Here is a 144179-nt window from a genome sequence, read left to right on the forward strand (position 1 = left end):
GATCACTATTCCCCCCCGCGACGGGCAATGTGCCTCAGAGATGATTGGCATCACGTGGCTTTCTCAGTGGCTCCCAGCAACCCTTGAGCTCCACGCAGTCGCTGCAGGAGGTGGCTCTGGAGCTCCGGCAGGAGCACGGTATGTACTACAGTTCATTTTATGCAGATATGACTTAATGCTACAGCCTTACCTTTGCTTACGTTTCTCTCCACTATGAATGGCGCTGTGTACGGTCTGTAAATGTGTGTGTAAGTTTTGATAAACTTTGTATCTTATGGTCGTAAATGATAAAATAGACTGGTATCTACATATGTTTTGTGTATTCTTGATATACCTTTTTCTTAATTCTTTTGGTATTTCTAGGTTATGCAGTTTGTCTGCAAGTTTTTTGAAATTGTTACAAATCTCCAAAAATGTTTCCAATATATTTGTTGAAAACGTCTGCATATAAGTGAGCCCACGCTTTTCAGATCTGTGGTGTTCAAGGGTCAGTTGTAGTTGTTGTTGTTTTAAAGATTTTATTTATTTGAGAGAGAGAGAGAGAGAGCACACAAGCAGGGGGAGGGGCAGGAGGAGAAGCAAACTCCCTGCGGAGCAGGGAGCCTGATGTGGGGCTTGATCCCAGGACCCCGGGATCATGACCGGAGCTGAAGGCAGACACTTAACCGACTGAGCCACCCAGGTGCCCCTGTAGTGTGTTTTTATATAGTCAGAAAACTGCTTACTTTTTGGTTTCAGTGTGAAGAAATCCTTTTAGTAAGAAGGATGTGTTCATCCACTAACCAAATCTCCTTTACCTCATAATTGCAAACAATAAAGGACATGAGATGCAAAGCCTGGAACCCTGGTTCATGAATTTAATGGCAGGATGCAGAATTTTGATACCTATTCTGATTTTATAGTCTTCCTGTGCTAAGGGAGACACAAGTTCTTTTCTACCAGAAGCCAACCTAGAGTTTGCTGATAACCTAGATATACAGCTTGGGATCTAAAAAAGGAGAATAGAATAGAAAGAAGCATAATCAAACTGTCTTTTGAATTGATGCTTGATTTCATTAATGGTGCTCCTGATTTCTAGGCTGTAGAAGGCCCTTATTCTCATGTAACTATACAAGACTCTATAGATGAGACTAAAATTGCCATCAAGTTCCCACACATTTTGTCCACAGAGTAAAAAATAAAAAGAAAAATGAAATTTTATATCAATAAAATATAATCAGCCAGACATGGTGTATGTTTTAACAGTCTAGGTTCTTACTTCCCTCCTTTCCCAAACACAATTGTGTATAAAGCTAGCTTTCTAATTAAATAGATACTTGGACGGATTAATTATCATTTTTAGACTGTTCAATGTTATCTAGAGCTTTTATTTTAACCTTAAAACCTTATTTTCTTCCCATTGGTGCCCCAAATTTGGAACAATCAATAATTCAAGCTAATGTCCCTTAGTCCTAAACATGAGCTTTCTAAATAATTGTCTATAGTGAAGTTATTTTAAAATTTATCATAGTAAAACAGATGAATAACAGATTTTTGCCTCTTGCCTCCTTCCCTTTTAGATTGGTTTGAGTATGCCATTATACTGAGTTGCATGTAGTCCTCTAGCTAGTGTTCTCTTTTGTATTTGTCACAAAGGATCAGCTAGTGTTCTCTTTTGTATTTGTCACAAAGGATTAATGAAACAATGCCTCCAGAAGGAGCCAGGGAACAAAGGGCGCACTTAAGGAACTAGTTTTTTAATTCTCTGGTTGCAGACCTCTGGTTCACCATCACTTCCTTTTCTTGATACGGTGCTACAAAAAAATGTCTATTCTAGTTCTTTCAAAACATATTATGGCAGCAAAGATATAAATTTTGGTATTTGTCTTCTAGAGTTCTGATTTAGATTGTTCCCAGAGCAATAAAATGTACTCTCTGGGAGGCTTATAATACAACACAGAGAACAGAGTTTAAACTCTGGAGGAGTTAAATTACACCAGGTCACAGAGCAGTCAGTACTAAGGGAAGCATGCCATCAGAATATGTTTTCAAAACTGAAATGAGAAAGGGTTGTCATTATTATTTGCGAACTCTGAGTATTTATAATATGCAGTGTGCTATAGTATGGTCAGTGAGGCATACAGAATTGAGAAAGATGTGGTTCCTGCGCTCGAGGAGTTTATGACCTCTTGGAGAAGATGTGGATACTTATAAATAACTCTGATGCATAGGAGATAATGAGGTGCAGAATGGGACTGGCTGAATGTGCACTCTGAATAAGGCAGGAAAGAGCTTCAAGGTTCCAAATGGAAACATTGCTGTTATGACATAAGATATTAAACAGAGTGTATTTAATGCTAGACATTTCTATCCGAAGTTTTCTGGAAGCTGTGCTGTACAGTACGGTAGTAACTAGTCATGTGTGGCTGTGTAAATTTAAAGTAATTAAAAAATTCCTTTTCTTAGTTGGACTGGTTGCATTTCAGGTGTTCTCTGTGACTAGTGGCTACTGTATTGGACAGAACACGTACAGAACATTTATATTATCGCAGGAAGTTTTGTTGGACTGTTCTAGAGCCGCATCTTTTATATATTAAAGATGAGCTGAGTTGATTACTCTCTAAAGTAGTGGGCACAAGTGATTACTTGAAATACTGAGAGGTCATATCATTTTGTAAATTGCAAGACTCAAACTCGTAAAACTATATGGGGATATTTTTAGAATCTAACAACAGATCATTTAAAAGAATAGGAAATACGAATTGCCTAAAAATGTACCTGTTCACTTTTTAAGTATAAATTATGGCTCTGTAGTTTAGAAAAACTGCAAATATAAAAAATAGTCAGATATTATAAATATTAACATTATTAGTAAAAGGAGTTAATTTAATGGGAGTTAAGGCAGATTATCCTCAGCTAAATATAATTGACTTTGAGACTAGACCTAGCACTAATGCACTTGGGGTAATATTGAACATGATTGTTTCCATGGGAACATTCCTGGAGTGGCTACGGCCTAAAAGGGATGTTCAGGGCGTTTTCACAGAAGATTTGGTGGTATTTATGCCACCGATTCAGATTCTAATCAAGAACTGATTTTAATTTTATTTCTGAGTTTTTTAAAAACTAAAAGTGAAGTAAAATAGGCAGTGCAACAAGCTAGAAAATGCAGCTTTAGAATGCGGAGGTAGCTCAAGGAGGGATCAAGAGCAAGAGTGACAGCAGAAATTCGCCTTGGCCAGCTGGCGGGCAGGTGACAGCCCGCTTTTTGCAGCATCGGGATGGAGTGTGTTGCAGTAGGAAACAAAGGATGGAGGCGGTCCTCGGAGGCCCTGTGTGGACACCGGCTGTGAGAATGGGGAGAGGCTGGGTGTATACGGTGAGTAGAGCCTTCACCCAGGCAGGTAGCATTGCAGAAAACAAATCAAAACAAAAAACCCAAAAACTTCTGTGATCCACGAGTGAAATGGCACACATAGGAAAAGGAGGACCTCAAAAGAGGGAAATCTAGCCAGCAGCCCAGGGATCAGTCTCTCTCCACGTGGCTTGAGGGTTATCACTATGTCTTCCAGAGGGAAAAGTGGATTTTGGTACCAGAACCCCACTTCCGTATCTTTTGCGGCCATACCTATTTTTGTGAGAGGTTTGATGATTTATGTAGCTCCCAAATCAAGTGACAGGTTCAGTAATTATCACAAAGCCTTTTATCATTGTAAGGTCTTTCTTTTAAGCAAAAGATACCAACGCTGCTCTGTCCCTAGCTGGATTGAGCCTGCCTGAGGTCTTCAGAAAAGAGCCGGTGAAGCCTAGCGAGCAGCACCGAAGAACACAGTGGTGCCCGGGTAAACCTGATTTCAGTTCCTCAGCTCAACACCTCTGTGGGGAATCGACTATTATTATTCAGAATTTGCAGATGTGAAAACTGAGGCCTAGGTATAGTAACATCTTGCCTGAAGTCACAGAGTAAGTGACAAACCTAGAAATGAAATCCTGATTTCCCTGATTCTAAAGAAAGCCTGGATCCTGATCACTACAAGCCATTCCCTTCCTTCCGTAGAGCAATATGAGAAAAATATGTGGTTAAAAAAATATACAGAGTCTCTCAGGCCTATTGCTGATACTCTGATTCTTCTGTAAAACACCTTCAAAGTTGAAAATATTAAGATGATCATTTTTATTCTCAGGGCCTTTCGGGAAAGGATTTGATTGTTTATGAAACTCTGTGTGAAAACGGTAATATTATGGTTAAATAAATTATCTTATACACCTACATACTACATGGCATAGAATTATATTCTCAATATCTATTTAATAACAAAATATTTAAGTTACTTATACAGCATGAGTCCATGTATATAAAAGAAATAACGTGAAAGGCAGAGAAAAATCTAACAGGAAATATGCCAAAATATTAATAGTGGTTATCTCTGAGTCATAGGATTAGAAATTATGTCCAGTTTAATGATTGTGATTATCTTTTATTTTCCCCAAATTTTATTATGAAAAATTTCAGGCCTGTTGTAGAGTTGAAAGAATTTTATAATTCATTTTGTTTAACTTTTCATCAGTATTTTCTGTGATGTGTTTTTTTTAAATAAGTACAAAGCATTATTTTTAAAAGAGCTGTCACCCTGTATTTTTCTTCCGTTTGCTCACTATTTCTGTTTTCTCAAATACTTTTTACTCCATTAACTTTTTTCCAAAAGAAGGCATAGAGCTCTAGAAACTAACGACATTTATGTGTCAATCTCAAGTTCAGTCTTGAAGTCTATTGGGAACTGCTTTGAGGGCTCTCCTCACAGTCGACTGGCCCTCTTAGCCGTAGGTGGGAAGGTAGGATGCTAGTGTAATTGTCAGACTATGATATCTGAAGAGATTGTTGGCCTACCCACGCCTGGTTAACAGTATGTAAAGTGTTATAATTGTGCACTTATTCTTTTGGATGCACACAGTTAGAAGAACCAAAACTATCTTCCACCTCCATTTAAGCTGAAAGGAGGGCAGGGCCAGACAGCTCATACCTCTTTGATGTGTAACCTTAAAGAAAATACATACTGGTACCTTTGCTTGGGGAGGAGATATATGGTCAAGGACACTCTTGAGTCAGCGGGAAACAGGTGATCTTATTCTCCTTTACCTGACAGTTTATGTCAAGAAAGTGAAGGACTTTGTTCCTTTTTTTTCCTTCACTAATCATCTCTGACATGCACCTGGCCACCCAATCTGGAATATTGTATCTTCAGCATTCTGCAGCAAGCATGCTGTCTGAGATTCTGCAACCTACTTTTGTCCCCTGCTTGTTCTCCTCCTGATGTATAGTTAGGTAAGTCAATGTTATCTAGGCTTAATGTGCCACTTGCTGTGGTCCTTTCCTTCATGTAAAGAGAATCAGATAAATGAGGCTGGGTAATTTAGACTTAAAATATTTTCATAGGAATTAAATCATCCTTATGCTAAAATTGTGTGCTTTTTATTTTCTTAACCTGTATAAATCAGCATTCTGTGAAATGTGTACTGTGAAATATTAAGATGATTAATGGCTTTTACTCAGAAAGGTAATAAGGTACTATGGTCATATATGATTGGAGAATGCTAAGTTATGCCAAGTTCAACAGTTTGCTTTACTCAGAGCTTTTAAAGTCTCTGTGCATATCACATTCTTCAAGAAGGTGGCCATATATTCATCATTTTCCAAACCAGTTTCATTAGAGGAATTTTTCCTTGGCCAACCACCATTAAGCAGGAATACTCTTCAGAGTCCTACCCATTTGTAAAGCAATTCTTACCACACAGAGTGTGGTCTCAGGAACCGGCAACATCAGCATTACCTAGGAAATTGTTTGAAATTCAGAATCTCAGACCCCACCCTGGAATTGCTGAATCAGGACCATCATATTAATAAGCTTCCCAGGTGATTCATATAGATGCCTTAAAGACTTTTCATTTCACATCTGTTGAGCACCTACTATAGTCAGATACTGCTAGGAATTTTCAAATATATCGTTTACTCCTCACTGTCAGAATGTTCTTACATATCCTAGGGTTAGTTTTACAGTAGAAAAGAAGTGATACACTCCAAACTTGTAGGCTATTAGTGAATAGACTTTTCCCACAGATATCGGTGCTGGCATTGAATTTATTAAAAATAGACTTTGCTTGGGGTGCCTTGGTGGCTAAGTCGAATGAACGTCTGACTCTTGATTTTGGCTCAGGTCATATGATCTCAGGGTCCTGGTATCGAGCACGTCAGGGTGGCAGCCTCTGCACTCAGCAGGGAGTCTGCTTTTCTCCCTCTTTCCCCCTCCCCCTGCTCGTGCTCTCTCTCTCTCTCTCTAAAATAAGTGGACAAATCTTGAAAAAAATAAAAATAAAAATAAACTTTGTTTAAAAAGAGCAGTTTTAGGTTCACAGCAAAACTGAGGGGAAAATAGAGTTCCCAGACACCCCCTGCTCCTTCCCGCAATACGTGCAGCCTCCCTCGCTATCAGCATCCTGCACCTATGTTGACACATCATTATCACTTAAAGTCATAGTTTACATTAGGGTTCACTTTTGGTGTTGTACATCCTGTGGGTTTTGACAAATGTATGATGTATCCACTATTACAGTATCATACAGAAAATTTCACTGCCCTAAAAATCCTCTGTGCTCCATCTATTCATCTCTCCCTCCCTTCAACCCCTGGCAACCATTGATCTTTTTAGTGTCTCCATAGCCTTTTCCAGAATGTCATACAGTTGGAATCATATGGTATGTAGCCTTTTCATATTTACTTCTTTCACTTAGCAATATGTGTTTAAGGTTCCACCATGTCTTTTCATGACTTGATAGCTTATTTCCTTTTAGCAGTGAATGACATTCAGTTGTCTGGATGTGGCATGGTTTATTTATCCATTCATCTACTGAAGGATACCTTGGTTGCTCCCAAGTTTCAGCCCTCATGAATAAAGCGCTATAAATGTCCATGTGCAGGTTTTTGTGTGGACATAAGTTTTCAATTCATTCGGGTAAATACCAAGGAGTGCAATTGCTGGCTCATAGAGTACGTTTAGTTTTGTAAGAAACTGCCTGTCTTCCAAAGGTGCACTCCCCCGCAGTAATGAAGGAGAGCTCCTGAAATTGAATATTAATAGGGATGTCAGTAATCATTGGGGATTTACTTAATGTTGTCATTAGTGTTCTTTAAATTTTATTCAAGAAAGAATTCTTCATGAAAAATAGATATTTGAATGTTTACATTTACCTGTTATCCTAAGGATGTACATAATAAAAGTTTATGCCAGAAGATAAAATATCAAAATATCAAAGCACACACCTACATTTGTTAAAAGACACGCACAGTGTATAGTTAACTCCATTTGTAGTGTTGACATTCTTAAAATCGTAAGAAGATTATCTGCGTTACCAGTGGTTGCGTTCTCAAACTTCTCAAATTCTCTCAAAGATCTCCAATTAGGTGTGTAGCTGCAATGTAGGCCATATTGATCTTTTCATATGAAAATTGGAGATCAGATTTCCACTTTCAAAGCTAAATGAAAAATACATGAAGCTCTCAAGGAGCCGTACTCAGTGCAGTTTATAAAGTGAGGGCTTTATGTTTGGTCCACATTAAACCACAACAGGATGCCCTGTTGTGTGCACACTAGGAAATGTACAGAAATAATTTCAATCTTGAAAGATTAATACCTGCAGGAAAAGTGGCTCAGAGTTTGGTTTCCAGATTTAAAACAAATTGGTTTTTAAATCCCAGTTCTTCTAACTTGTCCTCTCTGTGGCAAGTTAAGCAAATTACTTACCCTTCCTGGACTCAGTTACTCCATCTGACACTGAGATAATGGCAGCAATGAGCCCTCCAGTTTCTTCTCCTGAGTCATTATAGCTCCAGGACACGGCGCTGAGCCTGGCCCTTGGCGGCTCTTAGTAAGTGATACCTACTCTTAGAACTGTGGAGAAAAGTTTGGAAATCAAACTTTAGAACCAAGAGTTTTATAACCAAGCAACTCATTTTGGAATATCTCCTTTCCCCTGGAAATCATATGGAGAGAAAAAAAGAGAAGTTAAAAACAAACCTTAAACTAGATTTTCTCTGAAAGTGGGAGATCGAATAAACTCACAGGCTCCCATTGGCATATGGATTACAACAAAGGTGAGGCCACACGGAAGCTGATGATGGTAAAGACTGTGAGGGCAGGGCAGGGGAGGGGAGGGCAGGCAAAGAGGTTCTGAGGGCTGGTATATCTCAGACCTCTCCAAGCAGATAGTTGCTTCCCAAATGAGTGGGGATAGCTGTGAGTATAGCTGAGACTGAGCCCCTTAAGAGCACTGGGGAAGAAAGAGACCAGGTTCAGAAAGCGTTCAGGAGCCCAGAGGTGGCAGATGGCAGACATACCCATCAAGAAATAGTGTCTGAAAGTGCCTCATCATGGAAGAAAGGGCTGTGGAGGGGACTAGGAAACCCAGGGCTCATGGGAGAAGGTCACCAGAACCAGGCTGGGCTCCGAGAGAGCAGGGCTAGCTGCAGAGATGACCATATTTAAGACACTCTCTGTGGTGACAGAGGAGGGAGTTGTGAGCTGTGAAGCTAGAAATGATATCCTGGCACATCCCTGTATCCCCTGCCCCACATCTTACTAGAAGTCTAGGAAAATCCACCCTATGAGGGGCTCTGCCTCCACACAGGGATACTATAGAATAAATCACAAATGAGAGCAACATCAATTCCTATAGATAGTAGAAATACTTATCTGCAAATGGTTTCCACAAAGCAGATGAATATTATAACTGAACATTATAGAAAGAACTAAAAAAAGTCAACAGAAAACTAACAGATCCTTGAAAGAGCCATTCTCGTTATGCAGGAACGCTACAAAGCACAAATAGAGGATCTCCGAGAACAGGTGACCAGAAAACAGGAAGCGATGGCCTGAAAACGGGATATGAAATGTGTATCAACCTAAGTCTTTGAATAGAAAACAAAATTCTAGACGAAGACTAAATTACAAGTAGCACAGTGAAGAACAGCCACCACAGAAAGCACAGCAAGAGACAGGAAATAAATGATGAAAAGCAAAGTCCATGGAAGCAGAAGCCCCCCTCACCCCCCCCAAAAAAAAACCGAGAGAGAGAGAGAAACAAAAAAAAATTAAAATGAAGGCCTCTTGTAGAAATGGCTGATTACATATCTGGGGATGTGGGAGGTGATCTTGAAGCATTTGGTCACAGGAGAAAGAAAGGACATTATTAAATGATCCCTGAAGTACAGAAGCAGTATTAAACTGCCCCTAAAATACTTGCTTCCTCAGGCTCCCTTGCAACAGGAGGTGCCCACCGGACAGCAAACAACAGAAGCTTGCGTTTTCTGTAATTTCCAGTTGACTGATAGTGTTTTACTGACAGACGATGTTGAAACACTGTCAGAATCAGAGAATACAACATGTGTTAAACACCTTGCGACGTCTCTGGCATTTACTGAGTTGGCACCATTACTATTAATCCCTTTTTATACTCCTTCCCATCCTTACATGGACAGCGGAGCATTAACAGTTACATTCCATTTTGTGTTTCATTCTTTCAAAATGAATATTTTTTGGTGAAACTAAAAATAGTCCCAGGGCGCCTGGGTGGCTCAGTTGGTTAAGCGACTGCCTTCGGCTCAGGTCATGATCCTGGAGTCCCAGGATCGAGTCCCGCATCGGGCTCCCTGCTCGGCAGGGAGTCTGCTTCTCCCTCTGACCCTCCTCCCTCTCATGCTCTCTGTCTCTCATTCTCTCTCTCGCAAATAAATAAAATCTTAAAAAAAAAAAAAAATTAAAAAAAAAAATAGTCCCACATAGGGCCCCCTAGAGGAAGTTGTGAAGTGAACCAGTGTGGCCTAGTGGAAGAGTGTAGAAAACCTGGACTTTGAATCCCACTTTAGACGCTAAAGGCTGCATGTTCTTTCAGAGCTTACTTCACTTAATCTCTTTGAGCATCAGTTTCTTCAAGATGACCCGTGTAAAGCCCTACCCATCATGGTCTGGCATCCAGTGATACTCAGTGAATGACTGCAATCATGTCCAATTTGTTGGACTCTAATAGTCTCCAGGTTTACTGCCTTAATAACACAGGTACTTGTGGGGGAAAGTACCTCCACACTCTGCACCTCACATTCCTTATTTGTAAAAGGGGGAGGGTAATAGTACTTTATGGACTGTATTGAGGATTAAATAATAGAGTCCATACAAACATAGACCAGATGTCCAACAAATGCTGTTTCTGATGATTATAATTACTATTTCTCCAAAGAATTGACCTGGCTGTTGTTATAGTAGTTGTGGTTTTTTGAGTCACTTAAAAGCTCATAGAGTCTGGGGCCCCTGGCTGGCCTAGTCGGTAGAGTGCGCGACTCTTGGTCTCGGGGTTGTGAATTCAAGCCCCACATTGAGTGGAGAGATTACTTAAAATTAATTAAAAGAAAAAAACTTAAAAATTCGTAGAATCTGCTCTATGAAGAAAGGGGACTATACATTATGGAATCAAGCTCCAAATTTCCTGACAAATGTGGGTCAGAGTAGAGCCTCCCAGCGGCGCTCCTGCATTAGTTTCGCTACAGAGTGTGTGGAGGCCTCCGGATGTGCTCAGACAGAGCACATACTGCTCCACACAGAGAGAGGCACTGAGGCTGCCATCTCCCTTTCCACAGGGGGAGAACCATCAACCGTTTAGGTCCCAGCCATTTTCTGCTTTCCAGGCCATTCTAAATGTCCAGATGCCCAAAACACAGCAATGTTGGAGCCATCCTTTGAACAGAGGCATGTTGTCTTAATATTAATGACATATACACATGCAGAGATTCCAAGAGATTTACGAAACCATAAGGAAAAGACCCAGCATCTAGGCTACCTGGACCAGAGGGAGGATTTAGAATTCCAAGTTTGTACGACCAACTTTAATATGATCTTTTTTTTTTTTTTTGAGCTGTGCTTGTGTTCTCTCTCTCTCTCTCAGATTGTAAAATGGATAGGAAGTCTTAAACAGAAAGGAAATTTCAAGAGCTGAAGGCATTTGGATGTAAAGCCATGCTTTTAAGCTGGATTTTTTGTTCGTTAGCACTCTAGTGCCTGAGGACTTATTGGGCTGGTAATGGCAAGATCAAGGAGGAGGCAGCAGTAAAATACCCATTTATTGTAGGGACACATTCTCCTTTCTGGTTCCCTTTACAATAAGTTCAGAGATTGTCCCTGTGAACACCAATCCATCCGTCTGTAGTCCCTGGAGCCTGATCCCCAATTTTGGCTAACTCCCAGAAATAGAAGTGTGGCAGGCATAGGGCCAAAATTCTTTCTACCTCATAAGGAGACAATGAGTTTTCAAATCCAAGTTAATCTCAGTTCTGAAGAATTTTTTTTTTTTTTTTTAAATCTAGTAGTGTCTGAAGCTACTCGAGGATCTAGAGTTTCTTTGGGACTAACCCAGCTCCAGGTTCCCCCATGAACTAATCATCCTTTATGAGGATAGACACATTTTGTTGTTGTTGTTGGAAGAGGCATGGCAAGGAACTTCACACATTTGGGCCAACTCCAGACCAGTAAAAACCCTGGTCCTCGCTGGTAGTAACAGTGGATCAGAGATGGTTTAATCATTCTGTGAGACATGACTGATAGATGTGGTTACAAAGGAGTTTGCAATCTCATGCCTATTAGGGAAGTTTAATGCTGATGACAAGGGAGGTAAGAAATTCTTTGGAAAACGGGTTAGAGGACTAGATGATCTTTGAGATTGAGTTGGATCTGGCTGAGTCTGAGGGAGGAGAAAGCCACCTTTCAGTCTAAACACCAGTAACTCTGGGAATGCATATTATTCAAGTATGGCCCCCTCTGCTGCAGGTGCCCCAGCAGCTTTGGGACACAATCTGGAAACCCTAGTAAGCAGTGTCTCCAAACAACAAAATTTCAGCCAAAGCCCAGAAGCAAGAAAAAAGACAATAGGCATTGCTTCAAAACAATTTATCCTTCTTCTTTTTCTTGGGGGGGGGGTGTTATGAAAGTAAGGTAATAAATTAGAAGATTATCATATAAGAGTGAGGATTACTCTATTGTCCCTTATGCATTCTATGAGGAATCCCCCAAATGAGCATTTTGATATTTCCACAAGAGGCCACCATTTCCGCACCCCATTTCAGGGAGGGGGGCAGAGAGTACCTTACTCATTTGTGCCACTCTGTTTGATACTTCCCATTTGTCCCTCCAGATCCACTCTCCTCCTTTCTCTACCAGGTTCTGTGCTCCCAGGGGCTGACTTTAATGGAAGCATCAGTTGGGCTCCATTGCTCTCTGGCAAAGGGAGATACCAGATCAGGGTGTTTATTCTCTCAGCCTCCTCCCTCGTGGGCCAAGAATTGGCAATGGCTGCTCCTTCTACCAAGGACTTCAGTTCCTGGTGTGTGTTCCTCACTTACACCTGTAGGCTTTCTTGGGGATCTAGTGGCTGACTCCACTTGCCTCTTCAGGCCTTGCTGCTGCTTGTGCTCTCTGGTTACAGTCATTGAACTCCTTTACCATCCCTTATTGGTTTCTCTTAACTCTCCTGTATATATTCCTTGGATTAAATCTCTTCAGTAATCCGTCTCTAGGTCTGACGGCTGCTTCCTGCCAGGAAACCGACTAATACCCTTTCCTGTGTAGTACAGTACCTAGCCCATAATGCATGCTCAATAAAGGCTTCTGTATATTGTTGTTTTTGTATGTACGACATGATTACTACATTTAAATCCGATTTTGCCCACTTTCAAGCCAGAGCATTTTCCTCATATAGTTTTTCCAGCACTGGAGAATTTCTAGTTGTTTGCCTTTGCAAAATGTCAGTTTAAAGAGTACGATTTTGATATTGTGAAGACTTGAGGAGCTGATATGTGGTTGTATTTCTGAAAGTTCAAAGATTAGAAGTGAAAAATCATAAAAATCTCATTGAAATCAACTCTAATAAGTGTCAACATTTTTTTTCGTTGTAGCAGAATTCATCAAAATAAGTTTTATTGAAAATATATGTTCAGTTAGCCTAGGTCTGAAATTCTGTCCATTTTCATCTTACTTGTCTCAGTGATACATACTGTTATAAGGTCTGGCTTTGAACTTCTGAGACCCATGTCAGTATGAGCCAGAAAAAGAGGCTCAGCCTTAACCATGGGCCAGAGTTGGCCTTTTATTGTATAATGTTTGGAATAGGAAAAGCAATGAAGAAGAAGTCTCTTCAGATAGGAGTTTCACCAACTAGGAAAATTAGGTGACTTAATTATATTTACGGAGGAAAACTAGTATTTCAAGAATTGTTGCATGTAATTAGATCCATGTTTCTCAAAATGTTCTCCAGAGATAGCTGATACCACATCATCTGCAGTTTTCCAAGAATGCAGATTATCTGTCTGTAACCAAGACCTACTGAATCCAAATACTTGGGAGTATGGCCTCAGTAAGTTGAATATTAATTTTTTTAACTACCCAGGTTATATTGCCATATGCCAAATTTTTTTTTTTTAAAGATTTTATTTATTTATTTGAGAGAGAGAGAATGAGAGAGAGCACATGAGAGGGGGGAGGGTCAGAGGGAGAAGCAGACTCCCTGCCGAGCAGGGAGCCCGATGCGGGACTCGATCCAGGGACTCCAGGATCATGACCTGAGCCGAAGGCAGTCGCTTAACCAACTGAGCCACCCAGGCGCCCTGCCATATGCCAAATTTGATAACCATTGCAATAATAAGCCATACTAAGACTCTTTCTATGGGGAGGGGCATGTCTTAAAAATGGATTTATCCAAATATAAGAGAAAGGCTGATGTATAAAATGAAGTTAAAGAAATACAAAAGATTTTAGAATGACAATTTTGATATACCTCATTATAAACTTAGAATAAGTTGTCAAATTTAAAATTAGAAATTATTTAAATTAGGGGTTGCCTATAATTCTGTAACAGATAAAACCACCATGGGGTGATTTTAAGAAATTTAAGGAATGACACCTACCTCCCCACTTACTCATCATGACATAATAGTTAGTACCTCCTGTTAATTATTTCTCTACGTGCCTTATCTTGACTGATAGTTTGTGATTTCCTTGAAAGCAGGGATCAGGTCTTTTACATTTTATATAGTCTACAGTTCTTAGTACAGTACCCCTCCCATGGCAGGATGGCAACAGATATGTATTGAAAGAATGAATGAGTGGAGAGTATCATATTTTGGGGATAATATTAACTGTGTGATTGTATGTGTGTGAAATGTTTAGAGAGTAATAAAAGATTGGATAACAAAGTACTAAACTGTGTGGTACAGAGTTCTCAGGATGTTTCGTGATAGCTAGAATAGTCATATAGACATGAATAGGTAAGGAAATAAAAAGTCAGCCTTGGTGAACCTGACGCTCCTCTAAAAACCAAAGTCTATTGAAAAATCAACCTTGAGCTGCACCTTGAAGTTTGTAGGAGAGCTGGCTAAGAGAAGGGGTTCAGGCTGGAAATGATACACAACTGGTTGAAGATGTTGGTTTCAGGTGAGTCATACATCATGAAAAAAAGTGTAGAGAAATAATGATGAATAAAAATTTGCATACTTGACAGGATGTCCGATTGAAGAGGAGAGTTGAGCAAGGGAGGGTTGTTAGGGTTTGGAGTGTTCAAAGAGCCATGAAGTCTGGGTTTGATCTCATGACTGGCAAGCACTGTAAGTGTGGCAGAACAAGAGAGTGTTGGGTATGGTTGTTTTGCTCCTTGTTGGGAGGGCCGTAGAGCTGGAAGGCCAGAGAGGATATAATGAATTGTAAATCATATAGGCTGTATGGTCTCTTTCAAATGAGTCTAAATGAGTAGGAAAGAAGTGATGTTTCTTCATTCCTTCCTTCTCATTATGGACTCTGGGGCATAAACCAGGCTGTGGACCAGATTTGGAGTCTAGAAATTCTGTGGGTAAGTAGAGGCAATGTGGACTAGCCCATGGGCTCCACTTCTTCGGAAACCTCTGTTTTCTTCTTCTAAATCCCCACAATCCACAGCTCTTAATGGACAGAGATTACTGCAGAGAATGATTTTAAAACAAAACCAGAAACCTTTATTATTGTGAGAGAGGCACAGAGAGATTCTCTTTCGCCCAAATAAATGTCTCTCTTTTATTTTAATCTAATGAATGGAATGAGGTAAGATAGTTGGACAGAGTAAAGTGACAGTGTTACAATCGTGATATATCTGCCCTCCGTAAATCCAATCTCACGAGTAACGTGAGCCTGACTAACTGGCAAACACGCTCTCTTGCTGGAGACCAAGAGCGTCACACATTTTGAACAGGAGCGCAAGTCGTAGAGCAAGATAGGCCATAGTGAGGGTGGGTGACATTACGAAAAGAGCAAATAACACCTATCTGAGTGGGCTTGCCACCCTAGCAAGACGTGATTGCCCTTCTTTCTGTCCTGCCTACTTCCAGACTTTTGCTCATGTCTTTACTGTACTCACCAAGCTGAACTCCTAAGTCAGGCCTAAGATGTTCTATTACTAAACTGTTTTCAGAACAAACAGCATGACCCACCTGCACGCTACAGTGCTGCATACGTGTCTGACTGAAGGGAGCCAATAAACACCCCGTGCACCTGTGTTTTCACAGTAGTGAGGGAGGAGAATGTCACTGTTTCCTAAGGGAAGAGAATAAAGGCAAACATGGCACCTGCTCAGACTCCGAGCAAGGTTAGGTCCAGGAAAGGAGGCTTCGAGGGCCGTGCAGAGACTAATCTCCAAGGCCTCTCATTTGAGATCACAGAAGTCCTCTCATTCCAATTCACAGTGATCTCTGTGATGGAAGTTTCTCGGCATTGTGGCAGTTTAGGGCACAATCAGCCAGACAGTATGGGAGTGCTCACGACGAGATGCCCGCTGCTTACAGAACGCCCAGCTGTGATTTTATTTCCCTGTGTTTGGATAATACAATTGGATAATACAAATACATGTGCTTACTACATTCGCTGAAACAGACTGCCAGAGAAATGGCCAGTTTGAAAGAACACACTGAAAAATGAACATTCCTGACGCATCTTGAGATCATGGCAGCAAGAGGAACATATTTCCAAACAGCCAGACTGAAACAGCAGTAAGTCGGGGAGAGGATCTGGTCTCTCCAGAGGACTGTGGCATCATCTCGCATGAACACGGGACTGTGGGGAGGAGGGCGGGAATGAGACTTGCACTGCAAAATCACAGATGTCTTGGAAAGATCCATTGTCAAGCACGATCTACTCCCCATTGCACCCACCAGTCTTTCAGTAACATCTACTTCCTCCTGGCCCCTTCTCTCTCCCTGCCTTGTTCATTTACTTTTTTTTTTTTTTTTTTTTTAAGATTCATTTACTTATTTTGGAGAGAGAGAAGAAGGAGTGAGAGAGAGCACGCAAGTAGGGGAAGGGGCAGAGGGAGAGGGAGAGAGAATCCCAAGCTGACTTTCTACTGAGCACGGAGCCTGACTTGGGGCTCGATCTCACGACCTGAGCTGAAATCACAAAGTCAGACATTTAACTGATTGAGCCATCCAGGCGCCTCCCCCCGCCTTGTTCATTTTCTGCTTGTACAAAATAAAAAGCCATGTTGGTTTCATTTTTAAATCCTAGTATTAGTGTATATGCCCCTCGGGCAATGGGTTTGGCTAATAAGAGTTTTGCTCATTTTTCATCTCCATATGGATGCTGTAGGGGAGGTAAATTTTCCCTTCTTCTAGATTCTTTGGCTGGTCTAATAATTAAATTGACAAGATGGATTAACAGGAGAAAAACAAATTGAATTTTGTACATATGGGAGCTCATAAAAATATGAAACTCAAATAACCAGAGCAGGCAGCTTTTATACTTTTTAGATCAACAATAAATTTGTGAGGAATTGACAAGACCGAGAAGTTTGGGCTAAAGGTAGTAAATTGGTAGAGAAGTAACAAGGTTTGTGGATACAGCCTTCTCAGTCCTGAATTCTCTGTCTCTGGTGATAAGGATGTCTCTCTACCTCCCAGTACAGGAGGGAGATTTGTTTCTGGGTTTCTAGGGGACAAAGGAAGGTCAGAGTGTCCTTCTTGCACCAGCTGCTTCTTAAATAACTTTAGTACAAAATAATCAGCATGCTGAGGTGGCCTGTTTTGGGGCAGCCTTGAACCCCACCAATGTGATTCTAGTAATCCCCCTTTGATCTGAAGTTTTGCTTTCCATGGTTTCAGTTACCTGCAGTCATTTGCCCCAGAAGCAGATGATCCTCCTTCTGAATCCTCAGAAGGTTCAGAGCAGCTTACCTAACGGTATGTCACAGTGCCTACATCAATGACCTCACTGCATCTCATCATGTAGGCATTTTATCATCTCACATCAGCACAAAAAGATTGCGTACAATATAATAAGCTATTTTGAGAGCGAGACCACATTCATATAACTTTCATTATATTGTTACAATTTTTCTATTTAATTATTATTAATCTCTTGCTGTACTTAATTTATAAATTAAAGTTTATCATATATGTATAGGAAAAATCATAGTATATATAGAGTTTGGTACTCTCCGTGGTTTCAGGCATCCACTGGGGTCTTGAAACATAGCCCCTGCAGATAAAGGGTATTAGTGTACTCAAAATGTAGGGCATTTGTATTGTCATATTTGTAGCAAAGCTCTTAGTGACTATTGCAAAGCTGATTCCTGCAACATAGTTTGCTGCAGCTTCTTTTTTTTTTTAGCATGTCATTTCTGGCATGCTGAAGTTCTTGGTAGGGTGGGTGATGTGTGGAATTTAGGCAGAGATAAGGATGAAAAAATTCAGGGTTTGCAGTGGAGGATATTTCACCACATGAATTTTATCTATTTATAAAGCTTATCCAATAGCTTTAATGTAGGAGATTTCTAAACCGAAGCCTGTCTACCTGTATGTTATCTTTAATATGAGCAAATGGTGAAGGAGCCTTAGCTTAAGACACTCGTCATTCCTTCATGGCATGAACCCGTGCAACCCCTCTCCCCCCTCATTCTTCATGTTTCAGCCATATTTTTGCAGATGAGACATAAGTTTTAAGTGCTCCCCATATGGCAACAGTGTCATGCTTTTCCACTATGGAAAGCTTTCTTCCTTGATATTTCCTATGGAAAAAATGTGGAAGAGAAAACATAAAATGTGAATAATAAGCAAAATATTTATGGTCTCCGTGCTGCCACTCAACTATTTTCTCACATATCCTGAGCTAACTCTGTATTTCATGTTATCTGCCAGAAAGTTATAAATTTTCCATGTAAACAGAAAAGAAGCTTAGCATTGCACTGGACTGAATTTGAAAGCCTAGTATTTACATCTGTGAATTGATATAATCTAACTACAAAGGAACTGGTTAACGGGTTCATCAAAGGCGACAGAATAACACGAGAAGGGAACTGTAGTGTGATTTATTTCTTACTCTTTTGAAGTATGACTAAACTATGACTCACAGCCTCCTACCCTATGTCCTACAGAGCTGTTAACTCCTGGAATTAACATTCAGCAAGAATCTGAGGGAGAAGGCGAGAGGGCAAACATGTGACAGGTACAGGACCATCTCTTCTCCTGCAGCATCCCTGAGCGCTTACTGGGCAGTTACAGATCACAGCTGACCCACTGCACCCTTGTCATTTAAGCAGTGGGGGTGGACAGGGGGCCAGGAGCAGGAAGGCTTCTATCGAAGGGATCTTGCACAAGCTTCCGTTTGTTTGATTCTGACCTATATTCTTCCTTCTCTATTAGTAACACCTAGAAAATTTAGCACAGTTTCATTTTAAAATTATTGAAACCATTTTTAAAGCAACACTGATATGCATTTGGTCACTGAAGATAGCAGCTTCCCTCTATTTAAAACAAAGTGCCCTGCCTCTCTCGTTACTTGATTTCTTTGACACTTGAGTTGGTACTTTCAGTCTCTGTCCACTGCGCCATTGAGGAGGCACTGGGGCTGAAGACGCTAGTTTGTAATCCAAGACTTCATGCTCCAGCTGCTGGGGTTACCAAAGGAGGGTATAGGGATCAAAGAAGCTTAATCATGCCTATTAGACGGGAATGAACAGCTGATTCCCAGAGCGAGAGCTGGGCCACCTCAAGCTGGAGTGATTCATCCAAAGAAAGAGCAGGTGTGTCAGCCAGAATCAGGGTAATTATAAAGATAAAAGTAATTCTCATGGCCAAGCAGAACAGCAGAGTGGGTAACACTCAGAATGGGGGGGGAAACTCAAAGAACAGATTGGAAACAGAGGGGGCTGTAGCTCCATAATGAACAAGTGGGTCACTCCTCCCTGGGCATTGCTGAAATGATGCTGGAGTAGGAGATTCCCCACAGTAAAATAGGGCAGAAAGAGGACCTTAAGAGAATTGCAATCATTTATTCTGCCATGTTTCTTCTTCTTTTTTTTTTCTTTGAAACTATCACGAAGGTATGATAATTCTTTCTCTGCCCTTGTGTTTTGTTTTGTTTTGTTCTGGAGTTGTTGGCTTCAATTTCCTGAATAAGAGAGAGTGAAAAACTAGTGAAAGGAATTTCAAATGCTTTTGCCCAGATAACTGTGGGATATTTTTGCCACCCATATATATTCTTATGTTTTATTCATTTTTAAAACTTACAGACAGCAGTCATACTTCTTGTGCTTTTCTAAGAATTTGACAAATGAAGACAGTTGCATGACAATCACCAGAAATAAGATACAAGAGTTACATAAACCCCACGATATCCCTTGTGCTGCCTTTTTAAAATCACTTCCTCACTAGCCCCTGGAAAACTGAATTTTTTTACGTTTCTATACATGTACCTTTTCCAGAATGTCATATAAATGGCGTTACACAGTATGTAACTTTATTCACCCTGGCATCTTTCACTTGAGATTTGGCATGTTCTTGTGTAGATCAGAAGTCATGTACATCTGAAGTTCATTCTTTTTATGGCTGAGTAGTATTCCATGTTATAGATATTTCACAGTTTATTCACCATTAATAGACAGATGTTTAGGTTATTTCCAATTTCTGGTCATTAAGAATAAAAGTCATTTTTCATTCCATTAAAATATTTTCTGGTTTTCCTTGTGGCTTCCTCTCTGATCACTTACTAAAATCCTAAAAAAATTTAGTTAATTCCATTATGGTCAGAGGACATACTTTGGATGATTGCAATCCTTATAAAATTGTTAAGGTTTGTCTTACAACTTAAGACATGATCTGTCTTGGTGTTTATTCCATTTGACCATGAAAAGAATGCGTATTCTGCTGATGTGGGGTGATTTATTCTATAAATGGCAGTTAAATCTAATTGGTTGTTAAATGGTGATCTGTTGTATAATTTCATGTGTGTTTAAATTTTTGCATAATATAAAATGAAAATATGTTAATTTAAAAATAAGACAAATCAGTACAATGGAACAATAGTTACTAGAAGAAAATGGGATACAATAATTTCAACATAAAGAGCTTAAAAGGGAATAAATTAAAGTTGATAAATATAAAAGAATCACAAGATATTTAGTATTGCTTACAAAAGGAAAATGGATAATGCAGTATTGATCTCAGACAAGTTAGAACTCATGGTGAATGCATTAAGTAGGCATCAATTTCATACTGATAAAAATTTCAGTCCAAGAAAACAAACACAGTGGCCTTGAATCTTTTGTGACTCAGTCGATAGAGCATATGACTCTTGATCTAGGGGTTGTGAGTTCAAGCCCCACGCTGGGCATAGAGCCTACTTAAATAAATAAATAAATAAAATACTTAAGGCAAAATGAATAATAATTTTAAGGAGAAATTAACCAATCTACCATTTTATCGCATTAAAATGTGATAGATTAAGTAGACCAAAAATACTGATATTGAGGATTTAAATAATATGAGTAAGGAAGATGAATACTGCGAATAAAAGTTTTTCAAACATGTTTGGAAAAATCAACTCTGTGCAATAACTCAAAACAATCTCAAAAAAATTAGAAAAAAGGAAAAAAGTGAAGGAAAAACCTCTAAAAGTTACATTCACTTAATGTAATGCAATAAAAATGAAAAATACAACAGGATAGCTCTAAACTCCAAACTGTCCTTTAATGAAAGTTAATATGTAATAATAATAAATTAAAAGTATTCATAATGGAAATTATAAATATAAAAATGAAGAACAATGAGAATACTTCATATCAAAACATTCAAGTAAAGCTAAAGAGGAATTCAGGGAAAAAAATTTATAGCCTCAAACATTTTTGTGTTAAAAAAGTATAGCTTCGAACACATACTAAAGGTGCTTGCTTCAGCAGCACATATACAAACACATACTAAATTATATTTCAAATATATAAGATATATAAGCAGAATGAAATTTAAAAAAACAAAATAGTAAGAAGATAAATAAGTGAATTATTGGGAAAAAATTGATAGGGAAACCAAAAGTTTTTTCTTTGGAAAGAGCAGTAGAATAGTTAAGTTTTATTAGGTTTATTTTGAGATTTGGATGAACAGAGAAAGAGAGAGAGAGAGAATGTACACAGAATGAGAAATGACTCATAGCCAGGTGTGTGGAATATACTATAACATTTTAAAAAAAAATAGTTCCTTCTATTAGGTCATCAAGGCACTTGAAAATTTAGAGAAATTACTTTTTTTTCCTGAGAAAATATCAGTCACTCAAATTAGGCTGAAGTGATAGAAAACTTGGATATATAAGCAACCAGGCAATAAATGGAAAAGTTGGTAAAATTTCTTCCCTAAAGAGATACCAAACCTAGTCAGTGTTTAAAGGTCAGTCCTACTAATCCTTTAATGAGGGTGATATGTAAATTTTTTTTTCAGAGCATAGAAAAAGAGACTGACATTTTTCACACTCATTCTCTGAGGCTTACCTATGACTGAAACAACAAATCGATAAGGACAGATCACATGCAGCACACACGTAAACACAAACTCACACATTCAGACAGATACACCATTCAGACAGTATCAATAAGGGCAAAAACTTCTAAATAAAATACTAACACACTGAATCCTTTCTGTAGTAAAGATAAAAAAATTTTTTATTATTGGAATACAAGATTGACTTAATATTGAGAAATCCATTAACATGCACTGCTACATTTTGAAACTAAAAGAGAAAAACAAATGTTGAAAAAGCATCTAATAAAAATATCCTTGGGCGCCTGGGTGGCTCAGTTAGTTAAGCGACTGCCTTCGGCTCAGGTCATGATCCTGGAGTCCCAGGATCAAGTCCCGCATCGGGCTCCCTGCTCGGCAGGGAGTCTGCTTCTCCCTCTGACCCTCCCCCCTCTCATGCTCTCTCTCTCTCATTCTCTCTCTCAAATAAATAAATAAAATCTTTAAAAATAAATAAAAAATCCTTTACCTCTATTTTTTTTTAAAAAGGACAAATTAGGAACAAAGGAAACTTTCTTAATTTGATCAATCATATCTACCAAATTTGATCACATACCACAATCAATTTTTTTTTAACATTAGAGAATGCTTCCTCTTAAAAATCAGGAGCAAAATAAGTTTGATTCCTACTATCAAATATTACATACATAATTCCTGGAAATAAAATAAGGAAAATAAAAGAGGATCATACATGAGGAAACTATCGTCCTTTGCAGATTGTATGATTTTCTATGTATGATATCCGAAAGAATTAAATGAAAAAATGATCAGAAATTTATAAAAAGTTATTAGATGCCTGTGTACAAGACAAATATACAGAGCATCTTTTCCTATATACTAGCACCAATAATCATTTAAAAATGCAATTTGGAATTAAGTAATAAATATGATGTACATAAGAATAAATTGACCAAAGTTGTGGAAGACTTTTATAGATATATGGATAAAGCCCTATTGGTGGGTGTAAAGGAGAAACTTGGAAAACATAGCCTTATATAGGAGAAAGTAGGCTTACCCCACTGTTAAAACCATAGCAAAATTCAAGCGCTGTGGCTTAAATGTGCTGCAAACATCATGATTCTTATTAAAATGAAACAATCGAATCAGTGTAAAATTAAATGCAATTTTAATAAAAGAATATTGTATACAACTTAATAGGATTCTCAAATTATCTTGAAGAAAGATTACATAAAGCTAATTATATATAATGAAAAAACAAATGAAGATTTCTCTACTATGTGCAAAGATTTTATAAAGAAACATTATTAAAAGTTTGATAGTGCTAAATGTATGAAAAATAAGGCAGTGAAACAGAATAGAAAATTCAGACACTAATTCATATATATATATACATATACACATATATACACATACATATATATTTATACATAATATATGTATACATGTATGTCACTATATATATTATTATATGGTGTTGTAATAATTGGGCCATACACTTGGAAAGACACATATACATATATACATTCACATATATTTTATGTATATGTGTATATATAAATTTTAATAAGTGCTTAAGATGCCATTTTTTATCAGTAGACAAAGAAGGGAATAGTCAGTGGTGTCATAATAATTTGGCCACACTCTTGGAAAGACATTGTTAATTATCTACCTCACCCCATATATGAGAATACATTTTAGGTGGATTCTAGGCCTACATAATTTTTATTATGGTTAGATGAAAATATGGGAAAATATTTTTATTATTCTTGAATTCAATTTTTTTTAAAGATTTATTTATTTATCTGAGGGTGAGAGAGAGAGAGAGTGCACGTGTGAGCGGGGGAAGAGGCAGAGGGAGAGCATACCCAAGCAGACTGAGCGCAGAGCCCAGCCCAGGTCCTGTCCGATCCCACGGGCCACGAGATCAGGACCTGAGCAGAAACCAAGAGTCAGATGCTTAACCAACTGAGCCACCCAGGTGCCTCTGAATTCGATTTCTTAAGTGACATTGCAAATCTCAAAGATATAAGGAAAACAAAGATTTAAATTTGATTATATAAAAAGGAACTATATTTGTCTGATCGAAGCAAACACAAAGTTAAAAATTACATGTAGAGTGAACGAAAATATTTGCCACATATTCAGGAAAGGCTAAACATTCATAACATTATTGAGACATTATTGAATTACACTAGGGAAAGCAGTAAGATTCAATTCAGTTCTGTAAGTTAAAACAACAGGCAATTGGTTGAAGCATATGATCAGGTAGAGATCAGCAGAAGTTTTCAAAGGGCCAGTACATCTCTGGATAGATCTTCAACATCACAGATAAGACCAGGAATGCATATTCATGTTTGTCTGCCACACAGTAAAGAGTTTTTAAAAATTGACAGTAGGGGCAAAAGGGCGAGCATATACTGAGTCTCATACACTGTTGACTTGAGTGTGTCTTGGTACAAACCCTCTGTGGGATCTTGGCAAAATTTCCTAAAGTTTTAAATGGGTGTGCATTGATTCAGCAATTCCAATTCTGGAAATCTACCTTAAAAATCACTGACAGTGGTTGCCTGGCTGGCTCAGTTAATAGAGCATGCGACTCTCGATCTGGGGGTTGTGAATTCAAGCCCCATGTTGGGCGTGGGGCCTACTTTAAACAAAACAAAACAAAACAAAACAAAACAAAACAAAACCCAGAAAACCTCAAAAAGAAAAATCACTGATAGTGTGCTTGGTGATGCATAGGTTGTTTTAATGATATTCATCCCAAGATTGCTTTGGTAACCATTTTGACCAAAAGGCTGTGTTGTTACTTTGAAAAAAGGGTGATTTTACATATTTACTCCATTTTCATTGGTTTTGTTTGAACTTTTTAAGAGGTTTTTGAAACAATGTGACATCTTGAAATACATCTACATACGTCTTAATGTCTTGAGAATTTGTTCAAGCCAGATAAGAGGAATACAGTAGATTTTGTTGATTTTATTGCTTTTTTGTAATTTGTGGCTGGGACTAGGGAAATAAAAGTAGGTGAAACTCTTATCTAGAGTGCTAGATATTGACATTTATTAAAAGGATTATTTAAATGATACTATTTGTGGAGGAGTCCTGCAGTTTTTAGAAATGTCTTCTGTGCCAGGGAGAGCTTCCTCCTTTGTCAAGTTTGATATCTTTTACTTCTCTTAATGCCGGGCTGTACCACTAGAAGTCCTGCTATGGTATCACACGCAGAGAATGACTTTTAGGATGGAAATTAGAACAGAACTGAAAATGGGAAATGGTATTTTTGACAAGTGAATATTTCCAATTTATGTACTGCATTCCGGAGCTAAAAGAAAAGTAATGGAAATTTCTTTGAAATTCAGATTAGTTTTTCAACCAGGCTTACGAAATTACTACCATCATATCAGCATTCAGAGGCAGAATAATTTTGTAGATAGAAAGCAGGCTTAAGCACTTATTTTGTTTTAGAACCTAATTATATTCTCTTCTGACTTGTGCATTATTATTTTAAATTATAAGTGTCTGCAACATTAATGGTATTTTGTTTTTGCCACATGATAAATATGAGGTGATCATAAATAAATATCACCTGGTTATAAATATCAGGTGATTTGATTTTAAAAGTGAAGTCCAAACAACTCTACTATTAAGTATAAAATGACTAAAGGAAAGGGACCACGTCAAGAGAAAGCTGAAAGTGCAAGATCATAATACTACCTAATGTTATCTTGAGTAGCAAACTAGAAATAATTTGTAAACCTTCCCGATTGATATCAGTATCTTAGAATTATGAAACTTGTATTCACTGCCTTACAAGAACCTGAGATTGAATTTATGACAGAAGGGAGAGGGAGATCTTCCCTAAGTTTGGGCTATAGATTTTATAAAACAACCATTTTACATTCCCCAAAAGAGTGTATGAAAGTGTCTGTTACTGCATTTTCCTGTCAACACTTAGTAATATCAGACACTTTAAGTAGATGTGGATCAGATTGATATAAAATGACATCAAAATTTTTTATAATTATTATTTTTTTCTGGTTGGTGAGGAAGTAGAGTAACTTTTTTATGCCGTTAGCCATTCAGGATTTTTCTTCTTTTAAACAGACACACACACACACACACATACATATACATATAGTAAATACTTTTACCTATATACATGTATATTTATATCTGTATATTTTATATACTAATACTGAACTCATAAGAATTAAAATCATTCCAACCATCTTTTCCCACAGTGTCACTTATATTTTAACTTTATTTATGGCATCTTTTGAAAGAAGATTTTAATTTGGCCAAAGATAAATTCATAATTTTTATTCATTCTCAATTCCTTTTTTTTGTTTTTTTTGTCTTTTCCTTTACTACTTCAATGTCATTAACATATTTCCTATATTTTCTTTTAATATTTTTATGTTTTAATTCTTCTCATCAGGTTTCGATTTATATTAGATTTGTGTAGTATAAGCAGTAAAAAAAAAAAAAAGTGGTTTTCCATATGAATGGCCAAATGTATCGGTGCCCTTTATAAAATCCAATAGCACATTCTCCCTGCCATGCCTTCGTAATGTAATCTCTCTTATACCAAATTCTTGGTGTGTATGCATATGTGTATATGCATGTTAACATACTTATAGACTATTTTTTGCCATTGTCTTATTGATTATCCTATTTTTTGCCATTGTCTTATTGATTATCCCTAAAATTTTGCCAACATGACATTTTAAAAATTACTGTATGCTTTTAATAAGCCATATGTCTTATACAAAATATCCCTCCTAGAGTTCTTCAGAATTATCTTGCCATTATGGCCCTTTTAAATTTCCATATGCATTTTTGGATCAGTTTCTTAATTCCTGCAAAAATATTATTTGTTTTAAATGCACTAAACTCATAGATTAAGAAAATGTTGACATTTTTACAATATATGGTCTTTCTATCCACACACATTAGTAATCTACCCATCTAAAAATGTTAGCATTTACTGTGTCTGTCTATATCAATAAACTTTTATTAATTTGTCCATTATGTCTGACATCTTTTATTAGATTTATTCCTGGGTGTCTTTTAAATATTGTCAGTGTTATTTTAAAATCGTAGGTCTAGGGGCGCCTGGCTGGCTCAGTTGGTAGAGCATGTGACTCTTGATCTCAGGGTTGTGGGTTCGGGCCCCATGTTGGGTATAGAGATTACTTAAAATCTTAAAAAAATAAAGAAAGAATAGGTCTAATTGGTTGTGTACATTTTCTAATGCTTTAGAATGGCAACTGATTACTTGCGAAGTTGTGAATATGCTTTAGGCAAAACAACATGTGATCATGCCATACCGCTGGGCTAGAAACAGTGGGGGGCTCATACTGCCGCAGGCCGGAAGGATCTGGCTATAGTTGTTTGAGAGGAGCTGTGGATTCCCAGAGAGGAGAGTAGGCAATCCACAGGAGTCGGTGGGAGGGAGGCTGGGGGTTGCACCAGGGAAAACAGTACTCTGCCCTCACATTGCTTTTTCCCTCCATTTTCTTGCCACTATCTCTCATTGGCTGAATCCAACTAAAAGCCTGAGGGCTAGGGAAGCTATGGATTCAGTTCATAAAGGATAGCCTCTTGGGGCACAGAGCAGAGTATAGAAGGATCCAGAGTAGATCTTGGGGCTAACATGGGAGCTATACAGCACTCCTCTATTTGTATCAATCAGGGTTCTCCAGAAAAGCAGAACCAATAGGATACAGGTATTGGGCCACACAATTATGGAGATTGAGAAATCCCAAAATCTGCCTGTAAGCTGGAGACACAGGAAAGCTAGTGGTGTAGTTTCAAGGCCTGAGAGCCAGATGGTGTAGATTCTAGTCTGGGTCAGAAGGCTGAGAAACCAGCTCAGTCAGGCGGAGAGCAAATTCAACCTTCACCTTTTTCTTATTCAGACTTTCCACAGAGTGGAAGATGCCCACCCACATTGGGGAGGGCCATCTGTTTTACTAAGTCCGCCAATTCAAATGCTAATCTCTTCCAGAAGCAGCCTCACAGACACACCCAGAAGTAATGTTGAACCAGCTATCTGGTCTTCCCTTGGCTCAGTCAAGTTGACATAAAATTAACTATCACAGTGGTTTACACCTATTAACTCGATCCCCACAACACCCCTATGAGATAAATACTTTTATATTCATTTCATAAATGAAAAAATCGAGGTTCAGACAGGTTAAATAACTTTACTGAAGTCTCCTAGTCAGTCAGTGGTGGAGCTGGGCTTTTAACCCTGGCCAACTAATTGCCAAATCCATACTCTTAAATATATTCCCCTTATGTTTTATCTGGTAATGATGGAATAACCTTAATGACATGAATAAATATTGCACTGTTCTTTCATACCAGGTGAAATTTTGATTGAAATTAAATTGGGACTATAAAATAATGTGAGGATATTTTACATATTTATGATACTGTGTCTTCCAAATCAGTCTTCTATTCATTTAGGTTTTCTTTAATAATAAGCTTTACAGTTACCTCTAAAAAGACCTTGTACAACTTTTGTTAGATTTATTCTTAGCTTTATTTTTGTTGCTACTGTAAAGTTAAAAAAATAACTATAAGATCTATGTGTGTATAGATTGGGATATAGTTTATTTTTATATATTAATTATTTCCCAGCGAATTTGCTAAGTTCTCATATTAATTATGTAGATTTAACTATAATTACTTTTGAGTTTGTATATAGACAATTATCTTAAGTGAATAATGATAATTTTGTGTGTTCCTTTCCAATCATTCTGTGTTTAATTTGTTTTTCCTTCTTTGGGGTACTAACTAAGTCCTCCATTACAGTGCTAAAGAGAAGTGGTGATAGCAGGCATTCTTATGCTACTCATTATCTTAAAAGGAATATTTCCTTCATTTCGCCCTGAGTTTAATGTTTGCTTTTAAAGAAGTTCCTTTTTGTGCCAAATTTGCTAGTTGATTTTAAAAAATCAAATGTATTTAAATGCTACTGAAATTCATATTATTTTCTCTTTAATTCTGTCACTGGGGTGAATTATATCCCTGAACAAAACTAATTTAACTCTATTTTATGCTTTTTCACATTGCTTGATGCATTTGTGTCTTAGTTCAGGAAACTAAAAGCAGACCGATGTTTGGTTGCAAATGAATTATTGAGAGAGCGCTCTATGGGAGGGAAAGGGACAGAGCCAAGCAAGCAAGGATGTGGTCTCAGGTAAAGTCAGTGCTGGGAGTACCACTCCGGAGGCTTTCTGCTTTGAGCCGAGTGGGCTGAGCTGTTGTAATGTATCAGTTCATCATTGGCTACGCCCAGTAGAGAAGCACAGGTTCAGGGCATGTGGATGGCAGGGCGTGAGCACAGCGTGATTTGTAAATAAAGTTTTATTGAAACACAGCTCTGCTCTCTCATTTACATACTGTTTTTGACTGCTTTTGTGCTACTAGGGTACAGTTGAGTAGTTACAGTGGACACTGTCTGGCCCACAGAACTTAAATTATTTTCCATCTGGCCCTTTACAGAAAAAGACTGCACACTCTTTATCTAGACTGATAGTGAGACTGGTCATTTTTAAAAACGCTTTGTTTGTTGGTTTGCTTTATGGTATCAAGTTTATAATGATTTTGATTATTATAACCAAGTAGACTATTTCACATGTTTCTAGTCCTTGGAATATTTTTGAATAAGTTGGTAAAATTTTTCTTAGATCTTACCGGTAAAACTTGCTGAGCATGGAATCTTATCTGTGGGAAAATTTTAAAGCTCTGATACAGTTTCTTTGACTGTTAAGCTGTTTTGAAACACTATATGTCCCATATCTTTTTGTGTCAATATTGTTTAATATTTGTATACGTGTGTTTATGTGAGCTGTTCTATGTTTATTGATGTGTAGTTTATTTAATCTTCTCAACTTCTTATTTTCTGTAACATTTTTAATGTCCCCCTTTTTAATTTGCTTGATTTTGGTTTTTCTATCTTTTTGTCACTTCTATTAATCTTTTCAAATAATACTGTTGATTTTCTCTGTTTTATTGTTTTATTATTTGTTTCTAATTTATTAACTTGTGCTTGTACCTGTATTGTCTTCATTTTATCTTCTTTGGATTCTGTTGTTCGTTTTCAAACCTTTTCACTTGTATGTTTGGATCATAAATTTCAGCCTTTCTAGTTCCCCAGTACAGATACTTGACTTAGATCATTTTAAGTATTTTTCCTATGTACCTATCATCTAAGTGTCTTTCCAGCATGGTTAATTCATTCACTCATGAGTTGTTTGAAATATGTTTTACAGTTTACAAATAAACAAGGCTTTCCTATTTAGCATTTATTGCTGATTTTTACTTATGTCAGAGAACATATTGTATATGAGTGCAATTTATTAAAATTTTTATTTGCTTTGTGATAAAATATATGGCCATTAAAGAATGTTTCATGTATAACTGAATGACTTTGAGGTTTGGTATATTTCAACAATTCTGGAAAATTCTCTGTGAATTTATCTAGAATTAGACTTCCAGATGGAAAGCATAGAGAAAATGGAAGAACATTACTCAGAGATACTAGGCCTTCTTACTCTATCTTCCATTTTTCTTTGCAGTATATCCACTACCTTTTTTTCTCTATTATACATTCTGGATAATTTCTTCATATCTATCAATTGTTAGTTTTTCCTCATCTCTATTGAATATATGTTTTAGCTGATCCTGAGTACTTAAAGTTCAAATTTTATAGTATTTTAAATTTCTAGATATTCCATTTGATTGTTTTTTTTATTATATTCAGTTAGCATATAGTACATCATTAGTTTTTGATGTAGAGTTCAATGATTCATTAGTTACATATAACATCCAGTGTTCATCACAACACGTGCCCTCCTAAATACCCATCACCTGGTTACCCCGTCCCCCCACCCCCTCCCTTCTGTAACCCTCAGTTTGGTTCCTGGAGTCCAGAGTCTCTCATGGTTTGTGTCTCTCTCTGGTTTCTTCCCAGTTTTTCCTCCCTTCCCCTGTGGTCCTCTGTGCTATTCCTTATGTTCCATATATGAATGAAACCATATGATAATTGTCTTTTTCTGCTTGACTTACTTCACTTAGCATAATCCCCTCCAGTTCCATTCATGTTGAGTTGATGCAAATGGTGGGTATTCATCCTTTCTGATGGCTGAGTAGTATTCCATTGTATATATGGACCACATCTTCTTTATCCATTCGTCTGTTGAAGGGCATCTCAGCTCCTTCCACAGTTTGGCTATTGTGGACATTGCTGCTATGAACATTGGGGTGCAGGTGCCCCTTCTTTTCACTACATCTGTATCTTTGGGGTAAATACCTAGTAGTTTAATTGCTGGGTCATAGGGTAGCTCTATTTTTAACGTGTTGAGGAACCTCCACACTGTTTTCCAGAGTGGCTGCACCAGCTTGCATTCCCACCACAGTGTGAGAGGGTTCCCCTTTCTCCACATCCTCACAAGCACTTGTTGTTTCCTGTCTTGTTAATTTTTGTATAATTTGTTTAGTTTTATAGGTTCTTGCTGGTATTTTTAATTTTTTTCTTTTATTTCTTTAGATATATATATATTTTTTTAAGATTTTATTTATTTGTTTGACACAGAGAGACAGTGAGAGAGGGAACACAAGCAGGGGGAGTGGGAGAGAGAGAAGCAGGCCTCCCGCCGAGCAGGGAGCCCGATGTGGGGCTTGATCCCAGGACCCTGGGATCATGACCTGAGCCGAAAGCAGACGCTTAACCGACTGAGCCAGCCAGGTGCCCCTCTTCAGATGTTTTAAACATAGGTATTTTAAGGGTGCCTGAGTAGCTCAGTCGGTTGGGTGGCTGCTTTCAGCTCAGGTCATGATCCCGGGGTCTTGGGATCGAGCCCCACATCGGGCTCCCTGCTCAGTGGGGAGCCTGCTTCTCCCTCTGCCACTCCCCCTGCTTGTGCTCTCTCACTCTCTCTCTCTGTCAGATAAATAAATACAATCTTTAAAAAAAATAAATAAACATAGTTATTTTACATTTTGTATCTGATGATTCCTACGTATGAAATTTTTGTGTATCTGATTCTACCTTTTTTCTGCCTCGATCATGGTGCCTCATTTCCATGTATAACATCTTATGAATTTTTATTATATTCACATAATCTTTGCAACATTGTATTTGTGTGGGTATTCCTTAGGCTTGGGGTAAAAGTCATTCATCCGGGGAGGTTTTATGTTTCCTTGTGAGTAGTGTGAAATTCAGCTGTAAACTCACCTGTTTAGGATCAGTGTGTGTTTAGAAATTCCAAGGGGGCTATTTTTCCTTCTCCAGCAAGCAAAAGTTCAGCCCAGGGCCTCCGTTTAAAAACTGCCTTATGAGGTTGCTCACCTCTCTGTGGTAGTTCTTTCAATTTGTTTTTTGGCATTTTAGGATTTATTACTTTCTTCTTAGCTCAGCGATGATTGAGAAACAAATATCACTCATTGTTCTGGCTTTCCATGGTAGGATTATTCAGCATACTAATGAAAATGGAATCTTTGATTTAATAGAATGATACATACAGTTTCCTAATATGCCATTTAGGATTTAACATTATATTCCTAAATGAGATTGGTATAATTATTTTATTTTCCCTTATTATCTTTTAGTGGTTAAAATATCAAAATTACCCTAGCTTTAGAAAATATACTGGGGAAATTACTTTTTTTTTTTTTTTTTTTAAGAACAGTTGTTTTCCTTGGAAGGGTTTCTGGGTTTGTGAATATACTCCTTGTCTTCCGACAGGGACCTCAGGGGTTTCATATTAGACATTAATGTCAAACCATGGCATCTCTCTGTCTCACAGGAGATAAGAATTTCAATCTCCACAGATGTGGCAGAGTGTAGGATTTTTGATTTCTCAGAGAACTCTTTTTTTTTTTTTTTTTAAAGATTTTATTTATTTGACAGAGAGAGACACAGTGAGAGAGGGAACACAAGCAGGGGGAGTGGGAGAGGGAGAAGCAGGCTCCCCGTGGAGCAAGGAGCCCGATGCAGGGCTCGATCCCAGGACCCCGGGATCATGACCTGAGCCGAAGGCAGATGCTTAACGACTGAGCCACCCAGGCGCCCCTCTCAGAGAACTCTTAATTATTTCCCAGCCAGAAGACTGGGCAGATGGCCATTTTTCTTGATGCCTCTCTATTCTGGAAAGTGTAGTTTTTCCAGTTCCCTTTAATGCAGGGATTTATGTAGAGATTTCAGTTCCATTTCTTCATATCAGACTTCATATGGACACAAGACCACACCCTCTGTGGGCATTACAACCTTAGCCTCATGCTTCCAGGGCCTATTTTCAGGCTTGATAACATCCTAAAGCACCGTGATATCAACATGTAGAGTTAACACTCTGGCTTTGACTTCCTTTCTGCTTCTGGAAACTAGAGATATCTTTTTCTCTCTATATAGCTAAGCTGTGAATTAATGCTTTTGTCCAGGATTTTCATGTTCCTCGAGTTGAAGGGGCATTGGTGCATTCACCACACTGTGCTACCAGAAGCAGCCTTATGTTTTCTGCTAGTTGAAGTGAGGCTGTTGAAATTCTGCTCAAATCTCTTCATCAGTGACATGGGGAAAAAATACTGTCATTTTACCTAATGGTATCATATAGAAGAATGACCTAAATCATTATAAAATCACACTATTCTATGAATAGTGCCCTAAATGGATGCCAAAGGCATTGATACTTTAATTTTCTCTTTTATGTTTTTTTCCTATAATGTCTACTTTCAAAACCCTGGCTTAACGCCCATAAATGTAATGTTTTTCACTTATGTCATTTTCTGATTATAGCATTTCACGTTTCTCAGTCCAGGGGAAATTTTAACACAAGATTTCATTTCAATAATATCCTCATAAGTCTGTTTGAAAAATAATGTGGTTTCTATTCTGTTTTGTCACTATAGATGACAGTCCCAGAGGGATTTTGAGTTTGTGTGTGTGTGTGTGTGTGTATATATATATATCCATCTTGTAACTGATAAAATGGATATCTTCCAGTAGGGATCAAATTAAAATAATAGAAAACTTTCTGCATTATAATGAGAGCATTATCTCAGCCTGTGCTTACTACTGTCCTAAGGACACTTTTGATCTCATTGTTGCTGGTCCAAGCTCTGATTTCTCACAAAAGAAATTCACATGGTAGGATTTCTATATTCACTAACTTTTAAAAGATCTTAATACATTAAGAACTATATCTACATGTTTCTAATTCACCTTGCTAAGGTCACCTAGAGAGTCATACGATCATGTGGTAATCATTTCACAATATGTATGTATATCAAATCATCATGTTGTATACCTTAAATATATATAGTTTTATTTGTCTCTTATACTTTAGTAAAGCTGAAAAAATAAATGAAGAGACCTTAACTTGTTTGATTAGATCTTGGCCTATATACCTCATGAGATAATACTAGGTATTGCCCAATTTTTCAATAGATTATATAATCTATTATATATGTGTGTTTAGTGGCAGAAAACATACCCTCAAGAGGGGCACAGCTCGGTTTTAGGTACTTTAATAGTGATTCATGACCATATGACTCTCTAGGTGACCTTAGCAAGGTGAATTAGAAGCATGTAGATATTTAGATATCAAGTCAGCCTTACACCTTTATAAAAGAAAAGAAAAGAAAAGAAAAAGCTATGTGGTACATTTTGAGTCCTGATGATGAATGCTTTTCCATATGAACTACATCTGTTGAGAGAGCACATTCATGGTGGAATACTAATAAATCAGCTATTCTTCAGAACGTATTTTGTTCTTTGTTGCATTTGTAGAAGAATAATGTCCACATTAAGGAATTGATAATTCCAGAATACTCAGTATTTGTCAGGCCATATGTGGTGTGTTGGGTTCAGTTCTGGGTGCCACATTTTATGACGATCTTTGAAAGACTGGAATACGTTCAAAGCAAGCTGAGTGGGAGGCTGAAATGATGACATATGAGAATTAGTGAAAATTTTGGAAATGTTTAGCTTGGAGAGCAGAACACATAGAAGGCACGTAAGAATTATCTTTAAAAATTGGAAGGGTTGCCAGTCATTCAGTATACAGTCCTTGAGCAAATATCAAGTATGGGGCCACTGGGATGCCTGGGTGGCTCAGTCGGTTAAGCGTCTGCCTTCGGCTCAGGTCATGATCCCAGCGTCCTGGGATCGAGTCCTGCGTCAGGCTTCTTGCTCAGCAGGGAGCCTACTTCTCCTTCTGCCTGCTTCTCCCCTTGCTTGTGCTCACTCGCTCTCGCTCTATCTCTGACAAATAAATAAATAAAATTGTTAAAAAAAAAAAAAAGTACGGGACCATGAAGGGAGCAATTATGAATAAGAAGGGGGTGCTCTTTTCAAGAAATACACATAATGATTACAATTCATGTTATAGCTATGTAAATTCAACCAAAAACATAGCCCAGAAAAGTGGTAGGAGGTCCTAGGAGGAAAGAATTATTGCAATAGTTTAGGTTGCTTCAGATTTCATAACTAGAAACAATCAGTTAAAGAAACAAGATGTATACTTTGAAAACTGGTGTAATGAAGATCTTTCTGATGATTGTTATTAGTCAGTTTACAGAGATACTACACTGAGCTAAGCCTTGTAGTAATTCAGAATTATCACAGCAATCCTCACACTTGATGCTCTTGTTATCCCTTTCACAAATGAGGAACCAGAGGCTCAGAAAGTTTAAGCGACTTGCTCAAAGGTCATGTGGCTAGCAAGTAACAGAATTGAATCCAGTCTAGCTCTAGAAAACATGCTCTTTACCACTAAGCTACACTGCCTTTCCAGATATATTATTGATCCCCATCTCTGGAAATGTTCTTACATAATCTCCACAGGTAGCTGTTAAAAGTGATGACTGCCCAGATTGACAGGATGTTCGAAGTAACCTTGGACAATTTACTATTTTTTATTATGAGTCTGTGATGCTTCTGGGATAAGCTTATGAACATAGTCATTAGTTCACAATTAAAGACTAACAGTGTGATCCTTATTTTAGGCCATATTAAGAAATTCTGTCTTTTGATTTGTATTAGGAGAGATATCTATATATCCCTCCTGCTTGCCAGTTCCTCTTTTTATCTCCAAACAGCTCAGCCTTTTCTTTGCTCAATGAAAATACTGCCTGTCTTAATATTGCACTCCCTGAGAATATGTTCCTCATGCCACACAACAAGGCTGCACCCCTCATTGTTTGCCAGTGTGCTTTCCTGCAATTTCCCTTTGTCCTTCATGCCTTAACTGCCGTCTCTATGGTCTCCATGAGGAGCTGCTCAGCTGGATTCCTGACATTCATCTTCTAAAGGGGTATGTTTGAAATTCATTGAGCCTGGTTGCAACAAACTTTTTTCTTTTTTGCAACAAACTTTTTCTTATATATTGATGGACTAGCACTCTTCCAAAGACAAACCATTGAAAGTTTTTAGTCTTAAATGAGTGCTTTGTTTTAGTTGCTTGGTAAAGTTTATAAAAGTATTCCATGTGAGGGGTGCCTGGGTGACTCAGTCAGTTAAGTGTCTGACTCTTGGTTTTGGCTCAGGTCATGGTCTCAGGGTCGTGAGATCGAGCCCCACTGTCAGGCTCCACACTCAGTGGGGAGTCTGCTTGTCCCTCTCCCTCCCCCCTTTGCCCCTTCCCCTACTGGCACACTCTCTCCCTTTCTCTCTCAAATAAATAAATAAAATTAAAAAGAAAATATCCCATGTGATGGGTAATAGTGGTGGATCCATGTCTCATTTGCAGAAAGGATGCCCCATCACTACACATCACGACACAGAAAGTTCACTAGCTTGTCCTAGAGCTTGACGTGATTTGGGTGGCATGCTCAACCTATCTTCCACGATGGCTCTCAGCTGAAGACCTTGCTTCCCATTTCAGTGAATGTGAAAGAAGATCATTTCCACAAATTCCTATCACTACTACCTCCATCTCTGCTCACATGCCATGCTTTCTTTTCAGTCACTGTGAACTGATTGTTCTCCCAGCAAAGATGAACACTTCTACTTGTGCAGATTTAATTTCCTTCTGCCTGCTTAAGGAGTTTGGTGTCGTAATCTCTTCCCTTTCCTGCGACATACATTTATTAAGATTGGATAGTGTTAGGGAGGAACAGTAATGGTAGATGGTGAAATTCTGGAATGTTCTGTGAACCGCATCCCCAGTCCAGTATCCAAGTTGATATAGCACATTGGTAGATGCCATATGAGTCTGGTATACCAGGCAGGTCTCAGGCACATGCGGGTAATTTTGGGAGTCAAAAGTACATAAGTGGTATTGAAAGCCAAAAGATGTGATGGGGAGATACAGAAAACTAGAGGGTCACTGACTGAGTCTTGGAGGCCTCACAGAGAAGCCAGCAAGGTAGAGTGAGTTGGAATGGCCCCTAGAGCAGGAAGAAGTGTAAAGTAATGATGGACAGGGAAGAAGGAGGGAGTAGTCAACGATACTGACTCCTTTATTATATATGCTTTTATATATTGAGAAATATATAAAAAATAACAAAGCAGTGAATGTTGTATTTAGCAACAAGGAAGTCATCTTCCTTTGACAATTGAATTAACGAGGAGTAGTAGACACACAAAGTCCAAACTTTTTCCAAAAAGATTTCCTGTGAAGATGAAAAGACAAATTGGGTGGTACGTGGAGGGGGATATCTGTTGTCAAGAGGATGCTGAGGAATGAGTATATTTGGAAAATACTTACAGAACCGACAAAGCAGTGACAAAGTTATACGTGGTATTCAGATGGCAAACATTGATGACATTGTAAAAGGTAATAGAGGGTAAAAAAAATAGTAAAGAAAGATAAATATCACATCTAGATTAAGATAGCTTAATAAATCAGTCTCTGTAAAATTGACAGAATTTTTCAGATTTATGGACAGAGAAGAGCTCTGAGTAATATTCTGTAGTAGGTGGAGACAGACTGGTTTTCTACAAGGACAATCAATATTATTGACGCTGCTAAGATCTATCTTTAGCGTACCTGTTACTAAGAAATACTATGTCCTTTAATTTAACTTCAGGAAAGGATATATACCTTCTTAGATCAGACATTTATTTCCAAAATTAAAAAAAAATGCATTGGGAGTGTAACATGAAAAATTCATAGAATGGATTCTTCCACCACGATTTTCTTTAATGGAATTCTAAATACTGATAATGAAATAAACTCCCACTGGTTCATGTGTCGGAGCACAGAATTTGCAGTGATCACCCCAAACTATTTAGGTTACTGTTTTCTTCTTCCACTATGACCTGCAACTATTTGCTGATAATAAGGAAAAACCTCCCCTGCATCATAGCTACAAATTAAAGCCACATCATGGAAAAAATTAAGATTCAGCAGTTTCCAAGGTTAGGTGATAAAAGTTAATTATATCCTAGTTTAGTATTAATTATAAACTTTGATATAATAATCAGGGATTTACACTGTTTCTATTGTTAATTAACATTACTGAAAACCAACAGCAATGATAATTATTTTGTGAAGAGCAGTTTTTTTGGACATAACAAATGAGCAATAATGATCTGTCATTTTATTTCAGAAGTGCTTAGAGCTCATGGCAAGATATTTTGTGTTCACTTATTAGGAAACACGATCATTTGTTGCAAGTTAGGCCTTTGTAACTAGATAGTGAGCTATTTGGGCTAATCTTAACATTAGGAAGCATTTGTCTTAAATATACAAGAGGCAGGGTGAGGCCTACTTTCTACTCAAGCTTGGAGAGACAGCTAGGTTAAATTGAATCATGAAGGATGAAAGCTGACTAGTGAGGTAGTTATAGAAGTGTAACTGAAAGACTGCATTGTACTAATCCTGATCTTCCTCTTATTATCCTCTATTTCTATTATCCTGACAGTCACCCTGCCTGGAAAATGGGGCCAGTGTAAGAACCTCACTCTCTTCTCTGGTCTCTAGAGTATTTATAAGGGTAAGGCACCCCTTTAACATATACAGATGACACCAGAATTTCCAGGAATATTAAACTTAGAGCATCTGTTGGGCATCTGTGGGTTTAAAAGATGAATATCTGGGAGATGGGTACAGTTTCTTCTAAACACATTAATTTGGGGGAGACAGTTGTCCTTCCTTTAAAGTAATTTCAACTATTACAGTGAGTTCTCTTGGTTTGTAATTTATTTAACAGTGATGTGAAAGAAGTGAGTGTACTTGTAAGTAATTTCTAATATATAAATAGGAAGATACATGATTACAGAACTACCTTAAGTTCTGTTATGGTTTCCTCTGGGAAAGGGGAAAATAGAGTGATACAATTTTCATATTAGTACAGGTAATTCCATTCAAAGTTTGTAGCCTGACATTGATCATTGGATCAAATATCAAAGACTAGTTTTTTTGTTATTTCCATTCTCCTTTTTCATGTATGTACTTTTGGGACGTTAAGGCACTTCTCAGCTTTAGCTGCCCTATCTATGAAATGGAGATAAGATACCTATTTTAACTATGTCTCAGAGTTGTTGTAAGGCTCCAGCAAGTTAATTTATGGAAAAGTGGTTTATAATTTAAAGAGCATTAAAAATATGAGGTCCTATTTTTGTTAATACAAGATGGGCTTAGCTTTTTCTCTATTCTACACATTGCTTTAAGATGTTAATCTGATGAAAGATAAATTGGATGGTGTAAAACTTAGGGTAGTTAGCACAGTTTTTATATTATCCATCTATTTATTGTGAGGCAAGTGATGTTCCATAGAAGAGATCCAGGGTCATTGCATTTTATAAAGGTGAGAACACATTGTAGAAGCATCATAAATATTAAACAGCCATATAAGATATTTGGAAATATCTATTTAAACATTTTGCTGTGCCTCTGAAATACCCCTTAGCATACTTTGAATAATTAATAGATGTTTTAAGAAAAATACTGACAGTAATGTGAAGCTCATTCATGTCTTTCAGAGCCTTTGGATTTCCTGGGGATAAATCAGTACAATTCTAAAGAAATGTATCCCTTTTCATTAAAAAAAAAGAAAGTCATTCATGCAGTTTTCAATAAGTCATCATTCTGTAAGTTAGAATATTTCATTTTTGTCCCAAGGTAAGGTTAATAGGGATGTGGCACGCAGAAAAAGAAAAAGCAACAATGACCAGTCACCCACTTATGCATGACACCACATGGAAGTGTGAGTTTAGTGGGATGACTTATCTTCTCTGGGAAGGTTTTTCACTGCTTACTGTGAGGATGACATTGAAGCTTAACAGAAAAGATCTATTTTATTTTCGGTGATCAAAAAGTCTTCCCTACCAGCTTCCACAAATAGGTATCAATTATATATTAGTGAAAGTGCCATTATTTAGTTATTGCTAAATTGCAAGTAATAAGAAATTTGACCAATGTAGCATAGACAGAAGCGATTTCAAGAGAGGAAGCAGCTTTTTCCAAAGGGGGAAAAAAGTGACCAGAGTGAATGCAGAAAGGCTTTAACTTCAAGCAAGTGACAATTTAATTATATACTATGGACGCTGAGGGGGCGCCTGGGTGGTTCAGTCGGTTAAGCGTCTGCCTTCGGCTCAGGTCATGATCCCGGGGTCCTGGGATCGAGCCCTGTGTCAGGCTCTCTCCTCAGCGGGGAGCCTGCTTCTCCCTCTGTCTCTGCTTGCCTCTCCCCCTGCCTGTGCTCTCTGTTTCCCTCCCTCCCTCTCTCTCTCTGTCAAATAAATAAAATCTTAAAAAAATACTGTGGACGCTGAGGAGATGAAGCTCTGGAATAACTGTCAGTGGTCGACATTGTAAATCCCTGCCTTTTGACCATAAAGTATTATAGTATTATGCCAGTACTAAATATAAGGCAGCTTATCTAAACTAAGATGTGGTTAGAGTCTCAAGGCCACAAATTAAGTGGTAGAATGTAAAGTGATAAAGAAATCAGCCCATTGTTTAGAGAGAATCTGAATTCTGTAGTTGGAGAAATGCAGGAAAGTGTCAACTAAGGAACCTTTAAGTGTTCTCTCCCCCAGCGCAAACACCCCCCTCCTCCCCACTGTCCTAATGTTTTACTGGATACTTACCAGGAGCTCTGTACTTGTGTTATTGGTTCTCTTTCAAATAATCTTTCGAAGTTTGCTTACTTATGACCTACACAATTCCAACCTTCCTTGTCCTGCTGAGTACTCCAAAGCTCCTCTCCTGGTCTGAGTCTGAGGAGAGATCCCTTCCACTGCTGACCACAACACGAGTATTAGAATGAATCTTAGGCCATCTTTCTGTGGGAAATGAAATCTGTGATTTTGGTGTGTTAAGGATTGGCATTTAGGATTGGCATGTGATGGGTCCAAGCCTCTGACTGGAATAATTGATCCCCCATTCTTTCCTACAGTGCAATTTCATTTTTTAAAAGATGACGGTATAGTTTATTATTTTAATAGCTTTATTGAGATATAACTGATATACAAAAAACTGCACATATTTAATGTATATAATTTGATAAGCTTGGATATATGCATACACCCATGATACCATCTTCACAATCACAGTGATTGACCTTTCCATCAGTTCCAAATTTCTCCCATACCCCATTCCCCCTTTTTTGGTTATAAAAAAACACTCGATAGATCTGGTCTCTTTGTATGCAATTTCTTTTCTTAATAAACTCTTTTATTTTGGAATAATTGCAGATTTACAGAAAAGTTGCAAAGACAGTACAGACAGTGCTCACATACCTTTCACTCCGTTTCCTTAACGTTAACATCTTACATAACCTTCCATATTACATGGATTACAACGCTAAGAAATTAACATTGATGGATCTCTATTAATGAACCGTAGTTTACAGACTTTATTCAAGTTTCACCAGTTTTTTCACTAATGTCTTCTTCTGTTCTAGGATCAGAGGGATGCTTTTAAAACTTAAGTTGCATGATGTGTTTCCCCTGCTCAAAATTCAACAGTGGCTCAAAGTCAAAGCCAACATCACACAATGTTCTACATCATCTTTTCTCCCCCAGCCAGTTACCCTTCTGGCGTCTCCTCAACTCCTCTGCTTCCAGCCCCTCTGGGTCCCCATGCTGCATTTACAATTGACCTTCTTGCTGTTCTCTATACCAGGCACACTCCTGCCTCAGGCCTTTGCACTGATGCTTCCCTCTGCCTGTGGCACTCTTCCTTAGAAATTTCTATGGCCGAAACAAACTGAGGGTTCTAGAGGGGAGGGGGTGGGAGGATGGGTTAGCCTGGTGATGGGTATTAAAGAGGGCATGTTCTGCATGGAGCACTGGGCATTATACGCAAACAATGAATCATGGAACACTACCTCAAAAACTAATGATGTAATGTATGGTGATTAACATAACATAATAAAATAAAATAAAATAAAATTTCTATGGCCAACTCTCTCATATCCTTCAAGTCTTTGCTTAAATGTCACTTTATCAGGGATGCCCAACCCAATTTCCAATCCTTCCCTACCGTGCATGCCCCATTCCTATTCTTTTTAAAATTTAAACAAACATTCTATTTTAGAATAGGTTTCGATTCAAGAAAAAAGTTGCAAAAACAGTACAGACAGTTCCCATATACCCTACACCCTATCCTTAACGTGTGACGTTACTGTGGTATACCAGTTATAACTAAGAATCCAACATTGGTAAATTCCATACTTTATTTGGATTTTATTAGTTTTTTCTTAATGCCCTTTGCCTCTTCCAGGATCACATCAAGGATACTGCATTACATTTAGTCATGTCTCCTTAGTCTTCTCTGATAGATGACAGTTCCTCAGATTTTCTTTGTTTTTTATGACCTTGACAGATTTGAAAAAATGCTCGTCAGATATTTGGTAGATTGCCGCTCAGACTGGGCTTGTCTGGTATTTTTCTCATGGTCAGATAGGGATTATGGGTTTGGGGGGAGAAAAACCACTGAGGTCAAGTGTCATTTTCATTCCATCATATCAAGGGAACATACTGTTAAGATGACTTAGCACTGTTGATGTTGACCTTGATAGCTGGCTGAGAGAGCATTTGTCGGGTTTTTCTACTGTACGGTTCCTCATTTACCCTTTCTTCATACTGCACTCTTTGGAAGGAAGTCATTATGTGCAGCCCCCACTTAAGGAGTACAGATTTACGTTCCACCTCCTTGAGGGCAGAGTATCTATATGGAAATTATTTGGGATTCTTCTACATGGGAGATATGTGTATTCTCCTCCATTTACTCATCTGTTCAATCCTTTATTTATATCCATATGGACTAAAGGAAATTTATTTTATATTTGAGGTCACAATCCAGTGCTACTTTGTTTCTTTTGTTGCTCAAGTTTTTCCAGCTTTGGCCACTGTGAGCTCTTTTTCTTAGCTCCTGTGTCATGCCCAGTACCTTTGTTTTATAAGCACGCCCTTACTTTCTGGCACTAAAAGATGCTCCAGGCTCATCTTGTACATTCTGTCCCTCTGTCCTAAAATGAGCCATTTCTTCAAGAAGTTCTTGTTCTTTTTATCAGAGAATGGTATTAGAAACCAAGATCTGGATGCTGATTATGTTCATTGCTACTGAGATATAATTGCTTCTAGGCCCTCTTGGTGAACAAAACTAAAACTATATGTATACTTTATTTTCATCATTGTTTTGTAGTTTTCCATATATAGATCTTACACATATTTTGTTAATTTTATACCTAAGTACTTTTTTGGTGTTACTATAAATGATACACATATATTTTTTTTTAAATTTCAAATTCCATTTGTTTTTTGCTATTGGGAAAGCTATTGACTTTTGCATATTTACCTTGTGTCCTGTGCCCTTCCTAAGCTTGCCTCTTAATTCCAAAAAACCAGGAGGTTTTTTTTAGGAGGCGGGGAGTTGTTTTTGTTTGGTAGGTTCTTTGGGGTTTTCTCAGTAGATGTTCACCTCATCTGCAAATAAAGGCAGTTTTATTTCTTCCTCTCCAGTCTGTATAACTTTTAGTTATTTCTCTTGCCTTATTGCACTAGATAGTATTTCCAGTAACATGCTGAATAAGAGTCGTAAAGGAGGATATCCTTGCCCTGTGCCTGACCTAAGGGAGAAAAGCATTTAGTCTCTCACCATTAAGCATGTTAGCTCTAAGTTTTTCATACCTGCCCTATAGTACGTTAAGAAAATTCCCTTCCACTCCTAGGATTTTGAAAATTTTTATCATGAATGGCTATTGCATGTTATTTAATACTTTTCTGCATCTATGGGTGTGACCATGTGATATTTTTATTAGCTTGTTAATGTGGTCAAATAAATTGATTGATGAGGTTTAAACCAGCAGGACATCCTGGGATGAACCCTGCCAGGCCGTGTATGTAATTCCTTTTATACATTATTAAGTTTAATTTGCTAATATTTTATGGAAGATTTTTCATCTATAGTCATAGGATATAATTGTTGTTTTCTTGCATATCTTTCTCTGGTTTTAGATTACTGCTGGCCTCAGAAAATGAGTTGCAAAGTATTCTCTCCTTTTCTACTTTCTGAAAAAGATTGTGTAGTTTTGGAATTACTTCTTCTTTAAAGGTTTGGTGGAGTTCACCAGTTAAATCATCTGGGCCTGGTATTTTTCTTTGGAATATTTTTAGCTACTAATTCAATCTGTTTGATAGACACAAGTTTATTTAGGTTATCTTTTTCTCCTTTTTTAAAAAGATTTTATTTATTTATTTGACAGAGAGAGACACAGCAAGAGAGGGAACACAAGCGGGGGGAGTGGGAGAGGGAGAAGCAGGCTTCCCACTGAGCAGAGAGCCTGATGTGGGGCTCAATCCCAGGACCCTGGGATCATGACCTGAGCCGAAGGCAGATGCTTAATGACTGAGCCACCCAGGTGCCCTTCTTTTTCTCCTTAAATGAAGTTTGGTTGTTTGCATCTTTCAAGGAATTGGTCTGTTTCGTCTGAGTTACTGAATTTATGGGCATAGTGTTGTTCATAGTATTCTCTTATCATCCTTAGTATCTTCTTATTATCCTTTTAATGTTCTGGGATCAGTAGTGATGACCTTTCTTTTATTAGATATTGGTATTTGTATCTTTGCTCTTTTTAATTTTCTTTGGTTGGCTTTGTTGCTAGAGTTTTATAAATTTTATTGGTCTTTTCTCTGCTTTAAAAATTTTGTCTTTGTCTTTAGTTTTCTGCAGTTTGAATACCATAATGGTAGGAGGGAGAGAGAGAGAGAGAGTGTGTGTGTGGTATGTATCCTCTTTGGTGTTCTCTGAACCTCTTTGATCTTTAGTTTGGTGTTTGTCAGTAATTTTAGAAAATTTTCAGCCATTATTACTTCAGCTGTTGATTCTGTTCCATTTTCTCTTCTTCTAATGTTGCAATTTTGCATCTGTTTTATTTTTATTTATTTATTTTTTTAAAGGTTTTATTTATTAGAGAGAGCACAAGGAGGGGGAGTGGCAGGCAGAGGGAGAAGCAGGCTCCCCGCTGAGCAAGGAGCCCGCCCGACATGGGGCTCAATCCCAGGACCCTGAGATCATGACCTGAGCCGAAGGCAGATGCTTAACCGACTGAGCCACCCAGGCACCCCCAGTTTTGCATCTGTTACACTGTTTCATATAGTCCCACAATTCTTAGATGTCTCTTCTTTTTTCACATTTTTTCCTCTTTGTGTTTCAGTTTAGAAAATTTTTATTGACTTGTCTTCAAGATCGCTGTTTCCATCTTCAGCCTTGTCAAAGTCTAATCAAAGAAATTCCTAGGGGCGCCTGGGTGGCTCAGTCGTTAAGCGTCTGCCTTCAGCTCAGGTCATGATCCCGGGGTCCTGGGATTGAGCCCCGCATCAGGCTCCCTGCTTGGCTGGAAACCTGCTTCTCCCTCTCCCACTCCCCCTGCTTATGCTCTCTTTCTCTCTCTCTTTCTCTGTCAAATAAGTAAATAAAATCTTAAAAAAAAAAAAATTCCTAGAAGGAATTTTTCTTTTCTGTTACTGTGGGAGTTTTGTTTGTTTCTATAATTTCCTCTTGGTACTTTCTCATAGTTACTATCTTTCTGCTGACATCTGGTTTTGCATGATAACCACCTTTTTCATGAGAGGCTTAACACATTCATCTTAGTTATTTTAAATTATCTGATAATTCCAACGTTGGTGTCATATCTGAATCTGGTTTGCTGATTGCTTTGTGTCTTCAGACTGTTTTTTGTTTGTTTTTGCCTTTGGCATGCCTTACAATATTTTTCTGGAAGCCAGGCATGTGGTATAGTGTGTTAAATACTGAGTTAAATAGATCTTCAGTATGAGGATTTATTTTAATCTGGCCAATAGTTGGGTTGTGTTTGGTGTTTGTTGTAGTTATGGGTACGAGAGGTTTCACATTCCTCCAGTGTCCTCTCTCTCCAGCTCCCCTTTTGCCTTAAGGGATTCTTCCCTTTGTACTACTCGTCAGAGAGAGTGTGTCTCTGTTGTCCCAGCTGTGATCCACTATTATTGTTCCTGGAGACATTATTGTGGTAGGGTTGGGGTGTAGGTAAGGGGAAGAAGCTTCCTCTAATCATCTGATTAAATTCTAGTTCGAGGATGGACCATGGGCCTGTGTTTCTGTCCCTTTTTTAGGCGTAGAACTTTTTCATCCCATGCCCTCTAATCCTTCCCCTACCACAGGACATTGCTTGTCCTCCAGTGTCCCCAGTCTGTGTAACTGAGAGCCTCTCCCCTGGACATTTAACCTTGTAGTTTTTTTCTTTAAGTGACACAGGGCGGCTATGGCAGAGTGGAGCTCCCTTCCCCCAGCTTGATTGGGATTTCCCTCATGCCAGCCATCGACATCAGACCTCTTGGAGATTAAACCTTTTGTTCCCTAAGAGAGAAGGGTCCAGATGGATTTTCACAATGGCTACTCCTCTTCCTCTCCACCAGCTGGGGCCATGTGGTGGAGGGAGCTTTCTCAGGAGTCTTGATTCTGTGACAGCCTGGTGGGTTCCCATAGGGAAAACCTATAAAAGTGTGGGTCCCTCCCTGGGACTTTGGCTCTCAGGAGCTTCTCACTCTCGTGATAGTCCACACTCCACCTCCAGCAGTTCATTGAGTTTTCTAGTTTATTGGACCTTCCAGCTTAAATGGCTTCTGGTCCAGATAATTATATGCCTGAGTTGTCTTCCTGGAGGAGCCCATCTCTTTAGATTTGGGGATGGTAGTTTGGCCTGCAGTCTCAGTTCTCTGAGGTGTTGACGAAAAGTTGTTGCTAGTCAGCTTGTCCAGCTTTTCCTCATTGTAAGGATGGGAATTGTGGCTTCTAAGCTCTTCATATGTTTGAACTGAAACCAAAGTTCCTGCGATGAAGTTTTAAGAAATGATGGCCTCTTATTTTTGAATTATTAATCCATGATTACTTGTCTTCTAATTCAGATTCTACTGTCTTCTAAGATTCAAACATTCATTATTCCAAACCACAGTATATAACATCCATCAAATATTTACCCATCATCGAATTAGTTGTTCATTATTACTTAAGTTGAGAATTGAAATGGATTTAGAGATTATTTCCCCATCCCTTTCGTGTCAGATTATTTCCCCAATCCCTTTCATGTTAGAGATTTTCAAATTGATTTGGCTCTATCACCCACTAAAGGTCATTCAGAGTTTGTGACAGAGCTGAAAGTCTGATTTACTTCCTGGTTCCTTTACTGTATGGATGATTGAAAAGCACATTACCTGCCCTCCCATTTATCCCCAGAAGCTGTCATTCTAAACATATCTATGTTTAACAGCTGTATCAGCCTTCTGTTGCACATAGTAGTTACTTTAATAATGACATCTTACCTTCAGATAAAGACACTTTTATATATATTTTTGATGCTTTTTATAATCCAGTTGTACGGAATTATTATTTTCAATGAGTTTCGAATTCCTGTTGGTATTCACAGAAGGTGAATGATTCGTCTAAACACATGAGGCTGAAACCGAGGAAAACGTCAGGACTAAAACTCAGTTCTCATAGTTTTAACCTGCATGCAGACTCTTTTCCACTTGAGAAACCAAGCTGCCTTTTGCACGATGCTGACAATCTGATGTCACTGCCCACATTATTCTTAGTACAAAAGAATGCACACCTCCCTCTCAGCTTCACAAAGTGTGCTCCCCAGAGCAACTTCCTGCACAAAAGGAGTGCTCAAAACTGTTGTCCATTGCTCAGCTACACCTTTCCTGTGCTGTGACTTTTCAGGACTGCGCTGTTCAACGCAACAGGAACAAGCAGGAACAGATTTTGTAACATTTAATATTTTGGGGCTTTCCTGGAGTTATAGGTGAATATTTATTGGAATTCACTATGTGTGTTAAGTTTTTTGTTTGTTTGTTTGTTTCACAGTTTGGACAGAATTACATTTCCTTTTTGTCCTCCCAACGTATTATTTGCTCTTCTACCATATGTTTGCTTTCTCTATTTTGAATTGTGGTTAATTGTGCACACAGTACTTTTCCATGACTGGAAACACTTTAAAAGGTGCTTCATGTCATATTCATCTTCGTATCTGTAGGGCTTAATAAAGAGGCTTACTCAGCATGAGTATTCACTAGTGCTGTGGCTTTGGGGAAAAATGTATTGGTTTGTATTATACTTAGTAGATTCTGTTAGGTTCTAATTCTCAAAAAGATGCTTCCGACAGTGCAAGACCCTTTCAGCCTTAAATGCTCCAGTCAATTTCTGCCTGGGTAAACTCGAGTGCAGTAGAGAGAGAGAAAAACAAAAAAAGTATAGAAATCTTAAAAGTCTAGTTTCTTGTATACCCCACCCAAAGACTTGGGGGGAGTTAGGGTAAACTAACCAAAGCACATATTCAAAGAATTCCCATTGGATTCTCTCGATTCTGCTTTAAGACTTTTTTTCTCTTTCCAGCTCACACTATCCCTTGCCTTATCTACTCTCATCTGATAAAATACTGCAACTAAGTAGTCTTATTAATCTTATGCCCCCCCCCGCCCCCTAAAATATGTGACCACTTTTAACTTCACACCTTACCTATATGGAGTGGACTACTGTCGAACCGAGGTTTTCATACTAATTTCAGGGAAGAGCAGCTGGAAGTCTCAATGCTCTCTGCAGAACACCATGGCATTTTCTTCTACTAAATTCCATTATAGGGATTACAATAATTTCACTTTCTTAAAATAGGACTCTACGCACATAGCACGTGTGAAAAGTGTTATTGGATATATTTTAAAGAAATTCTATTTTCCCAAAGTTTTGCCATTGATATACGTTCATTATTTTTCCATTTTTCACCCCCCTTTGTAGTATGTTGCATATCTCCACCATACTATATAAGGGAGCGGAGTTACTTGGCTTGCCCCCTCCGCTTGTCATCCAAGTCTGCTCATTTTAGGAATCCTTATGTACAGCAGTTCTTTAACTCAACATTTATTTATCCCTGGAGGGTGAATTTTTTACACACACACACACAACTATACAACTTTATATGAATGTGAATGATATATATTCATACAAGGATTTTTAATGCATTCTTTTTTCTTTTGATTTTTGTTTGCTTTTCCTTTTCTCTTCTCTTTTTTGCCCCATATATTCTCCCAGAAAATAACCCATGTTAACAACTTTGAATCCTTTATTTTTATCTACACTAACCTTAGCATGTATGTATGTATGTATGTATGTGTACACACACACACACACACACACTGCTATAGGAATTTTGTTTCATTGTTTTAAAAAAATTAGGACCGTACTTTCCAAAGTTTTCTGCAACTTGGATTTCTCACTCATCATTTACCTTGTAGAGTCTCTTCCTTGCTGACTGGTCCAACTCTAATTCATTATTTTAAAATATTTATTCCCTGCATGAAGTACATGATTGTGGATATACAACAATTCCTCAATTTATGTCATTTAGTTTGTTTTCAACATTAAAATAAGCATTAAACTTTATATATATTTCAGTGTTATACATGTTTATATGTTATATATGTTTGTTATATAGTTTTATAATATTAATGTTATTATATATAAAAAATCTCCTAAATCATAAAAGAAGGGCTTTTATTTCTGTGGGGGAGATTTCCAGAAGTGGGCCAAAGTGAATGGAATTTTAACTTTTAATAGATTGTTATGGGTTGAATTGTGTCCCGTAAAAAATACATTGAATTCATAACCTGTCTTTGCAGATGTAATCAAAATAAGATGAAGTCATACTGCATTTAGAGCGGGCCCTCTTCCATTGACTTCTGTCCTTATAAGAAGAGGAACATTTGGACACAGACACACAGAGGGGGGCCCTGTGAAGCTGGGGGCAGGAATTGGAGTGATCCACCCACAAGCCAAGGAACATCAAGGTTTGCCAGCAGCCCCTAGGACCAAGGCGGTCTTGTGAGGCCCTGCGGACACCTTGATTTCAGACTTCAAGCCGCCAGAACCGTGAGACAATACAGTTCTGTTTTTTTTTAAGTCTGTTTATGTTGTTTGTGGGACTTTGTTATAGCAAACCGAGGAAACTAACACATACATGTTGCAAGAGTAGCGTCCCTAAAGACAGGTGTTCTTATTTCCTAATTTATCAGGGCACTTGTTTCAGTGACTATCATTTAGTATATATTTGTTGGTGGTTTTTGGTAAGTCTACCATTAGTAGTTTCCCTTTATTCCTGTTCTATGTGCTACTTTTATTAATAAGGCTCTGAATTTTACCAAATGATTAACATTTATTGTTATTATCATGAGGCTTTCCTACTTTGCTTTTTGATAGAATGGATTCTCTTTATATTTTTTTCAGATAATTTTCCCATCCTTACGTTTAGAATAAGCCCTACCTGGAAATAATGTGCTAGTCTTCTGACTTTATATCCTAATATTTTATTTTGAATGCTTCATGTCTATTCATAAGTGATGGTGGGCTGTGCTTTTAACTGTTGTTATCAGGTTTAGCATTAAAGTCTTGTTGGCTTCGTAAAATGCATTAGAGAGCTTTTCATCTTTTTCTATTCAGCTGGAATACTTTAGATTACATTAAAATTAACCTTTTTTCCCCTTAATATCATAGAGAACTCACCTATAAACCACTCTGGTTCTTGTGACTTTTTTTTTTTTTTTTAACAAAAATGACCACTTGAAAACATTTAAACTTCTATTAAAGTAGGAAGTATTATATAATGAACCTCTTCATACCCATACCCAGCTTTAACTCAAGTTGGAACTTTAGTTGGCAGGGAAACTGAAGCACCAAGTGATGATTTGTGATTTTTAAAATAAGTTTTGTGATACCAGTGGATTTCAACTCCTTTCCCAAAGCTAGATATTTTACCCAAGTTATAAAGTTGAAATAATCTGTTACTTCCCCACTTGTCTTCTCAAGTAAATTCATCAAACATTAATTGAGGGTAGTAGAATGCTACACCCTGCCTTCAGAGGGTGGGGACTAAAGGCTTGAACTGGGCTAAGGTCCCAGCTCATTGAGTCTCAGTTTCCTCATCTGCTCTGTGGGATGGTGGTGAGGATTAGGTGAAATAGTACCTAGAAGACACAGAAGGGGGCTGCTGTGGGTTCTCACACAGATAACCGCTTTAGGACCAAGGCACTCGCTCTTACAGCTGCTAGGAGTTGGCTGCCGATGGCTCACAGATGAATCCTTCTTTGGGACTTGTCCTCACCTGAAAGGAACTGCACCGAACAAGGTTGTGCCCCATCTTGAGGGTCAGCACAGGGCCAAAAGTTGTTCAGTTTTGTCTGGCTCCCCTGCGTCCATGCAAGTCACCTCTGAAGGGCCATCCGGCCTCCAAGCTCCCTGTGGCATTGGCCGTGGCCCCTCTGTGTAGCTGCTATGCCCGAATTCTCTTGCTGCCCAGTCCTGTTTCCCTCAGCCCCTCACAGGAGTTGGTAAGCAGAGACTCCCCAGTAAGACTGCTGCATGCAACTTCGGCCTCAGTCTGTTTCTGAGGGAGTGTAGCCCAAGACGGTGCTTCAAACAGGGCCTGGTAAACATTCAATAAATGCTGTTACTGTGAACGGCTATTGTAATTATCATAGATCTCAGGTAATGCAAATGCTGAACCTTTCCTGCTGACCTCAGAAAGTCTGCCCAGTCGTGTAGCGGTGAGGCTCACTCTCTCTCCACTGCAATCACATTCACTTCAGGCGGGTGCTCTGGGGCCCGACTCGGAGCAGAGTGATGACGTTAAGAAGTTTGACAGCTCCTAACGTAGAGAGGATTTCTGCACCTGAGCAGAATAATGCCATTTGTTGCATAACACCGTCACATACCTACCAGGAAGCAGGAGAATTGGGCATTTGTGTTTTGTAATTCAGTGTTCAATATGTTGTGGGCTGTGTTGGTGCAAGCCGGCAGACAAAACTCCTTTGATGCCAAAAGTTAAAAGGAAAGAATCATATGGAGTTAAAATATTGAGAAAATATTGATTAACATTTTCTACAATTCTGATTTAGTCATGAACCTCCTCAGTCTGGCTTATGGGAGCCTACACTGAAATCTGTGTGTGTGTGGGTGTGGAACATGGCCCTATGTGGGTAAGTGCAGACTATTTGAGATATATAAGCAGATAGACTTCATTCAACATATGTAAATCAAGGAAGTGAATCAGTCAATTATGTGACTATTGTGGATAATTGAAGATGGCGATGGTGCCTAAATTTGGTATGGGGGGGGTGGAGTATTTTTAGTAATTTGACTTTTTTTTTTTCCTAAACTGCCTACAGAGCAGATTTAACATCTATCTCAAAATACTCTCAACAGTAATTTACAGAAGTGTCAGAAAAACCTGATAGGCTAACATATTGGCATCAACATGATTCTTTAATTTTATTATTATTATTTTATTTAATTTTTAAATTTAAACTCTTAACTCACCACCATGGAGCTATGTGGTCCAATTATTCTCTGGGCAGTGATCAGAGGGTCTTTTGTCTACAGCACTTCTTCGTACTGAAAGGAGAATGTACAATACACACGAGAGCACTTTTCTTACATCCTTTTGGAAACTCATTATTAAAGTTTGGTTGTCTATTCCTCACACTTGTGCTGGCATTTAATGGTTTAATTATGTTACCGATCAATTAAGTCCGTATTAATATTCCTTTCAAGAGTCCCTGGAATCCTTGGCGGTACTGAGAGAACAAGGGAGACTGATAGGGCAAAGAGGTTATATACTGACCCCAGGAAACATAATATTTGCATTTTGTATTGAGCATTTCAAGGAGAAAAAAAAATAAAGCTAATGCCTTTAATCATCTAAACTAGATGTGTATAGAGGATGAGCCACATGGAGAACAGGATCTCTAATCTCTACCAGAACACTGGATGGTGTAAAATAGGAGGGCTAAGCATACTGCCCCCAAAACCCACACATTTATTATTTTTTTGCAGCCAGTTTAATAAAAGCATCCTGATTTTTTAAAAAGCACACAAAAACTTTTTAGTAATAATTTGGGACTGGTCATGCAAATTCCAGTGCAAGACACATTGATAAACATCAGGTCTGGCTTTTGAGATACATTTACATTTCTAAGAGGAAAAAAGAGTGGGATAAATTATTTCAAAGCACTCTCCTGGTCCCCCCAAGCAGCAGTTTTATTTCATGAAGAGTGTGGATGGGCCCTGGAAACAAAACAGAGCTATTGCCATTGATAGATTTGCTTGAAATTTGATGTTTATAGTTGTGCTCCAATTTGGGCACCTTCAAGTAGAGAATAAGGAGTTAAGAGGAAGGAATTATAAGAAAATTTGGGTCTGAAATACGGTGGCTTTGGAGACTATTTGGTAAATACAGTTAATCTCAAGACCAGGAAGTTCTTTCAAAGTATACTATGGCATGTGCCAAACTAGAAATTGGAGAGTCAGATGTGATGTCCTCTGTGTGTCCTGTCTGTTCTTTGAAACCAGAGCTGTAAAACTATTGAACTGCTACATAAGGAGTAGAACAGATACAGCATGATTCCGAATCCTCCCAAGGATAGTTCAAAATTTGCCTTCAGATTTTTCTCTAGGTACATGTTTTCCTGCAGGATTGTGATGACATATATATATTTTTTAATTTATTCAATAGGATAGGAAATGGCTTTAATAATAATTTTGGTCCATGTTATTCTAAAAAATCTGGATGGACCCTAGTAAGAATGATGAACATATTATGATGACAAGTCAGCAAATATTCAATAATCACTTGTTATGAACAGGGAGGAGGTAAAAATCTAATAAATATGGAGTGTCTCTACTGGGCCTATCCTAAGAAATTCTACATACACCATATCTATTATTCCTCACAGAACCCCATGGAGACCTGTATACAGGTCCTCATTTTGACAGTTGAGAAAAATGCGGTTTAGAGAGTCACAACATAAGAAGCAGGAACCACTTTCGGTGTGATATAAGTACCCCCTACCTTCCTCAAAGAATCTGTAGACCAACTGGAGAGAAGAGACAAATATTTGAAATAAGAAATTATCTATGTCAGAGTAGACATTTTATTGACAGGGAGTGCTTGGCATATCAGTCAATATTATTGTATTTGAGAGAAACAGGATTTCACAAAGAACTATTCTGGTGTTCAGGAAAGATAGGATGGACAAAGTGGGACTCAAATTCGACACGGATCCTTGAAAACAGTAGAATTTAAGCTGAGAGGATGTGCGAGGCATTGCCAGCGGTGGAATGCTTCTGTTCAAAGGCCCATAGATGCATAATCAAAGGTGGGTTAGGCAGAAAATGGTTGACCATTGTGATGGTAAGGGTTTTTGGGGAGGAAAAGCTAACAGTAAGGTTAAATTTAGTCTATAGATGTTATATTTCAGCTTGTGTTACCCTTTTGTTTAGTATTTGTATAGTATCTGTAGAACAATCAACCTAAGGTTTTCTGTTAATCTGACATGGAGAAACAGAAGAGACAGAAAGATCATGGACACGAGAGAGGAGACAGTGTGGGTGATGTCAATAAAAATTTTATAAACCAGATATTTTTGCTGTGGATTTAAGATTGAGAGATTTTTTTTTAAGATGGCTGCTGTGTACACATCTTATTCCATTTTATTTCTATTAGTTTCACATTGCCACTCTAGCAAATTACCATAAACACTGGTATTGGAACACAAATTTGTAATCCTACAGTTCTGAAGGTTAGAAGTTCAAAATGACTCTCACTAGGCTAAAATCAAGATGTTGGCAGAGTTGTGTTCCTTTTGAGAGCTCCAGGAGAGAATTTATGTCCTTGTCTTGTCCAGCCTCTACAGGTTGCCTGAATCTTCCAGCAATCATACTCTGACCTCTGCTTCCTTTATCACATTTTCTTTTCTGACTCTCCTGCCTCCTCTTATAAGGATCCTTGTGATCACCCCGTCTCAAGATCCTTAATCACATCTCTAAGTCCCTTTTGCTATGTAAGGCAACATATTCACAGGTTTCTGGGATTAGGACATGGACATCTTTGGGTGGCCATTATTTTGCCTACTACACCATCACATGGCAAAAACACCACTACTTTAGATCGATCAATTGATCTATCCATCCATCCATCCATCATCCATTCTAAATGGGGAAATGCAGCATGTGCATAGATGTGAATTGATGGTTCATATCTCTGTCTTGACTATGTCACTCTGAGCATCCATTAAATCCTCTGAGCCTCAATACTATCATTTGAAAAACTGAGGTATTTTACCCATCTCTAAGTTCTGTTGTGGGGATTAATGAGATAATGGAGGTGAAAATATATGGAGCAGTACCTATTACAAGCCATTAACTAAAACCAAGCAGCAGCAGCAGCAGCAGTAGTAGTAGTAATGGCATTCTGTGGGGGTGCCAAAAAATTTAAAAAATAGTTATACTGAAGCACATAGAATAGGTATAGAGCCAGACTGAACAATTGTTACTAATTCAAAGAGAATTAATTTGATACAGCTGAAACTAACATAACACTGTATGTTAACTATATGGAATTAAAGTAAAATAAAAAAATTAATTTGAAATACAATAAAACCATTGTTGAGAATAACAGGGTTTCTTTATTCAGGTTTTGTATCAATTCTGTCTCAGCTTCATATCACTGATGAAGGTTCTCAAATTTCTTTTTAGTATTTTTGTAACAGGGAGTGAGTTAGGTGGACCCAGATATTTCCCCAATTATAAATCATCTGAAATTCTGATTGATCCTGGCATTTGTATCCTCAATACCAATCTTCTAAGGATGCCTTTGAGTGAGTACAGTTTGCCTTCAGTTCAGGCACATCCTCTTAAAATTATGCCATATCAGTGGGTAAGATGTTTGGCAGCTTAGCATATTTTGAGGTTTACAATCAGTGACAGTCACAGACACTTACAAGATGATTCATACTCCTAAATCCTTGAATATCTTCAAAAATTCTAACACAATTCCCACCAAATAGTTCTAGGATTCTTTAGAATAGGTGATTTCTTGGTTTCAAGGCAGTTTGGTAATGAGAAATAAATGTAGTCTCCAGATGTCATCTATTCCATCCACATGTCCAATTTGCATCTGTATACTTGCACTTCTGAGAATAAATAAGCACTCTCTCTCTCTTATTCTTGAGTATTCTTTAAAACCTAAAGTTTTAAAAGTTCATTGTGGCCCACTGTCTTCTACCAGCAAGAAAGCAAAATCCTGGAGGCCACTGGGGGTTTAGCAAGTTGAGTCTTTGGGAGTCCTTGAATTCCCCCAAAGACTGGTTTAAGAACGTACCTTAGTAAAGCTTTTTGCCTGAACATTTGACTGCATTAAAATAAGCAAAATATCTATACTCTATCTCAACATCTTAAAACTAACCAGTGAATAGAAAATGTAGGACACCTCCAACATTACACCTGCAATGATCCAAATGGAAAATTTTGCAACATAAAGTTTTATGACAAATGATTTAATGACAGCCAGGCACATCAACATTTTCTTTTGACATGAAACCTTATTTAAAATGTTAATTTAGAATGTTTACACCTTTCAATATTGGCATTAAATCTGTGACCAGTTGAACCTGTTTCTTCTTCGTTTAACGTAAACATCTAAAATTTCGTCCTGGGGCGCCTGGGTGGCTCAGTCCATTAAGCATCTGTCTTGGGCTCAGGTCCTGATCCTCAGGGTCCTGGGGATCGAGCCCCCAAGTCCAGACTCCCAGCTCAGTGGGGAGTCTGCTTCTCTCTCTCCCCCTCACCCTGCTCATGCACACGCTCTCTCTCTCTCGCTTACTCTTTCTCTCAATTAAATAAATAAAATCTAAAAAATAAAATAAAAAAATAAAATTTCGTGCCTACTGTACAATGTGGTTTACTAATCATGTGCTAGATGGTCTAGGCCCAAAAGACAGAGAGTTGTATCAAGTTAGGCTGTGTTTGGGGATAGGTGAATATATCATCTAACCGTATGGGAGTAATGAACAATTGAGCTGAACATACAATATGAGTGTTGCCATTTATTAAATATCTTATATGATGAGTCCTGTTCTAAGAACTATACATATACAATTACATGATCTCTTCCTAATAACTCTTAAACATAGTCCTTATTTTAAACATAGTCCTTATTATTGTCATTTTAAAATCTGTATGGGGTGCCTGGCACTGAATGAGTTTGTGGTGATAACAAGGTAGACATGCTTTTAGCCTCATGGTACTTCTAGATGTTGAAATTGAACATCAGAACATTGAAAGAATTTGCCTGTGGCTATACAATTCTTAGGAGAGGAGTGGGGATTCAACCTCAGAACACTGGGGCTTTTCTGCTACTGTTTTTGTTTTCCTACTACAGGACTCAGAAGTCAGTTTGAAGAATCATGTGACTGGAAATTCAGGGCTAGGAAAGCAGTAATATTGTAGTCACCGAAGACAATTAAATAGCAAAGAGGTAGAGAAGAAAACATTTTCTTAACATATCAACTGACAATTTATCTACGGACCAACGACAGAAGGACATTGGAAATGATTAGATTATCTTTACAATGCTAATTGGTGTTTTACTTACTGAATTAGTTGGTATCATCCAGCTTTTATGTCCTGGTTTCTGGGATCATAAGGATAGCTAAGACAGGAGGTTTGACCTCAAAATGTCACAGTTGAAAAAGGAGGAGACAGACATGTAAGCAAGCAAGTGAATAAACTAGTTTAGTTGCTATGATAGAAATCTATACAACTGCAGTGGAGCATATTAGAGGGAAAGGTACATTCCAGCCAAGGGTAACTTCTAGAAGGGAGGGAATCAGAAAACCTTTGTAAGAGCTAACACTTTACTAAGAATTGAAAGATGAGTATTCACTAGGTGAGGAGGGAGGATAGGGTGGAAGCAATAATGAAAACACAAGGTTGGGAGATTGCATGTAGTTTAACGTGGCCAGTGGAGAAGTTTTCAGGGACTGATGCAGCATGATATTTATTTGGAAATATAGTTGAGGTGAGAAGGGGACATTTATTCTGCAGAAGATAAAGGATCATTGAATAATTGACCACTGACTGCCATCCTTGGCTGCACATTGAATCTTCCCATATCATGCCAGGATCCCATTTAAGACCAATCCAATCAGAATTATGTGAGTTCCGTAGGTGATTCTAATGTGCAGTCAAGGATGAGAATGGCTGTGTTACTAGATGAGTACCATGACACTCTGCGCACGTGCGCGCGCGCACGCACACACACACACACACACAGCCACACATGTTTCTACTCCGCAGGTTTCAAGATGAGAAATTAAATGAGGGGCATCTAAGTGGCTCAGTCAGTTAAGCATCTGACTCTTGATCTCAGGGTCATGAGTTCAAGCCCTGTGCTGGGCTCCATGCTGAGCGTGGGGCCTGCTTTAAAAAAAAAAAAAAAAGAAATTAAGTGAGTGGAATTTTGCAGGGAGAATGAATAGGTGTGAAAAAGATGAAGATGTTAGAGATGGACATTATCCTTAGTGAAATAAGCCAGACACAGGACGACAAATACTGTACAATCTTTCTTATATGTGGAATCAAAAAAACTTAAAAAAGCAGAGTGGTTGTCAGAGGCTGAAAGGTGGGGGAAAAAGGGGAGATGTTGGTCAAAGGGTACAAAGTTTCAGTTATGCAGGATGAATAAGAGATCTGGAGATCTAATGTACAGCATGGTGACTCTAGTTAATAATACTGTATCGTACACTTGAAATTTGCTAAGAGAGTAGATTTTTCCAGTTTTATTGAGATATAATTGACATATAACTTTGTGTAAGTTTAAGGTCTACAACATATTGATTTGATACACTTATATATTATAAAATGATGACCACCATAGTGTTAGCTAATACCTTCATCATATCATATAATTACTATTTACTTTTTGTGGTGAAAACATTTCAGATCTATTGGCAACTTTCAAGTATGTAATACCGTGTTATGAGCTGTAATCACCATGCTGTACATTAGATCCCCAGAAATTATTCATCTTATAACTGAAAGTTTGTATCCTTTGATCTACATCTCCCCATTTCCCCCACCTCTCAGTAACTGGTAACCACCAGCATACAAGAGAGTAGATCTTAAGTGTTCTCAACACAAACACACACACATAAAACTATGTGAGGTGATGGATAGTTCATTGCTTGATTGTGATGATCATTTCACAATGTATATGCATATCAAAACATCACATTGTACACCTTAAATATACAATTTTTGTTATTTATGCCTTAATAAAGCTGGAGAAAAGTTTAAAAATAAACTGTTTTACACCCAAAACATAGATGGTAGAAGTGGCAAGACATAGCCTTTGATGTGGAGGGCTCGTTAAGGGAATGCAGGAATAAACGATGACTTTCATTTTCATGGTTATGATGCCATTACCAGGTTGAGGAACACAAAAATGGGGAAAGGATTTGCTGAAAGACATTGAGCTCTCTTTGAGATAGTGAATTTGAGGACCCTCTAGGATATCTAGGTAGGAATGTTAATTAGACAGCTGATGTACTAGGATGGAACTCATGAGAGAGGTCTAAGCTAACAATAGACATTTGAGAGTCATCATCATATATGGTGGGGAAGCCATGAGCGTGGGTGAGATTGTTTAGGGAACATGTGTATAGTGACAAGTAGAGCCGAGGACAGAATAATTTAGCTAATGACACTTTGGGGTGTAGACTAAGCTAGTGAGGTCTGCAAAAGGAACTGGAAAGACATGATCAGAGAAGTATGAAGAAACTCAGGAGATACCATTTTTAAGAAGGTTTCGAGTGGTATTTAAGACATGAGAGTTGGGGTGCCTGGCTGGCTCAGTCAGTAGAGTATGCAACTCTTGATCTCAGGGTCATGAGTTTGAGCCCCATATTGCTCATTAAGAGAAATAATAAAAATAAATGATGATTTAAAAAAACAGATTTGAGGGTTATTATAGTTTTATGTGTGGCCATGTCTAATTTGAGGCCATAATAGACTAGTGGTTGAGTACCCAGGAAATCAAGAAACTTGGTGAGTAGGAAGTTGGATAGAAGATCTGAATGAATATGGAAACCCTCTCAGATGATGCTGGGGCTTGGCATGGAGAACAGAACTAGTACTCAAGTTCTGAAGGCCATACCAGTTCAAAGAGAATGATAGAGGCTTATTTAGATGCACCAGAAGGCATTTTCGTGCATTGAAGGGTTGCATCTTTCCCTTGGAATTGTTACAAACTTATCAGTATTTATTTCATGTTGGAGATCATGAAAACTAATTTTCTCTTGAGAAGAGCTCTAAACCCGAGCAATGCCAGATTCTTTGTCTAGCCATTGGGCAACATCCTTGTAGTTCTCCGAACCTATTCTATGCTTTGAATCTCTGTACCTCAGACCTACTGTTCCTTCTACTGTTCCCACTGTTCCTTGCCCAGGTTTATTCATTAACTAATTATTTTTTTGTTCACAGATTTTTTTATTTTAAGATAAAATTTATGTATGTTGATATTAAAAATATTAAACATACACTTGTTGAGTTTTGACAGATGCATATACCTACGTAATCCAAACCCCTATCAAGATAGAGAATATTACCATCACTGCTGAAAGTAACCTCCTACTACTTCCCAGTCAAACACTTCACATACACCCCAGTGAAAACCACTGCCTTGATTTTGTGCCACCACAGACTACTTTTGCCTGCTTTGGAAGTTCATACCATGAATAAATCCATTATTTTATGGATAGACACCTGGGTAATTTCCAGTTTGGGGTTATTACAAATAAAGCTGCTACGAACATCCATGTAAAAGTGTTTTTGTGGATATTTGTTTCACTTAGGTAAAAAGCTAGGAGTGGAACTGCTGGGTCAGAGAGCAGGTGTTTAGTGTCATAAGCAACTGGCAGACCTTTTACCAAAGTAGTTGTACCATTTTGCACTGTCATCAACAATGTTTGAGAGTTTAAGCTGCTCCATGTCCTTGCCAATATCTGGTGTTGTCAGGCTTATTAATTTTAACCATTAAGGTGGATAATTCCTTGGGTTTTCATTTGCATTTTAACGACTCATAATGTGGAGCATCTTTCCATGTGTTTATTGGCCATTCATATATCCTTCTTTTGTGAAGTAGCTGGTTAAATTTTTGCTCATTTTTTTTTCATTGAGTTGTCTTTTTGTTATTCAGTTGTAGGAGTTCTGTTATATGCCCTGGGGACCAGTTTTTACCTGATAGATGCGTTAGGAATATACTTGGGAATATTAGCTCGTAGTCTGTGGCTTACCTATTTTTGAAATTTTTTATATTTTTATTTCACGAAAATTTTTATTTTAAAATGTGTAAAATATATTTATTTAAATTTTTTAGAACACTTAACATGAGATCTACACTCTTAATTTTTTTCACACCTAACAAAATTATTATTTAAAATATTATTCCAGGCAATGTTCAGATTTCTTTGATTTTCTCAAACATTTTTAAAAATTTATTCTTTGAGTATAGTTGACACACAATGTTATATTAGTTTCAGGTGTACAACTTACCGATTTGACAGATTTATACAGTATGCTATGGTCACCACAAGTATAGCTACCATCTGTCCTGTTACATTGCTACTGCAATATCACTGACCATTCCTTATGCTGTGCCTTTTATTCCTGTGACTTACTCATTCCATAACTGGTAGCCAGTATCACCCTCCCCTCTTCACCCATTGTGTCCAACTCCCCACCCCCTCCCCTCTGGCAACCATCAGTTTGTTCTCTGTATTTATAGGTCTGATTCTGCTTTTTGTTTATTCATTTGTTGTAGGGTTCCACTTACGAGTGGAATCATATGGGGTGTGGCTTTCTCAGTCTGACTTATTTCACTTGGCGTAATACCCTCTAGGTCCATCCATGCTGTCTCAAATGGCACGATATCATCTATTTTTATGGCTGTGTAATAGTCCAGTGTGTGTATATGTGTGTATATACCAGATTTTCCTTACCCATTTTTCTATCAGTGGACACTTAGGTTGCTTCCGTATCTTGGCTGTTGTAAATAATGCTGCAACAGACATAAGGGTTCATATATCTTTTCAAATTAGTGTTTTCATTTTCTTTGGGTAAATATCCAATAGTGGAATTATTGGATCCTATGGTAGTTCTATTTTTAATTTTTTTGAAGACCCTCCAAAACCTCCTGTTTTCCAGAGGGGCTGTACCAGTTTGCATCCCCACCAATAGAGAATGAGCAGCAAGAGGGTTCCTTTTTCTCCACATCCTCACCAACACTTGTTTTTTCTTGTCATTTTGATTTTTGCCATTCTAACTGGCGTAAGTGATAACTCATTGTGGTTTGGATTTGCATTTCCTTGGTAATTAGTGATGTTGAGCATCTTTTCATATCTCTGTTGGCCATCTGTACGTCTTCATTGGAAAAATGTCTATTTAAGTCCTCTGCCCATTTTTTAATTGGATTGTTTGGTTTTTTTGGTGTTGAGTTGTATGAGTTATTTCCATATTTTGGATATTAACCTCTTATTGGACGTATCATTTACAAATATCTTCTCTCATTCAGTAGTTTATTTGTTTTGTTAGTGGTTTCCTTTGTGGTGTAAAAGCTTTTGATTTTGATGTAGTCCTGATCATTTATTTTTGCTTTTGTTTCCCTTGCTTTAGGAGAAATATCAAGAAAAATGTTGCTATAGCTGGTATCAGAGAAATTACTACCTGTGTTCTCTTCTAGGAGATTTATGGTTTCAGGTCTCACATTTAGGTCTTTAGTCCATTTTGAGTTTATTTTTGTGTGTGGTGTCATAAAGTGGTCCAGTTTCATTCTTTTACATGTGGCTAGCTGTCCAGTATCCCAGCACATTTATCGAGAAGACTGTCTTTTCTCCATTGTATATTTTTGCCTTCTTTGTCATAGATTGACCATATAATCGTGGGTTTATTTCTGGGGTCTCCATTCTGTTCAACTGATCTATGTGTCTCTTTCTGTGCCAGTACAATACTGTTTTGATTATTACAGCTTTGTAGTCTGTCTTGAAATCTGGGATTGTGATGCCTCCACCTTTGTTCTTCTTTCTTAGGATTGCTTTGGCTATTTAGGATCTTCTGTGGTTCCATACAAATTTTAGGATTATTTGTTCTAGTTTTTTTAAAAATACTGTTGGTATTTTGATGGGGATTGGATTGAATCTGTAGATTACTTTGGATAATATGGACATTTTAACAGTATTAATTCTTCTAATCCATAAGCATGAAATCTCTCTCCATTTGTGTCATCTTCAATTTCTTTCATCAGTGTTTTATAGTTTTCAGAGTACAGGTCTTTCACATTTTTGGTTAAGTTTTTTTTTTTTTTTTTTAAGATTTATTTGTTAGAGAGAGTGTGTGAGCAGGGGGAGGAGCAGAGAGAGAGGGAGATAATCTCAAGCAGACTCCCTGCTGAGCGTGGAGCCCAACATGAGGCTCAAACCCATGACCTCGAGATCATGACCTGAGCTGAAATTAAGTCAGACGCTTAACCAACTGAGCCCCCCAGGGCCCCCCCCCCCCCCCGCCCCGCTGATTTTTGGTTAAGTTTATTCCTAGGTATTTGATTCTTTTTGGTACAACTGTCAGTGTGTTGTTTTTTGAATTTCTATTTCTGCTTCTTCTTTGAGTGTACAGAAACATTACCGATTTCTGGGTATTAATTTTGTATCCTGCTACTGTACTGAAATTGTTTATTACTTCTAGTAGTTTTGGGGGGAGTCTTTAGTATTTTCTATGTATAGTATTATGTCATCTGCAAATAGTAACAGCTTAACTTCTTCTTTACCAATATGGATCCCTCATTTCTTTTTCTTATCTGATTGATGTAGCTAAGACTTCCAGTACTGTGTTGAATAAAAGTGGTGAGGGTGGACATCCTTGTCTTGTGCCTGACCTTAGAGGGAAAGCTCTCAGTTTTTCACCGTTGAGTATGATGTTAGCTGAGGGTTTTCCAGTATGGCCTTTATCATGTTGAGCTGTTGTTCCCTCTAACCCCACTTTGTTGAGACTTTTATCTGAGTTGATGTTGAATCTCATCATATGCTTTTTGTGCATCTTTTGAGACCACCATATGATCTTTATTCTTCATTTTGTTGATGTGGTGTATTATACCGATTGCTTCTGATTAACTTTCATTTGAGGAAAAGCTATCCCAGCAAAAAAAAACCCATGTAACAGAATACATGTTTCTGTCTACCCCTCTCTTCCTTGGCCTGGTTCTCTGTCTAAGAAGACAAACTGAGGCTCTTGGGGATTGAGGGTGCTGAGATGGGCAAGGTGGAGGGGCTTACTAAGGGCAGTTGGCTTGTGTGTTTCTGTGTCCTGTGCCAGGATCAGACACAGACATAAGGCAGAGCCTTTTGAGATCTTCTTTATAACCATTTTTAATAGTATTGTTCTGGAAGTAGAAGTTGCAAATCCCTGGATGCTCTTCCTCATTCCAACCCACAGTTAGTGGATGTTTCTTTCAGCTTTGGACTGTCTTTTTCTCATCCTTAATTTCCACTGCTGCTTTAAAAGTTAGCCTTTCATATTGCTTTACTCTAATGATATTTTTATATGTTTTACTGCCAAAATATATTAATTGCAAAAAATAGAAAATAAACTAAAAGAAGAAACTAATGGAAATCACATATCATCCCACCACTCAGAGGAATATTTGGGGCTGTTTTCCAATTATTTTTTAATTTTATATATATGCATAAATCAACTACATATGAATATCCAGTAGTTTTGATGTGTAACAAACGATCCCAAATGTTGTGACTTAAAACAACAACCATGCATTTAGATTATGTATTAGTCAGCTCTGGCTGCTATAATAAGATACCACAGACTCAGTGGTTTACATAACAGGAATTTACTTTCTCACAGTGTTGAAGGCTCTAAGTCTGAGATCAAGGTACCAGCATGGGTGGTTGCTGGTGAGAGCTCTCTTCTTGGCTTATAGATGGCTACCTTCTTTCTGTTTACTCTCAGCCTTTTCTTGATGTATGTGCATATGTGCACACACACACATAACACACACACACACACACACACACACACACACATGGGAGAGTACAGGAGTGATCTGTTTGGTGTCTCTTTTTATAGGCTCTCTGATGTCTTTCATTTGAATTAGAGCCACACCCTTATGACCTCATTTGATCTTAATTATTTTGGTAAAGGCCTGGTCTCCAAGTACAGTCATATTGGGGCTTAGAATGTCAACATAGGAATGGGGGGGGTCACAAACATTTGGTCCATAACAGATCATGATTTTGCAGGTTGGATATTTGAATTGGGTTCAACTACACAGTTCTTCTGGTCTGAGCCAGGCCTGGCTGATTTCATGTGTCTGTGGTCAGCTGGTGGTGACTGGGGCTGGCTTGTGTATGATAGCCTCATGTGGGAAGGCTAGGATGACATTAGTCTGCCTCTATGTTGTCTCTCATCATCTAGCATGCTACCTTAGACTTATTCACATGATTTTCGGAGTGCCCTAAGAGCAGCAAGTCCCAATACACAAGAACTTTTCAAAGTCCTTGCTTGAATCATATTTGCTTCTGTTCTATTGGCTAAAGTAAGGCCACAGTCAGTGTAGGAGGGCACTATCAGTGGACTAGGATACAGGGAGGTATGAACTGCAATCAGTCTACCACATATATGCAACATGCATATATTGTTTTTCCAAAAACAGGGACAAACTTTGCATACTGTTTTGTAACATTTTTTTACTTAATAAAATACTGTATCTTTCTATGTCTTTAACATTCTTCTGTAACCACATATTATTGCTTTGATGTACAAGAACATGATCCTAAAGAGCATTATTAAAAATAAAGTTCAAACAATGTTTTTCCTGAATCATTAGAATGCACTGACTTCAAAAATGAGTATTTGGAAGGAAACAAAAGTCTTTGGATCTGTATGTTCTGTAATATTTCTTAAGAACCAATCTCAATCAATTTCCTTAATCACAGCTAGCACTAAGAGGAGGCTTGTGATTGAGTAAGGTACAGGGTCCACAGAGACTCTTTTTACTTTAAGGGGCACTTTTTTCTAGTAAACAGAATAGCAAACATGTTGATGCATTGCAGATTGTAATATGAAGTGACTGTGTTCATCAGCACCAAGAAGAGGAGAATGTGAGATGAAACACAAGCCAGAGAAGTCATTCTTGACTCTTACACTTCTCACACCTACATTTGATCTGTCAGCAACTTCTGTTGGATATACCTTCAAAATACATCCCAAATCTGAACACTTCTTCTACCTCTACTGCTACCGTCCTGGTCCAAGCCATCATCCTCTCTTGCCTGGATTGTTGGTCTTTTAAATTATCTGATCTCCCTGCTTATATGCTTGTCTCCTTAGAGTCATTTTTCAAAACAGCAGCCAACATTATTCTTTCAAAACATAAGTTAGGTCATGTCACTGCTCAGCTCAAAACCCTCCAATGGCTTTCTGTTTGATTCTGTACAGATACTGGCAGAGTAGAAGAGATTGTCTGGGGGCGCCTGGGTGGCTTGGTTAAGCGTCGTCTGACTCTTGATTTCAGCTCAGGTCATGATCTCAAGGTCATGCGATCCAACCCCGTGTCAGGCTCTGTGCTGGGCGTGGAGCCTGCTTGAGAGTCTCCTCATCCTCTGCCCCTCCCCCGCTGCTCAAGCTCTCTCTGTCTCTCAAAATAAATAAAGAAGTAAATAAAGAAATCAATAGTAAAATTGTAGACGAGATTGTACAAAGTAGTTAACTGAATAGAATTTAATGAAAAGACTATAAGAACTTATGGAATTAAGGAAAACAAAGAGCACTGAAAGAAGCAGGGGCCAGCAACAGCTGGAAAGCTTTCCTTGCCCAGGTCTGGAAAAGGGAAGGAACGTTTTCGCCAGGACACCTTGAGAGTTAGAGCCATGGAACCAGGGTGCCCCAAGGGAGCTGCGGCCACACATGACCACAGCAGAGGTTCTTATTTCTCCACTCCTGCCAGTGCCTCCTTCCAATTGGCCAAAACCAAATGAAGGCCATGGGGCAAAGGATCCAGGGTGGTGCATTCTGTAGATTCCACCTCCCAAGGCAGGAAGGACAAAGGTGGTAAGGAGATCTGCAGGGACAAGTAGGGCAGGCCGTCTCCATAAAGGTAAGGGCTACAGCATGGGGTTGGATCGCATGACCTTGAGATCATGACCTGAGCTGAAATCAAGAGTCAGACGACGCTTAACCTGCACTCTTTATCCGCCTTCCTTGCCTAATTGTTCTCTAGGCACTTATCTCCATCTAGTGTAAGAAAGATGGGCTTTTTCTTTGATTTTTGTTTCCTACCACAAACATGTAAGCTCCAGGGGGTATGTCTGCTTTGTTCACATCTCTACCCAGCACCTGGAACAATGACTGGCTCACAGTACATGCTTTCTAAATATTTGCTGATTGAATGAAAGCATGAGTTGAATTCAAACTCATTTTATAGTCCAGTAAATGGAATTCCCAAGAGACAATCAAGATAAACCAGAGTATCGCCCTGTACATGTGAAGAAGAATCTCTAACAAATAGCTTACCTTAGATGCGCTGGGATATTCTTGTCAACCTTACAATTTTGCCTAGTTCCACTGTTTCTGTAATGCAACTGATCTTCTATTAATATCTCACTGCCTGCCTATCATCAAGCCATACTTACCGGTTCCAAGGGCAGTATTACCAAATTGTACCCATTCTGCCTGTGGCCTTTTAACAACAGATTCTTGTGCCCAACCTCTACACCATTAGGAATACAGGAAAGCTCTCCTCAAGGACCCCCATGTTGACAATGATCCCCATGGAAAAAAAAAAGCCATATTTCAGTTCTCACCTTATTTAATAGTAAAATTTGCCACTGTTGGTCATGATCTCCTTCTTGCCACACTTTCTTCTCTTGGGTTCTAGGACAATGCACTTTAATGAATTCCTTCTTACTTTGCTAACTACTGCTTTTGGTTTCTTTCACTGGTTCTTCCCTTGTTCCCAAGACATCTAAATGTTAGAATGCCCCAAAGCCTTGTCCTTGGATCTCTTTTCTTTTATGTTTAATTTTTAGATGATTGCATGAAATTTCATGACTGATGACTACTGCATTTTTATCTCTAGTTTGTATTTCTCCTTTGAACTCCAAACTGGTATCCACATTGCTTATGTGTCTCAACTTAGTATGCCCTGAACTGAGCTCCTTATATTTGTCGTAGTAAACAACAACTGGTGTGGTCTCCTCATAATGGTTAATGGCAATGCCTTTCTTCTAATTGCTCAGGCCAAAACCTTTCTGACTCCTCTCTTTTGCTCATATTCCATATATAATTGGTCAAGAAATTCTGTCAGTTCTTCTAGTTTTGGAATATTAAAAGTGGTATACTGAAAGACCTTGTTCATATATAGTACCTTTCTTATAATAAATTCCTATAAAGAATAATCTGAACAAAGGTTCTAAGTTTATTTCATTGCTTTTGACAGTTGCCTAATTGCATTTCATACATTTATTCATTCATTCATTTGCTCAACAAATATTTGTTGAGAATACGTGATGTTGAAGAAACTCTTTTAATTGTCAGCAATAGACTTGAGGCCTGAGCCCTCATGATACTTACCTGATTGAGTGGAAGACAGAAAGCCAAATAACCAATGACAAACTCTGGTGAACAGTAGAAAATAAACTAACAGAGACTGGTATAAAATATAACTACAGGAACAGTCATATTATAAAGTAGTATTAAAAATCTCATTATCCTGAAACTTGTCCACCCTGAGTATTATAACTGATTGAGTCTTTTGTTTATTCCTTGTTAAATTTAATTGCTTTGGTATTTTTAATTTCAGTATAGAGGATCAGTTTGAGAGATGAAAATTGAAAAAAAAAAATCCCCTCAACTATGGATTGTTTGGCATTCTTCACCCTCAGTGTTGGTAATCTAAGATTTAGCCCTGAGCTCTAAAGTTTTAAACTGATTAGATGCAAAACAGTGCATATAGTCTTTTAAATATTGAGGCAACTATGAATGATCAAAGAATAAACAGGGCTGCTATTCTTGGGACCATAAAATAAACATTTTCAAAAGATATGAATAAACATGAGAGGGAGACAGTGAAGCTATGGTGACATATGAAGTAAGTACTGAAATTGCTCATGTTGTAGTGAAAAGGCAAGATCCTCCAGCCACCAGTGACCCTGTCTCAGTAACAGCCTCAAATCTTCATAAGGTTGGCTGCTGAGTCTGTTTTGAGCCTGTGGAAGGAATTTATTACAGTATAGATTGGAAATGAAAGTTTCCAAAGAGAATATAGATCTAATTGTGTCTTCTCATGGGGCATATGATTGCACCGAGAGGACCACTACATCCCAAAGAATGAAAGCTAGTTGTGTTTTCGGTTTCTTCTAACAGGGCAGGACTGAACTAGACTGTCAACCCCAAAATTGTCCTGGGTGAATATATTAAGTTTTAAACAAAGTCTTTTCTTAATATCACTTCAACGACTTTGCATTTGCTATGAGAGGGATGTCAGTTGGCTGAAAACATCCTTCTTGTCAGATGTGAAACCTAAACTTGGCGGTGACTCAGGGAAGGCCTGGCTGCCCTTGTGACTCTTCCTCCCTTAGCTCAGTTTCAAGGGTGAATTCATAGCTGGGGACAGATTTGGTGCAGTCGAAAGTCTCTTGAACCAGATGGTTACAAAGAGGCCAAGTGTCCTGTGCCTATTCAGCTCTTCATTTGGGTCTGGAATAGAAAGCTTGCTGGCTCAGTGCTAATAAAACTTTTTTAATGAAAGGGAGGTCAAACACTCAGCCATGCCACCTGGCACCATTAAAAGAATCAGCTTGAGCTGACCATGTTCAAATAAATACTTTGAGAATGAACGGAACTAAAGGAGAAGGAGAGAGAGAGAAAAAACTCCATGTCATCAAAGAGATAGTTAAAATAACCTCAGTAGAAGTTGAAAATGTTTTCCATTTGGGATTATAAATGCCAAAAGGGTGACTTCTCTTTACATTTCTTTGTAGCAAGCCAGACTGGACGAAGGTAGATAAGCCCTTAGTAAATGAATGAAAAAACCCAAGGGTGAATGGGGAAAACCAGTGTCTTGGGGGTGTGCAAATCCTTCAAGATCTGGTGGCAGCCACCATTCTGGATCCAAGTTGGAGTTTTAGTTGGTAGGGAAAATGCAACACCAAATGACTGAGATTTTCTTTTGATAACTTTCAGGATATCAGTAGATCGCCATTCTTTTCCAAAAGCTATGTAAAAAAAAAAAAAAAAAAGAAAAGTAAACAGACAAAAAAACAAAGGCTATGCTGTTGCCCAGATATCAAATTGAAATAATCTGTGACTCCCCGCTTGTCTTCTTAATTAAGTTCATAAAACATCAACTGGACTGCTTCCTTCTAGAGAAGGAAGTATGTATTGTGTCTAATTATGGGTAAGCAGAACTAGTATTTATATTATTTTAAATGTTTTTTGTGATCCAAGTTTGAGAGTAAGGGAAGAATCCAGGAAGCTAGATTCACTGGGATGTTTGGGGGCCAAATAAATGGGGTCGACTCAGGGAATGTGAATTAATACAAAAGAATGCCCTCATTGATAAACTGAAGGCCAGATTGGAGCTGGAATTCTGATTAAGGACAGGACAATTTCTAGTAAAAGTTGGGAGAAACTTTGTCTTTATTTTGTCTACAGAAGTGTCCTCTTCATTTTCAGGCTCTTCAGTAACTCAGTACATAATCTTCTCCCCCACAGTGATGGGTATTTCAGGTAGAACTATTTTCTGTATAATTTTAATTCCATGTGTTACATTGTACGTAGGCTATTTCTATTTAGGGCTTTTGGTTCATCCCTAGACAACAAAATGCTTTATTTTTGGTTAAAAAAAAAAGATAACTAGATTTCTAGAGTCCATTAAAGAAAGCTGACTTTGAAGCTCAGAGCAACTTTGCTGGCTTGGGAGGGATTGGAAGGAGAGTAAATGTCTTGGCTGGCTTGGAGTTGCTGAGAGGGCACTGCATGGAATCATTGGGAACCTACTGCATAGCTCAAATTCTACATTCTTGTTTCTCTAGTCGCCATTTTCTCATTCTCTTTTCCCTTGCAATAGACCATATTTAGCCCAGAAAGTTGGTGTCATGTGCATCTACATCTTTTTTTTTTTTTTTCTGTGTGAAACTGAGGAGGTGAAGGGTTATTTTCATGCAGATAAATAGTGTGTAGAGAAAGGAAAATTAAAATAAAGAAAAAGAACAACTAAAATTTAAAGCAGGAAGGAAGATTTCCAGAACCTTTCCAAATACTTGATTGCAAATTTGGACTCATAGTTGTGCAGTAGTTGGCTTTACCTTTTAGAGGAGGGGATAAAATGCACGGAAGAAAGTTTGTGTCTCTTATCCTCAAGAAGAAGAATGAGTGCTATCATTTTCATGTTGATTATGATAGCTATTTCTGGTAATTCCAAAGCTATTAAATGCTATGAAACATAAACTAGTTCTAATACACTCAAGGAGCAGCCAATTTACACAACAGCTGGGAAAGAAATTCAAAGCCACTCCATTGGACCAGCTGAATCTGTGAGAGGCATTTCATACCCTTCCAGCTGACACAGCATGTAGATCAAACTGGCAGCTGTATTTTAGGGAAAATATGTCACAACAGACAAATGTAAGAAAAGGACAGATCCACAAAAAGGATCTTCTGCATATGAATCACACTAGTAGGAAAACTGCAGAATGAATAAGTAAAAAGTTAGGCATCATCCCCTCAATATTTAGAAAGCCCCTCGTACCCATTGCAACCACCATGAGATAAAGTGAATTTTTAGAATTCTTTCTCATGGAAACAGAAATCAGAAGCCAGAATCTCCTAAACATATTTACCATTGGTCTCTTTGTGCTATCTTTAGATATAAAATTCTCACAGAACTGTCAATAATGAAATCTACATAAAAGCCCAAAAGATAAAAGACAAGGGGGGAAAAAAACCCATCGGGTATATATTTTTTGCATTTAGCTACAATTTCACACCTTAGAAATGTGCTAAATATAAACTGTTGTCAAAATGATCTTCTCATGTTTGCCAAGTGATGCACTGGATTGAGCTTATCATGTGGCAAACATTATTATCTGTGAACCAGGTACCTTTATTTGTTCCATTTGTACTGATGAGGAATGGTCACAGAGCACTTAAGTAGCTTTCCCAAGGTCACACAGAAAGTGGTAAAGATTCGAATCCAGATCATTGGGATTTGAAAGGTTGGAGTCTGCCTCATTTTACTCTGCCTGGTGGTTGCCTAGTTTTACTTGAACCCTTCTGTAATGGAGGTTGCGGGGAGAAGTCCTAGTTCCCTAAGGCAGTGTTCCTTCTTGAACAATTCAGAATGTCATCCTGTCTCCTCCACTCATCGTTCATGGCAAGATGTTTTGGAGCCATGGTGATCCAGTGTCATCTGTCCTTTGGATGTCAGGCATCTGTACATTTGAAGGTGGTTATCAACCTGATTCCATTTTGAATCTTCCCTTTTCCTTACTAAATTCTCCAGCTGTTTCTTGTATGATGTGTATTGGGGTTCCTTTGACTTTCTGGATATTGGGAATGTTACATAAATCTTTGTGCTTCAGTTTCTTTGACTCTAAAATTGGTACTATAATATGTCCTACCACTCAGTTTTGTTGAGAAAATTTAATACCAAGTTAATATGTGCAAAACTCTTAGTATCTGGAATATAGCAAGTGTTCGATAGTGTCTGTTAGTAATATTATTATTTTTGGTATCATGATTACGCTTAGGGCTGTTGTGGTGATTAGAATGTGATCACATAGGTAAAGCCATTAGCACAGAGCATGGGGCAATTTAATCACTCAATAAATGTAAAGTTCCTCACTTTTTCCCTAAGCATTTAATGTATGGGTAGGCTATATGACTCCTTTAAATCCCTGTGAGAATTTATTTTCTGATTTCTCACAGTTGGTGGTTTGCTCCTACAGTAGACCATTGAGAATTCCATCTCTATTAGCAATAGATTTTTGTTATGTATATTCCTTTATGATCTCTGACTTGAGAATGAATCTCATCCCATTCTATTGCATATCAACTGTAGAAAAAAAATCAATCTGCTGCAATGTCTTGATAATGATTCTGGAATATCTGAAGAATGTTCTTGAAGACAGTGGTAGACATTCTCCACGCCCACCAGTAGGCCGGCACCAGGGCCTTGGCAATGAATTTCTGTCACAGTACAGATGCTCTGGATTTTCATTAGGTTCCACAGCTGCAGCATTTTAAGGGATGCTTTCTCAGGATAAACATAATGGTGTGAACCTCCATGCTGAACAGTAACATATTTCAGTGAGAATTTTCATAATACAATTTTCTAGGCTACTTTTTCTTTGGCTTTTTTTTATTGGTTTGATTAACTGAATGATGCCTGGAACTATGTCATTCACACACACACACACACACACACACACACACACCTAATTGGTGTGAGAAAAACAACAAAAAGCACCGGGTGTTTGCCTTGCCTACTCAATAACTTCCATGAATCATGTGCATGGTAGGAAGACAGGTAAAGCCAAGTGTTGACAAGGGATCTGGTAGTACCGGGTGTAAGAAGGCCTACATCATGGCTACTGTTAAGCACATTATAAATGGTCTCCATGCAAATGAGTCATAGAAACTATGGGCACTTTTCTATGTTGGGAGGAGGGAGAATTCTGTCATTCATTCTGAAAATAAAAATCACCATCTTTCTTTTATGACTGCTCTTTCTGTACAGAAAAAAGATCATTTAATTCAATCACCATTTGAAAATCATATATCTATTTCTAAAGAGTAGGAAAAATATATTTTAAAATATTGAGCACACTGAGACATTTTACAGTTAACATAGTTAACATTTAACAATGTTAATTAATATTGATTTTTGGCTCCCGGAGTATATATAATTGCAAACCTTTCATTCCTTAACATGGTCCATTATTTTCATAACTCTATAACAATTATTCAGTCCTCGGGCTCAATCTAATCTTTCAAAGTACAAGTACTTTCAACTACCACCATTTTCACCCATGCTCTCCAAAAAATGATTTCCAAAGAATGATTAAATAAAAATGATAAATACAGTCTTACCCATGTGGGGAAACTATCTCACTCCTTGAAATTTGCTTGGAGGTTGGCACTCAGTGCTTTAACAAGTGCTTTAAAGTTACTGCCTTTCATACACTGGACATATATAAGATCTCGTTCTTTTGAATTTATTTCATGGCCTTTTCCCTCCTTTACCTGTAGAGAGTTTATAATTTATTTACTTGTGCATTGTAGATGCTTGCTGCCTTGGCCCGTCTAGTCTCCTACCAACCCTAAATTATCTATCTCCCAGACCTTAGCTGAAAGCAAAGAATGATTTGGTGGAGTTGTGTTCTAAGGGTAGCCAGGGTTTGTCTTAACTGGGAATGGTAAGACACACAGACATGGTTGTGACTGCCATGAAGGAAAAAGTTTGCTCTACTCACACATCCCTAGAAACAGGAGGCACAGCAATACCATGCTGGGCCACATGGGGGAAGCACAAGGGTCAGTCAGGAGGCAGATGGAGAATGAGGAAAACATGGTCAGGAGCTTTTATTGTGGTTTCTGTGGGAAGGAATGCGTGGGACAGGGTGAGCAGGCTTAGGATTGGGTAGTTTGGATAATCTCAGTGGACTTTGGGGCATAGGGGCTGTGCCTAGTTGTCTGGTACCTGGCCCTGGGGTGATTAGAGCGGGGGGATAGGGGCCCAAAGGTAAGAGCCTGATAAAAGGAGTGGTTGGGGGTATTGGCTCGGGATCAGTTGGTATGGATATGAAAGGCATGTTTCCCGCGTCAGTTGCTTGCTATCTTTAGGAATTAGCCAACTGTGGGAGGGTCAGCCAGGCCCCAAGGTGTCAAAGCATGAGAATACGAAAAATAAAAGTCATGGTTAATAGAAGCTGGTGCCCACGGTGAGAGAGACACCTCACCTGTATGACTTACCTGTGAGCTCTTTGGAAGAAATGGTCTTAGCTGTCATGACATGCAAAGCCAGAGCACAGAGCCTGGCCCACGGGAAGGGATTATTGATAATCTGGTGTATTCCAGGGCCTAGGCTGCAATACTAGGAAGTTGTGCTTGCCTCTTGAAGTTTACAAAAAATATTTGGGAGGAAAACAAAAGGCCAAGATAGAACCCTATTTTGGTTATCTAATAATAATAATAATCCGTAACACTAAGATTCACTAATTCCCTACGTATGCTTCCAAATAACTAACAGATATTAATTTCAAATGGCACACAGGGCTCAGCTCTTTGATGAGCCCTAACCTCCTCCCCTTCCCTGCCTCACTTCCTAAATCCGTCAGCTTCTCCCTTTCAGCATCTGTGTATCTGTGCTCCCTACAGCAGTACTTAGGAGATCAAACACATCTGTCAGTCAGTCCGACAGCAGCCATTTATTGAGCACCCAGGGAGTACATAACCCACAGAGTGTATCAGAGTAAATAACAAAAACCAAGCTAAATGACTATTATCGAAATGAGTAAAAGCAACAGGCTCCTCTTTAAGGTTGAGCAAATTCAAGTTGTTCTCATTTTTTAAAAGTATATTTTAGGAGTAATAAAAATCAAAAGATTTGTCAAGCACTATTCCTTAACTTTTTAGAAATTAGATTATCTTTAAAGGAAACTGCATTCAATTTAAGTTTATGTCGTATTACACGATCAAGTTATAGGTTTATAAAAGCTGGTTCATGTTCTGTAAAACCCATTGAAATGTTTTAGTAAAAGTTTTTCTTTTTCATAAAAGCAAAAAAAAAAAAAACAGAAATTAATGTCAACATTTGAACCTTGATAATTATTGAATATACCTCTTATGAGTTAAGGTTCAAGCAAATCATATCTTTTCCAAGAAAGGGACTAAAGTTTGGGGTTTGCTTTGGGAATGGGTTGGTGTTGGTTTCTGATTATAGTCCTTAAACTCAGCTAGCTGGAATAAAAGTATATATTGTATATCAAATTTACTGACACAGTAATTATTTTAAGGAGTCCTGGGTCTCACATTTTTAATCTTCATTGTTTGAGATTGGTCTGTAAACCTTGAAACTAAATCAGGAGATCAGCATGTACAGCTCTGCTCTGTCCTAACTCACAGTGTGGTCTGGGGCTGATCGTTGAACCTCTTGATATCTCAGAATGGAAGTGATCTGAACTCAATTATCTCTAAATCTCCTTCCTGTTTTAAAATAGTGGTTATAAGTAGAAACATTAACATAGGTAGAAGATGAGATATTGAGGGTATAAATGGACTGAAGGATTCTCCTGAGGTTAAATGTATCATGATTTAGGTAAGACTGGTTTCTGAACTACATGAAATTATCAATAAACTACAAAAAAAAAAATGCTTCTTAAATGTAATATATTGATCTCCTGGAATCAGTGGATTCCAGGAATTCTCACCCATGAGTCAATATCAACTAGAAGTGAAATGATCCATCAGCATATTCTTTAACTCACTGCATTATTATTAATTGTTACACAGATGCCCGGGAAACATGGTTATTGTGTAAACATATACTAAAGAGAGAAGGAAGCTGGTTTTACAAAGAGTATATTTAAACACTTAAGCAACTGTAGCCAGTTGTAAAAATGGGTTTTAAAGTAGACCTTTCATACATGTTAGTGCATTGGAAAGAGAATATTCCACTCATTTGAAGATGGTGAACTAACAGTGGAATGAAAGCAGTTAATATTGCTCTTCTATATTAAACCTTTGAGTGAGTCATCAAAGGCTTTAAATGCTGCTTAGCCTTCTAATATCTGGCCGCTGCTCCTCACCTAATTTCCTGCTACTCTCTTCCTTTACCTCTTCTGCCCCCATCAGTATGCTGAGCATGTCATCATGGGGGCCTTCTTTGAATCCCGGATTAGGTTACATCTCCCCATTATATTCTCCCTTGGTGGTATTCTGTATTTCATAACAATCATCCTGGTTTCAATGAAATGTTTAATGTCTATCTTCCCTCCTGGAATATAAGCTCAAGAAGTCATGATTAATGCCTGACTTTTTGAAGGGATATATCCCAGTGGTTTAGCACAGCATCTGCTCTGTGATATGCCCTCAGTAAATGTACTGAAATAAATAAATTAGTGGCTGTTTTAAAATCTCATCTAGGTATGTAGAACATGCAAATAGTAGTACCTAATGATTTGTTAGTTAAAGCTAAAGAAGGGAAAATTTTGAGTCCTTATTCCAATTACTCCCCAGTTCCATAAAGTTGGGAGGTGTAAACACAGAGAAAAATAGGATTGGGGTGTGTGTATGTATGTGTGTGTGTGTGTGTGTGTGTGTGTGTGTGTGTGGGAGGATGGGGAGGAAGGAAGTTTAGGTAGAAAACCCTCTAGGTCCCTGTGATACTGACAAATGGCTAACACAGAAAATACAATCATAGGCTATTTTTGAAAGCATATAAGCCAACCTTGGTGAGTTATACAAACAAATAAATAAAAGGCCAATTTACTAATGGCTGAAGAAAAGAATATAAATCTGAAGGAAAGAAAGAAAACTACCTTGTTTTTATGTTTTCTTTGCTGTTTACTCTGCATATGCTGTCTCTTGAGATATTGATTTTCTTTAGTTAGCAAGCAAGGTTTCTACTGTGGTATCTCAAAATAGTTTTGTTTTTAAATTTTGTGTGCAAAGTGGTTTATCTCTGGGATGTTTCTCCCACCAGAAGCCTGATTGGTCACACTTACTTAATAGCAGCTGTTGGCTTTAGAAAATGGCAAGGAGAATAGAAAATGAGGGCCGTTGATATTGGAGAAGAGGGAGCCGGAGAGTTTGAGAAGGAAGGAAGGAAGGAATTGACTCTGCAATTTACTCAAAGCCCTAGCAGGCCTTCAGAATATAGACTGAACAAAGGTGCAGCCGTAGCCAGTGGTGTATGAATGCCCACCCCTGCTTCATTACAAATTGCCTATTGGAATTGTTCAGATCGAAGACTCAGAGTGTATCTGCACGGGGTGCCAGAACACTCTATAGTACAAAGAGAAAAATCCATTTCATCCTAACATTCTCTTTTCAATGATTCCTCAACACCTCTCCAAAACTAGGCGCATCAGAACCGTGTTAGATGGTTATTAAAAATACAGAACTTGAGCCTTGTCAGAAACCTCCTGAGGCAGAATCACCAGGTCTGTGGCCTAGGAATATGCATTCTATTAATCTCCCCCAGACGATGCTTATAAGCAGTAGGGCTAACAACTCTTGTGAAATGAGCAATATGATTGATTTTCTATTAGCGTTTGGACCATTTATTGTTTCTAAGCCATATATAAGAAGTCAGAAACCCCACTTTCCAGAAGTTTATAAACTGAAAGATTGCCAGCCTAAAAATGCAGTGTAGTGAAATGGAAAGAGAACAGGATCTGGTTTTTGGAAGACCTCAGTTCAAGTGGGGTCTTTGCTTTGTTACTAACACTGTGACTTTTGGCCAGAAAACACTGAATAGGAAACTACAGATATTTGCATTTATGAGCCACAGAAACGACGATTTTATATGGTTCAGCCTAATGGTTTAACTTGCTGGGCATTGTTTCCTGTGTTTGAAACACAGGGATCACATTATTATCAGAAGGCTATTTTTTAGGGTTACATGTGCTTTTATAAGTGAGCCCACTTTAAAACTGTAATGTGAGCTGTTCTTTCATCTCCTTTGGAAACCACACTACTAATAAATGTTGGTCTTTATGTTTGGGCATTTTACACCACTGAAACATGGTCTGTGGTAATTTTTGTCACATATACACATAAAGCCTCCACACTTTGGAAAATTTAGCGATGACTGTACGTCCAAGCCATCATATGAGAGTTTGCACAAAGAGCTATATCTTCTTATATGCCTTAGCTAGAATGGCTCCTTGGAGCTGCTGCCTTTCTGTATGTCCTTCTACGGCCATTCCTTCAGCCCGGGCTCCCTTCATTTTCTTAACTCAGCAGGCCACAGAGCAGCTGCTCATTATGTTGCTGTCTCTCATTGTCAGCTGCATCCAAGGAAGAGATATTCAATTCCAGCAAGAGCGCCAATATTAGCATGCTGGCCAAATTCCAGGACCTCAGGATGGTCATTCCAACCAGCTACTGAAACTAAAAGGGGATTTAGTTACCAAATTACTGCCCATAATCACTGAGCAGTCACTGAATAAAAAGTGGTGGTGTTGCAAAGAGTAGATGTTCTGCTCTTCAAAAATGTGAAGATTATAATGTGTCCAAGAAAAGATTGGGGGATGAGTTCTGAATACCCAGAAAACGTTAGAAAATGATTCAGGCCGAGATGAATTATGGGTACTGTTACGGGGAACCAGGGGTTTTGAGGGAGCCCAAATTAGTTTACTAAGAACAGGTTAAAGGCATTACCAACTGAACTTTCTTTTTCTGAGCAACTTTATTTGACTTTATAATTCAGTTATGTCTCTCATAATGTCCTTCTGAAAAAAGCTGGGAAAAAATATGTGTTTATGATTGAACAAGTGGGATCATCGCCTACTGAGAATCACACTAAATGAGTATTGTTCAGAGAGATCCTAAGCGGTCTCTGTGCAGTGATATGCTGGAGCCATGCTAGCTCTTGAGAGGTTATTGTACACATCTCTTCCTAATGCCTCCGTCAGTGATATTACATCGGTAGGGTGAAATTGGCCATGATGGGATTATTCATACCAAGGAAATTGGTCAACAGTACAAATCTGGGCTTTATTTTCCTCTAGAGAATCAGTTGTTATACATTAACCAGCACACCATTGGAACTATTCCCTTCCCCCCCCCCGGTTTTGAAGTAAGTCACTAAAAAAAAAAAAAATAATAATAATACTGTATTTATGAGTCAGTGTACTAGAGTTAGGGGAGAAAAGAATGTCATATGCCCTATGCTTAGGTAGCTCCTTGTCTAGTATGAGAGAAAGACATATGGCCTGCAAAGCCCTACATAGTCTACTCCCTTGATTTCTTCTTTGTTCTCATCTTGTACCAGTTTCTCTATTCATATCCTGTTGTTTTTTTTTTTAAGATTTTATTTTTTTTTTATTTAGAGAGAGAGAGAGTGTGAGCAGGAGGAGGGGCACAAGGAGAGGGAGAGAGAGAATCCCAAGCAGACTCTGCACCGAGTGCAGAGCCAGATGCATGGCTCGATCCCACAACCCTGAGATCATGACCCGAGACAAAATGAAGAGTCGGAAGCTTAACCGACTGAGCCACCCAGGTGCCTCGATATGCTGTTGTCTTAACCACACCAGTCTTTTTGCTATTCCTTAAACACCCGAAGCTCATCCTTGCATCAAGCTTTTGCATCTGCTATTCCCTCTACAAGGAATACCCTTCCTCCAGACTCTGCATTCTTGGCTCTATCTAGATTCAAATATCATTTCTTCAGAAAAGCTTTCCCCAACTACCTCCAGTCTAAAGTAACCAACTCGCTCTTCCTCTCAGTCACTGTACTTTCACAAAACCCAGTTTTTAAATTTAAATAGACTGTTAATTTTAGAATTGTTTAAATGTACAGAAAATTGGCAAAGATAGTTCAGAGTTCCTCTTATATCCCACATCCAATTTTCCCTATTGTTAACATCATATGTTACTGTGATATTTCTTACAACAGGAAAACCAACATTAGTGCATTACTATTAACTAAATTCCACATTTTATTTGGATTTCACTAGTTTTTACCTACTGTTTCTTTTTTTTTTTTTCTGTTCCATGATCACAACCAGGATGCCATGTTATATTCAGTTATCATGTTCCCTTAGCCTCCTCTCATCTTGGATAGTTTCTCAGATTTTCCTTATTTTCAGTGACCTTCACAGTTTTGAGAGGTACTGGTGAGGAATTTGGTAGAATGTCCCACAATTGAGGTTTCTCTGAAGGTTTTCTTATGGTTAGACTGAAGTTACAGGTTTTTAGGAAGAAGACCACATGAGTGAAGTGCCATTCTCACTAGATTTTATCAAGGGTACATGCCACAACATGAGTTATCACTGAAGACAATAACCTTGAACAGCGGGCTAAGACAGTGTTTATCAGGTTTCTCCATAGTTAAGCTACTCTTCCCCCGCCCCTCCCCACACCTTTCCATCACTGGTCTCTTTGGAAGAAAGTCATTAACCACAATCTACACTGGGGGTGGGGGTTAAGCTCCATTTCCATGAGGGGGAGTATCTAAATAAATTATTCTTCTGTACCAGAGATTTGTCCCCTCTCCCCCATTTACTTATTTATTCATTTATTTGTATTAAACATTTACCAGGACACCATTGGGTCTTTGTTTCTGTATAGATTTGTGGATGTTTATTTACTATTTCTAGTTATAATCCATTACTCTCTTATTTTTTTTTGTTGCTCAAATTGTCCCAGTTTGGCCCAATGTGAACTCTTTCAGATTGACTTCTATGTCCCTTTGATACACTTTCATCTTTTTGTTTTGTTTTTTGAGTACTTCCTTACTTTCTGGTACGTAAGATGCTCCAGGCTCATTTCATATATTCCCTGACACAGCATTTCTCCAAGAAGCCCCAGTTCCTTTCATTAGAGAATGGTATTAGAAATCATGATCTGGGCACTGAATGTGCTTGTTGCTATAGAGGTATACTTGCTTAGAAACTCTTACAGTGAACACAGCTAGAAAGTGTATGTATACATATTAAAGCACATAAACACACCTAATTTTTTCTATCTGTCCATCTGTGTTAAGCAAAAGATGAGTTTATATGGACATCTCCAACTCTAATCCAGTATCAAAAGGTTTATTCTACTTCCTTGCTTATCTGTAACCTCCTCCTCCAACAGTGAGAAACCTGACTCCCACCACTTGTTTGTTCAATCCTAGGATACATGCGTAGCAACTTCAGATTGTTGAACCATGAGAGACTAGGGACTCTGAGAAACAAACTGAGGGTTTTAGAGGGGAGAGGGGTGGGGGGATTGGTTAGCCCAGTGATGGGTATTAAGGAGGGCACGTACTGCACGGAGCACTGGGTGTTATATGAAAACAATGAATCGTGGATCACTACATCAAAAACTAATGATGTGTTGTATGGTGACTAACATAACATAATAAAATAAAATTTAAAAAATTAAAAAAAGATTGTTAATTTGTACTCCCAAGAGGAACAACTTTACTAAAAGTAGCATACAGTGTTTATATTCAGTTCCTCTTGGCTTTAGTCTTATATTTTCTAGTCAGAAGACCATTTTCCAAATTCACAACCCAGTTTTAAAGCATGACAGTGCTCATCATATCTGGAATTATCGTATTTAATTATATATTGTTTGTCTTCCCAAATAGAATATAAACTCCTGAAGAGCAAAAGAACTTGGTCTGTCCATCTCACAAAACATTCTAACCTCAGTCAACACATCAAGAATAATGCCAAGCATAGTTAATATTTATGACATGCAGGGATGAACTCATTCACAATACAACATGGTTTTTTTTTTTTAAGATTTTATTTATTTTTTGACAGAGAGAGAGAGACAGTGAGAGAGGGAACACAAGCAGGGGGAGTGGGAGAGGGAGAAGCAGGCTCCCTGCTGAGCAGGGAGCCCGACACGGGGCTCGATCCCAGGACCCTGGGATCATGACCTGAGCCGAAGGCAGACACTTAATGACTGAGCCACCCAGGCACCCCAACATGTTTGTATCATTTGATTCTGTTCACTTGACCAAGTGTAATTAGGTAGTAGGTGAACAAAACATTGCTTGCAAACATGGAAGAATGTTTGATAAATAAAATGTCAATGAATTAATTTGTACTGAGAAATAAGACTGCCAACAGACATGAAAACCCATACCAAAGGATATATTTCTTCTTTCTCTGTAGCAAAGTAATCTCTGAACCATACTTATTGAGCAAAATCAAATGAAGGTGATGCTAATCGCCAAGTGACTGAAGATCTGGGGCAGAACCCTGGGGCCTTAGTCACCCAATCCTCTGTAAACTGCAGTCAACTCAAGAAGGGAGCCTGACCCTTCAAGTAGGTATGCCCCAGCCTGATTCACTTCTCCTCAGAGAGAGTATCTCTTCATTCCAGATGGATCCATAGTACCTTTCACAAAATAATGTTAAACCCATACCCTTACATTGTTACCAATAGGATCTATTACCTGAACGAATGTTGAATACTTAATATCTATATTCTAGACAGTTACTAGATAAAATAATTTTATGCTCACCACCATTCATTATTTGTTATCAGTTCATTTGATAAAAAAAAATTTCACGAGTGTTGTTTGAACGTCATGTGGTACATATACTTTTCCAGATATTTTAAAATGAATTATTAGATTGACATAACAGAAGATCTGATACATAGATCATATATTGCCTCCCTCTCTAATACTCAAACATGCAGAAATGTCTTACCTCCATGGAGTGCCTGGATGGCTCAGTCGGTTAAGTGTCTGCCTTCGGCTCAGGTCATGATCCCAGGGTCCTGGGATCGAGTTCCATGTTGTCCGGCTTCCTGCTCAGTGGGGAGTCTGCTTCTCTCTCTGCCCTCCCACCTGCTTGTGCTCTGTTTGTCTCTCTCTCTCAAATAAATAAGATCTTAAAAAAAAAAAAAAAGAAATGTTTTATCACTAGCCTTACTAAATTCAGGACAGTCTAAGAAACAACCTCATTAAACTGTGTGGTGCTGTCACAGGAATAAACAAATCTATAAAATTAAACAGAGCCTGAAATTTGTTTAATGAAATTGACATTTCAAATTGGGTGGCAGGGGTAGGGTAAAAACAAAGGGGTATTTTTTATCTTTTAATTCATGTATCTTCCTATTGTTTGCTTATTTTTAGTAAAAAAAATTATTTAATTTAAACTGTAAGATAGTAAGAAAAAGGAATATTCCAGAACTTGCCTGTGTAGTAACTGAAAAGATGTTCATTTACAATACATAATAACTTCTTTTTATGACTTTGCCCTGAAAGAAAAATAATTCTGTTTCACTTCTTAAGCCAGGAATAGGTGTACTCCTAAGCAATTGTTCTGTTCAATGTTAGGAACCCTGTGAATTGTGTAAATTATCTAATTTCATATTTTATTTTGGATCTTACAGTAATTAGAGCCAAATTTGTATCACACTTAAAATTTATGCTGCCTTTCCAAAGGATATATTCTATTAAGCTTCCTCAAATCTTTTCTGAAACAATTATGGGGCATATGTATATCACTTAAATAAAAATGATTACACAGTTCCATTGGATTATTGTACACAGATATCCCCTATCTTCAGCACAAAAGTATACCTGCCAGATTTTCTAGAAAATTCCCCATGGCAGATGGTCAAATCACACTTTCTCTTAGTGCTGGAGACGAACAGAGTAATTCTTACTCTTTAGCTCCACATTTCATAGATTATATACAAATCACTTTACTTCATATTAAGAAGATACTATACAAAGCTGTCACCATTACTTACAATCACATGCTGTCGTACATGAATTGCATTTCATTGTCTCTTATGGAGGCCTGAGGACTGCCTTAATTCTTGGAGAATACATGCATGCTAACCTTAACAGCAATGTCCTAACAAGCTGCCTGTTAGGATCATTGTCCTTGCAAATATCCTTGTTTCAGTTGTCTCTTACTGTATAAAAATTGTCCAATACTTAACGGAGTAAAAAAAACACTAGTCATTTATTATTCTTACCTTTTCGCCATTTTCAGTGTTGACTGTACTCAGCTAGGCGGTTCTTTCTTCTAGTCTTTCATGTGGTTGGACAGTGACAAAGATTGGAATCATTTTTTTCCCCAAGTTTTTATTTAAATTCCAGTTAAATGTACAGTGTAGTATTAGTTTCAGGTGCAGAATTTAGTGATTCATCACTTACATACAACACCCAGTGCTCATCACAAGTGCCCTCCTTAATCCCCATCACCTATTTCACCCATCCCCTCACCCACCTCCCCTCCAGGAACCCTCAGTGTATTCTCTATAGTTAAGAGTCTTTTTCCTGGTTTGCCTCTCTTTCTGCCCCCTCCCCCAAGTTCATCTGTTTTGTTTCTTAAATTCCACACATGAGTGAAATTATGTATTTGTCTTTCTCTGACTTATTTTGCTTATTAGCATAATACTCTCTAGCTTCATCTACATTGTTGCAAATGGCAAGATTTCATTCTTTATGGCTGAGTAATATTCCATTATATATATAATTATATATATGTACATTTTATTTATATATATATATATATATATATATATATATATACACATCTTCTTTATCCATTCATCAGTTGATGGACATTTGGGCTCTTTAGATTGGAATCATTTCTGAGAATTCCATTCATACATGGCTGGCAGATGATTCTGGCTATAGGCTGGGACCTCGGGCAAAGGCTGTTGACTGGGGCACCCACATGGGGCCTCTTCCTGTGACACAGGTTCCCAGGGTAAACATCCTGAGAAAGAGAGAGCCAGCAGGGAATTATACTACCTTTTAAAAACTAGCCTTAGAAGTCATACAGCATCATTCTAGCCACATTCTATTAGAAGCTAGTCACTAAATCCAGCCTGTATTCACGAATTAGATTTCACCTTTTAATAGGAAAAGTACCAATTTTTTGGATATTCTTTCAGAATATCCCACACATCTTACTTTTTGATGTTAAGTCTTGTTTCAGATGGCTACCTACCTTTCCCTCTCTAGGTTCCCCATACTGTAGTGGGGTGCCCTCCACTGGGCCTTTGTCTCCCTGTAGATTGACATCACCATACCATGTGCAACATAATGGCCTAGAACTCCATGGTTTCTTGTCACTGTGTTCTGTCTCCAAAGTTATGCATCATTGCTGGATTCTGTATTTCTTTATGCTTAATGTGACAGTGTGTTGTGCTCAGATTAATTGAAAAGAGCTTTCACTCTTTGTTGCTGATGGTAGTCTAAAATTTTAAGTCTTCTCTGGGTCTAACAGGTATACTTCTGGACATTTGTAATCATCCTGGTGCCCTTAGTTAACTCAGCAAAGTGTGTGTTAGTGCATTGATGCATCAGTCAATACTAGCACCTCATAGACTATTTCACATTCTACTCAGTTGGTGAGCTATCTGGTTGAGTAGGGCTAAACCAAAAGACCAATTTATTCATAACAGGGTTCCGAAGATTGAAAAGTTTGTCATTACTGTAGGCACATGAGATGATTGGAGAGAATCAAAGGATTGGCTTTTGTGACCCTATGTATCATGCCACCTAGAAATTACTGCCTGGAACAATATTCCTTGCCCTTTGAAATATAAAACCTTGAAAACATTCCATAGTACAATCTTGCCATTAGTCAAGGCAAGACTCAAAATATTTCTACAGTCAGAGAAGTAATGAGATGTGGACATTAGAATACTTAGAGTGTTTTTGTTATGTGGATATCTATGATAGAAGATAGTGAATATTTTGCAGGCTTATTGTGTGCATGTATGTAGGTATAAGGAAAACCAAGCATATGTGTTTTAGATCAGTACTACTCTATGGCATGGATGTATAAATCAATCATTTCCAAATGCGTGGAACTTGATCCCTCAACTGATATTAAGATGATTATCCTATTTGTTACTCTACAGTCTAATGTTTTATTTGAAACAAGAGTGATTTTTAGCCTTTGAACCATAAATTTTTAAATCAGGTTGGTGTCCTACAGAAGGGGATTAATTTACTTTAGTTAAATTAATATGTCCAATTTGAAAGCTCAACTTCTTTTGCTCAGCACAGCTGTATTAAATTTCCAACAGAGAAGAAACTTCCCACTGTGTTTAAAGTTTGAATGTATTTACAGAGGATTAAAAATACCAGCACTTTACAGTCACATGCTGGTGAAAATTGCCTTTGAAATAATTCATGAAGTAGGAAAAATGGAATTTTAGTAATGTGGAATATAAACCAGTTTTGGTTAAGATTTAGTATTTGTACAACATTAGGGGATATTTAGTAAATATGTTTTAATAGTATATTTTGTGTTATGTTAGCATTTTTATTACAGACCCCAGAGCATTTTAAATAGACTTATTAAAATCTTCTTCACTTCTCTGCTTTGATTAGGGAAATACCTCAGATCTTATACTTGGCATTCTCCTCATAGTTCTAGAATAGTCACAATAGAGAATTATAGAGCAAGTGAATCAGATTGTAGACTGGAAAAATAGAATCATTGAGATTACTAGGTAAAGGTTTTTTTTTTTTTAATCCAAAATATACATGTAAAACATGTATTACCACCATCTGTTGTGTTCATTGACATTAAAAGAGGGAGGAAATCTCCTGGAATATAAAACTTTTTTTAAAATTTTATTTTATTATGTTAATCACCATACATTACATCATTAGTTTTTGATGTAGTGTTCCATGATTCATTGTTTGTGTATAACACCCAGTGCTCCATGCAGTATGTGCCCTCTTTAATACCCATCACCAGGCTAACCCATCCCCCCACCCCCTCCCCTCTAGAACCCTCAGTTTGTTTCTCAGAGTCCATAGTCTCTCATGGTTTGTCTCCCCCTGAAGGGAAAAATGGAGGAACATAAAACTTTTACATACTACTGTCTCTCAGGGTTATCAGTCCTTCCCAGCAACAGAAAAAAGTCAGGAAGGCCTACCTCCACCCCAAACACTCCAATGCAGTATAACATGTCAAGATATACAATGTGAGAAACTCTAGTGTTCTTCCTGGTTGCTGTTTTGCTCTCATAAATTGACACCATTATCATAATTTTTGTCAGTCAGTTATCCTGAACTAACAGGTTAGTTTCTTTTTGACTCCCTCTGTAAACTACATTTGACTTAGTTCTCCCTAGGCATCCATCTGCCTGAGAGGTAACTGTGACTGATTATAGACCTAGGTAATCCTTAATAATATTCTAAATTGGATCATGCCACAAGGTGGCACCCTTGCAAGTCCAGTATGATCTTTGGCAAGTATTTTTCCAAATCTTAGGCTATGAAGTGTCAACCTAACCCGCGAGTTTATAGTTATTCCTTACCCCACCCACATAGGACCTGAGGCTCTTCCTAGTAGTACAAGAAAAATAGAGTGTCAGGGAATTATAGAGACATAATGCCCTTCTGGCTAGGAAATGATGGAAGGAAGAGGAAAATGAGGAAAAGGAGGAAAGCAGTCACCCATTTCCTCACTGTGGCTGCAGGAGATAGGAAGGAGGTACTTTCAGTGAGTAAGCATAACATTAAAGGCTGAGAAGGGGGCTTATTCTTTCACTCTCCATTAAGAAAGTTAGAAAAAAGGTTACTTTTTGGTGTGCCCCTCTCCCGCCAACCTTCAACAAGATTCTAGGAACTTGGCTTATAATGGGATCTGACAGAAGACCTGCAGTTTTCATTTCCTGAACCAACCCCAATCCCCAATGGTACAGACACTGGGTTGAGGTCTGGTTAGCCTGATAAATGGGGACTCACTGTAGCTGCTGAACCAGAAGATATGATGGGGGATCGGTTACAGTCATTAGTCTGCCACCAGTGAAGAACAAGTTGAGGTCCAGTTGTTTTAACCAAGTTAAAAGAGACCAGATCACTAACTGAACCAATCAGAGACTTCAGCCATACTGTCAACAAGGTCACCCACACCCATGTTTACAAGGAATCTTGGCCCAGAGACAGAGGACTAGAGGGCATCATACCTGAGGACCTTGGATCTTTATCATGTCAGGGAGATCCTTAAAACCTTTCTGTCCATATACCTGACACCACCTTAAGGAGATAAGCAGGGGAGGCTCCTTAGGGAGGCTCTCTGAAAGATTAAATATTTTATTCCAAATCTGATAATCCGCATTTTTAAGAGATGTTCCTCAGGGTACCTGGGTGGCTCAGTCAGTCAAGCGTCTGCCTTTGGCTCAGGTCATGATCTCAGGGTCCTGCGATTGAGCCCGGTGTCAGGCTCCCTGCTCACTGGGGAGTCTGCTTCTCCCTCTCCTTCTGCCCCTCCCCCCTCCCCTGCTATGCATGTGCTCTCTAATAAACAAATAAAAAATTTCTTAATAAAAGATGTTCCTCAATATTTTTTTCATCAGAATAAGTTTAAACCAGATTGAATAGTGATTGTTTTTTTCTCCATTGACAACTTGGTGGTTGAGGGTGATATCTAGATGACAAACTAATTTCATTTGAGTTACTGGACCTTGCAAGAATGGAGAGAAAGTGATCCCCTCAGCTTACTTCTTTGGCCAGGGATCCTCCTTTTTCTTCCCTACCATGTCAGTAGAGAAGGAGAGAAAACACCATAGCATCTTTGTGTTTCTAACATTGTCTGTGAGTCTGAATTGATGTGCAAAGGTCTATTCATCTTGAGATTAAAGAACTTATTCTAAGCCCCATCTTTAAAATAAAAATTAGTCTTTAATCAGAGTACAGTCTACTGAGTGCAAGAAGCTGTGCTTGGAGCTATAAATAGTAAGTGCTCAGTACAAATTGTCATCATTCTAGTGAAGTCTGTCTTCTTTTTATGTTCTCTGTCCCTAGTCTCTCACACACTAAACCAGTTCTTCACCACTGTCGTAAGTTCTGTCCATATCTTTCAATCCATCAGTTCCTTTCCTGTTTCACTCGTACCCTCCCAGCTTGTACTTAGGATTAGTTGTGCTAATGAGGGAAATGCCAACTTCTATGCCTCATGTTAATGCCAGCGAGAGACCACTAGAAATACCCTATAATCAACAGAGTTCACTTTATTTTTTACAAGGGAGACTAAACCATGAGGAACAGTGAACCATGCCGATAAAAAGGAGTTGGGGGATTATTTTGGGCTTATGCTAATTGATTTTAGGGAGGCTCCAAGGAAGTGAATGTCCCTTTTGGGAGTGCATGTTGTCAGAAACAGGGAACTGAGGAGGGCTAGGACTGCCACTGGATGGTAAGCAGCAGCACTCCAGTGAGCAGAGAGAGGGGAAGGTTTGGTCAGTTTTGTGGTTGCACAGGGGCTTGGCTTTTTGTGTTGTTGCTGTTTAAATTTCTGGTGCCGAATGGTCATAGAGTGGGCTTTGTCTTGTTTTAACACTGTCACAGAGCATCTTTGCCCACTGTTGATGTTCTACGAAATTATGTTCAGTAAGAATGTATAGCTTAAGGCCAACTACCAGTTATCAACACTCAGGCCTCTCATTTTCTTTCTCACATAGAAACCTTCTCACTCTGCACTACCAGGTCCGCCATGCCAATTACCAAGCTTTCCTGTCAAGAGTTGATCTGAAGAAAATTATGATCATTTGCTTTGAAAATCCACTACAAATTAATGTTTTCTAACACCAAGTGCTCCTTCACTGCTCCTTGAAAAAAAAAAAAAAAAATTCTTGTTGAATTTCTATTATAAGGACTGTAGAAGCCATTTCACCCTCTTCAGACACTCCTTAAGGGTATAATTTAATCACAGCATCTCTTACTCTTAATAAGTGAATATATCTTACAAAGTACTTGCAAGCTTGAGTCCATATAATTAGAAAATCCACTTTCTAATCACCTCCTCTCTTCATTACCTCTATATGGCTTTGTGAATTTCAGCCCTCCCCCTCGTTCCAGAGGTTTCCCACCTTACTGTCAATGCTAATGCTCCTGATTCCTTGAAATCTAACAACCTCAATGATATTGTCTAATTAGCCCTTTCCTCACTGTCTGCCATCTTCTGTCTTTTTATTTTCATGTACTAAATGGCAGTTTCCCCTTATCTACATATATTCCCATCTTTTGCCAAACTAGGAATAAACTAACCTATTCCTCCTTGAACTCTCATTTCTTAACACACTCATTTACTGCCTTCATTTTTTAATCTTGAAAAATGAAAAAAAATCATAAAATTACAGAGAAAAACAGAAATACCTGTTTTTTTTTTAACACCAAGAATTTAACAAGTATTCATGTTCTTTATGTTAAAGACTTTTTAATATAAAAAATTCCTACTGGAATTGATAGTTTGTTGTCTTATAGAAACTAACAGAATTACTCTGGTTAAAAGTCAGTATGTCCTATAAAAGCAACCAAATTCTTTTCCGTAATTGTTGCACTCTGATCTCCAAGTCACAACTGTCTGAAGTTCTGTTGTTCTGACTTTTGTTTTTTCCTTCTTTCCAAGGCCAGTTCATTAAGTCCTGATGAATTTTTCCTTCTCATAATCTTTCACAGCGGTGCTGTCCTTTCTCTACCATTTTCAACATCAAAGCTCAAACCTTATTTCATGCAGAAGCTATTTCAATATATTTTCTAAGATTTTATTTATTTGAGAGAGAGAGAGAGAGAGAGAGTGTGGGCGGGGGGCAGAGGGGGGAGAGAGAATCCTCAAGCAGACTCCCTGCTGAGCACAGAGCCCATGTAAGGCTCCATCCCAGGACCCTGAGATCATGACCTGAGACGAAATCAAGAGTTGGATGCTTAACCGACTGAGTCACCCAGGCGCCCCTTGATTCATTTTTTTATACTTTCAGATTTATCTCCCTGAAATACCTCAATGAGAGTGTCTATTGCTTTTTTTTTTTTTAAGTCAAATATACATAAAATGTGCCCATATTCTTTCACCTGACCATTAAAATTCTCCAAAAGAGAATTTCTTCCTGCTACTCTGGTGCAGGAGTCCTCTGATCCAGCTAGACTCAAATATTCACCATTCTCTCATGACACATTGTTCTCCTACATTCATGTTGTCTTCCTTGTATATAATTAAATCTTCATCATTCCTCTATTAATATCTACCCATTCTTAAGGCCAGTTGGCTTCCTCCACCTTGTTGACTTTGCTGGTAACTACAGATCTTGTTAATGTATGACTGAATTTGTACAAGCTGTACGGTCCTGTCCTATACTGTCATATAGAAACAATTCTCTTTCTGATCTAAATATTGGAGGAGACTGATTTTGTTGGTAAATATGACCTTAAAGTCTCTATTCTTTCAGGTTTCCCAGTTAACACTCATAATTCCTTGGCTCAAATGTAGTCTTATATTTTCCCATCTAAACTTGCCAGTGCGTGTATCACACTTAAATGACTCAATATTTTGGATATTTGTCTCTGTAAGTGTGTAAAAAAGGAGGTATACATTATTGCCTCTTTATTAAGACTAAAAGAAATCATCATTTCAACCATTTATAATGTCTAAAAACATTGGCGTTGGGAGAGAACACAAGAGATTCAAGGAATCTTCAACTGTAGAATGGATCACATCTCTCTCATTGTTTGGATGGTGTGCTAAGAAGCAAGAAATTCAAAATGTCTTCTTGATGGTCAGTTAGCATAAGTTAATAGTAAACCTCAGAAACTCAGAAAACCTGTCTCTCTGGCATAGTCTAGAGCTTATGAGAGCAGTATGTTTTTAAATAACTAAGGTATATATTCATCAATCAAGATTAGTAAGTTACTTCTAAGAAAGGTGATACTTAACCACAAATACCTGCTAAGTGGTTACCTTCTTTATGTCTGGAATTTCATTCTGTGTTTCACATCACGGTCCCAGGAATATGAGTTTCCAAGCAGCACTGGATCCACATCTCAAAGAATTACTGTTATTTCTGCTGGCCATATCCCAGCTCATTTAGTGATTTTTCTCCACTGAACCATAATGAATAATAAAGTGTGTTCTCTGTGCTCCTACATATCTCCACCCACCTATCTTCTGTTCCAAAACCAAAAATATAAACCTACATAAACTTCTAGATATCTTATGGTGGATTTTATTTAGAATTCTATACCAGGATTATATGCTGCCGTGCCAAAATCGGCTCTTCTCCTAAAACTAGTCAGAAAATCACTTTCTCTTTGTCAGTTAATTTAGTATCACTATAAATATTGTTTATCACTTGAGATAAAATTATTCAAACATTGTAGGGTTTTATTGTTGAAATTATTCTTATTTTGAATACCTCAGTATTCAAAGAGAAAACAGTATATTCTCTCCAACAAGTCAGGATATAAAATGGGAAGCAATTTACCATGAGTCAGGGAGTGTGAGTCACCTGTGTATGTGAAAAAATGGTAATTCTCAGTAGTTCAAAGATCTGAGCCACCTGTCAAGGATAGCATTGAGGGAGAAGCATTAGAAGCACTTGGTCTTTACAGAATAGAGTGAAGTGTTAGGGAAGAAATTAACACTACTTCTCTAAATAGCATTTAGGAACAGTAGAGACTTTACATGTTCAGAAACTATTAAAAACATCCTGGGGTAGCCCCTGCAGGGACAGAAGGCTTCCAGTTCACAGGAAAACAATATTAGAACAAATTTCAAAAGAAATATAGATTCCTAAATCAGCAATAATCATTTGTCATCTAAGGTATACTGCCCTGCCCAATTATATACCTTTCGTTGCCTTACCAACAATAATTTTAACCCTGTTGTATTGAGTGATGAGAGGATGAAACTGATGAGAAACATTTATCACATATTGTCATGCTAAAGTTAAGCAAATATCTGACTCCCAGGGAAAATTTAGGATCAAAATAAGCCCAGCAAGTCAAATTTTCCTTTTTACTCTTAGCTGTTTGGCAGAGAAGAGATTGAAATGTGTTGATGGGAATGAACTCATTTTCACATTATAGATGGTGTAGGCCTTGTCTCCCTGCACTCTCCTGCTACTGAATTTGTGGGCCTAGGGGAGACACACTCCAGGGTAAGCATGGTTTCTCGTGGCTGCCTTTATTTTCAAATATGCCATGCCAATTCAGTTCAATTGCGAGCCTTGAAGAGTGGCAGGAAACCACTTTCCATTGCATAGGTTCATTTATAGTTTCTCTCTAACTGTCTAAGTATCCAAAGGCAGTGTTACTCGAATATGTCTTTACAAACTAAAGAGTCTATTGGTAATTTTCCAATTTAACTTTACAGATGTTCTCAGCCCTTAATCTAGATACATAATAATAACACAGTAGAACCAAAATTCAATTTTCGAAGGCAATTTCATTATCTCTGCCCCAGAGACATTCAATAATTAACACCTCCATGGGAGCTAGAGATCTGACACTCTCTCCTTCGAAATTATTAATAGCCTAAGGCTTACATACCCCTGGGTGAAAAAATATCTGATTGAAACAGCACTAAACAGCCAATGTTACCATAACCCAGGATCATCGTGTGGACATAGTTTGGGAACGTTTTTATCGTCTTGGTTTCAATGACTTGCCATACACATCTGTCTCAGAAGGGTCCCTTCCAGGACTGTCCTCAAATCAGCATAATTGAAATACCTGAAAACACAAAAAAGTACAAAATCTGTAGTCCTGTATTCAATCAGTTAAAGTGGGCATTTTGTGTTAAGAATGGGTCATCGGGAAAGTATGGCTAGGTAAAGGGAAGAAAAAAGCTTGTAATCAGCAAATGAAAAAAATGAAAGTTCAAGGTTTTAGCTATTTTAATTTTAAAGATATGGTCATGATTTATTTTCTCCCTTCAAACACCATATGTTTCATTGTGTACAATAAAACTTCATATAAGAGAATGCCAGCCCCATCATTCCCACCTAGGGTCAGAGACACAGGTTCTCAATCTCTTAGATGGAAACGTTCTGAAGGTTTTTTCAGAAACTGGTAGAGAAACTGAAAATTAGACTCAATGAATTTTTTATTGCCCCTGTGGGAGGGAGACACAGATGACTCAACTATTTTAATAAGATTTAAGATTCATTTAGAGAATCTTCATGATTCATCTGCATTTATTTTTTTCTATCACAAAACCACTTATGATACTGTTCCCAAAGAGGAGACAGAAATGATAATAAGGAGGACACCAGCATATAAATATAATGACTGGGAAAATTATTTTTAAAAGTTAACCATGGCATAGATTTCAGACAGTATATGTTAATCTTGGGTTGTTTTATATATATATGTGCACATATGCGTATGTGTATATATATATATGTGTATATATATATACACACACACACATTGTAAAGGTTTTCATTTTATCGTAATCACGTATGTTGCTTAGCTGGAATCAAACTCATTTCTCAGCTTTCAAGTTGGGAGGTTACCGCTGAAGTAACCCACAGCCACTTATAAATAGCACCATTGTGAAATATTTTTAAAGTTGAGAAGTGAAAGTATTTTTTCCCCTAATTCAGTGAGTACACTAAAAATATACTGAGTTTTACATCTTTCTTTTTCTTTTCTTGGTTATGTCATTGGACCAGAAACACTGATCCATTAGCTGCTGCTGAGTGTGGTGCCCTCAGAGTGCCTCCCTTAAACAGTCTGTCTCGACGTATTTATTTACAAGTGGGGACTATGGTATGTAGATGAGATGCTCTGATGTCCCTGATTCTTGGTGAGAGATCTTGACAGAACACGGTCAGTTCCTTCTGAACGTGGTCATGGACACTTCCTGTCTACCTAGTATCATCAAAAGGAATCTTCTTGATTCTTTCAAAAGAGGGCTGAAAATGAAAGAACCCCATCCCTCCTCAAAATTTCCGTATCAGATACACACAAAAAATGGTGACTAGTTTTTGACATAGAAAACATTGGAAATTATTCTGGCTCCAGCAAACTTACAAGATAATGAAATAATATTTTTTATAGGCTGAGCTTTTTTATATGTATTTCCAACTTCTGTAATACTTTTATTATCACTTTGGAAAGAAAACTTCCCAAATGTGGCATAGCAGCAGTGGGTGCGTAAGCAAGCAGAAAAGAAAGGAATTGGTATGTTGTGCCCAGGCTGGACCTGTGTCTTCCCAATTATCAGACCATCTCCCACCTCCTCGTGTTCTTTTACTATCCATCAAGATGAAGATTGCTTAGGAGCACAGCAAAGGTGGTATCTGGCAGTGAGTCCACCGAGTAAAACATGGACCAGAACAGAGATGCTACATTATATTTCTCTTATCTTTGTTCTTCCTTCCATTATTCTCTCTCGCTTTGCTGACCCATTCTCATCTCCTGCCTGCTGTGTCTCATGTCTGCAACAAGGCTCCTTTTGAACGCCTCCAGTCCCCACACCACGATTTCTCAATTTTACTACTCCTCATATTCTGCCCAATTCTTAACACATATTCTTGCTCCTTGTCGACCTGCCTGGACAATACAGGGATGAGTGATTGCGCTCTGGTTGTTCAGTTTTCTATTTTGCAGCTCAGAGAATTCTCAATTCTGATGCACACTCTGAAAGAGGGAGGCTGCCTCGAGTCTTGTTATGCCAAGTGTGGTCTGAGGACCAACAGCATTGGCATCTCTTGGGAGCATGTGAGGAATGCAGAATCTCAGTCCTCACCCCAGAACTCTAGAATCAGAGTCAGCTTTTATACGTTCTAACAAGATTCCCAAGGCAGCTCTGTCTGTGTGTTAAAGCGTGAGAAGCACTGGGCTAATTCACTGATCCCCAAACTTATTTATTTTTGGTTTCAATTTTAATTCCAGTTAGTTAACAGAGTGTTATATTAGTTTCAGGTGTGCAATATAGTGATTCAGCACTTCCATACTTCACCTGGTGCCCTCCTTAATCCCCATCACCTGTTTCACCCATCCCCCCCACTCCCCTCCCCTCTGGTAAGCATCAGTTCTCTATAATTGAGTCTGGTTATTAATTTGTCTCTCTCCCTTTTTTTTTCCCCTTTACCCATTTGTCTCTTACATTCCATATATGAGTGAAATCATATGGCATTTGTCTTTTGCTTAGCATTATACTCTCTAGATCCATCCATGTCATTGCAAATGGCAAGAGTTCATTCTTTTTATGGTTGAATAATATTCTGCTGTGTGTATACACACCACCTCTTCTTTATCCATTCATCAATTGTTAGACACTTGGACTGTTTTAATAATTGGGCTATTGTAGATAATACTGCTTTAAACATCGGGGTGTCCCTCTGAATTAGTGTTTTTGTAGCCTTTGGGTAAATACCCAGTAGTGCAATTGCTGGGTCATAGGGTAGTTCTATTTTTAACTTTTTGAGGAACCTCCATACTGTATTCCAGAGTGGTTGCACCACCTAGCATTCCCACCAACAGTGCAAGAGGGTTCCCCTTTCTTAACATCCTCGCCAACACCTGTTGTTTCTTCTGTTGCTGATTTTAGCCATTCTGACTGGTGTGAGGTGATACCGCATTGTAGTTTTGATTTGCATTTCCCTGATGATCAGTGATGTTGAGCATCTTTTCATGTTGTCTGTTGACCATCTGTCTTCTTTGGAAAAATGTCTATTCAAGAGAATGTCTTCTGTCCATTTTTTAATTGGATTATTTGTTTTCCGGGTGTTGAGTTTTATAAGTTCTTTGTATATTTTGGAAACTAACCCTTTATCACATATGTCATTTGCAAATAGCTTTTCCCATTCTGTGGGTTGCCTTTTAGTTTTGTTGACTGTTTCCTTTGCCAGGCAGAAGGTTTTATTTTGATGTAGTCTCAATAGTTTATTTTGGTTTTTGCTTCCCTTGACTCAGGAGACATATCTAGAAAGAAGTTGCTGTGGCTCATGTCAAAGAAGTTACTGCCTGTGTTCTCCTCTAGGATTTTTATGGCTTCAGGTCTCCCATTTAGGTCTTTAATCCATTTTGAGTTTACTTTGTGTATCATGTAAGAAAGTGGTCCAGTTTCCTTCTTTTGCATGTAGCTGTCCAGTTTTCCAAACACCATTTGTTGAATAAATAGTCTTTTTCCCACTGGATATTCTTTCCTGCTTTGCTGAAGATTAATTAACCATGTAATTGTGGGTTCATTTTTCGGTTTTCTATTCTGTTCCATAGATCTATGTGTCTATTTTTGTGCCAGTACCATACTGTTTTGATTACTACAGCTTCATAATATAACTTAAAGTCCAGAACTGTGATGCCCCCAGCTTCGCTTTGCTTTTTCAAGATTGCTCTGGATATTTGGGGTCTTTTGTGGTTCCAAACACATTTATTCTAGCTCTGTGAACCGTGGTGTTGGTATTTTGATTGATAGGGGTCGCATTAAATTAGATTGCTTTGGGTAGTATTGACATTTAGCAATATTTATTCTCCAGTCCATGAGCATAGAATATCTTTCCCTCTGTTTGCATCATCTTCAATTTCTTTCACCAGTGTTTTATAGTATTCAGAGTACAAGTCTTTGACCTCTTTGGTTAGGTTTACTCCTAGGTATCTTATTGTTTTTGGTGCAACTGTAAATGGGATTGTTTTCTTAATTTCTCTTTCTGATGCTTTATTATTGGTGTATAGAAATGCAACAGATTTCTGTATATTAATTTTGTATCCTGCAATGTTACTGAGTTCATTTATCCATTCTAGTAGTTTCTGGTGGAGTCTTTATGGATTTCTGTGTATTCTATCATGTATTTGCAAATAGTGAAAGTTTGACTTCCTTTTTGACAATTTGGATGCCTTTTCTTTTTCTTGTCTGATAATTGTGGCTAGAACTTGCAGTACTTTGTTGAATAAAAGTGGTGACAGTGGACATCCTTGTCTTGTTCCTGACCTTAGGGGAAAAGCTCTCAGTTGTTCCTCATTTAGGGTGATATGAGCTGTGGGTTTTTCATAGATGGTCTTTATTTATGTTGAGGGTTTTTATCATGAATGAATGTTGTGCTTTGTCAAATGCTTTTTCTGGATCTATTGAAATGATCATGTGGTTCTGATCCTTTCTTTTGTTAATGAGAATCACCTGCAGAGCTTTAAAACCAGTATGTGAGTCCTACCCCTGAGATTCTGATTTAATTGGTCTGGAAAGCAGTCTGGACAGTAGGAATTTCAGAAGACCCAGATGATTCTAATGTGCAGCCAAGGGTAGGAATTACTGTCTCTTTCATCCCTCTCTGTACCAGTGCATTTTCTTTAATGGACAGAATGGAAGCAAGTTAGAAATTATTCTTTAAAAGCAGCAGAGGAAATTGCTTTCATGGGGGGCATATTGATGATTATAATAAGGCAGGAGCAATATCTGATTCTCTCCATGCCCAATTCTACTACTAGTAGTAGTCATTTTGTAAAAGAAAAAGTTGATATCTAATTTCAACTACTTTTTTTTGCTAGCACCCTGCAAAGGTCAGTGTGCTCCCAGGACCATCACTGGAGAGTTGTTAGAAATGAAGAATCTCATCCCACACACTGAGAATCAGAACAGGACTTTTTACAAGATTTCCAGGTGATGTTCATGTACATTAAAGTTTGAGATTCACTACTCTAGGAGGCTCTGTTCCCTTGGCAATTTCTCTGTGACAAATACAAGGTACAACAAATTGGCCCCATTATAAAGGCTTTGGAAGTGAAGAGGTGAAAGAATGTTTGAAAAAAATGCTTAATATAGCCTTGCAAATAAATTTCACAATATACCCACAACCAAAGTTAGTTTCAAATCCATCAAGGAAGTATTTATATAGCAAAAATAAATAAAAATGATTATTGCTAATTTATGCAGCATTTATTTTTTCTTTCTTTTGGTGGTGGCTTGTGTATTCATGCTCCATAGCTCTACAGCTACATTAGTGGTTCTCAAATGGGAGCAATTTGCTCCCCTGGGGACATTTGGCATTTTGGTTGTCACGACTGGGGAGGGTGTACGCAAGTGGCATCTAAAGGGTAGAGGACATGTACTGCTACCAGGGATACATTCTACAATATATAGGACAGAACCTCAAAACAAAAAGGTATCTGGCCCCAGATGTCAGTAATACCACTGAGGTTGAGAAACCATGCTCTACAGCATATCAATTGAGGGTGATATATAAATATACACGCACACACAGGTGTGTGTGTGCATATATATATATATATAATTTCTTGAAGAGGCAGAATCTCACTTGTACAAGTGAAGTAAAGCAGTTAAAAATTTCCTCTGGAAAATCACTCCATTATGAGAAACTCAATGATCAGGATAATAAAATAGCAGCGTGATCTCAAGATGTGCAAGTTGGTATGAATGCATATGTAGCCCTGGGGTGTAAAGTTCATTTTGTCAGTGCATACATTAAACATTGCTGATTGGCATAGTAAAAGTAGTCCAGGAACAGCTCACTGTCTACCTTTTTGTTCTCATTAGTGTTAAAAGTGTCAAACCCAGTAACCACTAAGAAAGCACACTTGTGCTGGTGGCTTTGAATGGGGCGCTCCACAGAAGTCAGTTCCCCACTTTAATCACTGTGGGATTAATTCACAATTTGTAAAATACTTAATTGTGAAACCTTCCAAGACGTTCTCCTGGTTGTGCCCTTTGTTGTCATTTCATATGATCCTGTTTAGTCTGTTAGGAGTTGCTGCATTTCTGCTGAGGAAAACCAGTGTTATAGTGCAGACACATAAGTCAGCCTTGGACATTGATAGGATTCCTTATGTAGAAATGGGGTCTGTTCACGGTCAGAGCCAGCACTCTATACTGAGGTGCATAGTAGACATTGGCAGAGAGAGTTCTTGGGAATATGAAAGCTGGGGAAAGGAAGAGGTCTGGCACCAGAGATCCGGCAGGCTGATGGTGTTGACCTCCTTAGTTTCTCTGCTTTGTACCTAGGCTTGCTCTAGGCCCATTGTCTCCAAAGTTCAGAACACATCTTTTAGGGGTGTTCTAGGTGACCCTGTGTTGTGTGCTGAAGGAAAATATTAGACCTTCCAGTAACAGTCTTCTATCTAAAAATGGAAACACTGATTGAGGTTTGCTAACAGTTGAGATATAACTTTCACACTTGGTTTGACTGCCAGATGCTCAAGTGTTACACGGTGTCTCAAAGAAAACCTGGACTCCATCCACTGGTTCCTTTGCTTTCAACATACTACAACATAGTGTGGTTTAAATGTGCTTAGGTATATCTCAAATGGTAGAATCTTCACAACATTGTTGATTGGAATGGGGTATGAGCATAATACCTTTTTTCCCCCCACTAAGATTTACTGGTAAGCTCTTGACAAAGTACAAAAAAGTAGTTGAAATTAGATATCAACTTTTTCTTTTACAAAATGACTCAATTTGCTGGCCTTTTCAGGGATAACCACTGACTATTAGTAGTTGCTACCCTGCAGACATTTAAAGACACACAGACTCACATGTAATCTGTCACTTAATATTAAGTGGGTTTTTATAAAGAATGAGGCAGTAGTGTTGTTGAAAATAACTCATGCTGTGTAGAGAATATTATACAAAACATTGAGGGGGATGTTCCACCCATTTCTGGGTAGAATTTTTGCTGAAAAGAATATGTGTCATATATGGAAACTCTGAGATATGGTTAAACTAGACTTCGATTTTCTAAATTATTTTAAAAATCTCCCAAAGGAAGAGTTTTAGAATTTGAATGCCTTCCACAAAAATCTTTTGTTCTCCCATAGAGGTTCACTGGTTAACTCCTGACAAAGCAAAAAAAAGTGTAGTTGAAATTAGACCTACTCTGCTTTTTTTTTTTTTTTTAAACAAAAGATAGATAGGCATCATGCTGGTATTTTCAGAGGTGACCAATGACAATCCTCACAAATATTTAAAAACAAACACATTCATATTTGATCTGTCTTAAAGTGTGTTATTTCCGTGATTTTTTTACCTTATTCACACAGTTGTCCAAATGTCACCACAATCAAATTTCAGAACATTTATGTCACCCCAAAAGGAAACCCACACCTATTATCAGTGACTTCCTATTCTCACCTACCCCCAGCCCTAGACAACATGGCAATAAAGGGCCGCATACTGAGACTAAGAAAAAATAACTGACGTATTTGATTTATGGAATGGTTTCTCCTGGAATATAAGACTGTGACTCAACTAAGATAATCCAAAGCTTTCACATTATTAACTATGCCCAGCCTTAAAGAGTTCCCCACTTCACAAGGACAACCTTGAAGTCACCAAACCCAAACTCTAAAATCCTGTAAATATTCTCTCCTGACTTCTGTTCTGAGACAATACTAAGAAAGTCTCTCTTTTTTTTTTTTTTTTAAGATTTTATTTATTTATTTGAGAGAGAGAGCACATGAGAGGGGGGAGGGTCAGAGGGAGAAGCAGACTCCCTGCTGAGCAGGGAGCCCGATGCGGGACTCGATCCCGGGACTCCAGGATCATGACCTGAGCCGAAGGCAGTCGCTTAACCAACTGAGCCACCCAGGCGCCCTAAGAAAGTCTCTCTTGAGTTTTACAATGAGTCTAATAAACTTAGCTTTGCTTGATCCACAGGTGTTCTCCATTACTGCAATGGGTCTAATAGATTTAGCTTTGAGTAGTCAACAGATGTTTCTGGTGGACTCTTGGAATCCACATTTGTCAGTCCTCTTAGTCTCCCAGTTGGAATTCTTGGACAAAAATCAAGATAGCTCCAGTTCTCTGTTGCTTGTGGATCATGGAAAATATTCACACCTTCTTTCCCCTTATCAACCTCTTAAGAGTACATGCTGATTCCAGGATAGTCACTTTTCCCTTCCTTTGCCATCAGAGCTTGCCTTCCTGTGTTACTTGCGTTCATGGTTTCCTACCCAATGGTGATACTCCAGTCCACTATCACTTGACAACCTCGAGGAACATATATGAGGATCCTGACTCCCTTAAAACCCCCTCTTTAAGCGTGAGGTAGGATCCAGCCATCCACACCTTGACATTAGTAGAGAGGCAATGGGTAAGACCACAGCATGGCAACAGCTTCCTCCAAAGAAATCTCACAAATCTACTTTTTTAAAGATCTGCTCAACTTTCTAATTCTTTTAGCGAATTTTAAGGTTTGAAAAATTAGCAACTGGACAGCTATATGCAAAAGAATGAAACTAGACCACTTTCTTACACCATACACAAAAATAAACTCAGAGTGGATTAGAGACCTAAATATGAAGCTTGAAACCATAAAATTCCTAGAAGAAATCATTGACTGTAATCTCTTTGACACCAGTCATAGAAACATATTTCTAGATATGTCATGTCCCCTTTGGCAAGGTAAACAAAAGCAAAAATAAACTATTGGGATCATAACAAAATAGAAAGCTTTTGCACAGCAAAGGAAACCATCAACAAAACAAAAAGACAACCCACTGAATGGGAGACGATATTTGCAAATTCATATCTGACAAGAGGTTAATATCCAAAATACGTAAAAAACTTATACAACCAAACACCATGAAAACTAAATAATTTGATTAAAAATGAGCAAAAGACATGAATAGATATTTCTCCAAAGAAGACATACAGATGGCCAACAGACACAAGAAAAGATGCTCAACATCACTAATCAGGGAAATACAAATCAAAACCACAATGAGCTATCACCTCACATCTGTCAGAATGGCTAAAATCAACAACAGAAGAAACAAGAGGTATTGGCAAGGATGTGGAGAAAGGGGAACTCTTGTGCACTGTTGGTGGGAACGCAAGCTGGTGCAGCCACTCTGGATAACAGTATGGAGGTTCCTCAAAAAATTGAAAATAGAATACCAATTGGATCCAGTAATTCCACTACGGGGTATTTACCCAAAGAATACTGCAGAATGATTTACAAGAGCCAGGATATGGAAGCAACTCAAATGTCCAGCGATAGATGAATGGATAAAGATGTGATGTATGTATACAATATTGCTCAGACATAAAAAAGAATGAAATCTTGCCATTTGAAATATGGATGGAGCTAAAGTATATTATGCTAAAGGAAATAAGTCAGTCAGAGAAAGACAAATAACATATGATTTCACTTATATGTGGAATTTAAGAAACAAAAGAAATAAAAAAGGAGACAAGGAAACGCTCTCAACCACAGAGGACAAACTGATGGTTACTAGAGAGGAGATGGGTGAAACAGGTGCCGGAATTTAAGAGTACACTTATTGTGATGAGCACTGAGTAATGTATAGAATATTTGAATCCCTATGTTGTATACCTGAAACTAATATAACACTGTATGTTAATTATACTGGAAATAAAAAGAACAGAAAGAATTAAGAAAAAAAGGATAGATCCCTCATAATCTGGTTTTGGAAGTAAAGGTCTTAGTGCATTAAGAAAAAAAAAATAGAAGACGTAGAAAATGTAGCATGGGAAAAAATACATTTTCTGTTGAATATTTCCAATGAGTGCTAACAGGCAAATAGGCAACCACTGTGTGTGGAGGGAGTGTGGGGTGTGTCTGAGGGGGGCAGAGAGGAAACTGAATAAAGACAAAGAGCATGAATGAGTTTCTTATACACAGATTATTAGAGTTTAGGGTATAACTGATAGTTAGGATGATAACATTTAGCATTTACAAAGAAAGGATCTATTGTGAAGGAAAGGTGGAGGAGGAATAGGGGACCCTATTTCAACTGGTCCCCGGAATTGAGCTGGATATCTACCAGACCACTCTGAGCACCCACAAAACCAGCCTGAGATGTAAGAAGATCTGGATCTCTACAAACAGAATATCGCAGGCGGTTGGTTTTGAGGTACGAAGCGGGGAGCCGTGATTCCACGGGCAGATATCGGAGGATAAACGGCAGTGGGAGGGTGCCTGGCTGTGGGGATCCTACACCACCGGTGAGTGACAGCCTCGCGCGCTGGGGACGGGGCACAGACTCGCAGACCCGTCCGTAGTGGCGGGGAAAGGACTCTAGGGCAGCCCCTGGGGCGGAAACCCGGAGCGGCGGGGTTGCGCCTGCGAACTGGGAGCGTCTGGCGGTTTTAGAAGCACAAAGGGCAGAGACGTGCCCCGACCTGGAGGCAGGACTGGGGGCGCTGCGGAGGGGCACACAACCCAGGACGCTGCAGTTTATAGCAGCACGGACAGAAACGGAGACAGTGTGGCCTGGAGAGCTCACTGAAGAACAGACTGCGGTCTCTCTGCTCTGAGGCAGAGGATTGGAAATGGTCTCTTCTGCTCTGACTCGCGGAAGAGACGCGGAAAGCCGCCAGGGAAAGCTGCCAGAGAACAAAAGCCCCGAAGACTGATTCCCGCTGAGCCCATCCCCAGGCGCAGGGCAACTCTGCCCAAACAGGGTTGCCTGAGTAACAGCACGGCAGGCCCCTCCCCCAGAAGACAGGCTGGGAAAACAAGAGGCCGGCAACCCTAAGGTCCCAAGAAAACAGGTGCATCTTGCTTGGGTTCTGGTCAATAATTTGGACTCCAAACGTTCCCTCAAACACCCATCAACAGAATGACTAGGAGGAGGAACCCCCAAAATAGAAAAGACTCACAGATCATGAGTTATGCTGCAGATTTACAAATGGATGCAGATATAACCAAGATGTCGGAGATGGAATTCAGGCTAACAATTGTGAAGACAATGGCTAGAATGGAGAAATCAATTAATGGCAACATAGAGTCTCTAAGGGCAGAAATGAAAGGTGAATTGGCAGAACCTAAAAATGCTATCAATGAGATCCAATCCAATCTAGATAATCTAACAGCTAGGGTAAGTGAGGCAGAAGAACGAATAAGCAACCTGGAAGACAATATAATAGATAAAAAGGGAAAAGAGGAGGCCAGGGAAAAACAACTCAGAATCCATGAAAATAGAATCAGAGAAATAAGTGACACCATGAAGCATTCCAATGTCAGAATAGTTGGAATCCTAGAGAGAGTGTAGAGAGAGAGAGGACTAGAAAATGTATTTGAGCAAATCGTAGCTGAGAACTTCCCTAATCTGGGGAATGAAACAAACATTCGCATCCTAGAGGCAGAAAGAACCCCTCCCAAGATCAAGGAAGATAGGCCAGCACCCCAGCATGTAATAGTAAAACTTGCAAATCTTAGAACCAAGGAAACCATCTTAAGGGCAGTAAGGGGGAAGAGATTCCTTACGTACAAAGGGAGGAACATCAGAATAACGTCAGACCTATCCACAGAGACCTGGCAAGCCAGAAAGGCCTGCTAAGACATATTCAGTGTACTAAATGAGAAGAACATGCAGCCAAGAATACTTTATCCAGCAAGGCTTTCATTTAGAATGGATGGAGAGATGCAGAGCTTCCACAACTGGCAGAAACTGAAAGAATATGTGACCACTAAGCTGGCCCTGCAAGAAATATTAAGGGGGGTTCTATAGAAGGAGAAAGACCCCAAGAGTGATCTATAACAGAAATTTACAGGGACAATCTATAAAAACAACGTCTTCACAGGCAACATGATGACAATTAATTCATACCTTTCAATAATCACCCTCAACGTGAATGGCCTAAATGCTCCCATAAAACGGCACAGGGTTGCAGACTGGATAAAAAGACAGGACCCATCCATATGCTGCCTACAAGAGACTCATTTTGAACCTAAAGATACATCCAGACTGAAAGTGAAGGGATGGAGATCCATCTTCCATGCCAGCGGACCTCAAAAGAAAGCTGGGGTAGCAATTCTTATATCAGACAAATTAGATTTTAAACTAAAGTCTGTAATTAGAGACACAGAAGGACACTATATTGTTCTTAAAGGGTCTATCCAACAAGAAGATCTAACAATTGTAAATATCTATGTCCCCAACATGGGAGCAGCCATCTACACAAGCCAACTGTTAACCAAAATAAAGAGTCATATTGATAACAATACGTTAATTGTAGGAGACCTCAATACTCCACTCTCAGCAATGGACAGATCATCTAAGCAGAAAATCAACAAGGAAACAAGAGCTTTGAATGATACACTGGACCAGATGGACCTCATAGATATTTACAGATCATTCCACCCTAAAACAACAGAATACTCATTCTTCTCGAGTGCACATGGAACTTTCTCCAGAATAGACCACATACTGGGTCACAAATCAGGTCTCAACTGATACCAAAAGATTGAGATTATTCCCTGCATATTCTCAGACCACAATTCTTTAAAACTGGAACTCAGTCACAAGAAAAAATTTGGCAGAAATTCAAACCTGCTCAAGAATGTTTGGGTCAACCAGGAAATCAAAGAAGAATTTAAACAATTCATGGAAATCGATGAGAATGAAAACACATTGGTCCAAAACCTATGGGATACTGCAAAGGTGGTCCTAAGGGGGAAATACATAGCCATCCAAGCCTCACTCAAAAAAATAGAAAAATCCTGAATTCACCAACTAACTCTACACCTTAAAGAACTAGAGAAAAAGCAACAAATGATGCCTAAGCCACGCATTAGAAGAGAAATAATTAAAATTCGAGCAGAGATCAATGAATTAGAAACCAGAAACACAGTAGATCAGATCAACGAAACTAGAAGTTGGTTCTTTGAAAGAATTAATAAGATCGATAAACCACTGGCCAGACTTATCCAAAAGAAAACAGAAAGGACCCAAATTAATAAAATTATGAATGAAAGGGGAGAGATCATGACTAACACCAAGGAAATAGAAACAATTATTAGAAATTACTATCAACAACTATATGCCAATAAACTGAGCAATCTGGATGAAATGGAGGCCTTCCTGGAAACCTATAAACTGCCAAGACTGAAACAGGAAGAAATTGACAACCTGAATAGGCCAATAACCAGTAACGAGATTGAAGCAGTGATCAAAAACCTCCCAAAAACAAGAGTCCAGGGCCTGATGGATTCCCTGGGGAATTCTACCAAACATTCAAAGAAGAAATAATACCTATTCCCCTGAAGCTGTTTCAAAAAATAGAAACAAAAGGAAAACTTGCAAACTCATTCTATGAGGCCAGCATTACCTTAATCCCCAAACCAGGCTAAGACCCCATCAAAAAGGAGAATTTCAGACCAATATCCCTGATGAATATGGATTCCAAAATCCTCAACAAAATCCTAGCTAATAGGATCCAACCATACATTAAAAGGATCATCCACCACAACCAAGTGGGATTTATCCCCAGGATGCAAGGGTGGTTCAACATTCGCAAATCAATCAATGTGATAGAACACATTAATAAGAGGAGGGAGAAGAACCATATGGTCCTCTCAATTGATGCAGAAAAAGCATTTGACAAAATACAACATCCTTTCCTGATTAAAACTCTTCAGAGTATAGGGAGAGAGGAAACATTCCTCAAGTTCATAAAATCCATCTATGAAAAATCCACAGCGAATATCATCCTCAATGGGGAAAAGCTGAGAGCCTTTCCCTTAAGATCAGGAACACGTCAAGGATGCCCACTCTTGCCACTATTGTTCAACATAGTACTAGAAGTCCTAGCAACAGCAATCAGACAACAAAAAGAAATAAAAGGTATTCAAATTGGCAAAGAAGAAGACAAACTCTCTCTCTTCACAGACGACATGATACTTTATGTGGAAAACCCAAAAGACTCCACCCCCAAATTACTAGAACTCATACAGCAATTCAGTAATGTGGCAGGATACAAAATCAATGCACAGAAATCAGTTGCTTCCTTATACACTAACAACGCAACTGTAGAAAGAGAAATTAGAGAAACGATTCCATTTACAACAGCACCAAAAACCATAAGATACCTCGGAATAAACCTAACCAAAGAGGTAAAAGATCTGTACTCTAGGAACTACAGAACACTCATGAAAGAAATTGAAGAAGACACAAAAAGATGGAAAAATATTCCATGCTCATGGATCGGAAGAATAAACACTGTTAAAATGTCTATGCTACCCAGAGCAATCTATACCTTCAATGCCATCCTGATCAAAATTCCAATGACATTTTTCAAAGTGCTGGAACAAACAATCCTAAAATTTGTATGGAATCAGAAAAGACCCCGAATCGCCAAGGAAATGTGGAAAAAGAAAAACAAAGCCGGGGGCATCACGTTGCCCGATTTCAAGCTATATTACAGAGCTGTGATCACCAAGACAGCATGGTACTGGCACAAAAACAGACATATAGACCAATGGAACAGAATAGAGAACCCAGATATGGACCCTCAACTCTATGGTCAAATAATCTTTGACAAAGCAGGAAAAAATATGCAATGGAAAAAAGACAGTCTCTTCAATAAATGGTGCTGGGAAAATTGGACAGCCACATGCAGAAGAATGAAACTCGACCATTCTCTAACACCATACACAAAGATAAACTCAAAGTGGATGAAAGACCTCAATGTGAGACAGGAATCCATCAAAATCCTAGAGGAGAACATAGGCAGTAACCTCTTTGGCATCGCCCACGGCAACTTCTTTCAAGATACATCTCCAAAAGCTAGTGAAACAAAAGCAAAAATGAACTTTTGGGACTTCATCAAGATAAAAAGCTTCTGCACAGCAAAGGAAACAGTCAACAAAACAAAGAGGCAACCCACAGAATGGGAGAAGATATTTGCAAATGACACTACAGATAAAGGGCTGGTATCTAAGATCTATAAAGAACTTCTCAAACTCAACACCCAAAACACAAATAATCAAGTCAAAAAGTGGGCAGAAGATATGAAAAGACACTTCTCTGAAGATGACATACAAATGGCTGACAGACACATGAAAAAATGTTCATCATCATTAGCCATCAGGGAAATTCAAATCAAAACCACATTGAGATACCACCTTACACCAGTTAGAATGGCAAAAATGGACAGGGCAAGAAACAACAAATGTTGGAGAGGTTGTGGAGAAAGGGGAACCCTCTTACACTGTTGGTGGGAATGCAAGTTGGTACAGCCACTTTGGAAAACAGTGTGGAGGTTCCTCAAAAATTTAAAAATAGAGCTACCCTATGACCCAGCAATTGCACTTCTGGGTATTTACCCCAAAGACACAGATGTAGTGAAAAGAAGGGCCATATGCACCCCAATGTTCATAGCAGCAATGTCCGCAATAGCCAAACTGTGGAAAGAGGCGAGATGCCCTTCAACAGATGAATGGATAAAGAAGATGTGGTCCATATATACAATGGAATATTACTCAGCCATCAGAAAGGATGAATACCCAACTTTTACATCAACATGGATGGGACTGGAGATTATGCTAAGTGAAATAAGTCAACAGAGAAAGTCAATTATCATATGGTTTCACTTATTTGTGGAACATAAGGAATAGCATGGTGGACATTAGGAGAAGGAAGGGAAAAATGGGGGGTGGGGGAATTGGAGGGAGAGATGAACCACGAGAGACTATGGACTCAGAGACAAACAGGGTTTTAGAGGGGAGGGGGGACGGGGTATTGGGTAGCCCGGTGATGGGTATTAAGGAGGGCACGTACTGCATGGAGCACTGGGTGTTATACGAAAACAATGGATTGTGGATCACCACATCAAAAACTAATGATGTATTGTATGGTGACTAACATAATAAAATTTAAAAAAAAAAAAAAGAAAGGATCTATTGTATGATAAGAATTACCTTAAAATGGAAGTGCAAAAACCCAACCCAACCAACCAACCAACCAGTTAAACAAAAAAACCCCCCTGAGTTTTGGTTGCCTAAGAGCTCAATATAAATCAAGTATAATTTGGCAACTGATAAACTCTTCGGCTGCTATCATAGTAATATATAATATAAATTAGATAAGCTTTGTTGAATCTATCCTGGCATTAGAATTAGGATAGTGAGTCACTAGGAAAACGTTGACCAGAGTTTTATTTCTATTACCAAGAGTGTGTTCCTTTTATCACTGTACAGGAGTTCATAGTTCATGTGTTTGTGCCATTATTGAGTCAAAAAAACCCATCTTTATATATAATTTGGCTTCTCCAAAAAATATTATTACAATATTATGCAGACATTTTTCAGAAAACGCACAACACAGATCCTATGTTGTGACCCAAAGTATTTATTTTCTTACCGATCTTGAACTCAATACCTTATTCATGCTTAAAAGTATATTTTTAAAATATTAATCTTCCTATTTTCTGATGATTCAAAGACAACTATTATCTCTCATTAGAAAAAAATAATGTCTGTTTACAGATGAAAATAACCATTAAGCCAAGGAAATGGATTATATTTTACTTTGTTTTGTTGTATTTTAGAAGCAGTATGAAATCGGGAGGCAATGGTTTGGTAGGTGCTAACACCAGGCACACCTGAGCATCCTATTATGGCAACTAGGAAGCACCTATAGCTGCCACTCCTAACTATATAAATTTATGAGGAGTTGTTTTCATCTGTTTTTCATGGTAGATATATGTGCTTTCATTATTTTGTTGAGCTGGTTTCCTAATTTCATAGGCACAGGGTGATGATCACCAATGACTATTGGATGATACATACAAAAATGGAAATAATAGAAACACGATATGAAAAGGATGAGGAATAGGAAAATTTGAGGGTGAGAAGCCTAAACTCATGATAATATTATAAAAAATAACAGCTTTATTAGTTTTGAACAACCCTTCCTTCCAGACACAAAGCCAACTGTGGCCTTCCTTTCGTATTTTAATAAGCATGATCTCATTAAATGTTGCCTATACTGCTGCCCCAGTGCAAGGACCCTGTGTTTACAAGAGTATAAATTATCCTGGATGCTTTTTCAGACAAAAGGAAATAATAGGCCATTTTAAAAAAATTTCTGTATCATAGACAGATCTAATATTGATAAAAATGAAATAACCAAGTCACAACTGAAATGTCTAAAAGTTTAATTTACCAATAAATAAATGATTATAACAGCTGATTATAAAATTGACATGATTAAAAATCAACTGTGCATTAGAAGTATCTTCCTAAATCACAGAGCTTAGGAGAAATTATCTACATACACCCAGTGAAGGGCAGAAAAACATTTCCCATCCTTGCTGCTTTGGTGAGTTCACCGATGTGCAACATGAGGTTGGAAATGGGAAAGTGACCCAATAGCATTCAAGGCAACCTCGCGAGGTACAAGGATCACGGAACTAAAAGTCAAGAGTTCTTGATCCTTACTGGATATTTGATTTTGGGGAAGTTATTTTCCCAAATTGAGCCTTAGTCTTCTTATTCATAAAGGAATTTGAATAAATGATGTTGGAGGTCTCTTTTAGCTCCAAAATACTACCCTGACTAGATAACTAATTTTTATTCTGTGCTTTCCATTCAGATGTTACACAATTTGAAATCTTAATTTCTCTATTATAGAATTCTGGCCTATCCCAAGATGAGAGCAATTAATACACAGAATGGATTAAATGGTTTTAGACTTGCTTTTCATGCAGTCTTGAAACTGGCTGCAGTATGTGCTTCTGAAACACAGGTGAGAAGGATCCCCCCAACACACACCTCTGTACCTTCATTCTCCATCTCATCCGTGATTATTTCTAGCAGCCAGAAGCCAGTCTCCACATAGATACCAGTCATGACCTCATATACTTTCTATTTGTATGCCATGATGCTGCCCAAGAGTCAAAACCACGAAACAAGTCAGCAAGGATGTCCTAAATGCCTGCTGTAAGCTCAGTCTGTGCCAGAAGATATGAAAGACAAATATGTCAACAGTGCTTCCTCTTTGGGAGCTTAAATACAACCAAAGAGTCATGTAAATCTGATTCCAAGGCTCTTCTTTATCTGGGACCCCACCCCAACTCTGCTAGCATCTGATGAACACATACGTGGCAAAGTCTCTGAGGACTATGGTAGACCCTGTGCACAGGGAGAAACAATGTTCCTATCTCATCGATGCACCATGGGCACTTTGCACCCATACTGTGCTGGATTATTGGCTTGAGATAGGGGCACCGATCAATAGCTTATCACCTGGAGTTGAAAACTGAGCAGCTGGAAGACGCAGTAGCCCACAACGCAGAGTTCTAAATCAAAGGTCTTTCACTTGTGGGAGCATGTTCATACATAATAAAATCACCATTTAATGCTGTGCCGTCACTGATAAACGGCATAATGCTCGTGCCTGACCTGGCAAGAGTGTGGGTAGAAACTGCTATTCATTGACTAGCTTACTGGAGGTGGAGAGTAACACAATGATGCTGTGTACTGGGGAAAAACCCAGAGGCAGTTTTTCCAATTTCCCTGGTAGATGAGTTTTAATATAAGCCCTTGAAAAAAATGAGGGGAACCCTTGCATAACATCTTATGCTCATCTCATCTGAAATCAAATAGATTTCTTCATCAGCACAGTAGAAAATGACAGCTGATGAATTGAGGGTCCAGTTTGGAAATACTAATTTCACTCTCCTTCCACCCACTAATCTAAATGTTTATCAATTAGCTATTATATGCCTTTGATTTTAGTGAGATTTACTCCACAGACTCAAATTCAAAAGCCCCAATAAAGAATTATTTGAGAATTATTTTAGTAACATTTTAGTAAATGGTTGAGACATGATACATGGTTTATAATTGGGGGTTTTCAGTTTATAATTGCATGTGGACAGGCACATAAAATATCTGACAGTAAAAGTAAAACTTGTTCATGCAGTGTCAGCCACAAATTTTGTGAAAATAGCATTAGAGAGCAGCAAAACTAGACAGAGATGGAAGGTATTTTGTACTGTCACTTAATATAGAAATGGCCAACTGAGTTGTTTCAGTAACTCTGAAGAAATCTAAAAACTTCAGCATTCATCAAATGATAACCTTCACTGTGGCTTCATTAAAGCCTTGGGTATCAAAATATATGACAATCAAAATTGTGAGCACCATTTTTTGGGGTCATATTTTCAGAATTTTCTTAATTGTACTTACTACATTTAAATGTTTATACACCATTAGAGAAATCCACTATTCTGCATGCTTCTATTAGACATTCTATGGCATAATGTGATCATTTTAAAAGATATTATTCAATCTCAAATATTTTAACAATGTGTAACTAGCTCTATCTTTGTTTCCTTAATAAGTTCCTTTTTCAAAAGAACTTTCTTTTAGGTCCCTTAAATTACAAGCTGCACAGCTAGCAAACAGTCCAAACCTCAAGGAACAATGATGTAGAAAAATGAATTTATAGCAAATCACCCAAAACCTGCAGAATTGGATCGATGTACAGGCAGATGATAACACTTGACCTCCTTCCAGTTTCCTTTTCATCAGGACAAGGGCTTGGTAATTCTCTGCTAAAGTGTGCTGAGCCATGTTGGCAAATATTATCATTGATGTTTCCATCTGGTTTATTGTGTAACATGAAGTTTCTTTCAAATGAAAAGCAAGACCCTCTTGGCTGTAGCTCTGGAATTAATATTTCTCATCAGGGAAGTGTGAGGTCGGGCTGACTCTTCATGCATTTGCCAAAGCATTGCTCCTTCTCAGGTGTGTGTAGGGCAAGGTTCCTAATTTGGCTCATAGAAACTAAGAGTTGGAAAGACCAAGAAATCATTTGGCTCAATATTTCATCTTAAGCAGATATCTATTCTATAATAAAAGCAGGAGGAAGATATATGGAGAAGATAGATATTACTGTTGTTGCTGCTGCTGTGTGAATTTGGTACCTGTAACAGGTACTGGGTGCTAGGTCCATGAAGTTTCAAATCTTCTTTCTACAATTTACTATCTCTATGATTTTTGTTGATTTCTTAGCTTTTCTAAATTTTAGCTTGCTCACAGTCTAAAGGTAGTAATTCCTGCCTTTCAGGGTTGTTAAGGATTAGCTGAGATCACGAGTATACAACACTTAGCACAGTTATTGGCCATGGTTATTGTCCAAAAAATATTATTTGTGATGATGAATATAGTGATGGTGGTGATGAAGACTGGTATTGAGTGTGTACTGAAGGAGCTCTGGAAATTCTTCATTTCTGATGTATGATGGCAGCTTGCTGTTAGCAGGTAAGAAAAGGGTGATGCCAAGTAAAAGTACTAGCAGCCTCTATCCAGTACAAATTATTGGGGCTCAGATAGTTTTTGCTGTGGTTACTAAAGAAGTTTCTGGGGGAAAAGACACTGTATGCTAGTTCAAATTGAGACCCACTTGACAATATTTGCAAATCAATCAACGTGATACATCACATCAATAAGAGAAGGGATAAAGACTATATGATTAATTCAACAGATGCAGAGAAAGCATTTGACAAAGGACAACATCCTTTCATGATAAAAAAAACCCTCAACAAAGTACATTTAGAGGGAACATACCTCAACATAATAAAGGCCACATAAGAAAAACCCATAGCTAACATCATAATCAATGGTGCAAACCTGAGAGCTTTCCCCTAAGATCAGGAACAAGACAAGGAGGTCCACTCTCACCACTTTTATTCAACATAGTACTGGAAGTCCTAGTCACAGCAATCAGACGAGGGGAAGAAATAAAAAGCATCTAAAAAAAAAAACATCTAACTGATAAGGAGGAAGTAAAACTTTCACTCTTTGCAGATGACATGATACTATATAGAGAAAACCCTAAAGACTGCACCAAAAAAGTGCTAGAACTGATAAATTCAGTGAAGTTGCAGCATACAAAATCAATATACAGAAATCTGTTGCATTTCTATACACTAATAATGAAGTAGCAGAAAGAGAACTTAAGAAATCAATCCCATTTACAATTGTACCAAAAAGAATCAAATACCTAAGAATAAACTTAAGCAAGGAGGTGAAAGACCTGTACTCTGAAAACTATAAAACACTGTTGAAACAAATTAAAGATGGCACAAACAAATGGAAAGATATTCCATGCTCATGGATTGGGAAACCCAGTGAGGCTGTGCTCTGAGGAATTTGTCCTGGTGACCCATGGGGCATGGGGGCATGTTTGTCTCCATGTTTAGGGTGATCAAAATTGATATGTTGCAATCCAGGCTACAGAAGGTAAAAACACTCAAGAAGCTCCCTGCCATTAGATTCTTGGGGACAGTAGTTTTCTGCTCAGCAGTATGATGGAGAGAGGGACCTAGAAGATTCTTCAAAAGACCGGGCTGGAATCAAATCATCACAATGTATACCTAAACTATCTTATAATTTCATTTGTCAGTTATATCTCAGTAAAGCTGAAAGAATATATATTGTTAGAAATGCTACCAAAAAGATAACTAAATAAAAGACTGGGCTGGAGCTCAGGCTTCATGATAAACAAGCTGTGACAGCTTGATCAGTATTCTTATCATCCCTGAGCCTGTGTGTCTTGATCTGCCAGGAGATATCCCCAATCTCCCTATTTAAATAAAATGACAAAAATGTGCTTATAATCCACAAAACTCCCAACAAACACAAAGTAGGGCTAACATTTGTGCTCGTGTTACTATGTAATTAGAGAGGTAAACCAGGAAACAATAAAAGAAGAGGGTGTGAGGATATCTGAGGAATCAGAATAAATGGGTGATGCAGAAAAGGCAATGCCTCAGAGAAAAAAAGCAAAAAAATTATATATATATATATATATAATTTATATATATATATAAATTATATATATATATAAATTATACATATATAAATAATTTCCTGGGAGTTGCATGGTACTTAATGTAAAATGATTCCCTACTGATTCTCCTAAGTGGACTCATTTAGCTTATACCCATGGACTTGGAGCACAACCCAGGTCCTGAAGATAGACTTGTTCTAATCATTGCATTATAAGATGCACCAGGAAGTGGCTTAGCAACCCCACATGAAGTTATATAATCACAGCTCTGTTACATAACTGATGTTCACAATGTAAACACAAAGCAAGATGAATGCCATGACAACTGATTAGTGCATAATCAGCCACTAGATGGAACCAGAGGGAAAGTTAGGAGCAACAACGCTCCCCTAAAGGCTGGTAGTCCATAGGATCAATAGCTACTTGCCAGGATATGTGACCCAGGTTAACTAAATACTCTGGATATGGAGGTTCAGCCAGCTGTACATCTACCTAATATATTTTTAGCGCATGTTTCTCTATTTTCTCCATAATGATTCTGAAAGTTAGATTTCACTAGTCTCATCGAAATCAAGAAATACTACCAACAACATTCACTTAGAATACTAACATACTAATACTCTCTAAGAAGGACATGAAATTGTTTTAGTCTTACTTGTTTTCAGTGAACCCACAATGTCTCCTTGTGGTCACTGTATTCATTCCATACATGATTTGGCCAATTTCACAATCTCTTATTTTAAGCTGTTTCCAGGGACTTTGCCATTTCAAGAAAGATTATAATAATGGATTTTTTCACTAAAATTATAGAGATTATTATTTTTATTATGACTACAGTTGAAGCTTCTATTGACTTCTTTTTTCAAAACATCAATTATGTCATGCAGGAACTCTACAAGGAATTACCATAATAAATATTTTAAATCATTCCCTATCTCCTACTTTCATACAGTACAATTAAAATAATATAATAATAAAATTGTATTTAGGCTTAGAATATAGAAATGTTTTGCTTGCTCTAGAAATTGTGAATGAACATGGCATTGTGAACAATTTCATAATGAGCTTTGTGAATGATCATTACTCTTGTACCTAATGTAGACTCAGCCACAGGTCCCTTTGAGTCTGTAATGGTAGGAAGGTACCCTGGGACTGTAATAGTAGGTAGAGATGAATGAGCAGGAAATGTTTAGTATGCTTGCTGAAAATAATGTACAAAGGATAATGGTGTACCCCAGCTGTGTTGAGCCATGGATATAACAGGAGTCTGTTGAAAAAGGCCACATTTGTGGTCAGATAGGTGTATGTTGTCTAAGGAAGTCTTTTTGTTTGAACTAGGAATAGCAGCTGAGAAGACAAAGATGGAAGCCCAGATTCTGGAGGTGAAAGATGACAGGAGTTTGGGAGTTTTGCCGAAGTCAATACCCAAGTAAGCACTTCTTACACTGCAGAAACTGGAATGTTCTCTGTATATTAAGGCAGAACACGTTTCAGGAGAATGGGCATAAACATAAAGGATTAGGTGATTGGCCACAGTGTGTTGGGCATAAAGGTGGCAAAGCATACTACTACTCAGTGTTTAGACTATGAAGTGAACACCTCTCCTCCTCCCATATCCCCATCCTGGCATATCTCCTCCCCAGATCCCTGAACCTATGCCCCTGGACAGAGTAGCCTACAGACACATGTTGACCAGGCCATGTATACACATGTGTGCTTACAGGTCTAGCCCCCACAACTTCACAAATACACATAGCTCTCCCCAGATGCCTACAGAAAAAAACTAGCCATATATAGGCCTATTACACAAATGGCATGCACATAACTACGTAGACCTATAGTCATGTGACACAGGTAAGTTCATGCAAACACAATTACCGCACACATCTACAACATATATTAATCATTTTGGCTTATGGAAGAAAAACTATTGGTACTGGTGTGCATGGGGTTCCTGTGTTCTCACAGCCTTATTTGGCTTTGGCTCAGCCATAAAAAACATGTTTCCCCAAGAAAAACAATTTGCTCTACCTATAGTTGGGTGAGCCCTTGTGAAACATGATGATTTGACATAAACGCTGTCATCCCCCACATACGAATAATCCCTATATCCTTGAAAAAGTTTTGATTTACATCCTCTTATTATCCATTCTGTTTTCTAGAAACACACTAGTTAAATAATTGCATAACAAATTCAAGCAACATGAAAAAAATTTGTCAGCTTAGAAATAGATTTATTTTGTGATATTTTTAGGAAAATAGCTCATCTAGCTGAGAATAGTAATGTCATCAGTGAAAATATGGTGTTTGGGGAGTTCCATTTTCAGTTTTGGTAGAATAACTTACATCAGAACAACCCTTTCACTGAGAGAAGCTATAAAAGCTGGATAAAATACAAAGAATAGCTGTTTAAAGGCATCAGAAGGCAATAAAAGAAGTCAGGACTTGTAAGGCCAAGGTCATGAGAGTAAAAAAATACATTGATATGGATATGACCTCTACTGTTTCTCCCCACTTAGAATCAGATTTTTATGAATAAACAAACCTTGCTGGGATTCTGATTAAGACTGAATGACATGACTAATGAACTTGACTTAATAGAATCCTGGACCCTAAAACTAAAAGATAAACTCTGTTCAAGTATACTTGGATAGTTACCAGTAGTAACTATATATGGACAATGAAACAAGATTCAGTAAATTTCAAAGGAGATTATATTCTTTGCAGAAAGTAGAATTAAACCAGAAATGTATAACAAAAAGATAAATAGAAAAAGAACCCCCTTGATATGTATTATTAATCTATATAGTAATAAATAAGCCAATGATCAAACAAGTAATTACAACAGCAATCAGAAAATGTTTGGAAATGAACAATAACATATTTGGCACATCAAAATAAGCAGGATGCAATGAAGCCACACACTGATAAAAACTTACAGACTCAGGTGCATGTATTTAAAAAAGAAGGCTGGGGGCCTCTGGGTAGCCCCGTGTCAGACTCTGCGCTGGATGTGGAGCCTGTTTAGATTCTCCCTCTGACCCTTCCCTGACCCCCCAACCCCCACCTCGGCTTGTGTATGCTCTCTCTCTCTCTCTCAAAAAAAAAAGGCTGAAAATCAACACTGTATATACCTATCTCAAGCAGCTAAAAGAACAATAAATTAAATCCAAAGAAAGGAGAAAAAAAGTAATAACAATGCATGCAAAAGTCCAACAAATAGAAAAACAAAATACATCAACAAAATCAAAAGTTGTATCTTTAAAAATATAATAAAATTGATAAACCCCTGGATCAAGGAAAAAAAAGGCAAAAATAATAATGTTACTAAAGATTCCATACATGTTGAAAAAGGAAGATATTCTAAACAATGTTATATCAGTAATTTCAAAATTTCAATGAAATAAATACCTTGAAAACATCATTTAACAAAACTGAGTAAGAGTAAATGGAAAATCAGAATTGTTCTCTATCAAATAAAGAATGAGTCTGCAATTCAAATTCTGCTCTCACAGCAAACTCTAAGTCCAGTAAATTCTTCCAAATACTTAAGGAACAAATAAAATGACACTAATATTACGTAAACTCTTCCATAAAATAAGGAAGATTTCCAAAGTTCTACAATACTAACATAACCTAATGTCAAAATCTAACAAAGGTGCTACAAAATAATTACTGCCCAAACTTATTCATAAATATAGATGCAAAAGAAATAAACAATGTTATCAGCAAATCAAAGATATATGAAAGGTAAGAACCAATTGTATCAGGATTAACATTGAAAATTCAGTTAATGTAATTCACCAAGTTTGGAGGTTAAAGAAGCATATGATCAAACCAAGAGATGAAAAAGTATAATTTGATATATTTAAACATGACTTAAATATGGTTTAAAAAAAAAAGAAAACCTCTCAGAAAACAAGATATAGAAAGAGATAGATGGGAATACTCTTAATCTAATGAAGTACAACTAAAAACACAAAACATGGAAACATCATATTTAGTGATATTTTTAAACCATCTGAAAAAAAAGGCTACTTGTAATTACCACTTTTATTTAATATTATACTGGAAGTCTTAGTGCCATAAGGTGAGCAAAATATATTAAAAATACATGGATTGGGATGAAACGAAACTATAATTATTTACAGGTACAGCAAGGTTATATATATAGAAAATCTAAGAAATTTATTAATAAACTATTACAACTATAAAAAGTCACTGAATACGGAGCCTGGGTGGCTCACTCAGTTAAGTGTCCAACTCTTGGTTTCGGTTCAGGTCATGATCTCATGGTTTGTGAGACTGAGCCCCACATCAGGCTCCGCACTCAGCAGGGAGTCTGCTTGAAGATTCTCTCCCTCTGCTCCTCCCCCTAATCAAGCACATGGATGTTCTCATCTGTTTCTAAAATAAATAAATCTTTAAAAAAAGTCACTGAATACAACTCAATATGCAATAATCAATTGATTTCTATTTAGCAGTGATACATAATAAATTAAAATTTAGAAGTATTCGTAATAGTTTTAAAATATATGAACTACCTAATAATATTCTAATAGAAGAGGTGTAAAATGTCCACTTTAACAACTATACAGTATTCCTAAAGAAATTTAAACAGACCCAAATAAGTAGTCTTGAAATATACTCATAGTTTAAAAGACTCAAAAATGTAAAGATGTCGGGGTGCCTGGGTGGCTCAATAAATTAAGTGTCTGCCTTTGGCTCAGGTCATGATCTCAGGGTCCTGGGATCAAAGCCCACATCAGGCTCTCCACTCAGTGGGGAGTCTGCTTCTCCCTCTCACTCCCCCTCTGTGCTTTCTCTCTCTCTCAAATAAATAAAATCTATAAAAAAAAAAGAATGTAAAGATGTCAAAGGAAATTGAACCAAAATCCCAGCAAGCATTGGTGTGTCTGTGTGTATAGTGGGGGGTATGTCTTAGTATATTTGGGCTGCTCTAACAGAATACCATCAACTGGGACTTATGGACAACAGACATTTATTTCTCACCGTTCTCGAGGCTGACAAATACAAGATCAAGGAGCCAGCAGATTCAGTGTCTGATGAGAGCCCCCTTTCCTAATACATAGACTGTCATCTTCTTGCTGTGTCCTCATAAGGTGGAAGGGAAGAGGGAGCTCTCTGTGGTCTCTTTTATAAGAGAACTAATCACTTTCTAAAGGTTCTACCTCCTAATATCAATACATTAGGGATTAGACTTCAATACATGAATTTGGGGTAGGGGGAACACAAGCATTCATTCCACATCAGGGGGGTAATGTGACAAGCTAATTTTAAAATTTATATGGAAATGCAAAGGATCAAGAATAGGTCAAAATGGACAGAGGACCAGAATAGACATTTTTCCAAAGAAGATATATAGGTGGACAACAGACATATGAAAAGATGCTCAACATCACTCATCATTAAGGAAACGCAAATCAGAACCACAATGAGATATCACCTGATGCCTATCAGAATGGCTAAAATAAAAAAGACAAGAAATAAGTGTTAGCGAGGATTGGAGAAAAAGGAACTCTCATACACGCTTGGTGTGAATGTAAATTGATAACATCCACTGTGGAAAATGGTATGGGGGTTCCTCAAAAAAACTAAAAAGAGAACTACCATATGATCCAATAATTCCACTATGATTTACCCGAAGAAAACAAAAACACTAATTCAAAGAGATATATGTACCCCTATGTCTACTGCAGCATTATTTACAATAGCCAAGATATGAAAGCAACCCAAGTGTCCATCCATAGATGAGTAAAGAGGATGTCTCTCTCTCTCTCTCTCTCTCTCTCACACACACACACACACACACGCTGGAATATTACTCAGCCATAAAAGGGATGAGATTTTTGCCATAAGTCAGACTGAAAAGGACAAATACCATATGATTTTACTCAAATGTGAATCTAAAAAAACAAAAATGAATAAACAAAAAAACAATCAGATCTAGGGTCACATGGGTGGCTCAGTCGGTTAAACATCTGACTCAAATTCAGCTCAGGTCATGATCTCATGATCATGAGATTGAGCCCTGCATCGGGCGGGATCCACATTCAGCATGGAGTCTGCTTGAGAGTCTCTCCCTCTGCCTCTCCCCCTGCTTGAGTGCTCTCTCTCTCTCAAATAAATAAATAAAATCTTTGAAAAAAAACCCAAACAGAATCAAACCTCTAAATCCAGAGAATAAACTGATGGTTGCCAGAAGGAAGGGGGTAGGAGGATGGGCAAAATGGGTGAAAGAAACAGGAATATACAGGCTTCCAGTTATGGAATAGTAAGTCATGGAATAAAAGGCACAGCATAGGAGATAGAGTCAATGGTACTGTAATAGTGTTGTATGGTGACAGATGGGAGCTACACTTGTGGGGAGCAGAGGATAACTTACAGAGAAGCTGAATCACTATGTTGTACACCTGAAACTAATGTAACATTGTGTGTTAACTACACTTAAAAATTTTTTGAATTAAATATTTTAAAAATATTAAATGCTAGATATATTAATGTGGTTTTTTTTTTTTTGACAGAGAGGGTGGGAGGGGGGAGAGGGCGAGAGAATTTTTTTGAAAGGATTTTATTTATTTTAGAGTGAGAGTGAGAGACCATGTGCATGAACAGGGGGAAGGGCAGAGGGGGAGGGAGAGGGAGGACTCTGTGCTGACCGTGGAGCCTAACGCTGGGCTTGATCTCACAACCCTGAGATCATGACCTGAGCTGAAATCAAGAGTTGGATGCTTAACTGACGGTGCCACCCAGGTACCCCTAATGTGTTTAAAAAGAGAAGAAAAAGCCCACTTTCATTCTTCAAAGAGTCCTGGTTTGCATGATAAATTATATGGTCAACATATTTACGTGTCTCCTAGATTTAGTATTATATGAATGTATTACCTCTTCAAAAATAAATAAAATACAAACTAAATATAAAAAAAGAAAAAGAATAGGTCAGACAGTCCTGACAAAGAATAACAAAGTTGGGAAATTTAAACTGCTTTTTTTTTTAACTGCTTTTTATAAAACAGAGTAATTAGCACAGTGGGATAGACATATATAGACCAATGGCACAGAATAGAGTTAAGAAATAGCCACATACATATACAGTCCACCTGATTTATGATACCACTGACACTGCATTGGATCATCTTATTAATAAATTATACCGGGATAGGTGGATATTGACATGAATAAAATGAAAAAAGGGGAGAAATCTTGGCCTCTAGCACATGCCATATAAACTATCTATTGTAGATAGATTGTATATAGCCCTAAATGTGAAAGATACAGTAATAAAACTTCCTGATGGTGACATCATATAATAACTTCATAAATTTGGGAGTACGCAGAGATTTCTTCACCAGTATACAAAGATCACTAATCACAAAGAAAAGAGTGATAAAATAGACTTAATTACACTTAAAACTTCTGTCCATCAAAAGATGTATAAGAGAGTGAAAAGTCAAGTTAAAAATGGGAGAAAATTGGGGCACCTGGGTGGCTCGGTCATTAAGCATCTGCCTTCGGCTCAGGTCATGATCCCAGGGTCCTGGGATTGAGCCCCACGACGGGCTCCCTGCTCTGCGGGAAGCCTGCTTCTCCCTCTCCCTCTGCCCCTGCTTGTGTTCCCTTTCTCGCTGTGTTTCTCTGTCAAATAAATAAATAAAATCTTTAAAAAAAAATGGGAGAAAATAATTGCCATGCTGGTGGAAATGTAAATTGGCACCAGAACCACTTTGGAAATTATTTTGGATTATCTGTTAAATTTGGACTACTGCAACCCTATGTTATAGCAGTTTTACCTCTAAATACATACCTAGAAGAAATGCATATATGTCTTTCACAGAGCATCCATAACAACATATTCAGAACAGTGTTATTAATAGTAGCATCAGATGAAGGAACCCAAATGCTCATAAACAGAAGATAAACGCATTGGGTATATTCATACAAACAGAATACTATACAACTACGAAGATGGATATGAATCGCTGCTGCTTGCAACATGAATGAGTGAATGAAGCCAGACTCAAAAGAGTACATGCCATATGATTCAATTTATATAAATTTCAAAAACAGGCCAGGGTAATTCATGATGAGAGAAGTCCAAACAGTGTTCGCCTATGGATAATTAAGAAGAGGTTCAAGGGAGGCTTCTCAAGTGCAGGTAGGGTTCTAGATCTCTATCTGGGCAGTTGTTTTGCTGGTGTGCTCACTTGAAAAAAATTCTTTGAGCTATAAACTTTTATTTATATTTTCATAGTTCAACAAAGTTGACTCAACCAAAAACAACACAAAACCAAAACAACTCCCAAAGACGGCAGCTACTGGTATATATTAGAAAAATGACTTCCCTGGTCACATTGCTCTCGTATTAATCCTGAAAATTAAATGTTTCTCATCAGTTAAAACAGGAAGGAACTTCCACCTCTATGAAATACTATAATGGAATGATTAAACAAAATTATACCTGAGTAATACTATTCTCATATTTTTTTAGTGGATAAAATTATTTTACTTATCTCTGTTGTATGAAGGTCAGGTTTAGGGTCCCAAGACTATTACAGCTACTCACCCCCTCCCCCAAATCTTGCCATTAAAGTCAATGAACTCTGAGAAATAAAAAGCCTAATTGTGCCTTGGACACAATCTGATATAGATCTTGCCCAGTGCACTATCCAATTTCACCACTAGCTTACTGCAAATGCAATGTGGACGTCAAATCTAATGGCCTTTACTTTTTTTTCATCTTTTTTTCCTAAATACAATAAAATATGAATTTGTATAAAACCCAAACACTATTAAAATCTATGATTGTAGACAGAATTCCCTGGGGCCCTCATTATAAATGGTTGGGTGAAAAAGCCCGCAAACTTTTTCTATACGTATATTAATATGTGGAGGTTGCATTGTAATGTTCTGTGATTTTTTTCATACAACACATTTGTCATTTTTCTATCAGCACATATAGGTCAACCTTATTAATCTCTTTGTTATCCCAATATATGAATTTGAAAATTATTCATCTGTTCTTCTACTGATGGATATTTTCGTTGTCTCAATTTTTCCACTATTAAATACAATGCGATAATGAACATACTTGGCTATGGTTTTTTTTGTAAGTAAGTGTCAGAGAACATATCTTCAGATTAACTTACTTGAGGTAGAAATGCTGAGTAAATTAATTCTAAAATTATTATTTTAGTACTTCTTCCTTAGGTTTTATAACTTCCACCTCTGATCTTTAACGTACTTTCTGACCGTGGCTTTGTCAAACTGTCTAGAAGACATTTTAACATCTTGCTAACACTTCCCAATTATATCCTTAATTGTAACCTTCACATGAGTAGATTTCCAGATTTCAAGCTGTGTCTTCAGAGGTGCTGATGAAAATACTTGAAACATCAGTCACAGAATTATTTTCAAAGTCAGGAAAACTTTTTTTCCAATGCTTATTATATACATGCTGAATATGGGCATCCATTTTCCAGGATATGGCTTGAAATACGAATTTTTCTGTTCTAGATTATTGGTTAGGATATTGAATGTTAAGCCATTAGCCCCTTATTCATTTATTAGAGAATTCTCTTAGTGTACTTTGTTTTTTGAGAGCACTGTTTCTAGTAATGATGGAAGCTACAGTTCCAGGAGTATCAGTCAGAAGGAGACAAGAAAATCTAAAAGAAATAAACGTAAATAATTTAATATGGGAATTTTATGTTCAGTGGGCATTATAATCACCTTATTTAAATATTAGATTTAATTAAATAAAAAATTTCATTACAGTACGAAAACGTTGTAACATTTTTTTTCTCAGTTCTTACCCTCAGTTTAATGGAAGAGTCTTGATGTTCTCCATTGGTTTATTGGGGCTAAGATTCTGCAGTTTTTGGGGCACAATTTAACAGATAATGTATAATATTGACCTTATATTTGATACATGGTGTCCCAGTCTACCTCACAGTGACTTTCTACTCTAAAAATATATTGTCATTGGGGTCATTTGAACACAGACCCTCACTGATGTTTGTGTCCATGCCTGGCTCTTTTATATTTCTTACTCATAATGTTCAGCCTCCCACCTAGAGGTATCCTTCCTTCCCTACCTCTGTCCTGAAAATACTTCCATTCTTTCCCCTCAGAGCTGCCTTTCGATTCTGATCTCTGCTCCTCTTCATACTACAGTGCTGTTTTGGGGATGGGGGTCTTCGTTGGCTGGACCAAAGAAAACAAGGGTGATAACGGTGGGGGAAAATAAGAGTGTACCTGTAGAGAAGGTCTGTCCTCTGATCGACATGACTTTCCTTTTAAATTTAACATGGTTTTATTTTTTATTTTCTAATTGAAATATATTTGAAAACAACACTGTGTAAACTTAAGGTGTACAACATGTGAAATTGACACATTGTAATCGGATTGCCACTGTAGCAGTAATTAGTACCTCTATCACATTACATCATTATCATTTCTTTTTAGTGGTTGGAACAACAAATTCTAGTCTCTTAGCAAGTTGATGATTATAATACAACATTATTCTGTGTATTCACTAGAGTGTGCATTAGATCTCCAGGGCTTCCTGACTATTTGTTGCAAGTTTGTACCCTTAAACAACATCAATCCTATTCCCTTACTTCCATCCCCTGGTAACAACCATTCCACTCTCTGTTTTTACAAGTTTTGCTTTTTTAGATTCCACATGTAAGTAATATCATACAGTACTTGTCTTTCTCTGTTTGACTTATCTCACTTAGCATAATGTGTTCAAGGTCCATCCAGGTTGTTACAAATGGCAAGATACTCTTCTTTTCTATGGCTGATAATATTCCATTGTCTTTGTGTGTGTGTGGTGTGTGTGGGGGGTAATACCACGTCTTTTTTTTTTTATCCATCCCATCACTTTCATTTTGCTAAGCCCCATTTCCCATATGCCAAGCATAGCCTTTTTGCCCAGCCCATTCCTAGACGTTGTGGAGATATCTCAATTCACTGTTCTCTACACGCAAGCATGTGTTTAGTTCACATGTATTTACTTGGATAGTCTCTTTGAAGAAAAAAAAAGGGGGGGGGAATATAGAAGGATGTGTCTTCCTTATCAAAGATAAGAGGACACTGACTAGATTTTCTGCACATTTAACTCTGCTTCATTTGTTATGGTGCTAATGGTAGAAAAACCTCAAAACTCTAGTGTGCTAGTTCCAGCATTGGCAAAAAGGTCGCTTGTAGCTCTAAGGTTTTTAGAGGGCCAGGGAAACAGTAACCCAAATAAAAAAGAACAGGTCTTTATCTTGAGGATTACACTGATGAACAGGCTGTATCTTGATTTATCAGCCCTTTGCCCATCACATGTGGGAAATATTTTTTCACTTTGTTATTTATCCTTTACCTTTGTCTTTTTGCTTACTTTTTAATCTTCAGAAGTTTTAAATTTGTATATGTCAAAATCAACTTTTTCATGTAATGCATCACATACGTATAGAAAGGTGCAAGGAATACAAGTGAACTCAGTAATCACAAACCAAACACCAATGTATGCCAAGAGCATCAAGAAGTTCTCTCGTTCCCATCTACACACTACTCTGTCCCTCCTCCCCTGCAAAGGAAAACCCCATCCTAGTTTTGGTAGTAATAGTTCCTTATTTTTATTTATGATTTTTCTGCTTAAACATGCATTGCCAACATTAATTTTGCCTGTTTTTTTTTTTTAAGATTTTATTTATTTATTTGTCAGAGAGAGACAGAACACGAGCAGGGGGAGAGGCAGGCAGAGGGAGAAGCAGGCTCCCTGCCGAGCAAGGAACCTGATGTGGGACTCGATCCCAGGACCCTGGGATCATGACCTGAGCCGAAGGCAGCCCCTTAACCAACTGAGCCACCCAGGCGTCCCTAATTATGCCTGTTTTGAAAGCATTTGTGTGTATTTGACTGAATCAGACAATATTGTCTGATGCATTTTTGCTTAACTATGAGTCATCCATGTTGATTAATGAAGTTCATTCACATTCACTGTTATATACTGTTCAACTCTGTAACAGTATCACATTTGATTTATCCATTGGGCTGTTTCTATTGATTTGCTATTAAATTCTTAGTGCCATGAACTTTAATATATGTCCACTGTACATGTGCAGTATCTTGACTTTTTGCCCCATTGCCTTTCCATTTAAATTGTAGAACCTTGTCATATTCCATTAAAAAATGTATACACTTTGATGGGGATCACATTATATCAGATCAATTTGGGAGAATAAACATCTTTAGAATATTGAGGCTTCCAGTCCATGAAAACGGTATATCCCTCCACTTCTTTAGATCTCAAATTATCTCTATAATATTTTATAGTTTCTTCCATAGAGTACTTGAAAATCTTTTGTTACATTTATTCTTAAGTATTTTATATTTCTGAGTCTATTACAAACAGTATTTTTAATTCTATTTCCGAGTTGTGTTGCTTATTTATAGTAAATAGTTTTTATATAGTATTAATACTGTTGTATATAAATATGGATACAATAATATTCTGTAAACAATCTTGATTAATTCACTTAATTTTAATAATTTATCTCTAGGTTATTTTGGACTTCCTATATAAACAATAATATTGTTGACAAATAATATTTTATTTCTTCCTTTGAAATCCTTACATTTATTTATGTATTTATGTATTTATTTTCAAGTTTTTATTTAAATTCCAGTTAACATATAGTGTAATATTAGTTTCAGGTGTAGAATTTAGTGAACTCAACACTTACATATAATACCCAGTGCTCATCACACAAGTGCCCTCCTTAATTCCCATCACCCATTTAGCCCATCCCCCACCCACCTCCCTCCATCAACCCTCAGTTTGTTCTCTATAGTTAAGAGTCTTTTTTATGGTTTGTCTGTCTCTCTTCTTTATCCCCCATGTTCATCTGTTTCATTTCTTAAATTCCACATATGAATGAAATCATATGGTAATTTGTCTTTCTCTGACTGACTTATTTCACTTAGGATAAAACTCTCTAGCTCTGGCCACATAGTTGCAAATGGCAACATTTCATTCTTTTTTGTGGCTGAGTCATATTCCATTATATATACACACATATATACCCCACGTCTGCTTTTTTCTTTTTAAAGTATTTGTTTATTTGAGAGAGAGACAGAGAGAGCAGGGGGAGGGGCAAAGGGAGAACCAGGTTCCCCATTGAACAGGGAGCCTGACGTGGGGCTCAATCCCAGGACCCTTGGATCATAACCTGAGCCAAAGGCAGACACTTAACTGACTGAGCCACCCAGGCACCCCCTATACCACATCTGCTTTATCCATTCATCAATGGACATTTGGGCTCTTTCCATAATGAAATCCCTGAAATATTTATTTCTTTTTCTTGTCTTACTGTTAAGACCTCGTGTACAATGTTGAATGAAAGTGGTGAGACTAACTATCCTTGTCTTTTCCTGATCTCAAAGGGAAAGCTTTCAACATTTCACTATTAAGTATGATATTTGTATAGATTTTTAATAGTTACTATTTTTCTGATAAAGTTTCCCTCCTAATTATAGCTGATAAAGCTTTTTAAAAATCATGATTAGAGGGGCGCCTGGGTGGCTCAGTTGGTTAAGCGACTGCCTTCGGCTCAGGTCATGATCCTGGAGTCCCGGGATCGAGTCCCGCATCGGGCTCCCTGCTCAGCGAGGAGCCTGCTTCTCCCTCTGACCCTCCCCCCTCTCATGTACTCTCTCTCATTCTCGCTCTCTCAAATAAATAAATAAATCTTTAAAAAAAAATAAAAATCATGATTAGATATTGAAGTTTCTCATAAGCTTTTTCTGTATTTATTGAGTTGATATATACTTCTTTTTTTCTGTTAACATAGAAATTTCATTGATGAGTTTTCTATTAAACCAATCTTGCATTTTCTTTAATCATGCTCAGAAAGAACACCCAAACTCTAAGATGTTAGTTTTAGGAAACCATCCTTTTTTTGTTTTAGCACTTGAGTTGTTTTCTTTTTCTTCATTTTTTTTTTTTGTATAAATATTTTATTCTTCTGGAATTTATTTGGTGTAGGAGAAAGGAAGGAATTTGGCTCATTGTCCTAACCCACTTATTTATTAATGAGTCTCTTTTTGAGATAGATTAGAAATTTCTCATAGGGGCGCCTGGGTGGCTCAGTCGTTAAGCGTCTGCCTTCGGCTCAGGTCATGATCCCAGGGTCCTGGGATCGAGCCCCGCATCGGGCTCCCTGCTCAGTGGAAAGCCTGCTTCTCCCTCTCCCACTCCCCCTGCTTGTGTTCTCTCTCTCGCTGTGTCTCTGTCAGATAAATAAATAAAATCTTTAAAAAAAAAATTTCTCATAAATTCTTACACATATATTCGTCATGTCTCATTGGCCATAATTGTATCACATTGCTGGACAATTACCAAGCAAAAGAAAACTGTCCTAATAGATTTAGAGACCAAAAGGAAACACCCCTTGGGTCTGGGTTAGGATACAGTCTTCTCCAAACATCATGGACATTTAAAATTAGAACATTAAGGAGCTCTCAAAGATAAAATGGGGAAACACCAAATGAATGGGCAGACTCTACCTATGCAACCTCATTTTAGAGAAACTTAAGAGAATTGGATTGAAATCTGGTCCTTCATTGTTATCAAAGATCATCAGTAATCATAAATAAGTACTTAATAAAGTGTTCCCTGTGGTTACTAGTGAATTAATTTACTTATATTCAGAAAATTCTAAATTCCCAAATTTATTTTATTGATTATAATATTCCACACTTTTTATTGGTCAAAACAAAACAAAATACAAATTACCATTCAAAACCACTATAATGGAGAGTGGAGCTAAGATGGTGGCATACTGGGAGGACCCTAGGCTCGTCTTGTCCCTCCAACATGAATAGATAACTATCAAATCATTCTGAATACCCAAGAAATCGACCTGAGGACTGACAAAACAAACTAACAACTAGAGGGAGAGAAGAGGCCATATTGACGAAGGTAGGAAGTGTGGAGACATGGTTTGGGGGAGAAAGATCGTGAGTGCTGCAGAGGGGAGGGAGCCCTGGTCACTGAGAAAGGAGAGAGAGAGAGAGAGAAAGGAACACACAGGGGAACACAAAAGGAGAACACTTCCCCAAAGCCATTGGCTGGGAAAATGAAGGAGGCTGATTTTGTGAGGTTTTGTAACCAGTGAGGCTTGAAGACTAGTTTTAAAGGTCAGTGGGCTTGGCTTGGGATAGAGCCCTGAGGGCACTGCCCTGCTCCTGGAGAAAAGGCGGGCAAACACCCCAGGGGTAGATGGTGTGGAGGCAGAGATCTGAAGAACGCGGGGAGCACAGAGTAGGGAGATTGTATGCTCTTCTTGGAGCGCATCACTGAAAGATGGCTTTCATGGAGATACCTTGCGGGGACAAAGGAGACGGTGGGCACCATTTCCTTCCCATGCCCCTCAACATAAATGCAGGGCTGCCTGCGATGGGCAGCCCAGCCCAGACACTGGCTGCCTAACCTGCCTGCACCAAATCCCACACCCTTGCACTAGGGCATGACTGCCCATCTTGGTCAAACCTCCCCCACTCCCAGAACAGCGAGACCCTCCCCCAGAACACCAGGGCAGGTCCCTGCCCATACCATGTCCCTAAAGCCTGGAATTTTAAAATCAGCAGCCTTGGCTGGGATAGAGCCCAGAGGGCACTGTGCTGCTCCTGGAGACAAGGTGGGCAAACAACATGGAGGCAGACAGTGTGGAAACAGCTATCTGAAAAATGTCTGTGTCACACAATGGGGAGATTATTCGCTCTTCTTGGAGTGCTTCCCAGGGAGCAGCAAGCATGGATACCCCTCTCCAGAGACAAAGGAGCTGGCTGGTGCCATTTCCCTCTGCTGACCCTCAACATATAAACAAAACCACCCACCTGCCATAAACAATACAGTGCCAACACTGGATGCCTAACCTGCTTACACTGGGTCCCACACCCATGCACTGTGCTGGTACTGTCCTTCTCAGTCAAGTCTGCCCCAGTCCCAGCATGGCGGCCCTCTTCCCCACAGGACCAGAGGAAGCCCCTTGCTCACACCACGTCTCCTGACGAGAAAGTTCTGCAAGGCTTCAGTTCTAGTGCAAGTAGTATCAGGTCTCATTTAACAAGAAGATCAGAGCACACCAAGTTAAAACTCACCACATTTTGGCCAAGGACCAAACACTGCCCGCTGCAGGCAAGGAGAGCCTCTACAGAAGAGTAGTCTGAAAGATAGAGCAACCAAAGCACAGCAGAGTGCACGCAGCACACACCTGAGACACTCAGTGTGCTGAATGGGAACAATCTGAAGCCAAGAATTCTCTATCCAGCAAGGCTGTCATTCAGAGTAGAAGGAGAGAGAGAGAGTTTCCCAGACACACAAAAACTAAAGGAGTTCTTGACCACTAAACCAGTCCTGCAAGAGATATTTAAGGGGACCCTTTGAGTGGAAAGGAAAGAACAACAGTAACAAAGAGAAGAAAGAAACAGAGAAAATCTCCAGAAACAACAAAACCAGTAATAAAATGGCACTAAGTATGTATCTACCAATAATTACTCTGAATGTAAATGGACTAAATGCTCCAATCAAAAGACATAGGGTGTCAGAATGGATTAAAAAAAAACCAAGACCCATTGATACGCTATCTACAAGAGACTCATTTTAGACATAAAGACACCTACAGATTGAAAATGAGGGGATGGAGAAACATTTATCATACAAGTGGACATCAAAAGAAAGCTAGAATAGCAATATATCAGACAACTAGATTTTAAACCAAAGACTATAACAAGAGATGAAGAAGGGTGCTATATCATAATAAAGGGCCTATCAGCAAGAAAATCTAATAATTGTAAATATGCTCCCAACATGGAAGCACCCAAATATATAAAACCTTTAATACCAAACAAAAAGGAACCAACTAATCATACAATAATAGTAGGAGACTTTAACATACCACTAACATCAATGGGCAGATCATCTAAGCAGAAAATCAACAAGGAAACAATGGCTTTGAATGACACACTGGAACCGATGGACTTAACACATATATTCAGAACATTCCATCCTAAAACAGCAGAATACACATTCTTTTCAAGTGTACATGGAACATTTTTCAGAAGAGATCACATACTAGGTCACAAATCAGGCTTCAACAAATACAGAAAGACTGAAATCCTGCCATGCATATTTTCTGACTACAACACTATGAAACTAGAAGTCAACCACAGGAAAAAAATTGGAAAGACCACAAATACATAGAGGTTAAACAACGTGCTACTAACCAATGAATGGCTCAACCAAGAAATCAAAGAAGAAATAAAAAAAAACACGTGGAAACAAATGAAAATGAAAACACATTGGTCCAAAACTTTGGGATGCAGCAAAAGCAGTCCTAAAAGGGAAATATATAGCAATACAGGCCTACCTCAAGAAGCAAGAAAAAACTCAAATAAACAACCTAACTTTACACTGAAAGGGGCTAGAAAAAGAACAACAAATGAAGCCTAAAGCCAAAAGAAGGGAAATAATAAAGATTAGAGCAGAAACAAATGTTATAGAAACTAAACAGTAGACCACATCAATGAAACCAGGAGCTGGTTCTGTGAAAAAAAAATGAATAAAAGTGATAAACTCCTAGCCAGACTTATCAAAAAGAGAAAGGACCCAAATAAATAAAATCACAAATGAGAGGGAAGTAACAACCAACACCACAGATATACAATTATAAGAGATTATGAAAAATGATATGCCAACAAATTGGGACAACCTGGGGAGAAATGGATAAATTCCTGAAACATATAAACTACCAAAACTGAAACAGGAAGAAGTAGAAAACCTGAACAGACCAATAACCAGCAAAAAAGGCTGTAATCAAAAATCTCCCAACCAAGCCCAAGACCAGATGGCTTTCCAGGGGAATTCTACCAAACATTTAAAGAAGAGTTAATACCTATTCTTCTCAAACTATTCCAAAAAAAGAAATGGAAGGAAAACTTCCAAATTCATTCTACGAGGCCAAGATTACCCTGATTCCAAAACAAGATAAAGACTCTACTGAGGGAGGAGGAAAAAATGGTGGAGGAGTAGGGGACCCTATTCTAACTGGTCCCCAGAATTGAGCTGGATATCTACCAGACCACTCTGAGCACCCACAAAATCAGCCTGAGATGTAAGAAGACAGATCTGGATCTCTACAAACAGAATATCATAGGCAGTTGGTTTTGAGGTATGAAGCAGGAAGCTGTGATTCCATGGGCAGATATCTGAGGATAAATGGAAGGGGGAGGGAGCTGCCATAAGCGCTGGCTCCGGGAAGGTGAAATAACACAGGAGTGCAAAAGCTTCCGGCGCTGGGGACAGGACACAGACTCACAGACTGGTAGCGATGGGGAAAGGACTTTAGGGCAGCCCCCCAGACTGAAACCCGGAGTGGCGGGGCCATGTGTGTGAACTGGGGGAGGCTGGCGGTTTTAGAAGCAGAAAGGGCAGAGATGTGCCCTGACCTGGAGGTGAGGACTGGGAGCGCTGCTGAGGGGCACACAACCCAGGATGCTGCAGTTTATAGCAGCACAGAGAGAAACAGAGATAGTGTGGCCTGGAGAGCGCACTGAAGAACAGACTGTGATCTCTCTGCTCTGAGGCAGAGGGTTGGAAATGATCTCTTCTGCTCTGTCAGAAGAGACGCGGAAAACCGCCAGAGAACAAAAGCACCCAAAAAACCGGTTTTCACTAAGCCCATACCCCGCCACAGGGGGCAGGGCAACTCTGCCCAAACAGGGTTGCCTGAGTAACAGCGTGGGAGGGCCCTCCCCCAGAAGACAGGCTGGGAGAACAAGAGGCCAACAACCCTAAGGTCCCTATAAAACAGGTGCATCTTGCTTGGGTTGTGGTCAATAATTTGGACTCTGTACATTCCCTCAACCACCCCTCAACAGAATGACTAGGAGGAGGAGCCAGCAAAATAGGAAAGACTCAGAGACTGTGACTTCTGCCACAGATTTACAAATGGATAGAAATATAACCAAGATGTCGGAGATGGAATTTAGGGTAGCAGTTGTGAAGACAATAGCTAGAATGGAAAAATTTATTAATGGCAACATAGTCTCTAAGGGCAGAACTGAAAGCTGAACTGGCAGAACTTAAAAATGCTATCAATGAGATCCAATCTAATCTATATAATCTCACAGCTAGGGTAAGCAAGGCAGAAGAATGAATTAGTGATCTAGAAGACCAACTGATAGACAAGAAGGAAAAAGAGGAGGCCAGGGAAAAACAACTCAAAATCCATGAAAATAGAATCAGAGAAATAAGTGACAGAACGAAATGTTCCAATGTCAGAATTATTGGGATCCCTGAGAGGGTGGAGAGAGAGGACTAGAAGATATATTTGAGCAAACTGTAGCTGAGAATTTCCCTAATCTGGGGAATGAAACAAACATTTGTATCCTAGAGGCAGAGAGGACCCCTCCGAAGATCAAGGAAAACAGGCCAACACCCCGGCATGTAATAGTAAAACTCGCAAATCTTAAAACCAAGGAAACCATCTTAAGGGCAGTTAGGGGGAAGAGATTCCTTACGTACAGAGGAAGGAACATCAGAATAACGTAAGACCTATCCACAGAGACCTGGCAAGCCAGAAAGGCCTGGCAAGACATATTCAGGGTACTAAATGAGAAGAACATGCAGTGAAGAATACTTTATCTGGTAAAGCTGTCATTTAGAATGGATGGAGAGATGCAGAGCTTCCAAGACTGGCAGAAACTGAAAGAATATGTGACCACTAAGCCAGCCCTGCAAGAAATATTAAGGGGGGTTCTATAAAAGGAGAAAGACCCCAAGAGTGATATACAACAGAAATTTACAGAGACAATCTATAAAAACAACGTCTTCACAGGCAACATGATGACAATTAATTCATATCTTTCAATAATCACTCTCCACGTGAATGGCCTAAATGCTCCCATAAAACGGCACAGGGTTGCAGATTGGATAAAAAGACAGGACCCATCCATATGCTGCCTACAAGAGACTCATTTTGAACCTAAAGATACATCCAGACTGAAAGTGAAGGGATGGAGATCCATCTTCCATGCCAACGGACCTCAAAAGAAAGCTGAGGTAGCAATTCTTATATCAGACAAATTAGATTTTAAGCTAAAGACTGTAGTTAGAGACACAGAAGGACACTGTATCATTCTTAAAGGGTCTATCCAACAAGAAGATCTAACAATTGTAAATATCTATGCCCCCAACATGGGAGCAGCCATCTACATAAGCCAACTGTTAACCAAAATAAAGAGTCATATTGATAAAAATATGTTAATTGTAGGAGACCTCAATACTCCACTCTCAGCAATAGACAGATCATCTAAGCAGAAAATCAACAAAGAAACAATAGCTCTGAATGACACCCTGGACCAGATGGGCCTTATAGATCTATACAGAACATTCCACCCTGAAACAACACAATACTCATTCTTCTCAAGCGCACATGGAACTTTCTCCAGACTAGACCACATACTGGGTCACAAATCAGGTCTCAACTGATACCAAAAGACGGAGATTATTCCCTGCATGTTCTCAGACCATAATGCTTTAAAACTGGAACTGAATCACAAGAAAAAATTTGGAAGGAATTCAAACACGTGGAAGCTAAAGACCACTCTTCTCAAGAATGTCTGGGTCAACCAGGAAATCAAAGAAGAACTTAAACAATTCATGGAAACCAATGAGAATGAAAACACATTGGTCCAAAACCTATGGGATACTACAAAAGCGGTCCTAAGGTGGAAATACAGAGCCATCCAAGCCTCACTCAAAAAAATAGAAAAATCCTGAATTTACCTACTAACTTTACACCTTAAAGAACTAGAGAAAAAGCAACAAATGATGCCTAAGCCACGCATTAGAAGAGAAATTATTAAGATTAGAGCAGAGATCAATGAATTAGAAACCAGAAACACAGCAGATCAGATCAACGAAACTAGAAGCTGGTTCTTTGAAAGAATTAATAAGATTGATAAACCACTGGCCAGACTTATCCAAAAGAAAAGAGAAAGGACCCAAATTAATAAAATTATGAATGAAAGGGGAGAGTTCTCAACTAACACCAAGGAAATAGAAACAATTATTGGAAATTACTATCAACAACTATATGCCAATAAATTGAGCAATTTGGATGAAATGGAAGCCTTCCTGGAAACCTATAAACTGCCAAGACTGAAACAGGAAGAAATTGACAACCTGAATAGGCCAATAACCAGTAACGAGATTGAAGCAGTGATCAAAAACCTCCCAAAAAACAAGAGTCCAGGGCCTGAGGGACTCCCTGGGGTATTGTACCAAGCATTCAAAGAAGAAATAATACCTATTCCCCTGAAGCTCTTTCAAAAAATAGAAACAGAAGGAAAGCTTCCAGACTCATTCTATGAGGGCAGCATTACCTTAATCCCCAAACCAGGCTAAGACCCCATCAAAAAGGAGAATTTCAGACCGATATCTCTGATGAATATGGATTCCAAGATTCTCAACAAAATCCTAGCTAGTAGGATCCAACAATACATTAAAAGGATCATCCACCACGACCAAGTGGGATTTATCTCGGGGATGCAAGGGTGGTTCAACATCTGCAAATCCATCAATGTGATAGAACACATTAATAAGAGGAGAGAGAACCATATGGTCCTCTCAACTGATGCAGAAAAAGCATTTGACTAAATACAGCATCTTTTCCTGATTAAAATTCTTCAGAGTATAGGGATAGAGGGAACATTCCTCAAGTTCATAAAATCCATCTATGAAAAACCCACAGCGAATATCATCCTCAATGGGGAAAAGTTGAGAGCCTTTCCCTTAAGATCAGGAACACGACAAGGATGCCCACTCTTGCCACTACTATTCAACATAGTACTAGAAGTCCTAGCAACAGCAATCAGACAACAAAAAGAAATAAAAGGTATTCAAATTGGCAAAGAAGTCAAACTCTCTCTCTTCGCATATGACATGATACTTTATTTGGAAAATCCAAAAGACTCCACCCCCAAATTACTAGAACTCATCCAGCAATTCAGTAATGTGGCAGGATACAAAATCAATGCACAGAAATCAGTTGCTTTCTTATACACTAACAATGCAACTATAGAAAGAGAAATTAGAGAAACAATTCCATTTACAATAGCACCAAAAACCATAAGATACCTTGGAATAAATCTAACCAAAGAGGTAAAAGATCTATGCTCTAGGAACTACAGAACACTCATGAAAGAAATTGAAGAAGACACAAAAAGATGGAAAAACATTCCATGCTCATGGACTGGAAGAATAAACATTGTTAAAATGTCCATACTACCCAGAGCAATCTATCCCTTCAGTGCCATCCCAATCAAAATTCCAATGACATTTTTCAAAGTGCTGGAACAAACAATCCTAAAATTTGTATGGAATCAGAAAAGACCCCGAATCACCAAGGAAATGTGGAAAAAGAAAAACAAAGCTGGGGGCATCACATTACCTGATTTCAAGCTGTATTACAAAGCAGTGATCACCAAGACGGCATGGTACTGGCACAAAAACAGACATGAAGACCAATGGAACAGAATAGAGAGCCCAGATATGGACCCTCACCTCTGTGGTCAAATAATCTTCAACAAAGCCTGAAAAAATATGCAATGGCAAAAAGACACTCTCTTTAATAAATGGTGCTGGGAAAATTGGACAGCTATATACAGAAGAATGAAATTCGACCATTCTCTAATGCCATACACAAAGATAAACTCAAAATGGATGAAAGACCTCAATGTGAGCCAGGAATCCATCAAAATCCTAGAGGAGAACATAGGCAGTAACCTGTTTGACATCACCCACAGCAACTTCTTTCAACATACATCTCCAAAGGCTAGTGAAACAAAAGCAAAAATGAACTTTTGGGACTTCATCAAGATAAAAAGCTTCTGTACAGCAAAGGAAACAGTCAACAAAACAAAGAGGCAACCCACAGAATGGGAGAAGATATTTGCAAATGACGCTACAGATAAAGGGTTGGTATCCAAGATCTATAAAGAACTTCTCAAACTCAACACCCAAAACACAAATAAGTCAAAAAATGGGCAGAAGACACAAACAGACACTTCTCCAAAGAAGACATACAAATGGCTAACAGCACATGAAAAAATATTCATCATCATTCGCCATCAGGGAAATTCAAATCAAAACCACATTGAGATACCACCTTACACCAGTTAGAATGGAAAAATTGATAAGGCAAGAAACAACAAATGTTGGAGAGGTTGTGCAGAAAGGGGAACCCTCTTACACTGTTGGTGGGAATGCAAGTTGGTACAGCCACCTTGGAAAACAGTGTGGAAGTGCCTCAAACTGTTAAAAATAGAGCTACCCTATGACCCAGCAATTGCACTACTGGGATTTACCCCAAAGACACAGATGTAGTGAAAAGAAGGACCATATGCACCCCGATGTTCATAGCCGCAATGTCCGCAATAGCCAAACTGTGGAAAGAGGCGAGATGCCCTTCAACAGATGAAAGGATAAAGAAGATGTGGTCCATATATACAATGGAATATTACTCAGCCATCAGAAAGGATGAATACCCAACTTTTACATCAACATGGATGGGACTGGAGGAGATTATGCTAAGTGAACTAAGTCAAGCAGAAAAAGTCAATTAGCATATGGTTTCACTTATTTGTGGAACATAAGGAATAGCATGGAGGACATTAGGAGAAGGAAGGGGAAAATAAAGGGGGGGAAATCGGAAGGAGAGACGAACCATGAGAGAGTATGGACTCTGAGAAACAAACTGAGGGTTTTAGAGGTGAGGGGGTGGGGGGATGGGTTAGCCCAGTGATGGGTATTAAGGAGGGCACGTACTGCATGGAGCACTGGGTGTTATATGAAAACAATGAATAGTGGATTACTACATCAAAAACTAATGATGTATTGTATAGTGACTAACATACCATAATAAAATTAAATTTAAAAAAAGACTCTACTGAAAAAGAGAACTACTGGCCAATATTCCTGATGAACATGGATGTAAAAATTCTCAACAAAATATTAGCAAATCAAATCCAACAGTACATTAAAAGAATCATTCACCACCATCAAGTGGGATTTATTCCTGGGCTGCAAGGGTGGTCCAATATTCACAAATCAATTAGTATGATATACCACATTAATAAAAGAAAGGATAAAAAGGAAAAGAACCAATGATCCTTTCATAGATGCAGAAATAGCACCTGACAAAGCACAACATCCATTCATAATAAAAACCCTCAACAAAGTAGGTTTAGAGGGAATATACCTCAACATCATAAAGGCCATATATGAAAGACCCATAGCTTATATCATGCTAAATGAGGAAAAACTGAGAGCTTTTCCTCTAAGGTCAGGAACAAGACAGGGATGTCTACTCTCACCACTACTATTTCACATACTACTGGAAGTCCTAGCCTCAGCAATCAGACAAAAAAATAAAAAATAAAAAGCATTCAAATGGACAAAGGAAGAAGTCAAAGTTTCACTATTTGCAGATGACATGATACTATATATAGAAAACCCAAAGACTCCATCAAAAAATTGCTAGAAGTGATACACAAATTCAATAAAGTTACAGGATACAAAATTTGTGTTTCTATACACCAATAATGGAGCCTCAGAAAGAAAAGTCAAGGAATCAATCCCATTTACAATTGCACTAAAACCCATAAGATATCTAGTAATAAACCTAAGCAAAGAGATAAAGATTTGTACTCTGAAAACTGTAAAACACTGATGAAACAAATTGATGATGACACAAAGAAGTGGAAAAACATTCCACATTCATGGAAAACAAATATTGCTAAAATGTCAATACTACCCAAAGCAATCTACACATTTAATGTAATCCTTATCAAAATACCAACAGCATTTTTCACAGAGCTAGAACAAAGAATCCTAAAATGTGTGTGGAACCACAAAAGACCCCCAACAGCCAAAGCAATCGTGATTTCAAGTTATATTACAAAGCTGTAGTGATCAAAGCTGTAGCGACAGTATGGACTGGCACAAAAACAGACACATGGATCAGTGGAACAGAATAGAAAACCAAGAAATGAACCCAGCTATATGGTCAATTAATCATTGACAAAGCAGGAAAGAATATCCAATGGAAAAAAGTCTCTTCAACATATGATGGTGGGAAAACTAGATAGCAACATGCAAAAGAATTAAACTGGACCACTTTCTTAAAACAAAACAAATGAACATAAGTGGTGGGGGGGGGGAAGAGAGGAAAACCAAGAAACAGACTCTTAACTATAGAGAACAAACTGATGGTTACCAGAGGGGAGGCAGGCAGGGAGATGGATAAATAGGTGATGGGGATTAAGGAGGGCACTTGTGATGAGCACCGGGTGTTGTATGTAAGTGTTGAGTCACTAAATTCTATACCTGAAACTAATATTACACTGTATGTTAACTAACTGGAATTTAAATCAAACTTAGGGAAAAAAAACACTCTTATGGAGTAGGACTATCATCAACACACCAAACCCACCATTACTATAACATTTTAAAGTCTGCTGCATTCTTCATCCCTATTTTTACCTACAGGAAGACTTTTAATTTAATATACCATCTTTTCCTCCAATAAAAAATAAAAATGTTTAGTCCTACAGTTTTCAAAATTTTCAAAATCAAAGTAATCATGTTTCTGTATGAAATCTTCTACCAACATGATATATAAAACATATGGAGCTATTCTGGTCTTTGAAAAGGTGGTGAGCGTTATAGCTCTCTCTCTCTTTTTTTTGTCCTCCTCTTTCCTCTTCCCTCCCTCACAACACTTCATTTCATTCCTCTGTGGTGGACTCTAAAACATCTTTACAGAACTTGCAGAAAGCTTTGATCTTGGCCATAGAATAAAGGAAGTATTGGGAGTTAATAAACTTCGGCAGGTAGCCTCCTACCATTTCCCTTCTATCTTTTAAAGTAAAATAAATCATAGTCTATAAGTAATAAGGAAATAGAAGTCTAAACTCATCACCTGGGTGTGACTCTCTTTCATGGTTTATTAAATGAATTTAATTTCTTAAATACTATATTTCTGGTTCATTGCCAATTTTAGTGCATTGAAGAAAGGGGAAAAAAAACTACAAAATAATCCCTTAAATGTTTTAGTTATCTTACTGAGCTTATGAGATTTCACTCAGGAGATGAGTTTTTCATCAGAATGATGATATCATAGGGAACCTTTCCTCTTTTGGGTTGATTATTTTAATGTAACTCAGTGTGTTTATTGATTGAACACTGTCATCACTAGAATGTTGCTTAAGAATCCATGTGACATTAATTGACAGTGTTGATCTAGCTGTTCACATAGAAAGCCCATTTTATCAAAGCTAGCATTATTAGAACTAGTTCCCTGTATCTTTTTATACAGAGTGCAGAGATTAACTGGCTTGCTGACAGATGGTGCTCTGGCAGATAATGTTGGGTAAAATATTTCACTAGGCCAAGGTTGATTCTTACCAAGAAAAGTGAATGAAGGAAAAATAATACTAAAGGTCTTTGTGGATCTTTATATAAAATTAGTTTGAAATTATATTACACAATTTCAACCAAAGTTTCAACTGACATACTTTTTTTTTAAGAGAGAGAGAGAGACAGAGACAGAAGGAGAGGGAGAGAAGCAGACTCCCCACTGAGCATAGAGGCTGACATGGAGCTTGATCTCACAACCCTGAGATCATGACCTGAGCTGAAATCAAGAGTCAGATGCTTAACCAACTGAGCCACCCAGGCGCCCCAATTGACATATTTTCTAAAATCGAATCATATTAAGTTCCTTAGTATTATGATTCTTAATTTATGGACAAAGACAAAACCCTAAAAATAATATTAGTATCTAGTCTAGTAGTTATATCATATGACTTCTTTTTTCCAACAGAACAATCTAATCCCATATGGATAATTCTTTGAGCAGCATAAACAATGTTTAAGAAATAGTATAATAATAAAAATGCCAAAGGCAACAACAGTAATGCATCTGTATTTCTTCCGTAGAGATAACAATTTTGTAAATTATCTCCAATTGTTCATCTTAAATCAGAGAGTGTCAGTAGTAAGTGCTTTTGCAGAACCAGCTGAAGGGAATAACCATTCCATGGGCACCTCCAACTTTTACAGCTGCTCATTAAAAGATTTCTGTTATGTTGCTACTTCAAAACCAGCAATATCTTCCCACTTATGTTTAGGAATTGAATTGTGTTCACTGAGGTACCAGAATTGACGCTTGTGCAGTCAGTACTTCTGCCTCCAGTACGCCCTCCTTTAAAAACTTTAATGTTTGTTAAAATTAATTAATTAATTAGAGAGAGACAGAGAGAGCGAGTGAGCATGAGTGGGGGAGGAGGAGCAGAGGGAGAGGGAAAGAGAGAATCTCAAGCAGACTCCACACTGAGCGCAGAGCCCAACATGGGGCTCGATCTCATGACCCCTGAGATCAGGACCTGACCCAAAATCAAGAGTCAGATGTTTAAGTGACTGAACCACCCAGGTGCCCCCTCTTTTAAAAAGTTTATTTTGAGGGGCGCCTGGGTGGCTCAGTCAGTTAAGTGTCTGCCTTTGGCTCAGGTCATTATCCCGGGGTCCTGGGATTGAGCCCCACATCGGGCTCCCTGCTCAGCGGGGAGTCTGCTTCTCCCTCTCTCCCCTGCTCATGCTCTATCTCTCGCTATCTCTTTGTCTCTCAAATAAATAAAATCTTAAAAAAAAGTTTAATTTGAACATATAAATATGTGGGATTGGAAAGAAAGAAGTAAAACTGTCATTATTTTCAGCTAAAATGATACTATGTATAAAGAAGCCTAAATAATCTACCAAAAAAACTCTTAGAACTCAAAAATGAATTCAGTGAAGTTGCAGGATACTAAATTAACATCAGAGATCAGTTGTGTTTCTATACAATCAAAGAAATTAAGAGAACAATCCCACTTACAA

The sequence above is a fragment of the Phoca vitulina genome, unplaced genomic scaffold, assembly GCF_004348235.1.
Source record: "Phoca vitulina isolate PV1807 unplaced genomic scaffold, GSC_HSeal_1.0 scaffold35, whole genome shotgun sequence".
In the NCBI taxonomy this organism is placed as follows: domain Eukaryota; kingdom Metazoa; phylum Chordata; class Mammalia; order Carnivora; family Phocidae; genus Phoca; species Phoca vitulina.